Here is a 144,179-nt window from a genome sequence, read left to right on the forward strand (position 1 = left end):
AGTACTGAGAAGTAGGTACATGCATGATCTAGATCAAGTGCTACTTACTTAAGGCTTAGTTGTTCTATCTTTAAGGTGGGGTATATAACCCTAATGTCTGAATCTGCTACGCATTATCTAAATGTGATAATGGCTCTACTGTACATTATATGAATGTTATTCTAACTCTGTTGTGTATTATTTGAATGCAATATTGACTCTGTTGTAACTCATAAACTAGTTGAGGTAGTATGGTGCGGCTGAGGGGTTGCATCTCGGAGCTCACGCACCTCTCTATCCTACCAAATACTAATATATGATACACAACAACAAACAATAACCTTTGGAAAATATCATGGTGCGGCTGAGGGGTAGCATCTCGGAGCTCACGCACCCCTCTAGCATGTCGGTATACCCTCAAGTACACCAAGGTGAGATCCGAAATCTGTATCATAAACGTACACCCGCCAACTTACTCTGTCAAGTCTTGGGGTATCTGCGCCCAGCTGGCAAGAGAAGTGCCTTGGCACTGACTGATATATACCTGGACATACTGAGAACGAGACAAATGCCCTATTACTAAAGTAACACAGGTGTCCTAGTTGTTTCCCGAGTGTCACACAAAAGCTAGTTATGACATCCTAGTTATTATTGTTTCTAGTTTTTATTGTTACTATTTTTAGCTGTTATGAATTATTATTGATCTCGTTTACTATTTTTCCTTAGTTGTTATCTTAGTTGTTCTATTATTTAGAAAGTTATGTGGGGGTTAATTAATCTGTTACTTCTGATAGTTTGTACTGATTTGGTTGTTCGCTACTTAGGGGTATTTTAGTCATTCTCCGACTCTGGGGAAATCTCTACAATTTCTGATACTTCATGACAATTTATGTGGTAATTGTTTATTGGTTATATTTATGGTTGGCCTGATATCTAACTCGGGTTCTATTTTGGGTAGCGTGCTCTATTCACTAATCTTATGTTTCCCCATAATTCACCCTCAAATTAAAGGAATAACTATGTCGTTCAACACTCTCGGTCGTTATTGTGGTATATGACATTGTTGTCTCATAATATAGTTACTTGGTCGTACCTCTCGTCGGTACACCCTGCACACTGATCCTCCATCCAAATTTGTATATTACATGTTCACTGAAGATACTTGGATGTACTATGCCTACTATGGTTACACTGGTTGTAACCCACTCCTAAGAGTGTCTCTGGGCCCCTTTGGCCATTTACGTCCCTCAATGACTAAGCTTTATCCTTATAGACCATCCCAAGCTCTTACGGACTTTACTCGGGTCGAAACTAAACATAGAAAGAGAGTAGTATCGATACTCTAGTTATAGTATCGATACCCTAGGGTCAAGTATCGATATCTCTATGAGTATCGGTACCAAAAATGTATATTGTTGTGCAATTGGGGCCTCAGTATCGATACTACTACCCTGAGTATAGAAACTATAGGGATAATATCGATACTCCCTTTGACAGTATCGATACTCCCCTATGGAAACCTTAATTTTAGCCTCAATTTAAACAGTATCGATATTGTTTATCCCAATATCGATATTTAAACCCTAAAGTTGATATTTTTAGGCTCAAACCCCCCAAAATCATCTTAAATGACTTGTATTGGTTCCTAAACTGCTTTTCAAGTTCTAATAAGTTATTTAGGGTCTTTAAGTGTCATAAAAACACTTTTTTAACACCTAATACATGATTTAATCTTGAAATCAAGTTTAAACCCTAATATGCTCAACTATACAAATCTTAATAAATTCTTAATATTTATGGAAACTTAATACTCCAAAGGATTAGAAATACACTACATTGGTAATTGAATCCTGAAATGAGGCTCCTTGCTTAGCCACACTCTCTTTCTCTAAGACTTTGATGGTTTTCTACCTTTTTCTCTAGCCAAGCTTGGAAGCAAAGATTTCTTAACATAAAATGGAAATGAGGAAGCTCAAGAACATATTTTTTGAAACTTTGGGGAGGGTGGAAGAAATACAAACAATTTCCTTGAGCCATAATCTTTCCTCAAAGATATAATTACACTTTTAGTCCTTGGCATTTGTCTCATATTTAAAAATCCCCCTTTTTATGGCTAATTGGGTCCAAATCCAACCCAATTAAACCCAACGACTTATATTATAAATTCTGCAGGGTCCACTTACCTGTCGGGTAAACCCGAAGTTGCTAACTTGTAATTTGGGGTGTTACATGATAAGAAATGATAAAAAAATAGACACGATGATTTATAGTAGTTCAACTTCCTCAATGAAGTCTACATCCACTACCTTAACTCTACACTAAGTATTTTTAAACAAATTCACTAATTTGTTCTTTCTTTTTCTAGGCTCAAGAGTAACCTTTACAAATTCCATAGTTTTCAATGGTTAAACTAGAATCACTCACCTTTTACAAAAGGTTAAAGATGTGTAAACAACAAAATTGCTAAAGATAAATGTTTACAAAATTAAGCTCACCAAAACACTTATGCACAAGAGAAAAGGAAAAATACGATTGAAAGAGATTTTCTCTTGATGTAGATTGCTTGGATAGGTGTTATAACTTTCTTTAAGTGTCTTAGGCTTTTTTTATATGTTGGAATGAGTTTGTAGTCATTTCTAGTCGTTGGGATATTTTGGAGCCGTAGGAGATTTATTTTCTGCAAAATAAAACATCTTAGAACATGGAGTATTGGTACTCCTGTTTAGAGTATCAGTATCGCCCTTATAACTTTTAAATAAACTAGTTGTTAATGAATGCTGAGCTATCGGTACTATGGTTCATGGTATTAATACTATAGTGTAAAGTAGTATCGGTACCCCCACAATATTGATACTAATTTTGCTTATTTTAATTTGAACATCTTTGAAAACAATAGGTAGTATTGATACTACTATACGAGTATTGATACCTCACTTACATTTGGTATCGATATTACAAGAATAGTATCGATACTATTTATGCGATATCAATACTGTAAGAATAATATCGATATTGCTTACCTAAAAAACTATTTTATGTTCAAATTCTTGTTTAATGGACTTTGAATTATTTTTTTTAAAACTTTGAACAAATTCAATCAAGTCCAAAAATATTTTACCCTTAATTTATTAAATCAAAATAGGTTCAACAAATTTTTACATGTACTTTATTTTAATAATTAATTTTTTTTTATTTTTTCATTTTAATTCTTAAAGTTGTCATTTTTTTATTTAATCTAAAAGAAAGTTGTTATCCATAACTACCGATAACTTTATTAGAATATATTTAAGTTATCAATCATTTTAGATATTACATTTTAAATCATCATAGATCTTCAGTTTTTTATATTATATTTATTTATTATATTTTGTTTAATATGAAAAAATGTTTAAATTATACCTTTTTTGTTTAGGTGTTTAAATTTTTTTCGGTTAATTCAGGTATCTAATATTATAAATGTTATCATTTTAAGTGTCTCGACTATAACGACCATTAAAAAGTTTTGTTAAGTGACATGTGTCATATTTATATAATTTTAAAAATATTTAAAATTAAAAAATAAAATTATAAGTTAAACCTTATTTTCTAATATTTTGATATAATAAATAAAAAAATAAATATATTTTTAAATTTAATTGAATTTGTTTAAACATTTCAAGAATAATTCAAACTCCATAAAATAAGAGTTTGAACAAAAAATATTTTTATGGGTAAGTAGTGCTATTTTTTTTTTTTTTTGAAATATTGATACTGCATGAAATGTTGTTCTTTTGATGATATTACATATAAGAGAAGTACTGATACTCTCTAGTAGTACCGATATTACCATTTCAAATTTGTTCAAATTTTAAAATACCAAATCGGTAACGATACTCTAAGAAGTATCGATATTACTTATGACAGTAATATCAATAATATCCTTCATAGTATTGATATTGCCCCTATCTCAACGACTATACTTTTTTTTAATATAGGTAGCACCAATAATCCAAAAGGTAGTACTAATACTGCTATATTTGGGGAAGTTTCTTTTGTAGGAATTAAAGTTTCCAATGGCTATAATTCAACTTCAACAATTCCAGGGCGAGAAACTCTTTCCAGCATATAAAAACTATCCAACACTGAAGAAGTTAATGCACCTATCCAAACTTAAAGATTAAGAGAAAAAAGTTTTTATTCTTTACTTCTTCATTTTCACTTATACATAATAGTGTATTGAGCTTTATTGAATATTTTTAAATTTATTCGTTGTGAACTTAAATCTTTGTAAACATCTACCTAGAGGTCATCTTATTTACACTTAGGACCTGTTTGTTTCATTGAAAACATTTTTCGAAAAATGTTTTTGTAAAATGAATTATATTTTCTAAAAAAACGTTTTATGGTGTTTGGAATAGGTTATGTAAATTGTTTTCCACTAGTTGATGAAATTTTTAAAATTATTTATTATAAATATTAAATACAATAAATAATATTATTTATCATAAAGCTTAATATTATTATATTTAAAATCTTAGAATAATTTATTTTTTATTTTTTATTATAACATTATTTCTATAATTTTATTAATAAAAAATTAATATTAGTACATTTTATTGAAATAAAAATACTATAAATTATATTAATTATTTATTAAAGTAATAGTATTATATTATATTTTTAAAAATTATTAATTAATATATTTCAAATATCTTTATTAAAATATTATTAGAATATTATATTAATATTAAATACATAAATAATATTATTAATTATTAATAATTTAATAATAATATTTCTATGAAATTAATAAATAACATAAATTTTATTAATAAATTATTATAAATTATTAAAATAAAAATATAATATCTTATATTATTATAATATAATTGAGTTTTTTATTATAATATTAAAAATATTATATTATATTATTAGAAATATTAATAAATATATTTTTAATATTTTTAATAATTAATATTTTGATTAAAATAAAATATTTTTTAATAATATTAAATTTATAAATTAAAATTATTTTGAGTATTTATTCTTTCAAGTGAAAAGTTCGAAAAATGACTTAGGAAAAATCAGACTGTAAGTCATTTTCCAAACAACACAAAGGAAATTCTGTTGACCGGGAAAATATTTTATATTGGCCAACAAGTTATCCTCCAACCAAACACTGGAAAATGTTTTACGTGAAACAAACGGATCTGTCGCAACCGTCTTTCGGTTGGGCCCCAGAATTGGGCTTCGACTTAGGAAAATGGATTAGGAGTCGCCACCGATCATTTATTTTAAAGCAAATGGGTTGATCGGACACCCTATTTCTTACCTGATCTGCGTCTTACCAAAGATGTGCCAGAGTCGGGAGTCGGTTACAGTCAAGGAAGGGTTAGCACCCTTGAACTACCCTTTCGGTATTACGTAATTTCCAGTTGTCTTTGATTAAGAAAATTGTAAGTTAAATTAAAAGATAAAATGACGATCCAAATTACTCACCTCTAAGGTTTGGAAAACGAACCCTTAAATAATCAAGAAAAGTGTTAGAAAAACAAAAACGATGAAGATAAATTGAAAATAAAGAAAATGAAATAAAGAAGAGATAAACAAAAAAATACTAACAAATATGGACGAAAAGTAAACAACACAGTTGATATGGAGATTATGAAAATAAAAGGAATATATAAAAAAATAAAGACAATGGAATAAGATAAATAAATAAAATAGGAAAAATGAATCAATGAATAAAGAAAATAAAAATAAAATAAATAAACAAAACGAAGGGAAAATATAAAAAAGGAAATACATACATATTAGCTTGTAAACTAAAAAATATATAAAGAAAAATATTAAGAAATAACGTAATATATATATATATAATATTACATATAAATAAAATAAGTAAATAATAAAATAATAATGATACATGTATACATAACAACAAAAGGAAATAAATAATAATAATATACAGGAGTAATATCAAATATACTATAATGTAATATTAAATAAAATAAGAAGAAAATTGAAATTCAAATCTAGAAAACGGACTAGAATGTAAAAATAAAAAATTGAATGACAAATTTTGGAGCACTTTGAAGATGAATTGGGATTTCAGGGTGGAAATTAAATCCTTTATAAACGAGGGGACCAAGAGTGAGATTACCCCTTTTTCACACCCATTCCGAAAATCAAAGTATTTTCTCAAGAAAAGAAGCCTCGGGGGCTAGATCTATAAAAATAGATCCCGAAAAATGCCCCTGTTCATCAGCAAAAAATCGTTTTCTTTGGTGTTTTTCGAATACAAAATGTAATGAGACACAAGCATGCAAGCATAAACTCGAAAAAGGTACTATATTTTCCTTGTATTTCTCTTCGAAAACTTGCAGGAAAAAAACTTTGATTTCGCTCTAAGATTGCTCGTAATTTTTGCTTGTATTTTGTATCTCCATTCGTGTGTTACAAATGATATGGATTACATGTATTTATAATGGACAAAGCAGACTATTTTTAGAATCCTATACAAAATAGACTTTTAACACTCTTTGGTTGCTGTGAAAATTGGCTGCAGGAGGAGTCTTCGGGGAGGAGACATGTGGCGCTGGAAAATTAGTGTCTACAGCTGCCCCTCTTTGTCCTTTTTCGTGAAACGAAAAATAGGACAAAGATAAAAGACACAAATTTTCGTTCATATCGAATATCCTCTATCGCAGAGTTGAAATCCGATATTTGATTGGTTTGCCAAATTGAACTGAAATATAGAATGACTCCCTCGTCGTGAGGTCGAGTTGAACTGGAAGCTTCTGAGCACGATATCTTTCGTCGTGAAGTTGAAATCGAACTCAAAGCTTTTGGCGAGTGGCCTTTGAATCGTCTTCTGGATCAAGATACTTTGTTGTGAAGGTGAAACTTGTCCTGAAGACTTTGGTGTTGCTGCGTTACAGATGACTCCTTTGTCGTGAAGTTGGGTCAATCTGTTTATGAAGTTGGAATCAAATATGGCCCCTTCATCGTGAAGTTGAGCCTTGGATTTGGATATCATTCGTCGTGAAGCTGAAATCCAATATAAGTTGCATTGTTTCGAGGCCAATATCCTTCGCTGTGAAGTTGAAATTGACTCTGAAACTGAAAAGTGTGTTGACAGACGCTCCTTCTTTGAGTTGGATATCCTTCATCGTGAAGTTGAAATCCAATCTAGAGATGGATGTTGCTTGTGTGCACGATTCCCTTTGTTGTGAAGTTGAAACCGTTGGTGACCCATTCGTCGTAAAGTTGAGTCTGGAATTGGATACCCTTCGTCGTGAAGTTGAAATCCAAGTAGGTTGTATTGTTCCGAGTCCAATATCCTCCGCCGTGAAGTTGAAATTGGTTATGGAACTGGGAAATTATTTGTTGACAACCAGCCGTCCCTTCGTTGTGAAGTTGAACTTGTGTTGTCTCGAGTCCAATATCATTCGTTGTAAAGTTGAAATTGGTTCTGAAATTGGGAAATTGTTTGTTGACAACCAGTCATCCCTTCGTTGTGAAGTTGAACTTGTGTTGTCTTGAGTCCAATGCCCTTCGCTGTGAAGTTGAAATTGGCTCTGAAATTGGGAAATTGTTTGTTGACAACCAGCCATCCCTTCGTTGTGAAGTTGAACTTGTGTTGTCTTGATTCTAATATCCTTCGCTGTGAAGTTGAAATTGGCTCTGAAATTGGGAAGTTGTTTGTTGACAACCAGCCGTCCTTTCGTTGTGAAGTTGAACTTGTGTTGTCTCGGGTGGCGCGATATCCTCCGTTGTGGAGTTGAAATCGTGGATGTGTGGAAATGATATCCTCCGTCGTGGAGTTGAAATCATGGATGACGCCTTTGTCGTGAAGTTGAGCCTTGACTTGAATATCCTTCGTCGTGAAGTTGAAATCCAAGTATTGTGAAGTTTGGCTTCGAGCTAGATATCCTCCGTCGCGAAGTTGAAATCTACTCTAGAGTTGATTGTGTAGCTTTGAGCTCAATATCCTTCGCTGCGAAGTTGAAATTGACTCTAGCTAAAACCTGAAAAAGTTTATGCATATATGTGATGAGATGGATGCAATGCTCTTAGGTATGCCTAAAATGCATATACAACATATGTTATTTTTAGGCTCAGGAGAGAAATCTCGATCTCCGGTTGCTTTTCTGGAATCTTAGTTCTGGAATCTTCAAGTTCTAATCCCTGATCTCAAATTCTTAAAATGTTCAAATCTGATGTGCACATTCTATTTTTTTTTTATTTGAGAAATGCTTTCGACCATCCCAAGTATGTGCCTGAGCTGAGTGTAACAGTTTAGATGATGCTTTAAGAGAAATTGTCTCGAAAGAGACAGAATTCGTTTCAAGGGAAACGATCTCAAAGATATCTGTTGTTTCATGAGAAACGGTCTCAAGGGAGACAAAATTTTGTTTTAAGAAAAACTGTCTCAAGAGAGACAAAACTTAGTTCCAAAAGAAATTGTCTCATGGGGAGATGAAATTAATTCCAAGGAAAACATATTCAAAGATTTTGTTTCAAGGGAAACTGTCTCAAGAGAGACAAAATTCATTACAAGGGAAATATTTTCAATGTTTATGTTTTAAAGGTTTTTTTTGTTTAAAGAGAAATAATTTCAAAGGTTTTTTTTCCAAGGGAAACTGTCTCAAGAGAGACAAAGTATGTTTCAAGGGAAACTGTCTCAAGAGAGACAATGGTGAGCACGATTCCCTTCATTGTGAAGTTGAAACCGTGGGTGGCCCCTTCGCCGTGAAGTTGAGCCAGGAATTGGATATCCTTCGTCTTGAAGTTGAAATCCAACTTGAAAATATAAACTGGATCGGTTCTGAATTAGCTCTCAAACTCGTCTGAAGTTGATTCTAATATCTGTCGATCTTTCAATATATCAAATTAGTTGAGGTGTAGCTCCTTGTTACCGAGTTAAGCAACCACTATCGATTTTTACAAACTCTTTTGAATCAGGTATCTTTCGCATTGAAGTTGAAACTTGACTCTAAAGCTGCAAAAATTATGTATGCTAAAAATGATAAATGTGATGCTCTCAAGTATGTCTAAGATGCATGCAACATGAATTAATGTCATTTATCTCTTGGATAGAGCCTCATTTTTGCCTGCTTGTTCCTGCATGTGGATGAAATGCCTTCAGAAGGTCTGATAATTTGCATTAGGATGTTGAATCCCCAAAGATGCCCCAATATCCAAAAATGCCCCAATATTTGATGTTGAATCTTCAAAGATGCCCCAAATGTTCCTCATTTCTTGCTTCAGCATTGATTCTGAGCACGAGCTTTGTGTCTAAGAGTCACATGTCATTTACCAAGATCCATTCTAGAGAGACTATCTTGTTTGAAAAAAAATGTTTTTCTTTCTCTTTTATTTTCAAAGTTATGAAAATATCAATTAAAAGAGTTTCGAAAAATGTTTAACCAAAAGTTTTGAAAATATTGTCACTTTCACGGTTTTACAATTGAGACGAATCATAAAACTAGAGTTCATCGGATATCAAAGAATTAATTACAATGTTAATCCTTCAATAAATTATAGCTATTTGACAAGTTTCAAGATCAAAGCTATCTTTGGGAAATGGTTAAGTAAGGAACGGATAAAAAAGTCTCAGATTATCGTGTTTGGTCAAAGGTTTGGCATTTTATGCTCAAAGGATTGATGGGGTAGCTTGCATGTTTCTCTGTTGGAAGTGTTCTTTGACTCCCAACCTTCGTTGTCACACTCGGATTGTGCGATGCCTTATCAAGGAATTTACGTGATCACCTCAGTTGCACAATTTTATATTTGAGCCGCCTTTTCAGGTTTTCAACTCGAACCCTCCTTTGGTTTCAAGACGTTATTCAGGATTTACGTCTTGAACCCCCTTTGTCATTTTTCACTACCATGCATTAATTACATTGTTTTTTTACAAATTAATCCTGATGGGCGGGATGAAATCTGAAGATAGTCTCTTCTGTTTAGAAATCCATGTATGATTAGAAGGGACTTTTAAGGCACGTAATGTAGGCAAGGGCTCATGGTTATGAAAGAAAAGGATAAATAGACCCAAATAAGTGTTTCAGGGTATTGAACCAAAGATCAATTCATTCTGATGCCCTCGATCTTGTCTTGCTCAAAATGTCTCTTTCTCCTGATGCTCTATGATCTTCGAGTGAAGTGATTCAGTTATTCAAGAATGATTGTGCTTGATCAATCTCATAGTTTGAAGCTTGATGTGCCATTTATCTTTAGGGAATCTTTGCATGTGCTTTTTGTCCCTTTTCTTTTTGATTTTTGCTTATTTTCTTTTTTGTTCTTGTTTTTTCTTTTTTGTTTCTTTTCTTTTTTGTTCTTGATTGAATCTTCGCACTTGGTATTTGGCCTACCTTTTGGTATTTCCTTTGGATTGATGTCTTCACTCATGTGAGCAGATTTCTTCCACCTTGCCCCCCAGTGTGGAGGGTGATCCTTGGTTAGGGTTGAATCAGAAGAAAAATACTATAGGCTCAAAAGGGGACACAAGGGATATAGTTTTTCTCCTGTTGTGAAGGGATAAAGAAAGAAAGTCGTTCATCATTTCATACATGGAAGTCCTCACAGAAGAGGTATCCCCAGGGGGATAGATTTTCAGGATTAATTCTATTTACATGAAAACAGTGTAATTAATGCATGATAGAATTATTTCGGATGAATTCTTCTTCTTTTTTCCCCAGATGTCTTAATGTTCAACCTCCCTGTGAAATGCCCCAAGTTATGTCTTAGAAGAATGCTCATGTTCAAATGAACAACTCGATGTTGTGGGCTTTAATGGTGTAAAAATGTCAATTTTGAGTCTAAAAAGACAATGATGTGATCTTATTGACTCAAAGAAAGGTGTGGGTGTATCAAAAAGATAAAGGTAATGTTCAAGAATTTCAAAGGGATGTAATGTCAAAATTTGGTCTTTTTGGTAATGACCATGAGTTATTTTGGGTAAAGAATCAAGGTATTTTATTTTGGGGTTTGAGACAGGATAAGAAAGGTCTAACCTTGCCATATGTCAAAAATCTATAATTCTTGAAGAATTAAAAGAATCCTTAATTCATTTAATATTCGAAGAACTAAAGATTAGAATTTGTTCAATTGCTCCACCTTAGAAAGTAGCATAAATTCAATCCTTTAAAAGATTAAGCAAATGATGAAAGATTAGAGATGTGTTTAAAAAAAACAATCCTCTAAGTGCAAATGGTATATGCCATGCCCCCTTCTTCAGCCGTTTATGCCCCTGAATCCATCAAGTTTTGGATCTTGTGCTTCAACGCCTTATAGTTCTCAGAGGAATGTTTGGGGCTTCTTATGTGGTAACAGCTAACAGCTTCAATATCGTAGTCCTTAGGATATGGGGATTCTTTTCTTAGATCATCCTGGCCAGCTTTGTCCTACCATCAGTTGATCAGGCTCTTTAATGTTACAATCTTGCTTCCATGTGGTTAAATCCACTTCATCGAGTCCTTCATGACTTAATTTAATGTTTGTGAAAATGCTTAAAAATGTAGATGAAGATGCAAAAAGGCAAGAATGCATGAAATGTTCGAGGCATTGATCCAGAAAAGTGTCCATTATTATAAATAATATTTACTTAGACAAAAATGTTTTATCTTGTAAGAGACATAAAAACGATTAAAAGTACATTTGGACTAAATCCTCTAGACCCCGAACAGCTTCTAGTAGGTTGACAAGTCTTCTGTCTTCATCTGTCATTGGTTGTATGCCTTGTCAGACCATTCCAGCTTCCCTTGCCAGGCCGTGTAGAAGACGAGTTGCCTTCTGTACTTGATCCAGGAAGTCTCGGATGACTGCGTCTCTGGCCTTCACCCTTTGTTGTGCTTGCTCCCAACGGAAACGCCACTGTAAACCTCCGTCGAAGAGTACTATATGAAGCTCGCTAACTTTCTTCTTGAACCCATCTACAATAGCTTCTAACTCAGCTATTGTTTTGTCATCTCTCTCATGTTGTTTCTCCAGATCAGCCATCTGGATTCTCAAGCATTGGTTTTGATGCTGACTGTCTGCTAAGCGCCTCTGGGCAGTCTTCATCTGTTCCTTACAAGCTCTCTCATTAGGCCCTTCGAACTTTCTTTTCAGGCTATGAGCTTCGTATTTCCAGTATTCAGAAGCCACTTTCAACTTGGAGTTATCCTTGACTTTAACTTGATATCCATTTCTCAAGTCTTCGAGCTCAAAATAGACTTTTTTCTGTTCTTTTTCAAGTTTTTTCTGCTCGATCTTTCTGAGAGTCGACATCTAGCTTCCACTGATAGCGCTCAGCTTCAAGCTCCTTTATCATCTGCTTCAGCTCGTTATTCACAGCTTCAAACCCTGTCTTGGCTATCTCAAGTTCAGAAAAGACGGGCCTGAGATGTTCTTCCAGGGTTCGGGTGTCCTCACAGTCTGGCACCGGGATATTGTCATTTTTTCTCAATCTTCGCCACTCCACATAGTCCGGAGTAAGCATGTTTCTGGCAGCTACAACATCCATCCGGAATACTTTCTTCCATGAATCGACTGCTTCCTTGATCATCTTCTTATAGTTGTCACCGTGATACTCAAACTCTGATCTGGCTAGTCTGCATGTTGCTGGGACAAACTGATGTGCCCCATACTGTCTAAGTGCTAACAACGGAGCATACCCAACTGCACCCCAAAGTCCAAGTAAGGTCATAGTGTCAGAGTCCCCACATCGAAAAAGAACGTCACTGAGGAACAACCAGGGGGCTCTCCAGGTAATATCCTGATCTTGGATATGAGTGAAGACTTTCATCCATTTCTCTTTTGAAGTGCCTTCATGCCATTTCATGGTGATGAACTCTCTCAAAGGTGAATACGTAGTGCTAAATCGGCGGTAGGCAACCCCATTAGTCTTCCAGAAGTGGTTGTGAATCCAGACTTGAAGAAGCTGAACACACCCAATGAATCTACCTTCGCCAGCTCTTCGACAATGGTTGAGAGACCGAAAGGTCTCGGCTAAGATGGTCGGTGCTGGGTTGACTCGTTTCGAAAGTTGCTCAAACAATTCCACCACGGTTGCGTCAATGTACCCCAAAGTCTTCAGGAATATAATCAGGCCATACAGACCCAGTGCAAACAGTTCTATTGCCTTCCACTCATCGGGATGGTCCTTCATCAGTTGCTTGATATGAAGCCAGACAATTCCTTCCCCACTGCCTTTACATCGAGCTCGGTCTGTTACCCATCTTTCATCAACCCCAACAACCTTGGCTAGTGCACTCTTGAAAGGCTGACTTTTGATGTGTTTAATATAAGCTCGCTCCAGTCTGATATTTTCACAGTGCAACAGTGTAGTACTCTTCAATGGTGGGCACCATGTCCTCCTGATTAAAAGTGAAGCAACTGTATTCCGGGTTCCAGAACTGAACCAAGGCTCTGATCAATGGCTCATCAGTCTTGATTTGAAGCAACAATGCAATGTCACCGTACCGTTGGTTGAACTTTTATTTCTGATCATTCTTCCAACTACTCCAGATGTTCCGAAGCTCTTGCACGTCGTTCTGCTTTAGGCTGATAGAGGCGTAGCTAACCAGCTCTGACACATATCTTCCTTGAAGACTATCTCCATTTTCCTTCTGAGTCTTCTCGGACCATAGTCATACCTCGGGGTTTTTAATCTCTTGTATTACAACACATTTATCCATTAATTCAGATTATTTTGTGTAACAAACACCTTTTTAGGGATCAATGGCCTCTTGTTATGATGCAAATGCTTTAAAAACAAACACAAAGGAAAACAATTAGTAAAATAAAAATAAATAGAAATAAAATAAAATAAAATAAAATAAAATAAATGGCAAGAAAAAAACATAAGAGAAAAAAAAACATGGTTAGGAAAGAAATATCCTAGGTTTTGGAATATGGTTTTGGGGTATGCTCTATTTCTTCAAATCCTCTCGGTTTAGGTTCTAAAAAATGGTACCCGAGTTCTCCTTGCTGGTGCCTCCTTGGGCTTACCAGACCCTTAGTCCTAAACCCATCACATGCTCGTGTGGACTAAGTTAAACTCGAGAGGACACATTCCCTTATGTCTATGCGGAGAATAAATTCACACGAAGACATAAGGTATATGAATCCCGAAGGCTACTTGCTTAGCATATGCGGTGAATAAATTCACACGAATGCGTCGCTTTCACCCCCACTTAAAACGGGTTCGGAGCTCGGGTTTAGAGCCTTGAATGAAAAAGTTTGGAAAGCTGAAATCACTAGAAAACGGTCAGTTCAACTATTTATTCGAAAAAATATAATCAAAGGTAAGTAATAAGGATCGAAATGTTATCTTAAAATTTAAACTTACCCTTTTCGTTAAAAAGACAACTGGAAATTACCTTAGCCTGACTCACTTACCTGTGTCCCCAGCGGAGTCACCAAGCTGTCACAACCGTTTTTCGATTGCGCCCCGGAATTGGGCTTCGACTTAGGAAAATGGATTAGGAGTCGCCACCAATCATTTATTTTAAAGCAAATGGGTTGATCGGACATCCTATTTCTTACATGATCTGCGTCTTACCAAAGATGTATCGGATTCGGGAGTCGGTTACAGTCAAGGAAGGGTTAGCACCCTTGAACTGCCCTTTCGGTACTACGTAATTTCCAGTTGTCTTTGATTAAGAAAATTGTAAGTTAAATTAAAAGATAAAATGACGATCCAAATTACTCACCTCTAAGGTTTGGAAAACGAACCCTTAAATAATCAAGAAAAGTGTTAGAAAAACAAAAACGATGAAGATAAACTGAAAATAAAGAAAATGAAATAAAGAAGAGATAAACAAAAATAAATAAATACTAACAAATATGGACGAAAAGTAAACAACACAATTGATATGGAGATTATGAAAATAAAAGGAATATATAAAAAATAAAGACAATGGAATAAGATAAATAAATAAATAAAATATGAAAAATGAATCAATGAATAAAGTAAATAAAAATAAAATAAATAAACAAAACGAAGATAAAAAAGGTAAAAAAATGAAATACATACATATTAGCTTGTAAACTAAAAAATATATAAAGAAAAACATTAAGAAATAACGTAAAATATATATATATATATAATATAACATATAAATAAAATAAGTAAATAATAAAATAATAATGATACATGTATATACATAACAACAAAAAGTAATAAATAATAATAACATACAAGAGTAATATCAAATATATACTATAATGTAATATTAAATAAAATAAGAAGAAAATTGAAATTCAAATCTAGAAAACGGACTAGAATGTAAAAATAGAAAATCGAATGACAAATTTTGGAGTACTTTGAGGATGAATTGGGATTTCAGGGTGTAAATTAAATCCTTTATAAACGAGGGGACCAAGAGTGAGATTACCCCTTTTTCACACCCATTCCGAAAATCAAAGTATTTTCTCAAGAAAAGAAGCCTCGGGGGCTAGCTCTATAAAAATAAATCCCGAAAAATGCCCCTGTTCATCGGCAAAAAATCGTTTTCTTTGGTGTTTTTCGAATACAAAATGTAACGAGACACAAGCATGCAAGCGTAAACTCGAAAAGGTACTATATTTACCTTGTATTTCTCTTCGAAAACAGGCAGGAAAAAAAAACTCTGATTTCTCTCTAAGATTGCTTGTAATTTCTGCTTGTATTTCGTATCTCCATTTGTGTGTTCCAAATGATATGGATTACATGTATTTATAATGGAAAAAGCAGACTATTTTTAGAATCCTATACAAAATAGACTTCTAACGCTCTTTGGTTGCTGTGAAAATTGGCTGCAGGAGGAGTCTTCGGGGAGGAGGCATGTGGCGCTGGAATTCGGGGAGGAGGCATGTGGCGTTGGAAAATTAGTGTCTACAGGATCCTTAGTAAAACTTGAAAAAGGGGAAAAGGTTCTATCTTAGAGATAGTGTTATGAAGGTTACAAATTATCCTTGAAAAGTAAGAATAAATTAGTAAATTTGTTGGAACTCCTTGGTGTGGAAGCTAAGGTAGTGAATTTAAACTTGATTGAGAAGTCAAATCACTCTAAATTTTTATGCAAATTGTCTATCTTTCTATTGCTTCCACAATTTTTTAAAAGGTCAATCACCCCTTTTAGGTTAATTCAGTTGATCAATATAGCTAACATATATATATATATATATATATATATATTTTAAAAAACTAAAAGTTTCTTAAATATAAAAACCCAAAACTTTAAGAAAACCTAATTTCAATCCCTATACTCATGTTAACCATCATTGTTGTTGACCTTCATTGTCGATGATCGCACGTCTCCCTGACGACCAATTACCTGACGAACAACCACTAGAACAAGAGTCGACAAATGCTAAACCCAACGAATAACAAAGCTGCATATTACGACAGTCGATGACCACCTTGATGATAAGGGCGATGACGATTGACAATCGACAAAGTAGATGGTAAAGTTAGGGTTAGAGATTTTATGGTTGATTTTAGAGATTTTTAGGGATTTTAGTTTTTTTATAATTTTAGAGAAATTATGGTTTTTAAAAATATGATAATATTTTAAAGTTTTTTAAATAAAATATTAAAAATTACCTGAATGTTGCACGTATTACTTAACGAAATTTTTTAGCTTTTGTTACACCTGATATACTTAAAATGATAACGTTAGTTCCATTAAATACTTAGATTGAACGAAAAAAAATCAAACACTTAAATGAAAATGTAAGTATAATTTGAATAACTTTTTTTGTATTAAGCGTTTTTATTTTAACAATTTTCACAAATTTTACCTAATTGATTTTAGAAAATCTTTCATTTTCAATTTTAATCCCCACTATATTAAAGGAGTAAGTTAACATGTTCTCCCATGTCCCGATTTCCAACACTTTTAGCCTTAAGGGTCGTTATCCCTCATTTGGGCAGCCCCTGTCAGCCACCTCATCTTCACGCTCAAACTGCAAATGTTACTTTCACCGTAGTTATGTTCATATTAAATCACCTCCCTCTCCCCTATCTCTCTCTCTCTCTCTCGTAATTCATATATATATATATATATATAATATTTTTGTTCATTTCTATGATTATTAAAAGTTATACAATGATCATTCGATTATATTATGATGTTTTGTTAAGTCTTTTGATTATTAAAAGTTACAAAATGATTATCTGATTATTTATATATTCCAAACTCCTTTTTTTTGTTAAAAAATTGATGACCGTTTGAGCTGGATGTTAACATGTTGACTGAGATATGATAAAATATGATCCCAAAATCATTTGAGTTATATTTCGTTGATTGACTATTCGTTTGCATTACGTCGTCAAGTTGATGCTTAAAATATTATGGCGACGAGCCGATGCTTGAAAGCAACGACGGTGCAGTAAACTTCAGTAAGATATGTTTTTTTATCATATCTCAATTAACATGTTAACGTTCAACTTAGATGACTTTTAATATTTTAACGGAAAAAAATGAGTTCGGAACATATTAATAACCGAATGATCATTTTGTAACTTTTAATTGTAATACCCCAAACATCGGGTCAGTGACTGAAATGTAAGGATTTAAAATTTGGTTGTTTAATTAGAATAAATTGAAAAGTTCAATGACTGATTTTGAAATTTATGTCTATGACTTATTATCAAAGATGGAAGAATGAAAGGGCAAAGAGGTCATTTAGTATGAATGAATTTAAAATTCATTTTTAAAGGTTATTTAAAGCATATGGGAAATAAGGAAAGAAAGAAAAAAAAGTCTGGAAACTTTGACTTTCTCGTCTTCCTCTCCACCGTAAGCTTCTCATTTCTAAGGTAAGTAAATTGAAGTTGGTTAATTCTTTCATTTTTTATTTGGTTTTGGTTCTTTGGGTAATATAGAAGCTTAATAAAGCTTAAAGATGAATTGAAAATAAGATATGGATGAATTAATGGTGAATTAGTAAAATGGACTTTTAAGGAAATTGTTAGAAAATGATGAATATTTGGATTCTAAAGGAATATTTGACTTGTCAAGGGTTTTAATAAGATGTTAGAAGTGTTAGAAATGATTGAGAACATGTTTAAAGAATTGATATGATTTTTATTTTCAAGAATTTTATTGAAGATTTTACATGTTAAAGGGATTTTAATGGGTATAAGTTAGTGGTAATAAGTGTAAATGAGTTTAAAGTTATAAATAGAGTTTAAAGTAGGAGATTTAAATGAAGTTGGGTAAATTTTCGAAGTGAAATAGATGAATTCTTAGTAAGGGTATCAGTACTGGAAGAACAATACCAATAATATAAGGTTAAAATGTAAGGGAATGGTATGAATAAGATGAACACTATCGATACTGATTGAAGTAGTATCGATACTGATGTGGAGGTATCGATACCAAGAGTAAGGTATGTATACTGTAATTGAAACCTAATTTCCAGAATGTCAAAATGGTACCGGTACTGAAGTGGGTATCGGTACCATAAGAGAGAAGTATCTGTACTGTGGGTAGAGAGAGTACTGATACTATTTAGTCAAAAATATTAATTAGGTGTTCCATTTCGCTTAAGTAAAGGTTAATTGGTTAGATGTTAATTGAGCTCCGATATTTATATTGATCATGTTAATGTGTAGATTCGATCGAAAACAAGTGCTGAGAAAAATGACGTATAAAGTTGGGGAGTTAAAGTGAAAAAGAGTTGCTTAGGGCTTAAGTGAGATAAATGTGAGTGCTATTTACTTATTTTACTTATGATTGGAGGACGGATTACGTTGAGCCAACCTCAAATGTTTTTGAACAAATGAAATGCTATGAGTATATGTGAAATTTTTCTATGTGAATATGTTCTATATAAGTAAATGGATAAGTTGAATAATGATATGTAACATGAAATAATTATGTGAATCACTATGAATGCATGTTATATGTGATTAAATGAAAAAATATTAAATAATGCTATGTGAAATGAAATACTATAAGTAAGTGTTTGAATGTGAATAGATAATAAAATTTGATAATGCTATGTGACAATGTTCTTCGTGAAATGTTATGTAAATATGTGCTAAGTGAATATGTTCTATGAAACATAAATGATAAGTGAGAAATGTTAAAAGGAATGTTATGAGTAAATCCTTTATGTGAATAAAAGGCATTGGAATAAAGTATTGAAAATTAATTATAAAACTAAAGCCTAAATTATAGTTTATGAGAATTAAGGTATAGTTGGCATGCCAAGAGTCGAGAGTTCTATGTGGTCCTTCCGGAAAAATCTATGTGGTCATTCGAGACAATTCTACGTGGTCTTTTGGGAAAAATTCTATGCGATCCTTAGGGACAAATCTATGTGACACTTCGGTGCAAATTCTATGCGACACTTCGGTGCAAATTATATGAGCAGTGGTGACTGCATTAGTGCACAACCTCAATGTATTCACATACCTTGAGTTCTCAGCGATATACGTTGGGCTAATAAAACAAACTTGATACAATTTGAACAATGAGTAACAAAATTAAAATGTTAATGAAGTGTCTATTGGTTTTATACAAAATGTTTTAAAGGAATGTATAAGCAAATTTCAAATGCACGTAAATTAATCAATGAGTAATAGTATATGTTATAAGTTATAAAGGCTACGGTGTTATAATAGGTAATAATTCTTTTGGAAACTTTTACATAACGGTTTTATTATTTTACTATACTCAGTATTGCTTCACTAAGTCATAGACTTAGCGTGTGATTATTTTCACACGTAGGTTTGGAGACATCATCATAGTAAGCAAGGGCAGAACATTATAGCTATGAAGGATATCATATCAACGTAAACTAAATAGTATGTGATTTGATTGTTAGCATGTACTAAAATGTGTAAGTCATAGATGCTCTGATATGTTTGTAACTATTCTTTGTAAAGTCTTGTTTTCTTTGTAAAGTTTTTGTTGCATTTTAAATAAACAAAAGTGTTTTAAAAGTCAATGTTACACCTCAGAGTCGTATCTAGGTTGGGTACGGATCGGGGTGTTACATTAATAGTCGATAGACTCAATAAAACATCAGCCTATAATCGAGAGATCATTTTATAACTTTTAAAAATAGGAGGATTCAACAAAGCAGTCTACTATAGTCATAGATCATTTGTACACTTTACCCTAAGTAAATTACACTGGTCATCACTGTAATTTACTTTATTTCCTATTTCACTCACTGTACTTTAAAACTAGTCAATTTCCTCACTGAACTTTATATAATTGACAAATTTGGTCACTCAGCCGTTTCTCCCACAAATGGCGTTAAACAATATTATTTTATTAATTATTTTTTCTTCTTCACCCCTAACTCTCTCCCCTCTTTCATTTTCGATCCATCGTCTTCGGCCAACTGTTGCTTGCACTGTCGCAACCAACAGTTCCAATGTCACCTCCCGAGTAAACTCCATCCACCATCTACTCAGAATTGATCGTCAAAACGTCATAAATTGTGAGAAAGTCATTCGACGCCCTTCACCGTTGATCTCGATCATTGTTCGTTGGTAAGTGTCACCGCCTATGGCATCGAAAGCATCTTCTTGCTCCAGTAAAACCCCTACCGACCCCAATCTATAAAGTGTCATCGTTCGTAGTCGAGGATTGATCGAAGTTTCATCAAAAACTGATGACGACGCCACTGCTGATTTTTGTGATTTTCGGTCGATTCTGTCGTTGTTGCACCTCATCGCCTTCACTAATGAGTTCATTGTCCAATTCTGACCGAAACCTAGGTGGTAGTGTCTATTCGTTGTCGATCCATCATCGTGTGTCTTACCTTCGCCATTGGTAAGTTTTCCTGAAGCTATGGAGAAAGGAGGGATGATAGGGGAAGATGACGTCTGTTAGTCGAGGGTAACAACTTAGTGACCCAAAAACTAATTTTATTAAGTTTAGTGACAAAAAATGTTAAATTTATAAAGTTCAGTGAGAAAATTGACAAATTTTAAAGTAAAGTGTGTGAAATAAGAAATAAAGCAAAGCACACCGATGATATGTGTAATTTACCCTTAAAATTATCTCAAATATCATTACTTGATGGACAAAGGGTATGAGGCTATGGACAGATCAACTTTATAACTCTTTCTAAGAGTTCTCTCACACTCTCTCTCTGAACAGTAAGAGGCGGGAAACATATTCTCTCTCTAATAGTAAGAGGCGGGAAACATAAAGCAAGAATGAGTTGACGACAGAACTGCCTTGGATTTCGCCAGCATTTGTCGATGTTCCTTTATAATTTGTCGGCCGAGAAAGAAAAAGAAAGCTACTTTGGAAAGTTTGTAACACAATTACTTCAATCTTAAGATTTTGAGGTATTAGCCTCATGCTTTCTCACTTAGTGATACATTCTCTGGCTTCTTATTTATTATCATAATTAATTTATGAAATCTGATATTAAATATTTTAAGGGTAAATTATTGGTTTAGTATCTAAACTATTATTTTTATTTTATTTTAGTACCCAAATTTATTTTTTTTAAAGTATACCTCATGTTTAGTTTAGGTTTCAATTTGGTATTCTGCTGTTAAAAATTTAATGGTGATTTTATTTTTATAAATCTGGGGTGTATACAAGGTAGTGTTTGTTTAAAGACTCTTAACCATTTGACAAAACACTTATACTCCTTACATATGTGATGCTCGAACCTGAGACTTAAAGAGATAACAATAAGTCTCTCAATCACCAAGGTCAATTGGTTCGTGAATTTAACGGTGATGTTGACGTATCACCATAATATAATGTCACATCATCATTGAAAAAATTAAAAATACCACGTTAGCAATTCTGTTAATTTTTTAACAGCGGAGTACCAAATTAGAACTTAAACTAAAGATTAAGTATGATTTTGAGAAAAAATAAAGTTTAGGAACCAAAAGAGAATAAAAGTAATAATTTTTAACTTAAAAAATTGTTATTTTTAAAATCATACATAATGTTGTATTTTGATTACTCGTCGTTAAAAATAAATAAAACTACTGACATGATAATTTTTCTATTTTTTCAATAATAATATGATATTATCTTATAGATACGTTAATATTATAGTTATTTTTTAACAATGGGTAACTAAACCGAATATAAAGTGATAGTTGAGTGACTAAATATGTAGTTTACCCTAAAAAACACACACATTTAAATTTTTTGAATTAATCACTGGTATCCGATTTACTGACCAACTAATCCAGATCGAATTTTTTAGAGACCCACTATAGGGGTGACCCTCCCAACTTAATTTGCTTCATACACAAACGTCAAGATTTAAACACTTGATATTGCTTAAAGAGTCTATTATATCATTCCACTAGATCAACCGGTTGTATTTTATAATATAATTATAAGAAAAGGGAAAAGTGTGTGAATTGATTAGGGAAATTTCAAGTATCCCCTTTTTCTTTTTCCATCCATTTAAACTATGCCTTTTTAATCATTGCCTTTGACCAACATTTTCTTTTCCATCATCAACATCAAATAAAAAAATATCAAATGAGGATGAGTGAGAACAGGTCAGTTGAATTGTTCAATGATTCCAGTCACACCATTATAAACCATGTTGAAACATTCATTTGGCCTGCTGCTGCTGCTGGAATAAACCAAAAAAATGCAATCCCTTTGCCTAGAAGAAGCCTCACAAGCATGCCTCCATGGCTGCTGCCCGTCACCTTTCCTCACCTCACATTACCCTCAAACCAAAACTTCCAAGCCCACCAACTCTTCCGCGGCTTGCCGCCGTGACTTCGCCTCCAAAACCTCTTCCTCTATCTTCCCCAACACCCATTTCACCAGCCATGAATCCCTGCCATCCATGCATGACTCCTTTGTTGAATTCACCAAGGCTTATCCGCAGTATTCCGATACCTCCCGGGTTGACCAAATACGAGCTCAAGAGTATTACCATCTCTCCTTCTCCAACCATACATGCCTTGATTATCTAGGCACTGGCCTCTTCTCCTACTCTCAACTGCAAAAGCACGAGTCCCCGACGTATCGAATTGCCTCGTCTTCCTTTCCCACTCCACCACAATCGCCTCCTCCGGTTTTGGATATTCCCTTCTTTGGGGTGACTTACAAGACGGGGAATCTCAAGACACAGTTACTTCACGGTAGACCAACATCAGAGTTGGAATCTAGTATCAGGAAGAGGATCATGGCTTTTCTTAATGTTTCGGAAAGTGATTACTCCATGGTTTTCACAGCAAACAAGACATCGGCTTTCAAACTCGTGGCGGAATCTTATCCCTTCAGGTCCAATAGGAAGCTTTTATCGGTCTACGATTACGAGAGCGAGGCGATTGAATCCATGACCAAAAGCTCAGAGAAAAAAGGGGCTAGAGTTACGTATGCAGAATTCTCATGGCCCAAACTGAGGATTCAGTCATCAAAGCTGAGAAACATGTTGATGAGCAAGAAGAAGAAGAAGACGAGCAGAGGTCTTTTTGTGTTCCCACTTCATTCCAGGATGACTGGAACCAGATATCCTTATCTCTGGATGAGAATGGCAGAGGAAAATGGATGGCATGTGTTGATCGATGCGTGCGCATTGGGTTCGAAAGACATGGACAGCTTCGGCCTCTCACTTTTCCGTCCGGATTTCCTCATCTGCTCTTTCTATAAGGTTTTTGGAGAAAACCCTTCAGGGTTTGCTTGCCTCTTCGTCAAGAAATCAACCTTTTCAGTCTTGGAAACTTCGACAACTTCAGGTATTGTAGGTCTTACCCCTGCCGAGACGCTGTTCCAAGAACCGACTGTATCTCCCGAACTCGAAAGCTTAGCGTCACAATCTGGAAGGATTGAAAAAGGGAAGACAACGATCCGACATGCAGAAATTGCAGATAAACTAAAAGGGTTGGAGATGAGTGAAGTTTCAGAACCAGAGAAGGCTATTGAGATAATTCAACAGGACAATCTTAAACAGAAAGGGGAAATCGAGTGTAGGGGCTTGGATCAGGTGGACTCATTAGGACTGGTAACAATCAGCAACAGAGCAAGGTGCATCATCAACTGGCTTGTGACTGCTCTATTGAAACTCCAGCATCCCAACACCAAAGGGACTCCCCTGGTTCGAATATATGGCCCCAAGGTCAAATTTGATCGAGGACCTGCAATTTCATTAATGTGTTTGATTGGAAGGGAGAAAAATCGAACCGGTTCTCATACAAAAGCTAGCGGATCGGAGCAATATTTCCCTCAGCTATGGGTTCCTACACCACATATGGTTTGCAGACAAGTATCAAGAAAAGGAGAAAGTGATGGAGAGGAAAATAATGAAACCGACAGTGCAAACGGAAACAAGCAAAGACAAAAATGATATGGGAATAGCTGTGGTTACTGCTGCATTCGGGTTCTTAGCCAATTTTCAGGACATATACAAGCTCTGGGCATTCATTGCTCGGTTTCTTGATGCAGATTTCGTGGAGAAGGAACGGTGGAGGTACACTTGTTTAAATCAGAAAACTATTGAAGTCCTCTAATAATCTAAATTTCAATACTATCGGACAATCATTACTTGAAAGTCATAAGCTCAGAAACTATTACATGCATCCATTAATGAAGAATCGAATCCTATGAGGTTTCATCTGGTTGTAATTTGGGGCACTTGCCTAATACCAGACGTGTAGCACTCATGCCCAACAAATATTCAAGGAAATAAAATACATATCTTTAAGAAAAATATTCCAGTATGGAACATATGCAAATCTCGGTCACCACTAAGCCAAGTAACATAGCTTGGCACAAAGGTTATCTGCAAAGATAGTTGATAGCCTCATTCATTTAACTCACGTAATGATACCTCGTTCATCGGGCAGCAAATGTGCATGATTGGTAATCAAATATGTGACTAAATTTCCTTGATTATACAACATGTTTCTTCAAGTGATGGGGAAAGGGTACAAAAATGCTTTCCTGAGCAAGTGTAGCAAAAATGACCTCAACTCTCTACATCACTCCGATATGAAATTAAAACTAAGATACCTCAACTCTCTACTTCACTCCCATATGAAACTAAAACTAAGATCTGCAAACCGTGTTCGAGCTAGGCAGAAAAGTCTACAACCTGCAAAAGAAAAGGCAAAACTTAACAATATGGGGTCTCAAAATGCTACTTGTATCTGCAGATGCAACTCAATATTGTTGTACCTTCATGAGGAAGCATGCAACAAAAAGATCGCATAAAACTATCACCCAATGTGTCCCCTCGACCTTTACTCAGGACTTGAGGTCATCAGACATTGCAGAAGATATGCAATGTGTTGTTAAAATATCTAAAGTTGCCGCCTTTGCAGCCTTGGTCTGTAGCACTACAATCTGCATGGTACATTGGGATTCAGCCTAAACAAAATATTTGTATCTAGCACATGAGTGTGTAAGAGAGAAAGGGAGAACCTGCTGATATTCCAGGTCAAATCTCAAATATTTATCTTTGCAGCTATCAACCATCTTCGCTAAGTTCTTTAGATTCTTCACGGGTTTTCCATTGAAAGCAATAACCTAGATAAAAGGAGTTAAAAGAAAAATGTTAACATGTGTTCTTCAAACTTTTGACAAAATAATTACTGGCAATGTCATAAAACGTTCTTGACCTGGGTATTGACGATTTCCTCATATCCAATATTTATGTCAGCCACAAGCACCTTAGGATAAAGAATAAAGAATTGTTAGCAATTAGATCTAGAATGCATGAATAGAAACAAAACTAAAGGCTAAGATACTAACTGCCGTGAACTTTACTGCTTTATTTAAATAAGCCCCTCTACTTAAGTAAGCACTTATTCCAAGTAAAAGGTTGATTTATGTTAAGGCCGGGCAATAAGCTGAAGGCTAAAGGCTTATTATAGTACAAGTTAAAACCTAAAATACTAAAAAAGCCCCTGAACTTTACAAGTTAAAACTTAAGGGTTTAGTTAGGTATACAAAAGGTATAAGGCGCAAATCTAAATAAAGTAATAAAGTTTAGGAGCTTTTTTAAATATTATAGCAAAAATTAAATCATTGTGTTACACCAGACCATAAGCATATGATGTTAATATTCTTATATTCATAATTTTATCTTGGAAGGAAAAAACATGTGAAATGAAAGACCTGTGAAACGACAACAAGCTGTTCATCCGTAGACTGTGACATTGCATGCAAATGCTTATCCAATAATTTGACTGGTGCATCAAATTCATAATCCTTCCCATACTGTTGATGCAGAAACAGGGAAGTTAGAAAGCATACCATACCACTCAAACAGCAAGTCATAAAAACATAATCATACAGTGGAAGAGAATAATCAAGCAAGGTATGTATTAGAGCACAAAAATGGGTACCGACTTTAGGATAAAAAACAAAGTGTAAGAAGTGCTAAGATTCTTTCCAAATTCTGAGAAATGGTTAGGTCAACTCTACATCAAACAGCTCTTGCATGTTTCACAACGAATTGTGTATCACTCCACTAATGCAGACCTCAAACTTCACTAACAGGGCAGTTTTCCCAGAAATTTCCAAAAATGCAACAAAGACAAGAAACAAAAAACCTAATTAAAAAGGAGTTATAATGCATTTAAACAATTACCAAAGATTATTAAATGTTGCTAAAATACGTTGGACAGAGGAAACAAGCACAAATGTAGAGAGAGAGAAAGATAGAGCAGTATGCACCTCAGAACGCAAGTATGGAACAGTTACAGAAGTAAAAACAAATCCAGCAATTATGTAGTAAGAAGGCGGTTTCCCACTGGTGTGTGCAGGGATGAGCTTCTTGTGAGTTGCGAGTTTTATGTCATAGTAAAGTATCTTCGAATCACGGAGAACTTTAACTGATGCAGTGTCACCAGTATACTTCTGAGAAACAAGATAGCTGAAACCTATACGCTCCCCATGCCTGAATGGAACTGTTTTTCACCAAGTTAAATATTAAACAAGAGAAAGAATAAGGCGTGCATACATCATTCTTTGACGAATGTATGGCATCCTACTAAAAATAGGGGGAGGGGGAATAACTTACCTGTTCCATCATTAGCAACTTTTACCCCATCAAAACTAACTATAATATCAGATGGCTTCAGAAGATGAGATTCTGGAGCTGTGGGCTCAATTCTCCTAATAAGGACCCCCTTCTGATCCAGTTTCATCCCCATTGCCAAGCGCAAATCAGGATTTTCCATCTTTTGCCACTCAACACCCAGGACAGGGAAGCCTAAAATAGAAATGTAAAGGACAGGAGTTAGAACTGAAGCACAACATAAGATATCACTGAAGTCAAGCCACTTTCTAATTTCAATAACAAACAAGCAGAAAGAGAAGCAAAATGACTGATTTAAATAAAAGAGTATTTATTGGAATAATACCTGTATACGCTTCATTCTTTTCATAATCCTGAATGAAATGCATTATAACTGGTGTAGGTATGACATATCCAATATTTTCAGCATCTTCATGCTTCAAAGATTGGAAGGCAATACCAACACATTTTCTCTTATCATTGAAGGCAGGTCCCCCAGAATTTCCAGAGTTTATAGCGGCGTCTATCTACAGAATGATATAAACATCAATAGGTTTATAAACATGTCAAACAACAGTGTCAAAATGCTAGAAGCTGGAACTATTTCACAACCTGTAGTCCTAAAAGTTCAGTTGACCCATGAACATAAGAGAGTATTTCGATACGTGATACGACACCACTAGTAACAGAGATCGTGTCTCCTCCAATTGGATAGCCCACAACAGTCACAGCATCTTGGAGTGCAGGCAAATCTCCAAAATCCACAGGTGAAACACCTTCCCAGAACTCATCATCTTCAACTGTTAACATTGCTGCAGCATCCAAAAACAGGAGAATTTATAAGTCAGTAAACACAAGCATTTCCCTTCTCGATCAATAGCCATTTTCATACAATCATATTACATAAATCAAGTTTCCCATCAGAACACAAGCAGCTATCTTTTATAACAAATCAGTAGCATAAATGTCCACCTTTCCCATCTAAAGACTATTGCGATTTGCTCTAAACCGATACATACTTAGGCGTGGTCTAAAACAAGAAAATCAATAGTTTATCCTTAGCGTTTTCATACAAGAACATCACATAACTGGAACTGCAATAACTTCACTATTCCCAAAAGGAGCTGGAAAAGAAGTCCAAAAATGTAAAAGAAAGAAAATGAAAAATCTAAATCCCTTACAATGTCACTCGATACAAATACCATTTTCTACCCATTTCAATAGTCTTATAACCAAAAAAAATGACGAAACCCCCACATGACTACTTCAGAAAACATTTCAAAAAGAACCATAAAAAATGTTCAAATTTCCCTTACCAATCACATTCAGTCCCAATAGACAAAACAGTAGCCAGATACTTGGTATCAGACCCCCTTTTCTTCAACTTCACTTGAATATAATGTTCCACAGAATGAGCATTTGTTAACACTCTTTTCCCTCCAATTATAAACCCACTACTACTTGAAGAATACTGTCTTTTCCTCTGCCATGGCAGCGAATAATTTGGCTCAGTGTGAACGCAGAACACTTTCACTACCGCATCCATCGCGGGAACCACTCTCGCCGCCGCGCTCTCCCAATTCGCCACCGGATGCGGTGGTGGCTCCAACACCACTCCCCCATTTTGATAAGGTCTGCGTTCTGGGGAAGCCGCCACATAGGGCTCCGTATGCTCCGTGTGCCCCAACCCAGACTTCCTTTGTCGCCCTCGGCCCCGTCGCTTTGGTGGCTGGTTTTCGACTTCATTTTCGGCGGCGGCGGTCGATACCAAGTTGTTTACAGCGATAAAGCCATCATTTTGGGCGTTTTGGGCGGCGTTGGTGGTGTTTGCGTATTCTAAGTCCATCGCTTCGGAAGTTGAAGCCGGAGCTTTTGGCTTCCGGCCTCGCTTTCTAGTTTCCACCATGGAACTTGGTGTTTTAAAGGGTTTCAGGGTTTTATAGTAGGGTTTTTAATATGAATGTCGTCAGTTTATGGTTCGGGATTCTCTCTGCTTTCGGCTGCGTTTTGAAGCAGAGGCAGATATAAGTAGCGAAATGAAAGGAAGAGAGAAAAGAAACCACGAATTTGGGCTTTCAATGTTTGGAATACGGGCCTTTACTAACGCTTATGAATTGTTGCTCTCATGGATATTCGGGCTCCTTTAAGGAATTTACATTTTTATTTCTATGGATAAAGTACACAAATGGTGATTGCGTAAAAATATCCGATTCGAATAATCTGATATATTTATTTGATGATCTGATTTAAATTTTTTCCGGATAATTAAGGTAATTACATTAGTTATGGATAGGAAAAATCTCGATTTTGGATTATCTAAGCATTCGAAAAATAAATGGGCCTTTAACCCTAGGCCGATAGCCATATCTTTCATGGAATAATCAGAGGGCAAGGAGAACTAGTGTTGCCCAGGTAAACCCCAAAGTGATAAGGCCAGTAACCGACTTCTCCAAGATTTGATAACCTCAGAACGAAGAGGGTTAGTTTCTTGTCCACTCTCAAGGATACTTTGGGGGCAGAGATGAACGTAGGCGGGCGGATGGGCCGATTGTCCTCTAAAAATCTAAAATTACCATATATTTTAAATTTTTAATAATATATTTTTTTATTGAAAATATGTTTTCGCTTTCCTTAAAATTGTATTCGCCCCTTGAAATTTTATAATTTAAGTTCATCACCTCTAACATAAAATCATGTGTCGGGAGTTCAAAAATGATGTTTTAAGCACACGTCTCGTTAAATTTTCAAAGCTCATTAATCTACAAATGAACGTTTCTATCATCTATCAAAGAACTTCCACGGTCGAAGTAAAATGTTAACGGAATGGATTTAGAGACGATAGTGGTGTTTGTGATGATAGAAGCAAAGAGTGAATGACAAAAGAAGGGAAAGGATAATAACAAATTTATTAAAAAAGACTTGTGTTTTTGCTATTTAGTTGTTTCACAGAACTATATTTTTGTTTGAAAGTTTGAGCCTGAACTAGAAACCCTTTCCCGGCTTCTTTGAACATATTTGGTTCAAAGAGTTTTCTCTAAAATAGGATTAATTCTAGGTAAAACAAATAATATGTTCGGATCAGATATTCGGATACCCGATCCAAAAATTTGAAAACCAAATTTTTTCAGATTGGATTCATATAGTTATTTTTACTATTCGAAATTTATGATTGATGATCTGTTTGTTTGGTTGTAATTGGTTTTCTGGAAATTGAATTCTGGAAAATGAATGACTGAAAATTGAATTATGGAAAACGAATTACATTTATGGAAAACGTTTTCCGGAAAATGAATTACATTTTTCTGAAAAATATTTTCTGAAAACGTTTTACGGTGTTTGGAAGATGTTTTTATACATTTTTTTCCACTAGTTAATGAGTTTTTAAAAAATTATTTATTACAAATATTAAATACAATAAATAATATTATTTCTCATAAAATTTAATATTATTATTTTTAAAATATTAAAATAAAATTTTTTTTATTAAATTTTTTTTTATAATTTTATTAATAAAAATATTAATATTGGTATATTTTATTGAAATAAAATATTATAAATTATATTAATTATTTATTAAAGTAATAGTGTTATTATATTTTAAAAATATTAATTAGTATATTTTAAATATCTTTATTAAAATATTATTAGATTATTATATTAATATTAAATATAAAATAATATTATTCATTATTAATAATTTAATAATATTTCTATGAATTAATAATATATAAATTTTATTAATAATTTACTATATATTATTAAAATAAAAATATAATATCTTATATTATTATAATATAATTGATTATTTTATTATAATATTATATTATTAGAAATATTAAAAAAAATTAAATATTTTAATAATTAATATCTTGATTAAAATGATATTAAAATATTTTATTAATATTAAATTCATAAAATAAAATTATTTTGAGTATTTATTTTTTGGAGTGAAAAGTTCGAAAAATGACTTACGAAAAATCAGGTCGTAAGTCATTTTCCAGAAAACACAAGAAATTCAGTTGATCAGGAAAATGTTTTACGTTGACCAACCAGTTTTCCTCCAACCAAACTGTTGAAAACATTTTGATATTTCGATATAACAAATTAAGTTAAATGAATTTTAAGATTTTCCAAAATGATTTTCTAAGTATATTCGATATAATTATTCGAATATCAAAACATTACTCAAAATATTTCAAAAATCATTTTTAATCCTTACTTAAGTGTAAAATTAAGTTTTAATCTTAAAACAATTTCAAAATAATCTTTCAAAGTATTTCGAACCATTTCAAAGCCAAAAATTCCAGATTGCTCAGAGGGAACCGATTCCCCCCCAAGGGGGTACCGATTCCCCCCTGAATGGTTTGGCTCCGAGATTTCCAGAATGCTCGGAGGGAACCGATTCCCCCATAGGGGGTACCGATTCCCCCTGTTCAACGATCGAAAATATTTGAATTTTACACTTAGGGAACTGATTCCCCATAGGGAGTACCGATTCCCCCCACGCTCCAAACTGTTTTATTAATTATTTTCACACTAAAACGGCTATATGATCTTCACTAATCATCCCCAACGTTCAGAAGAGATTCAAGGTGTATTTAAACAAGTTCTGAAGCCCTTGATCAACAAGAAATCATAGAGAAACAAGAGAGAAAACATCAAACACCAAGTTTGTGCAAATCAGCCAATTTTCCTTCAATATTCATTTTGCTTTCAAGAACACCATTTGTGCTCATTTGTAATTATCTTTGAGTGTTCTTTTCTTGTTCTAGAATTGTGCAAACATCTTACCTTGTGAGGTTTTCTTGTAAGTTTGCAAATTTGTAATCTTCTCTTTGGGAAAAAGAGTGTTCTCAAGAGTTGGGGTATACTCTTGAGGGATTTTGTAAGGTTATCTCTTTGGCCTCAAAAGAAAGAACAAATTAGTGAATTTGTTGGAAAATCCTTAGTGTGGATAGCTAAGGTAGTGGACGTAGACTTTGTTTGAGAAAGTCGAACCACTGTAAATCGCTGTGCAATTACTTTCAATTTTTCTGCAAAAGCTTCCACGAAATTTTTAATTGCCAATTCACCCCCCTCTTGGCTGATTCCGTCGATCGATTAACTCAACAATTGGCATCAGAGCCTAACTCATTTGAAGGTTTAATCGCCTCTTGAGTCGATTCGAGAAGAGTTATATCGATTATTAAAGTCATCAATGGCCTCCGCTTCAAACTTCGATTCCGGTCTCGATTCGAAGCCCGTCAACAAGCCTCCTTTCTTCAATGGAGCTAACTATGCCTATTGGAAGAATAGAATGATGTACTTCATTCAAGCAAGTGACATGGGATCCTTGAATGCTGTAGAAGAAGAATACATCAAACCTCTCACTCATCCAAGGTTATGGAGTGAAGGAGAGACAAGAATGTTCCAGCTCAACTCCAAAGCCATCCATATTATTTTTTGTGCTCTTGGACTAGATGAATACAGAAGAGTTTCATCGTGTAAAACCGCCAAAGAAATATGGGACAAGCTTCAAGTCACACATGAAGGTACAGATGAGGTAAAGAAATCAAAAATTAGTATTCTAACGCATAGCTATGAAAATTTCAGGATGAAACCAAATGAAGACATCAAAGCTATGACGGATAGATTTTCAACGATTGTCAATGGTCTCAAATCATATGGAGAGATCATCTCAAATGAAAAGCTTGTGAGGAAGTTAGTCTACTCCATCCCAAAATCATGGCAATCAAAGAAGACGGCAATCATCGAGTCTAAGGACCTATCGTCCTTAACTCTTGAAGAACTTATCGGTTCACTCATGAGAGTGATTCTAATAATGATGATGATGACGAGGAAATGGCATTGTTTGCCAAACGGTTCAGAAAAATGATGAGACCTTACCAAGGAAGAAAATTCAAACGAAACGAAGGCCTCAAAAATGAACCAAAAGAGAAGGACCCAATCATTTGCTATGAATGCAAAAAGCCGAGGCATGTCAAATATGATTGCCCACAATTGAAGAAAAAAGGTCAATCAAAGAATAAGAACAAGGCTCATGTGGCTACATGGAGCGATGAAGAAAGTTCCGATGAAGAGGAACAAGAAGTAGCAAACTTGTGCTTGATGGCATTTGGGGAAGATTCTAAGGTAACCTCTAACTCATCCGATTTTGATGATTTATCTTATGATGAGTTATTTGAGGAGTACAATGGGTTGGCTTCGGATTATGAGAAATTGTTTTTAAAATATAAAAATGATGTTTCAAAATTGAAAAATGAAAACAAACTCATATCCAAAACCAACAACGATCTTGAAAGTAAAATCAAAGATTTGCAAATCAAACTAGAAGAGTTTGAAAAGAAAAATTTAGATTTGAAAAATTTACTTTCAAAGATCAATGATGATCATCAAAAGAAAATTGATGATCTTAAAACTTCTTTTGATAAAGTTGGAACAAAACATTTTGAAAAAGGTGGAAATTCAAAATCCAACTTTGTTAGAAAAAGTTTTAGAAACTACAATCATAGAGGTCCCCAAAGAACCTCTAATGGAAAAATCATTAGAAGTATGTGGGTTCCTAAAGAACTCATTACTACTAAAGATAAAAATATCCTACACAAATGGATACCTAAGGGGACTAGGTTTTTGGAAACTAATTAATATGGACCCAAAAGAATTTGGGTACCAAAAATCAAAAATTAATCTATGTTTGTAGGGAAAGGAGCATTGCTACAAGGCACGGGAAACAAATTCAAATTCATGGTACCTTGATAGTGGATGCTCAAGACATATGACCGGAGACAAAAGTCGGTTCATTGAGCTTAACGCCAAAAATGGAGGAGAAGTGACTTTTGGAGATAATTCAAAAGGTCACATTGAAGGTATTGGTACAATAGGTAATACCTCTTCCATAAAAATTAAGAATGTTTTATATGTGAATGGATTAAAGCATAATCTATTGAGTATTAGTCAATTATGCGATAAAGGATTCAATGTCTTATTTGAAATTAATGGTTGTAAAGTCATTGACATTGCATCTAATCGGATTATGCTTGTTGGTCATAGAATAGGAAACATTTACATGGTGCATTTAGATTCTATTGATATGACTAATTTATGCCTAGTTGCTAAGGATGAGCATGATAGTTGGTTATGGCATAGGAGACTAGGTCATGCTAGTATGAGTGTTTTGCAACGGTTAATTCAAGGAGACTTAGTAAGAGGGTTGCCTAAGCTTAAATTTGATAATGATAAAATCTGTGATGCATGTGCTAAAGGAAAACAAAAACGAGTTTCTTTTAAATCTATTAATGATGTATCAACTAGTAGAGTATTACAATTGATCCATTTAGATCTTTTTGGGCCAACTAGAACTACTAGCTTGGGAGGAAAACAATATGCATTTGTCTTGGTAGATGACTATTCTAGATACACTTGGGTTCTATTCTTAAGTACTAAAGATGAAGCATTAGAAAATTTCATCACATTTTCAAAAATAATCCAAAATGAAAAAGGTTACTCTATCACTAGTGTTAGAAGTGATCATGGAACTGAATTTGAAAATCTTGGATTTATTGAGTTTTGTAATTCTAATGGTATTAGCCATAATTTTTCAGCACCTAGAACCCCTCAACAAAATGGAGTTGTTGAGAGGAAAAATCGAACTTTAGAAGAAATGGCTAGAACCATGCTTTGTGAAAATAATTTGCCAAAATATTTTTGGGTGGAAGCCACAAATACCGCTTGTTATATTGTAAATCGAGTAATGATTAGGCCAATTTTAAAGAAAACACCATATGAAATTCTCAAAAATAAAAAGCCTAACATTAGCTATTTTCATCCTTTTGGATGTAAATGTTTTGTTTTAAACAACGGTAAAGAAAACCTTGGCAAATTTGATGCTAAAAGTGATGAAGGAATTTTTTTGGGTTATTCCTTAAATTCTAAAGCTTATCGTGTATTTAATAAAAGAACTTTAGTTGTAGAAGAGTCCATACATGTTGTTTTCGATGATAATCCCCTTCCGAGGAAGGATTCTTCTGTTAATGATGATATAGGTATTGTACAAGAAAATGACGTTAGACATGACGTTGGAGAATCATCATCAAAGGAAGAAACAAAAGATGAGGAAACTCATGATCCCCTCGAGAATCCAACCAGTGAAGAAAGGGAAGTATCTTTTCCAAGAGAGTACAACTATGTCAAGGATGGTGAAATTATAGGTGATCCATCAAAAGGGGTAACTACTCGATCTTCTCTTAGAAATATCTGTAATTATGTTGCATTTATTTCATGCATAGAGCCTAAGAACATCAAAGAAGCATTAAAAGATGAACATTGGATTATGGCCATGCAAGAAGAATTAAATCAATTTGAGAGAAGTAAAGTATGGACATTAGTTGAAAGGCCTAGTAATAAATCTACTGTAGGTACTAGATGGGTTTTTAGAAATAAACTTGATGAAAGTGGTAATATAGTGAGGAACAAGGCTAGACTTGTTGCTCAAGGCTATACTCAAGAAGAGGGCATAGACTATGATGAAACATACGCTTCCGTAGCTAGGATGGAAGCAATTAGAATGTTATTAGCATTTGCATGTTTCAATGAATTTCCAGATCATGTTCTTAAATTGACAAAAGCTCTTTATGGTTTAAAACAAGCTCCTAGAGCTTGGTATGAAAGATTGTCAAATTTTTTAATTGAAAAAGGTTTTTCAAAAGGAAATGTTGACACTACATTGTTTTTAAAGCATAAAGGTAAAGATTTATTAGTAGTTCAAATTTATGTTGATGATATAATATTTGGTTCTACTAATGATGTTCTTTGCCAAGAATTTTCTAAGCTAATGCAAAGTGAGTTTGAGATGAGCATGATGGGGGAGCTCTCATTTTTCTTGGGACTCCAAATCAAGCAAAGAAAAGATGGCATCTTCATTAATCAAGCTAAGTACGTCAAAGATATGCTCAAGAAGTTTGGACTGGAAAATGGGAAACCTCATAACACTCCAATGAGCTCTTCAACAAAGCTTGACTTAGATGAATGAGGTAAATGTGTGGATGTTAAATTATATAGATCCATGATTGGCTCATTGCTTTATCTAACCGCAAGTAGATCGGATATTATGTTTAGTGTTTGCTTGTGTGCTAGGTTTCAATCATGTCCTAAGGAATCACATTTACTAGCTGTTAAGAGAATCTTTAGATACCTTAAGGACACTCCTAGTTTAGGACTTTGGTATCCTAGAGACTCTAGCTTTAGCTTGCATGCCTTTTTTGATGCGGATTATGGAGGATGCAAATTAGATAGGAAAAGCACATCCGGTACTTGCCAATTCCTTGGAAATATGCTGATTTCTTGGTTTTCAAAGAAACAAAATTGTGTTGCATTATCTACCACTGAAGCGGAATACATTTCAGCTGGTAGTTGTTGTGCACAAGTTTTATGGATGAAACAACAACTTTTGATTATGGAATTGAAGTAGGTACCATTCCTATCAAGTGTGACAATACTAGTGCTATTTGTCTCACTAAAAATCCCATCCAACACTCTAGAACTAAGCACATTGAAATAAGACATCACTTAATTAGAGACCATGTCACTAAGGAAGATGTAGTTCTAGAATATTTTGATACTTTGCATCAATTAGCGGATATCTTTACAAAACCCTTAGACAAGGAAAGATTTTGGACACTTAGGAGAGAATTAGGTTTACTGACCTATCTTCACTTAGTGTTTAAAATAATTTTAGCACTTTTAAGAATAAATGAAAAATGCTTATAAATAATAATTTTGATTGCATTCTTGCTATTAGTTAGGGGAGTTGTGATTCTAGTGAAAATTAATTTTATTCAATAATGTTTAAAGATTAATTTAATTGTTTGAACATAATTATTTTTCAACATATGAGTTGCCTATACCACTAGAGAAAATTAATTTAGCATTTTGTGTGCTTAAAAATCAGATTTTAGCATTTTGGTGCAGAGGGAATCGATCCCCCCATGAGGGAACCGATTCCCCCTTTAAAGGGGAATCGATTCCCCCCATAGGGGAATCGATACCCCCCTGGGGTTCTGCTAAAATCGGGCAGAACCCTTCAAAACACGCAAAAACCCTCCTTTTCTTCTTCTTCCGCCATTCTTCATCTCTAAATCTCTCAAATCTCCATTCTTGCCTCAAATCATTGATTTTAATCGGAAATCACTTCAAATATCATCTCCTAAACTTACAATCATCATTAAAATCGTGCAAACAACATCTAAATCCCCTCAATCTTCATCTTTCAAGGTAAATTTTTCTAAACTCTCTATTTCATTGATTTTGAACATAGGATTAGTTTTAATTAGTTCTAGGTTGAAATAGTGATCGGGCATTGATTGTTTAGTGATTAGAAACTAGATGTTACAACTAATTTCATCAAAAACACAAAAATTTTCCAAAAATTTTAAATTTTCGAAATTAAAAAAAAAATATTGTTGTTTTTCAAATCATTGTGTTTTGATTAAATTATGTTATTGTTATGAAAACTATACATATATTGTTTCTCAAAACCATATTTTTTATAAAAAAAAATTCAAAAACTTTGCCCATTAGGATTGATTTAGAGAACCTTGAAATATTGAGGACTCAATTGAGTTTTGGGATTAATTGAATTGCATACATTTGTTTTTAAAATTGCAGGTTATCCAATCTATTCCGATTTCCTTCACCATGTCTAATCCTAAACGTGCTAGGTCTTCATCTAGTCGTTCACACCGACAACCAAATCCCCTCCAAATCCTCCACCTATTCCAATTTCTAATCCTAATCCTATTGATCCTAATTTGACTATCCAAAATTCGTGTTTCAATCATCCTGGTCCTAGAAATCATCGTTTTTGGTATTATCAATATTTCGACTCTTACAAAATCCGGGAAGAATGTATTCCTTCTCGTCAAGCTATTTTAGCTATCAATTTTAAATATCTTCCTCTTTTACAAGAGTGGAAATTTGATAAACTCTTTGACCTTGAACCCATCGTTTACCATCAACTTGTTCGTATTTTCTATTCTAATGCCGTTTGTGTTAAAGACCAAACTGAAACCGAAACCATAGGAATTCGTTCCTACCTTCTAGGACAATTCTTATATATTGACTCGGCTTACATAGCCATACATTCGGATTAGATAATGAAGGATTTCAAATGAAAAACAGGTTTTAGGATCTCGTTATAAAAGAAGGGATAGTGCAAGTGTCCTAGACCTTCATGAACGTTTTCTTCATCTAATGATTTCTTGGTGGTTTCGACCATCTGGAGGTCGTTATTCTACTCTTAGAGCCTTAGATCTTTGGTGGTTACATTGTTTCGAAAACAATATTAAAATCAACCTACCTCAGATTATTTTTGCTGAAATTGTTGAAACCGTAAATCTTGTTCCTAATAAAAACTTTGTTCATCTCTTGTTTACGGTTGTATTTTGAGTAATCTGTTTTCCAAAGCTGGGCTTAGAGTCGGTCTAGATGCCGTTTTTCCTCTTAAGAAACAAATTAACCTTCTTTCCTTAACGAGAGCGAGATGGATTAAGGATAAGGAAACCAGGAAATGGGTTCGATCTTCTGCAACTACTCCGGGAGCTTGTTCTTCACAAGCTCCACCCGAAGCTGACGAAGATCTCGAGCTTGAGCAACTAATGCGAGACATCGATGAAGCTGAAGCTGAACCTGAGCAGGCCGAGGAGCAGCCCGAAGAGCAAGCACAACAATCGACTCAAATGCCTCCATATTTTCAATCTTTTATGGAGACATTTGATTACATATATGCGACCATGGATTCACGCTTTATTTCTATAGAGTCCCATTTATCCACAATGGGAGCTCAACAATTAGAAATTCTTCGGGAAATGCGTGCAAATAATGAAGCAACCAACGCACGTATTAATGACCTCACTAACGAAATGGTCGCTATGCGAGCTCGTTTTCCTCCTCCTAATCCGGATATATGATTAAATGTTTTACTTTGTTTTCCAAACTTATTGTTTTAACATTTTGAATATTTTGGGATGTTTGAATTTGAGGATTGTGAATTTGTTTGGATTTATGGATGGTTTGAACTTATATGTTTGGTGTGATTTATTTATTATTGCATCATTTACATCATTATTAGAAAATATGACCAATTTTACCATATCACATTATTTATGAATATTGATTATGGAACTAATGGCTAACGGTTCTCTTGATTGTGATCTTAGCAGCTTATACCTAATCAATTGGCTTAATATTTTTTCACGTTTATTTGAATCTTTTTGATTTAACAAAAAGGGGGAGAAGTGTGTTTTAAGTGTGTTTTTAAAATGATAAATGGGAGAAGTGTTAAAGTAAGGGGGAGTAATTTCAAAACTTGATTTCAAAATCTTAAAATTACTAAAATGTTTTGTTATATCAAAAAGGGGGAGATTGTTGAAAACATTTTGATATTTCGATATAACAAATTAAGTTAAATGAATTTTAAGATTTTCCAAAATGATTTTCTAAGTATATTCGATATAATTATTCGAATATCAAAACATTACTCAAAATATTTCAAAAATCATTTTTAATCCTTACTTAAGTGTAAAATTAAGTTTTAATCTTAAAACAATTTCAAAATAATCTTTCAAAGTATTTCGAACCATTTCAAAGCCAAAATTCCAGATTGCTCAGAGGGACCGATTCCCCCCCAAGGGGTACCGATTCCCCCCTGAATGGTTTGGCTCCGAGATTTCCAGAATGCTCGGAGGGAACCGATTCCCCATAGGGGGTACCGATTCCCCCCTGTTCAACGGTCGAAAATATTTGAATTTTACACTTAGGGAACCGATTCCCCATAGGGGGTACGATTCCCCCCACGCTCCAAACTGTTTTATTAATTGTTTTCACACTAAAACGGCTATATGATCTTCACTAATCATCCCCAACGTTCAGAAGAGATTCAAGGTGTATTTAAACAGTTCTGAAGCCCTGATCAACAAGAAATCATAGAGAACAAAGAGAAAGCATCAAACACCAAGTTTGTGCAAATCAAGCCAATTTTCCTTTCAATATTCATTTTGCTTTCAAGAACACCATTTGTGCTCATTTGTAATTATCTTTGAGTGTTCTTTTCTTGTTCTAGAATGTGCAAACATCTTACCTGTGAGGTTTCTTGTAAGTTTGCAAATTTGTAATCTTCTCTTTGGGAAAAAGAGTGTTCTCAAGAGTTGGGGTATACTCTTGAGGGATTTTGTAAGGTTATCTCTTTGGCCTCAAAAGAAAGAACAAATTAGTGAATTTGTTAGAAAATCCTTAGTGTGGATAGCTAAGGTAGTGGACGTAGACTTTGTTTGAGAAAGTCGAACCACTGTAAATCGATGTGCAATTACTTTCAATTTTTCTGCAAAAGCTTCCACGAAATTTTTAATTGCCAATTCACCCCCCTCTTGGTCGATTCCGTCGATCGATTAACTCAACACAAACATTGAAAAACATTTTCCGAAAAACGAATTACGTGAAACAAACACAGGAAAACATTTTCGGGAAAACGAATTACGTGAAACAAACACGAAATTTCGGAGAAAACCAATTCTGTAATTGGTTTTCCCCCAACCCTGAATCAGATCCGATATCCAAATTTACACACCCCTACTAATAATAGGGTGTTGATTTGTTAACTCCTCCAACTATTAAAATTACAAAACGGACTCTCGATTATAAGATGCTGCTTTGTGAGTCCCATGACTATTAAAAGTTATAAAATGGTCATCCGACTATTCATATGTTCCAAACTCATCCTTTTCTTATTAAAAAATTAGCGACTATCTAAGTTGCATGTTAACTTGATGATTGTAATATGATAAAATCTTATCACATAACCTTTTGAGTAGTATTTTTAGATCAACTCTCCATTTATATTATGTCATAGAGCCTATGCTTGAAACATTATGACAACAAGCCAATGCTAGAAAGCAACGACAATGTCAATATATATTATTAAAATATGATTTTATCATATCTCAGTCAACATTAACGTTCAAACTTAGATGCACCAATTTTTTTAATGAAAGAAAGACCAGTCTGGGATATATGAATAGTCGTGTGACTATTTTATACCTTTTAATAGTTGAGAGACTCAACAAAGCATTACTTTGTTGGAGGATCATTTTATAACTTTTAGGGTTAGCTACATTTTGACACTTATGTTTGTGTTTTCTCCACTTTTCCTCACCGATTTCAAAAAAACATAATATATGATCTCTTTTGTTTTATTTAATTAAGATATGATCATTTTTGTTTTATTAATTATGATACGGTCACCATGAGTTACTGTCGTTAACAGATTAGGTGACATGGTATTTTGGTAAAATCATACGTTTGTCTCTGCTATTTACATATTCTCTCAATTTAGTCATACTTTTAATAAATTAAAATAAATTTAATCCTCCAATCGAATGATATCATGTGTCCTTTATAAATATATTTTATTCTTATCTTAACTTCAAAATTATTTTATCATAAAATATATATTTTAAATAAAAATAAAATATTTTTAAATTAAATTAATAAAAAATATATTTAATAAGTTAATATAAAAAATTTTTTAAAGTAATATATATAAAATATTATGAAATGTCACATGGTATCTTCGATTGGAGGATTAAATTTATTTTAATTTTTTAAAAGTTTGACTAAATTGAGAGAATATAATATAATGGACCAAATGTGTGATTATATTAAAATATTTAACGACAGTTAACTCGTGGACTATATCTTAATTAAATAAAATAAAAATGATCATATTATATTTTTTAAATCAGTGAGAAAAGTGTACAAAACACAAACATATGTGGTCAATAATATAATTAATCATAATTTTTAATAGTTAGATGACTCAATAAAATAATATCATATAATCGAGAACCATTTATATACTTTACTCTTTTTTATATATAAATTTTTTATTCTTTAAAGTTTTATAAAATCATGTTGTCAGTTTTATAAAATCATCTACAACAGAAATCCGAACTTGGGTATTGGAAATCTCCAGTTTTCTACCGTATTTAACCGTATAAACCTATATAATAATAGAAATCTCAACTCGACTGAGTTAATAGTATTTATCGATAGAAGAACAATCTGCTTTGGGTGGTTTCTGGACATATTTAACTATTAGTCCAGATCTGTGACTGGTTTGAGGGTCTGAAGTATAAACCTATATAAATTATGTAGGTGAAAATAAAGGATTGTACCCTAACATTTCTACCTATTTTCTTAATTTTTCTACTTATATAAATTATGTAGGTGAAAATGCTGTAATTCTACTGCTATTCTACTGAAATGCTGAGATTTTTTTGAAAATGCTCCCAACACCTGTTTTGCAGAATTATTTGCAGTTTATTTATATTGCTTTCCTTTCAACCAGTGTCATTTGTGTTAGGTGATAATGTAAAATGGTGGTGAATATCCATGTTGATTAGTTGCACTATGTAGTGTTGCAACTAAAATTAAAATATGAAATTCTTTCATCATGGACTCATCTTAATTTTCTCAATTATTTGCTGTTCCTTTTTGCTTTTCCTTTCAAGCATTAGTTGGATCGTTAATTTTCAGAAATTAGTTTTTTTCTTAAGTTATCCTCTAACAGTTAGGCCGTATACAGCATTCACGTCTTGATTTTGCTTTTAATGGCATTGGTAATTTTATGTTTTCTTGATCGGCACTGCCCTTAATATTATTGTATATGTTTAATGGCACTGCTTATTTCAGTGCAAATTTTAGTGCAAACCTGTTTAATCGGCATGAATAAGGTTGCCAAAGATGTGGGATATATTAGGACACGATCCCCATGCCAATTGGATATATAATGCACCAATGGAACATGTCAATGATTGGCAAAGTGAGAATATATAATTTTGGAATTTAAATGAAATTGTATTACATATATGTATTTGATGTGAAGTCAATAACCGAATTCATAAGTAATTTCACAAGCTTTTAGTTTCAATAAAGTACACACTTTTCCACATGCAATCAATGTTTAAGCTTCAAGATGGTGGGACATCACATGATGATCATTTTTTAGTCAATCTCAAGTTCTAATAGTCAAGCGAGTCAAATTTGAAGACAGACTTTAAGCGGCTAGTGATTTAACTGAGTTTTCTTTTGGGTAAAATATACATTTTGGTATCTAAACTTGGTTTCAAAGTTCAATTTGGTACCTTTAATTTTTGTGTGTAATTAGGTACTTTGAACTTGATTTTTTAGTTTAACTTGGCAATTAAACTTGACTTTTGTGAAATTCTCTTTACTGAGTAGAATCATTACTTGGCATATTGAGTCTTTCTTTGACAGTCATTCCTTTACCTTATGTAATTTGGTGTGTGGCCTTTTGCAATGCAGACTCCATAGAACGTGCTTGGCGAATTCTTGATCAAATTCCTGGAAGGGCAACTGGTGCCTATAGTCATAGCCAGGTTGTTATCATTGCTCATATCTTGGAAATTTGACCATTCTTTACAAAGCTTCTCAACTTGTTTTTAACTTTTTTCGTTGATGTTGCAAAAGATATCTCTCCTTCATGCATGCATTGGTTTAAAGCTTGAGTTGTTGTTGGTTATATTAAATAAAGCTTTTATTTATCCTCTTTTCTTCTGATTTGGGTTTTATTGTTTGTGTTGAATACTTTTGGATATCTACTATGATCACTAATTTCATTATTGTGTCTCAGGTACAAACCTGGTTCGAATCTAGGCAACAGGAAAGAACATGGTGGACAATCTTATTCACAGTTGGCATGAAGAACTTGCATTTCAGTGCATGTGGAGTTGTCATTTTGTTGTTTCTAGGAAGCATCTTAAGTGATTACTTAGGTACATACTTGTTTATCTACTGAATAATGTGAACTATGTTACATTTCATTGAATTTGTAACTTTGATTTATTCATATTTTACGTATTTCTACTTCATTTGAATCTTAATTACAATTTTAAGGTTGTTATTGAATATGTTACAGTTAAATTTGGATGCTACAAAGTAAAAAAACATTTTGAAAATCAGTTGGATTAGCAGCATTTTAGGATGAAAAACATCACTAATGGAATACATAATTAGCGGTGTTTGCAAGGAAGCAATTATATACATTATTATTAGCGACGTTTTTGAGGAAAATGCCACTATACATAATTATTAGTGCGTTTTTATCAAAACAACGCTAAAGAACTTGACTTTTTGTGACGTTTGTAACAAAAATGCCGCTAAACAACCTAACCTTTTGCAGTGTTTGTTAACGTAAAACGCCACTAACTGTTGTGGCGTTTGTCTAGCCATAGTTTCTTGTGGCTTTTTTATGCTAGGAGTATTTTTAGCGGCGTGTTAAAATGTCACTATAGGAAAAAAAAGCGAAGCTATAGACCTAATCTGCTGTAGTGATATGATATGCATTGTCTTGTTCATCTAATATGATGATATATTTTTTATAAATTTCAATTTAATTCTAATTCTATCTAGATGGGAGGAAAAAATATAGTTTTATGAGAAGCAGAGTAGTGTTCTTAGGGATCAAGAATTCATTACCTAAAAAAATATAGGGAACAAAATTAACGATTTAACCAACCGATCAAATATGCATACTCTAATATGATACTATATTAAGTACTCGTACAAGTATTACGAATCATTAATGTTCCTTTAATAATAACATAACACATACATCATGATTCACTCTTCTAATAATTTGGACATGCGTTTCACTTACTTACCATCAACATTGCACTTAAAAGCATTATACTTATCATAGATATGCACTTTAGCAAACTCACACACCTCCATGTAATTTGGTAACAAATCAAGAGATTCCTCTATCGGCCTCTCTCCACACACACCTTAATATGCTAAAAGCATTCACCTTATGTACTTAACAAAAATTAACTATCAACGGTCCAGTGGGATAAAGATATTAAATGACTTAATAAAGTTCAATATTTGAATCTTGACAAATTATACTTAAAAAATAACATATTTAAATATTTTTATAATTAAAGTGGAAGCAAGATTCAAACCCTAAAAATACAAGTGACCATACCACTTAACCACTAAACAATAAAATTATTAACAATATATTTAAACAACTCATAATTTTATTAAACAGATTGATTCTAGGAAAAAAATTTATCAACAATTATCTTAAAAAGAAAATAAATTATATTATTACTATTTACATAATGTCAAATTCACTTTTTAATATTTTTCTCAAAAGTCACTTTAGTCCTATTTAATTTTAAAGAATTTTATAATTCATGTTTCAATTTTAATTAAAATGGTCACTTTTTAGATGAAAATAGTTAATATGGTATATGTCACGTTGATACCTAAGTATATATGTCATGTCAATAATAAAGTATGTTGGGATTTAAGAACTCTATGAACAACCAAAAAGTTGTCAAAAAGGATAAATTGGCTTTTTGAAAATTTAGGAAATGAGGAAAAAAGATAGGAAAAATATAACACAATAATTTATAGTGGTTCGACTTCTAAACAAAGTATACATCAATTATCTTAGCTCCACACTAATGATTTATAGTGGTTCGACTTCTAAACCAAGTCTATATCAATATCTTAGCTCCACACTAAAGATTTTCCAACAAATTCATTAATTTTTTCTTTAATTTTTCGCAAAACAAACCGCCTAGAACAGGAGTACAATACTTAGCCTAGAATAATCGATATTTCCCTTGTAAATTTAAATAAACTAGCCGTTAAATATCGTTGGCTTTACCAGTATTAATACTAGAGTTTCATGGTATCAATACTATTGTATAAAGTAGTAGGGGTGTTCACTTTTTGGTTTTAACTGAATTAATCGACCGAACGCATTAATTCGATTAATTTGGTCTGCCACATGATTAGTTTGATTGGAAAACGGTTAATATTTTTTTCCAATATTCGGTTAATGATTAATTTGGTTCGAAATCGGTTAATTAACCGAGTTAACCAAATATTAAATATTATATATTAAATACTAATTTTAAGCTCAAACCTATTAAGAATTAAGACTCAATATTTTTTAACCACAATATACTCATTAAATTATCAATACTAATTGAATTTTAACCAAAATAAAAAATTATCTATATTATATTCAAATTAATCTAATTAAAAAATTATATAAAAATTTCAGTTAATTCGGTTCACCGACCGAAATAACCAAACTTTGTTCGGTTCAGTTAATATTTAAAACAAATCGGTTCGATTAATGATTAAATAAAAAGTTCTATTAATCCGATTAATGGAAATTCGTTTCAATCGGTGATCGAATTAACCGTTTGAACGCCCGTGTAAAGTATATTGGTATCCTTGAGTATCGGTACCAATTTTGCTTGCTGGAATTTGAACACTTTGGAAAACAACATGTAGTATCGATACTACCATGGGAGTATCGATACTTCTCTTATCTTTGGCATCGGTACTGCTAGAACAATATCGGAACTGTTCATGCAGTATTGATACTGTAAGAACAATATCAGTATTTGTTACACAGAAAACAATTTTGTGCTCAAATTCAAGTTTTATGGACTTTGAATTTTTTTTAAACTTTAAACAAATTTAATGAAGTCCAAAAACATTTTGCCCTTAAAGTGTTATATCAAAATTTGTTCAACAATCTCCCCTTTTTGATATAAAAAACATTTGAAAAATGATTTTTCACAAAACTCCCCCTTAATAAAACATTTCATGAAAAATATAAATATTTATTTTAGAAAATATTTAACCTCTCCCTTTTTCATTTTTGAAATTGATTTTTTCAAACCTATACTCCCCTTTTTGTTATATAAAAAATAATTCAAACTTTTATGTTCAAAATAACAATGAAGAGTAAGTAAAAAATTTTAACATAAAATTATTTAAAAAATCAAAGCTCACCCTCAATAAAATCATTCTAAAAAAATTTTGACACAAAAACTTTAACACATAAAGAATTTTGAATTTCAACAAAGATTAACAAACATTTAGTAATCACATGAGATTCAATAAATCCAAGTATATCATACTTTATGCATTTATTAGAAATAAGTCATTAAAATTAAATTGCATAAAGCACTACAAAATGTTATACATTTAAAATTGATATCAATTGTTAGAGATATATCATTCAAGTGAAAACACATGCATAAACATTCAAATTAAGGCCGAGGTTAAAAAATTATTTAAAAATATAAAAATATAACTTGACCAAAAAATCATTATGATGAACTAAACAAAATAAATAAATTTCAAAAACATATTCATGCTAACATATTTTTTTAACATACATGAGATAGCAAATAGCATGAAAACAATCATGTTCAACACTCATGCACAACACTCAATAGGCAACCAATTTATAAAATCAAAATGCTTTAAAGTTAGAGGTTACCCATCTTTTTTCTTGTGTGACTAGAGCATTTGAAATTTTTTACCTTTATCACCATTGCTCCAACACACCTACAAGACACATTCATTTGGATTTTAGTACTCAAATTGATTTGGGTTTTAAAGAGTTTACCAATGTCTCTAGTTCCTTTTGGGACCCATATTTGTCTAATTTTAAATATTTTGTTTCTTTATAACCATGAAAATAAAAATATGAACATTTACCATTTTTAAAATAGATGAGTTATTTTTAACAATTATTTCTTTTCTTTTGTTAAGCATTCAAGTTTAACTTTCAAATCATGATTTTCTTTTTCTAAACTTTTAATTTTGATTTTTGAAAACTCAAAATAATTTTTGAAAATTCCATTTTATTTTTTAAAATCTAATTTTTCTTTCAAAAGAAAATCATTTTATATTTTTGAATTTAGAAATCAATTTATTATATTTGGAATTCATGGTCTCAAATTCTAAATACAATTCATCATAGGCTTCTTGTAACTCTTTAAATGAATAAGAATTTAAACCCAAGAGTTAAAATTGCCCTTGAATCTTTTTTTATGGCCATGAGACATAGGTTGGTTACTTCATCTTGATCATTAGAGTTGTTTTCATCACTCCAATCAACCATATATGCCTTCTTTTTTACTTGATCCATTGTTCTTTAGGAGGGCATAATCATACTTGACATGTCCCATTTTTTGGCATTCAAAGCACACCAGGGGACCCTTCTTCTTTCTTGATTTATGCTTAACTTCTTTTCCTTTGGAAGACATGAATTTTTTGAATCTTTTGATTGCTTGGCAATCTCTTCATCTTCATCCACCTCTTTACTTGAGTGTTTACTGCTCTCATTGGTGGACTTGAATGTGACTGCTACCTCATTCTTCTTCTGTTTTCTTTTCTTCTTCTTCTTCTTCCCTTTTCCTTTGGAGTCTCATTTCATGGGTGAGTAGAGAACTGATATGTTTATCAAGAGTAAACCCTATAAATCCTTGACTTCTTCGATAACGGTAGCCTTTCCTTCCCAAGACTGGCAAGGAAAAACACATCTCTCACTACTTCTTCATTGTGATAAATCTTCCCAAAACATTTAAGCTCGTTGATTATTGACGCAAACCAATCGGCATTGTCTTTATGTTTTCGTTGAGATTTAGCTTGAAGTAATCTTAGTGGAGAGTGAAAATTGCAATCTTTTACTTCGTCACTTGCCTTATTTTGTCATGAGTCACCTCCAATTTATCCCAAATCTTCTTAACATTAGAGCATGAAGATACTCTACTATATTTATTTGGGTCAAGAGCATAAAAGAGGATGTGCATGGCTTTGGCGTTGAGTTGGGTAAGTTTCCTATCTTCATTTGTCCACTTTGATCGATTCCTTGGAGAGGTGCGAGAACCGTCGATAATAGCATCCCAAACTGCAAGGTTAGTGGCTTGGATAAAAACATCATCTTATTCTTCCAATAGGAATAATTTTCTCCATTGTAGTAAGATGCCCTAGTGATGGAGTGCTAATCCTCTAGATAGTACGATCTAGATGTGTAAGTCATCTTCTCGATTAAAAAATGAATTGCACTTCTAAGATCTTCACAAGGCTATTAAACCTTCGATTTTGATAATTCTAATACCAATTGTTAGGGGTTTTGAGCTCAATGAACTACTGAAAAAATTGTCAAGAGGGGGTGAATTAGTTTTTTAAAAATTTAGGAATTGAAGAGAAATGATAGGAAAAATATGAAACAATGATTTATAGAGGTTCGATTCTAAACCAAGTCTACATCCACTAGCGTAGCTCCACACTAAGGATTTCCAACAAATTCACTAATTTGTTCTTTCTTTTTCTAGGCTCAAGAGTAGTCTTTTACAAATTTCTTGGGTTTTCAAAGGCTAAACTAAAGCCACTCCCCTTTTACAAAAAGATAAAAAAAAGTAAACAATAATACCTCACAAAGGTAGGTGTTTACACAATTAAGCTCACAAAAAAACTTATGTACAAGAGAAAAGAAAGAATAAAGAATGAAAAGTTTTTCTCTTGATCTTGATTGCTTGGATATGTGTTGTAACCGTCTTCAAGCGTCCTAAACTTGTTTTTATAAGTTGGAATGAGTTTGTAGCCTCTTCTAGCCGTTGGAGATGTTTTAGAGGTGTTGGTATTAATTTTATACAAAACAAATAGCCCAGAGTATGGAGTATTTGCACTAGGGCTAGGAGTATCGATACTTTCTTTGTAATATTTAAATAAACTATCGATACTAGGGTTTCATGGTTCCAATACTACTATATAAAGTAGTATCGACACTTCTTGAGTATTGGTACCAATTTTATTTGTTGGAATTTGAACATTTTGGAAAGCAACATGTAGTATCGATACTACCATAGGTGTATCGATATTTCACTTACCTTTTGTAACATCTTATCCGATTCAACCGAATTCTAGTGGATTAGAATGTCACACAGAACCACCTAAGTGTCGAACCATTTTTTAAAACATTTTTATCAATTGAGCAATAATAATATCCAAATACCATACACTTACAAATATAGGGAGCTCCCGATCCAAAATACATAAATAAACAAAATACAGAGTTTATAACTCAAATACAAATAAGGGTCTATGACAATACATGCCCACTAAATACTCGAGACGTACTCTAATAGCAATCAAGTCTGAAAATCTCCGATCTTTAAAGGAAATGTCAATTGCCAATCCAAGTTTATATAAAATTGAGAATATAACCTGAAGGCATTAGGTATTTTTCAATTCTCACAATTGGAATTGAGTCATCACTTTAGCCTTTGGCTTTTGAGAAAATTAGTTAAGTATGATAGAAATCATACTTAGCATTTCTAAAGAAAATAAAGTAAAAACTTAAAAGTAAAAAGCGAAAAAGAAAAGAAGAAAACTTTTATAAAACTAGAAAGCAAAAATGAGGTATTTATACTCTCCTAAAACCACAAAAATGACATAGAAATGATAAAGATAATTCTTGAAAATTATTTAAATTAAATCCTAAAAACAAAAGGTAATTCCAAATTTAAATTTGAGATGTAGCTGATCCGCCTGTCCTTCAAGAAATGATGATTGGACCGCCTTCTAGAAGTTGCTAATTGAACCTTCTAGAAACTACCACATCAGCCGCTTCATGCCCAGAGTCATGCCCACTGATGCATCCTTAATTCTGAAAAATAAAAACTGCAGAACTTTACCTTTTACTGCAATTTACACAATTTGAAGTCATGCATATAAAATGAACAAAAATGCCTAAATCAACAGATTAAACCAATCAACAAGGAGTATTTAAAGATAAAATAATAACTAATTAAACTACTCATCAAGTATTGTTCATCTAGTACCGATAAATAAGCCAAAAAATACTTTATTTTGAGTATGAAAATGACACCCAACCCTACCCATCTTCCCTTTAAGGCCTTTAAACATTATTTAAGTTTCATGCACAATTAAAGGGGTCACAAAAGGTCAATTTTCATGTTGAATAACATCATAACTGAAATCTACCATGAATTAGCTCATATGCTTCATGAACTCGTGCGAGCTAACTAAGAACATCTAATGACTCACATGTGGTATAAAGAAGTTAGAAACGTGTTACCTTGAATCCTAAGATGCTGGAATAACTCAAGTCTCAACCAAGAACTAGTTTCTCTTTGCCTTTGGTCTTAGAGCTTTCTCCAACCACTTTCACTAATCAAAGACAAGGAAAATGAGTCAATAACTCATTTAAGAACTTAGGATGAAGTTAAGAACACTTCTTAAAGCTTGAATCTACCAAAAACAAGCTCGAACATATAGGTTTTCTAAACCCTCACTTATGGTTGTCATGACCAAAACTTGATATTAAGGGCTTGAATGATATATATGGTAATGGAGTTTTTGATTCTTAACTTCCTTAATTCGTTCAAGGCTTACAACACTACAAAACTTGTACCTTTAATGCTTCTAGTTCGAGAGAAAAATGATAGAGACGAAGAGAGAAGAATGAGATAAAAAAGTGAAAAAAATGATGATGCCAGTCGTGACCTCATCAACAATTAAGGGGAATAATCCTTTCAAATCCTTAAAGGTAAAATTACCTCCTTGGTCCTCCCTCCTTTACTACTAAATCAAAAACATAATTTTTATCATTATTTAGGCTCAATCCAAGCTCAAACCTACACAACTTTGGGTCAAGTCTTCTTACAAGCTTAATGGGTCATCCTAAACTCCCTCTCAGGTTACCCTGAAACTACTAACCTGAGATTCAAAGTGTTACATTTCTCATTTGGACGTGGGACTATCATAGAGACATAGACATTTGGAGGGTCCATTATTTCCTTTTTTTAATTAATCATTAGTATCCGATCCATTGACCAATTAATCCAGATTGAGTTTTGTAGAGGCCCACTATGGGGACCCTCCCAACCCAATTTGCTCCATTCGTAAATGTCAGGATTTGAATCCCTGACCTTGCTTAAGGAATCTAATGCCTTATCCCACTAGATCAACTACCTGACTAATCCAAATCTGGCTTTGTGAAGGCCCATTATGGGCAACGCTCCTAACCCGGTTTACTTCATTCGCAAACACTAGGGTTTGAACCTCTGACCTTGCTTAAGGAATTTAGTGTCTCATCTCACTAGACCAACTAGTTATTGGTATTACATTGATAGTCTTTGCTCTTTGTTGATGTAAATTTTATAATTAGTACATGTGTATAAATAATTTGAATGATGGAAATTGTAGAATCCCATTATAGTAAATGAGCTTTTAGTTGCTATTGTTGCATCTGATGTCTTGTATGCTTTTCTTAGTTCTAACATTGATGAGGATATGTTCTAGCATGACATGAATGAGCAGAGAAATATTGGACGAGGAGAAAATATATTTGGTTCGAATATTTTATCAACCTGCTGTCTTGGTTTGCATGTTTGAGAACATGTTATTGGCGTTTACATACATGCATGCATACATACATATATACATGTACATTGATATCGTCGTATTGGATTGAGGCTCTCAATGTCTCAAAAAAAGTACTAGACTTCACACATTCTTTACCCTGCAGGGATTCTTAGTAAGATATCTAGACGGAGTAATGATAATTTCTGTTAACAAAATCTTCTCTCTTTTTTCCCAGAATCTTGATGATCAACACTTTATGTTCCTTGATAACATGAGTTAATAATGGAATTACATCCCATCATAATTTAAACTTTAAGCTGTTAAACCAGTTTTAAATTCCAATCCATTTTCTTTAGTAGTAGTGTTTAGGCCTTTTGGACAAGATCCACTATAATGGGTTTGCTTCTGTTTGAGAATCATGTATATAGCTCTACTAGACACTAGGCATCAATTGGTTCAACACTCATTGCTTGCATGTTAATAATTACGTAAAAAAAAAATGACTATAAACAAACGATGATACAATAAAAATAAGATATACAAAATTTCGTGAAAAATCTTTAAAAGAAAAAAATCACAACGGTGACAATCAATTTAGTACTGATTATTATCGTTGGCATTTTTTTTTATATTACATCTTTGATTTTCTTTGGTTTTTTTTAGTATTTAATAACTATATCTTTATGACATATTTTCTTCTGCCTTTATGATATGTTTTCTTCTGTCTTTATGACACGTTTTTCTTTATCTTTATGACACGTTTTTCTTTATCTTTATGACATGTTTTCCTCTGTCTTTTGATGATTTCAGTCATTTGGTCGTTGTTTTCGTGTATTCTCTTTCTCAGAGTTAGGTTTGACATTGCTACGACTGATCAAAATGACACTTATTTATTATTATGTTGATCTTCCCTGTTTTGGACCATCGAGTTGGATTGGATATGTAATTTGTGTTTGTGGATAGTTTTCTCACGTCGCTCGAGTATGATTTGTGATTTGTCGATGATTTTTCAAATTTATTTAATTATAGAAAAATATTATTATTATGTGTTTAGTTTATTATAGAAGTTATAAACCTTAAAATATTTTCTATTTTTAATAAAAGTAAGACTTCTATAAAGATAATCACAAATAAATGAGAAAATTGATTGGAATGTCAAAATTACAAAAGATTTTAAGCAAGAAATAAAATAAACAAGAGCGGGGGCACATGTACATGCAACATATTACTTATTTATATTACCACCGGTTACTAGTGACTATTTAAGTCAAAAGTCAAAGGGAAGATGAACAATTAAGGGAGTGAAATTGATGAAAATATGGCCAGGTTTCTGCAATTTGAAGAGGCCATTTTTGAACCACATTTTTCGAGTAATGCAGGCAAGCCATTGTTTCAATCATGACAATCCATTTGCATCCAAATCTTGCAATCCAAAGAAATGGGACATCTTACCAAACAGGCTAGAATCTCGACAAAAGCCATAGGCGGTCTCGCATTGTGTTCTTATCTTAATACCATCCCCTTCCCTCCCATTCCTCTATCATCCAACTGCTACCTTTCTTTCTGCACCTGTTGACCCATCTGTCTTCTACTGATCTTCTTTTGTTAGGGTAAACTACACGGTTAGTACCTAAACTATTATTTTTGTTTCATTTAAGTACCTAAGCTTTCATTTCTTTTAAATCATACCTAACGTTTCATTTTACTATCCACGGTTAAAAACTTGACTGATATTTTTATGGGTAAATTCTATTATGTGTCACCCAACTATTTTCTCACTCCTATTTTGGTCACTAAAGTTTAAGAATTTTTAATTTAACTACTCAACTTTCAGATAACTCTTATTTTAATTATTCTAATTTATTTTATTAATATTCTATGACATTTCTTTTTTATTATTTTATTAATATATAATTAAAATAAAAAATAAATTTAAAATTATACCCAATCCCAAAAATTATACAGTAAACCCTAGATCACAAACCGCTCACCCCACCCTCATAGCCTCACTCTTATCGACATCTCCAACTCGTCCCTTCCTTTCTTTTATTTAAATCATATAGTAATAAAATAATAATAAAATATGTGACATCATAGAAAATATTAATAAAATAATTAGAGTGATTAAAATATGAGTAATTTGAAAGTTAAGTGATTAAATTTTTAAAAAATAAACTTCAATGACCAAAATTTCAAAAGTATAAAGAGTCATCATCAGGCTGAACTTATTGTTATGAATTGAACAAGAAAGTAGACTTTTCATGTATAGATACATAAAGGAAGGGGTTGTATTTTGGTAAGGACACAGAGATATAAATGGTGGGGTTTGTTTACATCCATAATTCATCTCAGTGATAGACAATCAGCAAATGTTGTTTGTCGGCAGCTGGTAATGCACAGCACACAGCTCCCTTGTTCTTGTGGGTCTTTGTTAATTACTGTTTGCCATTGCATGTTTTGGTCCACCGTTCTTTTTCCCAACTCAGAATAGATACTGTTAGAGGGTATCTATCTTTTAGCATTATCTTAAGCTTCTGTGATTTTGATTACTGTTAGAGAGTGTTTATCTTTTTTGTATTCACCTAACGGACTTAATTTTTGGTTTAAGGTTGGTTCAATCATACCTATTAATTCTTTATGATTATTTTCATCAAATGATTGTAACCCTTCAATTCATTTCTTTTCCACTATACAGATTAGTTGTCACATAATTTAGAAATGTGAAAAATTTAGGACATGTTCTTTGTAGTGATAGTGAAAAGGCAAGATTATGTTACCGATTTATTGTTGTAATCATTTGTTGTTGTATCTTGGGTGACAGACGTTAAACTTCACTCAAAGCATCCAAAAAACAATTCATATAGATCTCAACAAAAAATTTCTTTTATTTATCCGACTCTATTCATCCAATTTCATGTCTACATATTAAATAAATAATCATGTTCCTCTATTTGAATCTATTTGATTTATGCTGACACTCAAGTTTCGAATAAATTAATTAACCACTTGGTTTGTTTTATTATGTAAAGACACCAGATCTTAAGAAACTGATCTTACTAGAAAGGAATGATAGAACATTTATTTCGTGAGATACATTGTAACAATATTTTACTATAATTGCAGGGTACACCAATGGACAGGGTACCTAATAGCCGATGAGTCACATGGGAGGGCAGCCATTCTCACATGTGAGACCATCCCAATTGCCAAATAGCTATCCAAAGTGCAATCAAATTTGGAAATATTCTAGATGGATATTAAAAAAAAAGAATGAAGTGTTTGAAAATTATTTTGGGATTTAAATCATTTGTTACGCTATACTAAAACTCGTAACGAGGAGGGTATGAGAGATTCAACAAAATATATTATAAAAATAATACTTGTCATATGAATTGAAAAAAATGTATGGAATTTATTATATCCTCATGACGAGTTCAATTATTTATTATATTTTATAAAACTCGTCATTTCCTTGTGATAAATTTCACGTACGTACACAATAAGAAATGACCTAAATCTCAAATTAATTTTCAATTTATCAAGCATATGTATTTTATTACACCCCAATTTAGGGGCTAAATTTTAGAAATTATAAAATATTGAATTTAAGTGGAATTTTAAAAGAAAATGAGGATTAAAGTGTAAAATCGCAAAGTTGACAAACCATTTTAAGGAAGTGTAGGAAATTCACGGTTCCAGTCCAAATTTTACCTATTTTTCTTATGTGTCAAATTCCCTCCCTCGTCAACCCCTTTTGTAACTCCGATTTCTCCATCGTCCGAAAACCGTTCGTCGATTCGAAACCACCAATAGACTCAACAATGAACGATAAACAAAATTCGACCTCTATTCTATTGTGAATCGACGTCGTTCGACGTAAAAATCAACCAGAAGTTTCGTCGGTTTTAACTCGATCGTCATTGGTTTTTCATCGATTCAGGTCGACCCGACCACCCGTTTTCGACACCTTCCGCACCATCATGTTCCTTGCATCGTTCCGTGTCCACCGGTGTCCTTCTTGTCTCCGTCGACGACGACGCGTGAGGGGGCGAGGAAGTTAAAGTTTCCGACATTTTAAAATCGAGATCTCCGCCGTTTAAAATTGTGAACCGAGCTTGGTAAGTGTCTCAAAATCCCTTAAAATAATTTTATAAATTTTTGTGGAATTTTCCGGACACCGTCTGGGCACCGCACGCGCCCCCACGTGCGGCCCATAAGAGTGGGCCTCGTCTGGCAGCTTGGAGAGTGGATTGACCAGTTGGACCGATCTGAACCGGCTAGATTGGTCTGGACCCCACCGAGCCAAGCCGTTGACCTCCATTGACCGTTGACCACCGTTGACAGTTGACTTTGACCTAAAATTCAAAATTTTTGAAAAGTCATATTTTATGTTTTTCGACGTCCTGAGTCCGATTCTGAAGTTTGTTTCGCCAAATTTGAACCCGGTAATCTGTTTTTCACTGATTAATCACCCGATTCGATCTATTTTTCATAATTAAGCTCTATTTTTGATGAAATTTATGTTGTTATGTATTTGAGGAATTATCGGAAGTTGAATTAAAGATCGAGGGCGTTCAAATGAAATTTAAATGGTCGATCAGTATGACACGGAAATCAAGGTAATACATTACTACCATTTCATGCTTTATGGAACATATTGGTATTGGTAAATGCATTAATAAGAAAATATTTGATCTCATCTGTATAGTTAGGTAATTCCTACACTCGATATGAATGCGGTTAAAAGTCGGTAACTGAATAAAATTCTGATGGCTTGTACAAGATACTAGAAGTTCGATAAGGAATAATTCCAAGTTCAGAGATTATTTGGGAAAGTAATTAACCATAGGATCTCCAAATTCTATTATTCTTGTTAAGATTTTTAATACCGAAATTATCTGGTTTCAAAATTTTGAAAATGCCCTTGAGAGGTATAAATAGTCCGAGCTGACTCTGAGTGAGTAAATACCTGAAGAATAATTTATCGAGTGTGCTCTTTTGTCAGAATTGTTCGAAAGGACTATAATAGATGATAAGTTTGAATTAAATAATAAGATCGGACGGAATAAAGAATTAAAATACCTTGGATCTGTAAAATGACCAAAATACCTCTGGAATTGAGATGAATCAAGAATATCACCAAGACCAAGAATGAGTGGATAGCATCAAGCTCTGAAAGGACTAAATTAACATTAAGCACCAAAATGACCAAAATACCCTTATGGCCTAGAATAAGTAAATGTCTTGGATTAATTAAGAATTCAAATAAGCATGGATGTTGTACTGTTCTTAAAAGTTATGGAACACATATTAAGCCGGTTAACCAATGCTAGTACTATATCAGTACCTGAATGGCATAGATACCACTTGAATCCTTGTTCATCTCCTCAAGTTTGGATCGATGATAATTCTGGAAGTACTCAGCTCAGCTCAACTCTAGAGCGCATTCGGTACTAAGAAATGGATATTCGTTAGACAAATCAGCCATGAATACCAAATTGAACTGAGCTGAAGTACAATATGTATCCGAAATTTAGAAACGTACTAATTACTCTGGAAAATTGTGGAGTAATCGGGATAGACTTGACTACTGAATTAACTAAGTAACCTCAATGACTGAGTATTAACTAAGTGATTGGGATAAGTCTGGAAACTCGGATGAACTTACATGATGTATTATCCCTATGGGTTATGAACCATAAATCAAGTATGTCAGCATTTCTTGATATAGTTGAAACATGGAAATGAAATAAAGACCATTAGAATATATGTTCGTCTCCTTAAGATCCATTCAACGATAACTCAGAATATGATTTATGGACAAGAAATTTTGGTATTAAAGAGTGAATACCTGGAAGGGCAACGAATGGACCGGTCAACATGCATTAGTTATGGGAGTTGTTCAGCTTGAGTTATTTCGATAATCCGATATATTGAAACATACTATAAATGTCCTGAACCTTCATTTCTTCCTTATCACCTCAAATCACATTCTGAATAACTGATGATTCTGCCATTCAATGAACTCTTCCAATAGTGATTCTAACTTCCAGCATTCTATCGATATACTGAAGATCCGTGTTTCTCTGCCTAACAATATGATCCAGTACCTCTGAATAATATCTGTAAACACTAGTGTGTTCCCTAATCACATGAATATTTTATCTGATTTCTGATTTGAATTATGTTATGATACCTGACCTGGATTCTGTTCTGATTTCTGATCTGAATTCTGTTATGATATTTGATCTGAATTCTAGTTTGATTTCTAATATATCCATTTACTGATGGAAAAATGTTTTATTTGTGGGGGTTATTGTTGGAGGAAGTATATCTGCAGGCTCCTCGGCTTTGTGCTCAGAGCCTTACTTGTTGTGTGAGTTGGGTGTATGGTTCTGGTGAACCTATATAAACAGATTGTGAAAGGATGGGGGTAGTGTTCATGTTTTTTTAAATATGTTTTAAAACAAATATGTATCTTTTCAGTGGTTTTACGGGAACATACTAGATAACCTATTCTAATATCCTAAACCTAGTCATCCGAAATATTTCCCTCTGAACTGAAAGCTTACTGTCTGTTACTACCTGAGATATCAGTGGGACCTCAGCTTATCCTAAAAATCTGTAGATGTTTGAACCAATAAGGAAATATATGTCTATCTATATCTACACGTTATTCAGCATCATTTGGTAGTATTGTATTACTGAGCTTTCCAAAGCTCACTCAGTTACTCACCTTTTCAGGTTACAAGAATCGTATCAGTGCATCTATCGATATTAGTAAGGGAATTCTTTCAGCTTTGTTTGCAGAGTATGGTACATGTGATCAGGGGGCATATAGATTATATTTTGTTTATATACGAGTCTTAAAACCTGTTATATTTATGAGTACTGATAAACCATTTTATGAGTTTACATATTTTAATAAAAGTTTTAAATTTTCTGAGATTTTTACAGTGGGTCTCTCTGGTGGCCCTAATGTGACACCCCAGATCGGATTAGGTTTCCCACATTGGTATGAGGGGGTTACATTTAGTGGTATCAACGCTTAATTTGAGTTAAAATTTATAAGATAGACCGGTCGATCGAATTTCAAAAGAGGTCTGATCAGTACATGCCCCTAGACTACACTCGTACCTCTCTGAGCTGGAACTCCAAGGTTGAGTCCCTTTATATAACGAGCAAATCTAAGTTTTCTATCTTTTAAGGCTCTACCTTTGCATAAAATAATATTAGTAACGTCTATCTAAATTCTGTAAAGTATCTCACGAGCCATGTGAGAGTTACTCATCTAGGAAATTCTGACACAACTCCAGAAATGAAATTGGGATATGTCATCACTTTTATGAATCTATTCTCGTAACCAAGGCTGAATTGATTCCACAAGGATAATTTGTTTTGATTATTTTATTGCAATGAGAGAGAGTTATGATGAGAATGTGTACTCAGCTGGTTAAGGATTAGTATATGATACATACTTCAGTAAAACCTGCTTTAAGATATGAAAGAACTGATGAAAGCTTTATTTATGTATTTATGTGATTTGAATGAATTTCAAGGACAATTGTTTTAAGGATGGGAGAATTGTCACACCCCAATTTAGGGGCTAAATTTTAAAAATTATAAAGTATATTGAATTTAAGTAGCATTTTGGAAGAAATTGAGGATTAAAGAGTAAAATCGTAAAGGTAAACCATTTTAAGGAAGTGCAGGAAATTCAGGGATCCAGTCCTGAATTTACGCATTTTTCTTATGTGTTGAAAAATAAATTCCTCCCCGTGCAATCAGTTTTCCCATATTTCTTTTCCCCAAATTCTCTCCCTCATCAACCCCTTTTGTAACTCCAATTTCTACACTGTCTAGCAACCGTTCGTCGATTCGAAACCACCAATAGACTCACTATGATCGCTTGAGAGAGGCATTTGATAGGCAGAAATCATACGCATATCAGCGATAGAAGGATATCGAGTTTGAGGTTGGGGATTAAGTTTTTCTCAAGGTATATCCATGGAAGAAAGTGTTGAGATTTGAACGTAAGGGTAAATTGAGCCCAAGATTTATTGGGTTGTATCGTATTTTGAAGAAAGTCGAACATGTTACTTATCAGCTTAAGTTCTCTCCCCAGCTCAGTCGCATTCATGATGTTTTTCATGTATCTATGTTGAGGTGATACCGTCCAGATCCATGTCACATCATTCATGTTGAGGAGGTAGAGTTGAGACCTGATTTGTCCTATGAGGAGAAGCCCGTTCAGATTTTAGATCAGGATGAGAGAGTTCTTCGGAATAGGAATACCTCCGATGGTCAAAGTTCAATGGAGTAACTGTGGCCCCTCAAAAGCTACTTGCGAGTCATTGGAGTTGATGGAGGCTCAATTTCCGCATCTGTTTACATCAGGTTAATTTTGAGGATGAAATTTCTTTTAAGGGGGGGGAGTTGTCACACCCCAAAATAGGGCCTAAAATTTTGGTTAAATTGAATTTTAATTGAATTCGGGGAGTGAAGTGAAATTTTGATTATATTTGGATTCAAATTCAGAAAGTAAATAAAGATGGAGGACCTATAGCATGATTTTACCATTTTTCCTTTTTAAAGGTTATATACCCCTAAATCAGCAGAATTATTTTATTAAAATTTCTCTCTCTAGAATGTTTTCCTTTTAAAGAAATAAATCTTTGATTGTCGATTCATCGTCGACCATTGCTCTGTTTTCGACACCTCTCGCACCATCGTGTTCATTGCGTCATCTCGAGTACACCAATAACCTTATTATCTTTGTTGTCGTCGACGTGTGGGTGGTGAGGTATATCAATTTTCCAACGTTTTAGAATCGAGCTCTCCCCCGTTCACCGTTGTGAACCGAGTTTGATAAGTGTATCAAAACTCCTTAAAATAGCTATATGATTTTTTTTTAGGAATTTTCTGATCCTCTATGGCCTTGTACGCGCCCCCATGCGCCACCTTTGAGAGTGGGGAAAGTCCACCGCCTGGTGGACTGTTTGGTATGGGCTGACCCGACCCGACACGTATCTGACTCGGCCCACTGACCTAATCCGCTAATCTGACCTGCCTTCTCGACCATATCTGACACGGTCCAACGTTGATTGTTGACCGTTGACTTTGATCAAAAAGTCAAACTTTTGAAAAGTCATATTTTATGTTTTTCGACGTCCTGAGTCTGATTCTAAAGTCTGATTTGCCAACTTTTGATCCGAAAGCCCGACGTTAACCCAAAAATGCTTAGTAGTTTTAGTATTTTTGCTTATTTATTTGAGATTTGGTTATAGAATTGATTAAATAAGACATTTTTATGAAGGTACTCGTGTTTCACCTGACCGAGGGTCAGTTAGGTCCGGTGTTTCCCGTCCATCAGATCCGTTCAATCCGAGTTCTAAGAGAGTTACCCGTAAGTTTTCATAAATTATTTAAATAAAGGTTAATATTATTCATATTAGGATTCCGATATGCATTTTCTGATTCATAGGATCTATCACTATCGTTGATTGTGATCGACAAACTCAGTAGTAGGCATCTCTATCAAACTACTCAGATTGATACAGGTGTGTTTCCTGATGGTGTTAAATTACTGTTTTAAACTACCCATTTGAACTATTTCAGATTTGTGGTAGTTCTGAATATTTTTACGACATGATACCTAATTTCTGAATATTATTTGTTCGACATATGATTTACCGTATATTACTGATTTGAATTCTGGTTACTATATTTCTGTATATGATTTCCAAGCATGAAATATTTTCATGTTTTAATGGATTAATTATCATTTTTAGTCGAATACATACATGTTTATTGCTATCATTGGGGGTATTTTTGGAGGAAGTTTCTGAAGGCTCATTTGCTATCTGCAAGGGTAAGACTTTACCATTTCTGAAGGCTCCTCTGCTATGTGTCAAGGTAAGACCTTACCGTTTTCTATAGACTCCTCGGATTTTTGCTCAGCGTAAGTCCTTACTGAAGGTTCCTCTGCTTTGAACACAGGGTAAGTCCTTACTAGGTGTACAGGTGGGTGTATGGTTCTAGGGATCCTACACATTCTGGTGATCGGATAGGGGTAGTGCTCATGTTTTTAAAACCTGCTTGATAAACTGATTTTTCTGAAATATATTATCTGTATGTTTTTATACACCGTAGGAGCACACTGAGCTTTTTAGCTCATTCCGTAAATTTTAACCTTTTCAGAGAATATCATACTAGACTAGCAGACTTGGCATCAGGAGGATCGACTACTCCTACTTTTGTACTACTGTATATCTCTATATGCCTTTCAGTTATATTTTGGTGACATGTGTTTTGCTACCATCTTGATATATATGTATTATCGATATTTTATTCTGTAAATGTTTTATACGGTTTTCTAAGGTATTTTGATATATATATGTTTTATATAGTTTGTATACATATATGTTTAAATATGTAAAGAACATTTGAATGTGATATGTGATCGCCTAGATTTGGGTTTAACGTCCAAGTTGGGTCTAGGGGTTACAAAATTACTTACCTTTAATCGAAAAAATTCCCCTAAAAAGTAAAAAATATTAGATAAGAAATAATAAATTAATATTAAATAAATCATAGGGGGAAAATAAAATAAAATGAATAAAATAAAAAAATTTAAAATTTTTAAAGTAATAAAATAAACGAAATAAAAGAAGAAGAAACCTTCGAAAAGATAAAAAATGTTAGAGAAATTAGAATAATAATTAAATAAAAATATTAAATCAAATCATAAATGAAAATAAAATAGGGGTTAGATTTACAATAATAATAGTTAAACATCAAAATTAAATTACAAAGAAATGGACTATGTTACATGGTGCATCAAAGATAGGGGACCAGAAGAAAAATTTAACCATAATATTTGAAGGGCTATGGAGGAGTTTACTCATAATAGTTGAAGAACTATAGCGAGAATTTACCCAAAGTCCTTGGTCACGTGGGGTTTTGTTTAATTTCACGCGTACAGGAGCCTTTTTTAATGCATTTGTAATTCCATTTAAAACAAACTTCCCCCGTAAACAAGGCGTTGTTGGAGAAGGCGAAGAAATTGGTGCTTTGGAAGAGAACAAATTGTGGAACAGATTTCCCCTTGTAAGGGTAAAACATAGAATAATAGTCGGTGAAAGAAAATAATATGATGAACGAAACCGATAGGTAGTCGAAGGCGATGGAGGGATACTTGCGTAGAACTGAATCTTTATCAGGAATCCGGGTTCCGATAGCAGGCTTCTTGTTCTCCGTAATGACTCCGAAGATGAAAGATAAGACACTGAGGCCGGCGACGATGAGGGTCGCTCGCTTCATAGTCACACCCATGGTGGATTTTGAGTATACGATGATCTGATGAAACCCAAGGGTGGTTCTTTGCAGGAACTAGGAACGAGGACTAGCAATGGAAACATCTATTTGGTATTATAATATGGAAGCTTTGGAAGAATCGGAACGAGTTTGTGTTCCAGCGGAAGTTTCGGGCAGCAATGAACATAATTCAACGGAAGCTTTGAAATTATCGTGCAAAGGGCTTACTGCCGAAGTCAATCTGCGGATGTCTTCGAAACCATCATCCCCGAACTTCTTCAAGCTAAATACAGATGGCGCAGTCAACCCGTTATCGATGCAAGCTTCATGCATAAGTGTCATTCAGAACGACAATGGTGCGTGGGTCAAAGGCTTTTCCAAGAAGATCGGCTGCTCCAAAATCCCATAATTGGAGCTTTTAGCTATCCTTACGGGGCTCCAAACTGCCTGGGAGCATGGCTACCCTGGTGACCTCCCAGACGCGATGGTGGAGCTATGGCTGAGCGACCACAATCTCCCCATATCTTCATTTCTCCCCCCGCCCCCCGTTTTCCCCCTCCCTGGAACCAGAACTCTTCCCCTTTTTATGGTGAGATGATGATGATGGGTTAGGTAATTAGGTGGGTAGTGGTGGATTAGGTGGTTAGTGGGTGTAGTGGATTAGGTGGTTAGTGGGTAGGTAATAATTAATAAATAATAATAATAATAATTATTATTATTATATTTTTTTGACTCGGACAAAAAGGGGTGTCTACAGCTGTCCCACTTTATATATTCTTATGTTAACAAGAATAGGGCAGAAAAAAAAAAAATTTGTCCAATTTTTCTATTTTGGTTTTGGAAACTTGATATGTTTGTGTTGGGAGTAACTGTAATTGGGCTTCAGGTTGAGCCTGGAATTGGGCCTTGGTCTTCTTCCCATTTTAAAGACTTCGGATAGAAAATTCTTTCGGAAAGTAGTTCATCGATGCTACTATGTGTTTGATATGTTCTCGAGCTCAATGGAATCGAACTCGAAAATTTTCGTTGACATATAGCCCTTCTCGCCTTGAGATATGCTATAAATTTGAATGTGATATAGTTCATTGTTGCTAAATCACAGCTAACCCAGATCTCATTCTTGACTTAAAGACCTCGGTTTGAACTTTGACCGGAAAGTAGTCCTCCGTTGCTACAATGCAGTTGATATGCCCTTGAGCTGAATGGAATCGAACTCGAAAGTCTTCATTGACAGATAACCCTTCTTGCCTTGAGTTATGTTGTAAACTTGTTATGTCTTTGAGCTGAATGGAATCGAACTCAAAGGTTTCTGTTGACAGATAACCCTCATCGTCTTGAGTTATGCTATACTAAGCTGAGAGATTGCCCAAATCTTCCTCTTGACTTAAAGACCTTGGTTTAAACTTCAACCGGAAAGTAGTTCCTCGATGCTACCATGCAGTTGATATATCATCGAGATGAATGGAATCGAACTCGACAGTTTTTGTTAACAGATAGCCCTTCTCGCCTTGAACTATGCTGTAAATTTGATATGCCCTTGAGCTTAATGTAATCGAACTTGAAGGTTTTTATTGACAGATAACCCTTATCGCCTTGAGTTATGCTGTAAATTTGATATGTCCTTGAGCTGAATGTAATCGAACTCGAAGTTTTTGTTGACAGATATCCCTTCTCGCCTTGAGCTATACTATAATAGGCTGGGAGATAACCCCCTATTGATACAGATGACTAATTTTCCGTGAAACTAAGTCAATCCACTTGGGCACGATATCCTCAGTCGTGAAGTTGAAATCGTGGATGGCTCATTCACTGTGAAGTTGAGGTTTGAATTGGATGTCCTTTGTTTTGAAGTTGAAATCCAACATTGTATTTTTTCGAGTTCAATATCCTTCGCTGTGAAGTTGAAATTGACTCTGAATAAAACTTAAAAGTTGTTTGTCGACAGACAGCTTTTCTCGTCTTAAGTTGTGCTTTCAATTTCTTATAAATGAATGATGGCCCCATTCGCTGGTATAAGTCGATCATAGTTCTTCAGATGACTCCCCGTCACGGGAAAGCCAAGTGGTAAATTCTGTCAGCCGGATATCATCTATCGTGGAGTTGAAGTCTGGCTTGAAGACGTTAACTGAAAGCTAACCACTCCTCATTGAGTTAAGCTGAGTTGGATCTGTTCTGAATTGGTTCTCTAACTCGTCTGAATTTGAATGCAAGATCTGTCGATCTTTCAATATGTCAAATTGGTTGAGGTGTAGCTCCTCGCTAATGAGCTAAGCAACCATCATTAATTTCTGAAGGTGCTTTTGAATCGAGTATCTTTCGTCTTGAAGTTGAAACTTGACTCTAAAGCTGCAAAAATTATGTATGCGAAAAAAATGATCAATGTGATGCTCTTAAGTATGTCTAAAATTTATGCACAATGAATTAGTTCTTGTTTTATCTTTTAGATGGAGCCTCATTCTTTGTCTGCTTGTTCCTGTATATGGAGGAAAGGCCTTCAGAAGATCTGATAATTCGCATCAGGATGGAGAATCCCTAAAGATGCCCCAATATTCGATGTTGAATCTCTAAAACTGCCCCAATATTTAATGTTGAATCTTCAAAGATGCCCTCATTGTTCCTCATTTCTTGCTTCAGTATTGATTTTAAGCATGAGCTTTGTGTATGGGAGCCACATGTCATTGACCAAGATCCACTCTAAAGAGATTATCTTGTTTGAAAAATGTTTTTCTTTCTCTTTTATTTTCAAAATTCTGAAAATATCAATAAAAAGAGTTTCGAAAAAATGTTTAATCAAAAGTTTTGAAAAATATTGCCCCTTTTTCGGTTTTACAATTGAGATGAATCATAAAACTAGAGTTCATTGGATATCAAATAGTTAATTACATTGTTAATCCTTCAATAAATTATGGCTATTTGACAAGTGTCAAGATCAAAGCTATCTTTGGTAAATGGTTAAGTAAGGAAAGGATAAAAAAGTCTCAGGTCATTATGTTTAGTCAAAGGTTTGACATTTTTGTTTATTTGATGCTCAATGGTTTGATGGGGTAGCTTGTATTCTCATCTACTGGAAGTGTTCTCTGACTCCCATCTTTTATGGTCACACTCGGATTGTATGATGCCTTATAAAGGAATTTATACGATCGCCTCAGCTGCACAATTTTATATTCAACCTACCTTTTTAGGTTTTCAACTCGAATCCTCCTTTGGTTTCAAGACGTCATTCAGAATTTACGTCTTGAACCCCCTTTGTTATTTTTATCTATCATGCATTAAAGATTTTAGAAAACCTTTTTCAAATAAAGATTAATCCTGATGATTGTGATGAAATCTGAATATAGTATCTTCTGTTCAGAAATCCATCTATGATTAGAAGAGACTTTTAAGGCACATAATGTAGGCCATGGTTCATGGTTATGAAAGAAATGGATAAAAGGCCCAAACAAGTGTTTAAGGGTGATTGAATCAATGATCAATTCATTATGATGTCTTCAATCCTGTCTTGCTCAATTTTATCTTTGCACTTGACATTTGGTTCACCTTTCGGTATCTCCTCTGATTTGATGTCTTCACTCACGCGAGCAGATTTCCTCCACCTTGCCCCCAGTGTAGAGGGTGATCCTTGGTTAATGTTGAATTAGAAGAAAAAATACTATAGGCTCAAAAGAGGACAACAAGATATATATATATATATATATACATATATGGATAAATAAAACAAAGTTTTTCATCATCTCATAGAAGAGGTATCCCTAGGGGGTAGATTTTCAGGAATAATTTTTATTCACATGAAAACAATGTAATTAATGCATGATAGAATTATTTCGAATTAATTCTACTTTATGCTTCTTGCTCCCAGCATGTCTCAATGTTCAGGCTTCCTGCGAGATGCCCCAAGTTATATCTTAGAAGACGACTCGTGTTCAAATGAACAACTCAATGCCTAAGGTTTTATTGGTATAAAAATGTCAATTTTGCGTCTAAAAAGACAATGGTGTGACTTTGTTGACCCAAAGAAAGGTATGGGTATGACTCTTTGTGTATCGAATTTTTTTTCAAATGGAGGTAATGTCAAAATCTGGTCTTTTGGTAATGACCATGAGTTATTTTGGGTAAAGAATCAAGGTATTTTATTTTGGGGTTTTAGACAAGATAAGAGAGGTCTAATCTTGCCATATGTCAAAAATCTATAATTCTTGAAGAATTAAAAGAATCCTTAATTCATTTAATATTCAAAGAACTAAAGATTAAAACTCGTTCAATTATTCCACCTTAAGAGGTAGCATAAATTCAGTCATTTAAAAGATTAAGCAAACATGAAAGATCAAAAACGTGTTCAAACAAAACAATAATCTCAATGCAAATGGTAGATACAATGCCTCTTTCTTCGATTGTCCATGCCCATGAATCCATCAGGTTTTGGATCTTGCGCTTCAGTGCCTTACAGTTCTCAGAGGAATTTCTGGAGCTTCTTATGTGGTAACTGCACACAGCTTCAACATAGTAGCCCTTAGGATATGGGGACTATTTTCTCAGATCATACTGGCAGGCTTAGTCCTACAACCAGCTGATCAGGCTCCCACTGTACTGATTTCAGTTTTTCCTTTAATTGTTAAAATCTTGCTTCTATGTAGTGTCATGTGGTTAAGATCACTTCATCGAATCCTCCATGAAGAAATTTCATGTTTATGAAAATGCTTAAAAATGAAATGTAGATGCAAAATGCAAAAATGCATGAAATGTTTGAGGCATTGATCCGAAAATATGTATGTTATTATAAATAATCTTTATTGGGATAAAAGTGTTATTTCTTAGGAGAAAAAAACATCCTAAATGTACATTCTGACCAAGTCTTCTAGACCCGAAATAGGTAGACTAGTCTTCTGCCTTCGTCTGTCGCCGGTCGAATACCCTGTCGAACCACTTCGGCTTCTCTGGTTAAACCGTGCAAGTGACGAGCTACTTTTTGTACTTGTTCCCAGAAGTATCGAATGACTATATCTCTGGATTTCATCCTTTGCTAAACCTGTTCTCTAACAAAAATGCCATTAAAATCCTCCATCAAAGGGATTATTTGAAGTTCATTTGATTGTTTCTTGAATTTGTCAACAATGGCTTCCAATTCAGCTATCGTTTTGCCCTCTTGTTCTTGTTGTCTTTGAAGGGACTCTCGAGGTCAGTAATATTTTTCACGTCTTTCTCCTGCAACCTTTGCCAATCAATTTTTGAAAAGTTGACTTTTGATGTACTTGATTGTGGGCACCACGTCTTCTTGATTGAATGTGACACTTAGTTGCCTTGCAGATTGTCCTTATTTTCCTTCTTTTCGGACCATAGTCGGACCTTTGTGTTTTTCATATCTTGTATTACAACCCCTTGATCCCTTAATGCAAACTATTTATATTTAACGAACACGTTTTTGTGGATCAACACCTCTTTTGAATGATGTAAATGATAAAAAATAAAATGAAAGAAAAAAATGAAAGGAAAAAGTTAGTGAAGTCAGGATAATAATCAAACCAATAATGAAAATAAAAGTTATACCCCACATGATATCTACCCCACATACTTTAATTCTTATCCATACATGCTTTCTACCCCACATGCTACAAATCCTAACCGCATATTTGTCTAGTTTGTATGCTTTGAACAAAAGTAAAGTAGAAAATAATCTCATAACAACCTAGGGTTTGAAACGAGGTTTTGGGGTGGGCTCTAATTCACTGTAGTCTCCCGGTTTAGGTTCTAAAGAAGGTACTCGAGTTCTCCTTGTTGGTGCCCCCTTGGGCTTGCCAGACCCTTAGCCCTAAGCCCATTACAAGCTCATGTGGACTAAGTTAAACTCGAGAGGATACATTCCCTTATTCCTGCACGGTGAATAAATTCACGCGAAGACATCAGGTATATGAATCCCAAAGGTTATTTGCTAGGCCTATGCGGAGAATAAATTCTCTCGAAGGCGTCGCTTTCACCCCCACTTAAAAGGGTTCGGAGTTTGGGTATAGAGCCTTAAATGGAAAAAGTTAAAGATCTGAAATCATTGAAAAAACGCCAGTACAACTATTTATTTGAAAAATAATCAAAGATAAATAATTGGAATCAAATAAATAAATTAAAATTTAAACTTTCAATTTTCGCTCAAAAAGAAAACCAGAAATTAATTTCGGCCTGATTCACTTACTTGTCCCCAGCGGAGTCGCCAAGCTGTCGCGGCCGTCTTTTGGGTAGGCCCAGAATTGGGCTTCGACTTGAATAAAATGATTTAGAGTCGCTACCGATCATTTTAAAAAAAATATATTTAGGTTGATCGGACACCATCTTACATGATCTGCGTTTTACTAGAAACATGTCGGATTCAGGAGTCGGTTACAGTCAATGAAGGATTAGCACCCTTTAATTGCCCTTTCGATACCATTTAATTTGTCGGTTGTCTTAATTGCGAAAATTAAAATTTAAAAACTCGATTCAAATTACTTACCTTTGATCAAAAAATTCCCCTAAAAAGTAAAAAATATTAGATAAGAAATAATAAATAAATATTAAATAAATCAAGGGGGAAAATAAAATAAAATAATTTTTTTAAAAATTTTAAAAGTAATAAAAAAAAAGAAGAAACCTCCGAAAAGACAAAAATGTTAGTGAAAATATAATAATAATTAAATAAAAATATTAAATCAAATCATAAATGAAAATAAAATAGGGGTTAGATTGACAATAATCAAAGTTAAACATCAAAATTAAATTACAAAGAAATAGACTATGTTACATGGTGCATCAAAGATAGGGGGCCAGAAGAAGAATTTAACCATAATATTTGAAGGGCTATGGAGGAGTTTACCCATAATAGTTGAAGGACCATAAGGAGAATTTACCCAAAGTCCTTGGTCACGTGGGGTTTTGTTTAATTTCATGCGTACAGGAGCCTTTTTTTTAATGCATTTGCAATTCCATTTAAAACAAACTTCCCCTGTAAACAAGGAGATGTTGGAGAAGACGAAGAAACCGGTGCTTTGGAAGAGAACAAACTGTGGAACGGATTTCCCCTTGTAAGGGTAAAACAGAGACCAATAGCCAGCCAAAGAAAATAATATGATGAACGAAACCGATAGGTAGCCGAGGGCGACGGAGGGATCCGATGGATACTTGCATAGAACCGAATCTTTACCGGGAATTGGGGTTCCGGCGGCAGACTTCTTGTTCTCCGCAATGACTCCGAAGATGAAAGACAAGACGCCGAGGCCGGCGAAGATGAGGGCCGCTCGCTTCATAGTCACACCCATGGTGGATTTTGATTACACGATGATCCGATGAAACCCAAGGGCGGTTCTTTGCAGGAACTAGGAACGAGGACTAGCAATGGAAGCATCTATTTGGTATTATAATATGGAATCTTTAGAAGAATCGGAATGAGTTTGTGTTCCCACGTTAGGTTCGGGCAGCAATGGACATAATTCAACGGAAGCTTTGGAATTATCGTGCAGTCGAACCAGTGCAAAGGGCTTACTGCCGAAGTCAATCTGCGGATGTCTTGGAAACCATCATCCCCGGACTTCTTCAAGCTAAATACAGATGGCGCAGTCAACCCCTTGTCGATGCAAGCTTCATGCTGAGGTGTCATTCGGAACGGCAATGGTGCGTGGTTCAAAGGCTTTGCCAGGAAGATCGACTGCTCCAACATCCCGCAATCGGAGCTTTTAGCCATCCTTACGGGGCTCCAAACAGCGTGGGAGCATGGCTACCGTGGTGAACTCCCGGGCGCGATGGTGGATTAGGAGGTTAGTGGGTAGGTAATAATTATTATTATTATTAATTATTATTATTATTAATTATTATTATTATTATATTTTTTCGACTCATATAAAAACGGGTATCTATATAATAAATATCTTATTTTAAAAAAAATTCCCATGCACCCTAATGCGTACGGTAGTAAATATTCTATTTGAGAAAAATAATTTCTTATACGCCCTAATAAGAACAGTGGTGAACATTCTATTTGAGAAAATAATATTTCATACACTTGTATGTCCAATAACTTTTTCCAACATATTGTTCAAAATTATTTTTCGTAGATATCCATTATTTAAATACGGAGGTTTAAATTCAGATTACAGAATATATAATATGTCTTCTTCTAATTATTCATCTAGAATTTTAGTAAATTCAATTTTTTTAATTCAAATATTTGTCATATAATAAAATTTTAAATTCAAATTTTTATAATTCAGATATCCAACATATAATAATATTTAATTTAAATTTATAATAATAGTCAAATAGTTTAAAATAAAAAATATATTTAATTTAAATTTATACATAATTATTCCACCTAAACAATAAAATTTTCAAATGAATACTAATAAATAGCGATCAAGGTAAATACCTTTCCTGTTATTTAACCAATGAATTAAGATAATATTGTTGACATATTTAATCGAAGTTTAAGGCAAAATCATTGAGATCTACGTTCGAACTTTTATAATTCAAATCCAACCGTACCTTTGCTCACTTTTAAAGTTTCTATTTCAAATTTAACAATTTGAACCCAAACTTTCTTCCCCGATATTATGATCTGATTTGTTCGTTATTTTTTATAATCAATTATATTTGATTTATTAGTTAGTTAAATCAGATTAAATATTACATACGCATATTACGAGAATAATCTTTTTAATTTTATTTATTTATTTATTTATAATATTGATGTGTGAATACTTAACTTTATTTTTTTAAAATGAATGTCTTATTCTATTATAGCAATCAAGGATAGATCATGAGTATTTGGCAAACAACCAATAACTGGTAGTTGATTCCGGTAGTTAGTTTGACCAACTGATTTGATTAATTGATTTGAAACTGATTTGATTAACTGTTTATATAGAAGTGTTTAGTAAAATTTAGTTGATAGTTGATAGACGGTATGGATAAAATGACAAATAAGTGTATGATATATTTAGTTGTTAAGTACATAAATGTTTTATAATGCTTTAGTCTTTATTGAGGTGAAATTATTCGAATAAAATGGTTTTGACAAGGAATTAAAAATTCCTTAAGAAAATTTGTAAATATTTTTAAAAAATTGAATATAAGATTTATAAATATTAATCTTGTTAGATTGATACATACTATCAACTTTGTATAAATTATCAACAATACATTTTTTTTACTTTTATGTTTTGCTATATTTTCTTAACTAAAATATATTTGAGAATCTACAACTAAAAAATAGAATAATAAAATAAAATTTTACTAAAATATATTAGGATGGAGGCTATTTCATTAGATTAGGCTTTATGACAAGGATGTAATTATAGAAATAATAAGGTCAAATATATCATTTAACATCTTATTTTGCAATTAGCTATCGCAAACCGTTGAATTTTCTAACGTTTTCATTTTCAGTTTATTTTGCACAATAAGTTCTTTCAAAAATGTATTTACCAAATACTAAAAATGGAGACTTTAACCAATAATCAACTAATTATACTCCAATAAACTAACATTTCTTTAAAACGTTGTTTATCAAACACCTCCTATATTATTTCTATTTTAATTGTTTTTTTATAAATCACTAAAATAATCTTAAATTGAACATGTAACTTGACCCTAAGATGGGTAAATAGCCCAACATTAGATCTGTATTTATAACTTAATTGGATACAGTAACCAATTAAGGTAAATCTGGAAAATCCCAAAACAGTACAGCAAGGTGATCTGCACTTTGGCTGTACCTAGTTGTCATGGATTCACAGGTTTGGTTTTTTTTGTTGGCTTTTCACTTGGTCATTTCATGACATTGAGGGTGTGTTTGGTTCACGGAATGTAAGATTATCAGGGAATAAGATTACTGGGAATGTTGTATTTTGTGTTTGGTTGGTTTAGCAAGAATGTAAGATTACTGTGTTTGGTTAAAGAAATAAAAGATTATTGGAAAGTATATTTGACTAAATTGTCCTTATTATATATTTGTATAATATTACAAATTGTAAAATATTTATATATTTTCTTTAAAAAATTAAATTCATAATATTTATATAATTTTTTTTATAAAATTAAAAATATAAAAAAGGTTTAATGAAAGGGTAAAAAAAATTTAACCTGAACTTCATATAAAATTTTAATTATAGACTTTTTTTTGTAAATCTAAAATAATTTAAGGATAAATTTATAATTTAATCTTCGTAGAATTTTTATTATTCAATGACAAAATAAGGATATTTTTGAAAAAAATAAAAATTTAAGGGCATTTTAGTCCAAAACACCGGTAATGTTAATACCTAAGGGAAGGGAAGTAATGACATTCCCGGTAATATACCCCAAAAAATCTACTATTGATAATAAAACATTACCGGGAATGAGATTCTCGACCAACCAAACATGGGAATATGAGATTCTTATCCCATGAGAATCCCACAATCCTTAAACCAAACACTCCTGAGGTCATGACCGGATTCCTTTGAACACTGGTCACATGTCAAAGCTGGACTCCAATAAATCTTTTTCAAACAAGTTCCCATTAAGGGTAAATTACATGTTTAGTATTTAAACTATTACTTTTATTCTATTTTGATACTTAAACTTTATTATTTTTAAAAATCATACTTAATGTTTAGTTTAAGTTTCGTTTAATGCCTATCGTTACAAACTTAACAATGATAATGACATATCATCATAAGATAATACCATATCATCATTTAAAAATTAAAAAAATACCATGTTAGTAGTTCTTTGAATTTTTTAATGATGGGTGCCAAAATAAAAATAAAACTAAATATTATGTATGATTTTGAAAGAAAATAAAGTTTAGATATCAAAACGGAATGAAATAATAGTTTAGATACTAAAGATATAGTTTATACTATATTTAATTTTGGGTTGTCTTTCTAGATCTTCAAATTCTAGCCACAGATGCAAGTAAACAGAAGCTTTCCTGTTTTCCTTTATTAGTACTTCACTGAAAACTGTTATCAGTGTTCAAACTTCCCCTTTCTCTCTATCTAACTCTAATCCCCTCTCTTCCATCATGCTTTGACTTCAAAGATATAACCTTTTCAGTTTTTCATCAATGGTGAACATAGGACTGTAAATGAGACGAGACAGATCGCGAGCTATTCGAGATCGACTCGATCAAGGCTCGATAAATACTCGGATCAAATGGACTCGACTCGAGCTCAACTCGATTTCTTAACGAACTGAAACGAGCTACTCGATATTCGACTCAAAAAGCTCGTGAGCAGCTCGAAAAAATAACAATGTTATATTATAATTTTAGATTTTTTAAAATTACATTATTAAAAATACATTATTGATAATTATAAAATTTTAAAAATATATTAAAAATTCTATAATACAACTAAGACATCTCATCCCTTATAATTATGTCATAGGGTTTATGGTTTAGGTTTTAAGGTTTATGATTTATGATTTATGATTTATGATTTAGGGTTTATGATTTAGGATTCATGGTTTATAATTTAGGGTTTAGGGTTTATGGTTTAGGATTCATGATTTAGGGTTTATGGTTTAGAGTTTATAATTTAGGGTTTATGGTTTAATTTATACACAACTACTTAAAGAAGACAATCCTAAACAGGGACTAAATTATTACCTAAACTAAAGTGTGCTTACACGATACATGCATGCATACGAATGAAATGCAAATGCATATACATTAAGATGAAACAATATAAAATTAAACCTACTATTAATAACTTAAACTCATATTTTAAAAATGCCATGAAGGACCAAAACAATATAAAATTGAAAATTGGCATACAAAGTAGAAATTACTCATTAAATTAAACAAGCCAACTAAGGGATTACAATGTCAAATAATTAAAATTACAAGACACAATTAAAAACAAGCACAAATTGAAGGAACACTAAAACAAGATATCTAGGGTAAAAACTCCTACCCTAATTCATTTCCCCCTCAAAACATTCCCTGGCTAAAACTTCCCCCTTGCCGTTCTCCTCTCAAACCTCGTCCACTCGCACAGCCCTAGCAGAAACCCACAGCCACCGTGGCCTAAACGCTCCCCCAAGACTCCGGGCGACAAAGGATAGCTCCTATCGACGAGAAGGTAAGGTTTTACTTACTGTTCTCTGGCCACTGCTAGTTTTTCTTTCTTTTTCTCGCAACCAGTGAATACTTATAAAGAGCATAGCAGTACCGCTGAATGGCGAGGCTCATCCCAAGTTCTATCAATGTTGTATCTCTCTCCTTTGTGGTCCATTTTGAAGCATAACCGTTCATAGTTTCAATCCCTCCAATAATGTATGCTTGTCTAAGTCATAAAACAATGATTACCAATAAAAAAAACATTATTTGATCCTTTGTCTATATTATGATTGGTTTTTATTTTTTCTTTTCTTTTTGCAGCTAATGCAATATTCTACAAGGTACTATTGTGTTTTCTTGATCTTCTACATTTCAACCAAAAAGCAGTGGTTGCTTACCCCTTATGAAAAAGAATTGATTTGCTACTGGAAGTCATCTCCTGTAGCCATGTGTGAATATAATGTATAATAACCTATTTCAGTAGTTCAATTAGGTGTATAAAGTGTTCTGACCATTTACTTGTATTAGTAATAGTAAGCACGTGGATGGAGAAATAAAGGGGTATGGATTAAACAGTGTTAAATATAATATCATTCTCGGTTGGTGATTTATGGTTCAGAGAGAACATCGATGGTCTCATAGTTAGTCTTCATAGGCCAAGGTTTATCCTTGGATAAAAATCTGACATAGTTTCTAGTTTTAACTGGTTTATTTGTGCACCTTCCAGGCTTCCACCCTATGAAGGTGCCTTTTGAAGAAGTTCCAGAACTTATAGCTAGTCGCCGGGTGTTTATACATAAAGGGCATGCCTATGTTGCAATGAATCAGGTAAAAACTTTCTATTAATCGTTTAATCTTATCTAAAAAATTGAATATTATGAACACAAATCGGTATTCATACTTGCTATCCCCTTTTTCATCTGATTTTTTCAGGTGGTTTCTTTTGTTGTCATACAATTTTGAAGTTATCTATCAAAGCACTCGTTTTAACAAACAGGTTTCTTATTTGTCCATTCAGGTCTCATGAAAGTTGCCTTATATTCATTGTTCTTCTCAAGCATTGAATACGTCTGCTATAATTTAGAACTTGTGTGTCAACTTGATTTGCATAACCTCTTGCACATATCCCAGATTTTTCTGGCTGAATTGCATATCACGGCACATGTAGTTTGGACAACAAGCTTTTACTGCAATGTCAACGAGTTGCACGAACAAATATCATTGCACATGTTCTTATTTTTCGGTAATATGTTTTCATGAGTATGACTAGAAACATGTTTATTAAAATTTCTTGGAACATAATCTATGCTCTGCTATCATGATCTCCATATTCACGAGAAGAATAGTTAGTATTCTAGCCATTGTCGTCATTCTGATAGGCAACTGTGATTTTCTGATATTATAGTTTCAAGCATAATTACAGAGACAAAGAAAGTATATCAGCTATTATTTATTTTTAATACGACGATGACAATTACATCTCAATTCGACCGCTCTGTTGCCTTCTCTTTCTAACATATTGTACAATGAACATAACCCATATGTTTCATTCCAAAGTAAAATAAAACAATCAGGATGTTTGACTATAATTTTTTTTGCTACGATTTGAATTTGTGGAGTTGCGGTTGTTTTGAATCACCAATTCTTCATCAATTTTTTTTTTGTTGTTTTAATGTTACCCGATTTCTATGGTAGTTTGAAGATAAGGCCAGAGCTGATATGTTCAATTTAAACTTGTAAGTATGTTTTCTGCTCGACGACTCTGTTTGCCTTTGTATTTTGAGTTTTGAAACACTACTTTTATGGCAAGAGTTGTTGTTTTGCTTTGGGGAGGATTGTAAATGGTTGCATGCTGTGGGCGCATGTTTGATCTTATGTGTTTAGAACCTATTCTACAACTATAACTACTCTTGTATGCATCCTATAATGTTTTTGAAATGAGTTCATATTATCATAAAATAATGTATTGGTGATTGTTGATTAAAGGGAAAATTATTTATATATTTTAAATGTAATATAAGATTTTTGTAGTTTCAAATTCGAGTTTGAGTTTGAATCGATCTCGAGCTTGAATCGATCTCGAGCTTGAACCGAGCTCAAATTCGAGTTTGAATTCGAACTTGAATCGAGTTCAAGGTTGACTTGAGCTTGAATCGAACTCAAAATCGAGCTTCAATCGAGCTCGAGTCTCGAGTTTCAATCGAGCTTTTGATTTTTTTTATTTCGAGTCTTTTTGAGTTCGAGTCGAGTTTCAATATTTTCTTTCGAGTTCGAGTCGAGTTTCAATATTTTCTTTCGAGTTCGAGTCAACTTGAAAATTTTAAGCTCACAAGTTTTCGAGCCGAGTCGAGCTTATATTTAAAGTTTTCGAATTCGAGTCAAGCTCGGCAATACTCGAGCTCGACTCGGCTCGTTTACACCTCTAGGTGAACATATAAAAGTTGGCATCTTTTTGTGTTCTTTGTCTTTCCCAAATCTCAGAATTGAAAACCCAGTATTTGTTTTTGATTCTTTTGTTGAATTTTGATCTGGATTTTGTTGAATCCAGTGATTCTCTCGTCTGCTTTAAAATGGCTCCGAGTTCAGTTGTGGTCACCATTGAGAAGCCAAACAAGTTCTCCTTACTAGAAATCAACGGCTCAGACTCAACTCTACTTCTCGAGAAACAAAAGGCAGTGAGTCCAAAGCAGTTCACCTGGTTCCTTTTCCTCAAAGCTCACAGAGTCTTCGCCTGTCTTTCATGCTTCCAATGGCTTTCAAAACCACGGCTTCATCGGTCACGAAACGCATCGCTTTATCCGATGTGAGCGAAGAAGAGACCAAGAACAGAAGATTGTATAGACTCATCAAAGTATTCCTTTTGATCTCGATATTGGCTTTGGTTTTGGAAATCGTCGCCCATTTGAAGAAATGGAATTTGAGCATCATTCAGCCGTGGGAGGTTCAAGGTCTCCTTCAATGGTGTTATATGACATGGCTGTCATTTAGAGTCGATTATATTGCTCCATTGGTGCTGACCATGTCCAAATTCTGCATCGTTCTCTTCTTGATTCAGTCTCTCGATCGGCTCATTCTTTGTCTGGGTTGTTTCTGGATTAAATATAACAACTTGAAACCCAGAATCAATGGAGATGCTTATGACATTGAAGATGCCTCCACTTTCCCTATGGTTCTAGTGCAGATTCCAATGTGCAATGAAAGAGAGGTGAGGATTTTAATCTTTCAAATCCATTCATTTTCATTGTTTCTCGATCTGTTTTTGAAGTAATTCTTGGTGTTTCTTCCCCAGGTATTTGCGCAATCAATTGCAGCTGTTTGTCAACTTGATTGGCCTAAAGACCGGATTCTAGTGCTAGATGATTCAGATGATGGCAATTTACAGCTTTTGATCAAGGATGAAGTTTCGTTATGGCGTGAGAAAGGGGTAAACATAATCTACCGACATCGGCTAATCCGAACCGGATACAAAGCCGGCAACCTTAAATCGGCAATGGCCTGTGACTATGTCAAGGATTACGAGTTTGTCGCAATATTCGATGCAGATTTCCAGCCTAACTCCGATTTCCTGAAGTAAACTGTGCCTCACTTCAAGGTATTCGACGAAAGTCGGATTGAAAGATTCGGATTTTGGGTTCATTTTACTTTCTGTAATGATTTTGAAAATATGTTGATCTGCATTGCAGGGTGATCCTGAGCTTGGTTTAGTTCAGGCGCGTTGGACATTTGTGAATAAGGATGAGAATTTGCTCACAAGGCTTCAAAGCATCAATCTTTGTTTCCATTTCGAAGTCGAGCAGCAAGTGAACGGTGCTTTCCTTAACTTCTTCGGATTCAACGGGACCGCAGGCGTGTGGAGGATCAAGGCCTTGGAGGAGTCCGGTGGCTGGCTTGAGAGAACAACTGTCGAGGACATGGATATCGCGGTTCGAGCGCACTTGAACAGATGGAAGTTCATCTTCCTCAATGATGTTAAAGTGCTTTGTGAATTGCCCGAGTCTTATGAGGCCTACAAGAAACAGCAGCACCGTTGGCATTCGGGTCCGATGCAGTTGTTTCGATTATGTCTTCCTGCCATTGTGAGATCCAAGGTTCGACCACTTCCCTTTTTCTAGCATCATATATCGATCTGAAACCAGTAGACAAACATAACAATTGGCGTTCATCGATGCAGATTCCGATATCGAAGAAGGCCAACTTGATTTTCCTGTTTTTCCTACTGAGGAAACTTGTACTTCCATTCTACTCCTTCACATTGTTCTGCATCATACTCCCATTGACAATGTTCATTCCTGAAGCCGAACTCCCCCTGTGGGTTATCTGCTATGTCCCCATTTTCATGTCTCTCCTAAACATCCTCCCATCCCCGAAATCATTCCCATTCTTGGTTCCTTATCTTCTCTTAGAGAACACGATGTCGGTCACGAAATTCAACGCCATGATCTCGGGATTGTTTCAGTTCGGAAGCGCCTACGAATGGGTAGTAACAAAGAAACAGGCTGATCATCGGAGTCCAACTTGGTGGCCTTAGCCGAGAGGGAATCGAAATCTTGGAACGAAGAGAAGATCACTCGGAGACACTCGGAGTCCGGGTTGGAGACGTTGAACAAACTCAAACAACAAGAGGAAATCAGCCTTTTGAAGAGGAGAAACAAGCTGTACAGGAAAGAGCTAGCGTTGGCTCTTCTCTTACTCACTGCTGCAACAAGAAGCTTGTTGTCTGCGCATGGAGTTCACTTCTATTTCTTGCTGTTTCAAGGCTTGACTTTCCTAGTTGTTGGCTTGGATTTGATTGGTGAACAAATAAGTTAAAAACACAACCTAGTTTATTTCTTTCTTTTTTTTCAACTTATAATGTTTTTTTAGTGCATATACAGAGTTTGGATTGATTTCCATGGACATCAAACAGCTAGATAAACACTGCCGTCTGAATCATTAGAGATTAAAATGTTGAGTTTATTGTATACTTCTCCAAGTGAACTGTGTATGAATAATTATTATCATTAGTATTCAGTATACAGTTTAGTTTTCCATGGATTTGTAGTTCCCGATGTCCATCTTTCGTCGGGATGGACGAAAACGATGATAGTGAGAGGAATTATTTTTCTTTAAGGCTTGAATGCTCAATTCCCCTTTTAAGTATACCATTTGTATTGGGTTTAAATTGTTACGGCGTTTGTTTTAAATCATTAACTTCGTTAAAAAATATATAGAAAAATTAGATATTTAGTCATTCAACTATTCATGTGGTTTCGTTTTGTTCACCAACTATTTTCTTTTTTCAAATCGTACGTAAGCTTAAGATTTTGTTTCTTTTTTGTCATCCAATTTGATTAGATTTATTTTTTAAATTTGTAATGTATAAGAATTCATTTATATCACATATTTTTTACTCGACATATAAATTTAATTTATGATAATAAATAATATTATAACATAAATAATAAAATATATATTATATTGTTCGTATCTAAAATTTTAATAAAATAAATATAAACTGTTAAATTAAAATATAATAAATATTATTTTAAAAATAAAAAAATATGAATGAGACCATTTATAAAATATACGTGGTTTGTAAAATTTAAATATCAGTAATTTTAACTTTTCGATAGATTTTTATTTTTTGTTTTTGTATATTTAAAATGTTAATATACTCAAATTTCAGCTTTCAAAATAGTTTATGTTTAATGAAACAGTGGCGTGGCTAGTATATACTGATCCAAGCAAGCTCACCAGTGTCGAACGAGTTTCGCTTCTGGAGTATCAAGCCATGCCAGATTACAAACCCAAGGGACTTTGAAAACCCGATCACCATATGAGCGCTAACGGCGCTGGGAGTTTGATCTGATGGTTACCTACGTCGGCGACGATTTCATGCTACATACTGGGGTTGGTCCATCCAGAGTGGCCGAAGCGATTTTTGACTCACCCCCGTCGTCATTTTCACCGTCTTCAGTCCCAAATATTATAGGTCAAAATCGAAGCTCTGCAACTCCACAATCAGCACTGAATCGAGCAAGAAAATGACGTAGATGAGGACCAAACCGATGAAGACAATTCAGTGATGATTTCGAGAGAGAAAAACACTTAAGTTTAGTGATAATTTTAAAAAAAGAAATAGTTGGGTAACCAAAACGAACATGTATGTATAGTCGATTGACTAAATATGCAATTTATTGTGTGTGTTTTAACGGAAATAATAATTTAGAACAAATGAGGTAATGATTTAAACTTTAGGGGGCATAACATCGCGAAAAATACTTTAGGGGGCAATAGTGCATTTAAGCCTTTTTTATAAAATTTATTAAGACTGATTGGTTTAGTGGGATAAGAGACTAGATCATTTATGCAAAACGAGAGGTTCAAATTTTAGTGTTTGTGAATAGAGCAAACTGGGTTGGAAGGTTCGTCATTCCTTTTGCAATACCTGAAATAGATTAGTCGATTAATAAATCAGAAACCAGTAGATATACTAAAAAGATGGTTAAGATACAATTAGAGAAAAAAAACTTGGGGTGATCAAAGATAGGATTGAAAAGATCATTTTGGAGTCAAAATCATGGGAATGTTTAAAGGACGACAACCTAATTTAAGGCTAAGAAACAACATTGTGTGGACACAATCGAAAATGTTATAAAAATATAACATTTTCAGTTGGACGCAACTTAAACTGTTAATTTTTTCTTAAAATTTTTCGGTTGCACACCTTCATTATATTTTCGGTTGAAAACCAAAAATATTACGTTCTTCATAACACGAAATGTTAAAAACTTAACATTTTCAATTGGGCTCTACAAAAAATGTTTTACTTTTTATAAAATTTTCGGCTGCGTCTATTCCTTGTCGTTCCTTAATCTTAAATTAGGTCGTTGTATAGTAAAATTCCTCAAAATCATGCTCGATTGTTGAAGTATTAAATAAAAGGATAAAGTATACAAATGATCCCCTGACTATAGTGTAATATTTTATTTAGTCATTCGATTATTAAAAGTTACAAAATAGTCTCCACGTTATAGGGCATTGCTTTGTTGAGTCTTTCAACTATTAAAAGTTATAAAATAATCATCTAATTATTCATATGTTTCGAACTCATCATTTTCCGTTGGAAAATTGATTGCAGTTTGCGTTAGATGTTAACTTGTAAATTGGATATAATAAAATCTAATCACAGAAACTCGAAAGGCTATCATATCTCAATCAACATGTTAACGTCTAGCTCAGAAGGTCATCAATATTTAACAGAAAATTATGAGTTTGGAACATATGAATAGTCAGGTGTCCATTTTGAAACTTTTAATAGTCTAAGAAGTCAACAAAGTAATATTCTATAGTCGGGGGACCGTTTTGTAACTTTTAATAATTGGGGAACTTAACATAAAAATACCTTATAGTTAGAGGACCATTTTTATACTTTAGATAAAATTTAGAGTCTAAACAGGAAAAATAGTATCCATCATTCATGGCTATATTTAGGACCAATGTGCTCAATTTGACAATTTGTTGGATGAATGTTGAATGGTTTTCTATAGGCCCAATAAAGCGAGTTTCTGAGAATCACTGGTTATAACAATATCAAACTGAATTGCATGTATGAGAATGAAGTATATTTCATAACCAGTCGTTTATCATTTAGTAAATTAATCATTATTACTAACAACAGACAGTTTAATTAAAAAAAGAGAGAAAATTAAACAACAATATAAAAACATGCAAATATCTTATATAATTCATATTAATCTAAAAATATAATAACAATTATATATATAATTATATATGGATTAAATATAGAAAAATTAAATTAAATGGATCAACATAATTTTTTTTAACATAATTCATACATATTTTTATACAGAGTAAACTACTTATTTGGTCACCCCTCTATTACTTAATTTATGTTTTGTTCAATCAATTATTACTTTTTTCAAAATCATACATAATGTTACGTTTTAGTTTGTTTTAGTCACATGTTGTTAAAAAAATTAACATTGGTGCTAACATAACATTTTTTTTAAATTATTTTTGAATCATAACATGACATTATCTTATAACGGCACGTCAATATCACCATTAATTTTTTAAGACTAGTGACTAAACCAAAACGTAACATTAAGTATGATTGAAATTAAATAGAAACTAAATAATAGCTTTAAAATTTGTCTATGTAACAAGTACACAAAATTTAAAATTTGATCAATATATTCAGTATACTTCGCTTTAAATCTAAGTTGACATTTAATACGTAAGTGTAGAGAAAAAAATAAAACGTAGTTTGAAAATCAATTTAAAATCTAAATCATAATTTTAAATTAGTCCAATGAAGTTAACTCTAAAATGTATACAAACTAGTAGTTTCTTTTGCCACGTGTATGTGTATTTACGTATTTGAATATTTTTGATTAATTATATATGTTTATTTCATGTAATAAAAAATTAATATATTTTTGATTAATTATATATGTTTCCAGGCCACTTGGAAGGATTGTTAACGTAATCATAGGTTCCAAGCTACAACATCATCTAGTATAAGGCTGCACCCCATAAGCGTAATGTCAATGGGAACTGTTGCTAAAAGGCTTAGACCTAAAGAAGATTCGAAGATTAATTTTGGGGATATGGGTTCTTCCCAAGTCCTTGACGAGATCATCGATGATAAACTAACTGTATTAACTCGAATCAATGACTTTGTTGTTAGAAGAATCTTAATGGACAATAAAAATTTATTGGAGGTACTACAATGAGAGTCCTTCAAGAAGATGAAAGGGTCGCAAAAGAAATTTAAGCCTTGTGGACCTATTTGTTGTTTCTCTAACCATCAGATGGAAGTAAATGAATCCATTGTGTTACATGTTACCTTGGGGACGATAAACACGCCGTTACAGTTGACCCCGAGTTTTTCGTAGTTGATTAACCCTTTACGTATAATTCTAACTTTCGAAGGCTTTTTACAAGGAAAGACAAAATGATATTAGTTACTTTCAGTTTCATAGTAAACATTCCTGCCCCCATTGGTGAAGTATACGTGAAGTATACATGAGGATGAACCAACAGACATTCAGAGAGTGCCATCTGCGTTCCATGCAGATCGTCTAATATGCCTCCACTGAATTGCTACCCCAGACTTTTACGCCGATGCAAATTGAAAAAGGTATTAATTTCTTAGATTGACAACAATTTGAGTTAAAAAGTCCAGATATCTTTTAGAGACAAGGAATCATAAATGGTTGAGTTGGCCAAGAAGGCAGAGGTTATTCCCCATTTTAAGGTAGATAAGTAAAAAGCTACGTAAGGTTTCTCTATGCCCATTTCGATGTTTATGCATGGTCTATTGTAGATTTACTAGGGATTATTTTCTTACTCATTATGCATGTAACACCCCAATTTAGGGGCTAAAATTAAGAAATTATAAAGTGGTGGATTTAATTTGGTATGTTGAAAGAAACAATGGTTTAAATTGAAAAATTTTAAAGTTGATAGACCGTTTTATGAAGTGCAGGAAGTTCAGTGGCTAAACTCTTGGTTTAACCATTTTAAATTAAGAGATGATATAAACCCCAATTTCTCGTATATTTCTAGAAATTTTTTCATTTTTCCCTCTCCAACAACCCTTCTTTCAACTCCGATCTACTCGTCGTCCGACCTCCGATCGACGAGCCGAAACCACCATTGTGTTCTTTGTCGAGTGAGAAACAAAACCCCTCGAACCTTTCGTCGTGAATCATCGCCGTTCGTCGTTAATTTCAGTCGGAAGTATCGTCGGTAATAACTCAATTTCAATTGGTTTTTCATCGATTCACGACGATCTGATGATCCGTTTACGACACCTCCCGCACCATCGTGTTCCTTGCATTGTTCCGAGTCCGCCGGTATCATCCTTGGTCTTCGTCGACGGCGGCGCATGAGGAGGTGAAGCGGTCAAAGTTTCCGATTCGTTGAAATCGAGCTCTCCGCCGTTCAAAATTGTGAACCGAGCTTTGTAAGTATCTCGAAATCATTCAAAATAATTTTTAGGAATTTTTTTGAGAATTTATCACTGTTCACGCCCCCCACGCGCATTAACCGACCCGACCCGTTGACCGTTGACCGGCGTTGACCATTGTTGACCAAAACTTTGATAGGCTTTGCCGGGCATTAAACAACCTTTGACTTTGACCGAGTATACCTATCCTGACATTTTTCGACGTTCCAAATCCGATTCAACAATCCGTTTTTCAAAATTCGGACCCAAAGGCCTCGATATTGGCAGTCAAACCCGTTGACTTTGATTTTGACTGAAAATTCCAAATTTCTGAAAAGTCATATTTTATGCTTTCGATGTCCTGAATCCGAATCCGAAGTCCGTTTCGCCAAATTCAAAACCGGTAAGCTATTTTTCACTGATTTATCACCCGATTCTATCTGTTTATTGTAATTAAGCTCTGTTTTTGATATAATTTATGTTGATATGTATCTGAAGGATTATTGGAAGTTGAATTCAAGATCGAGGGGGTTCACATGGAATTTAATGGTCGATCAATATTGTACGGAAATCGAGATAATACTTTACTACCTCTTTATGCTTTATGGAACATGTTGATATTGGTAAATGCATGAATAATATAATGTTGATCACTTTTGTGGAGTTGATTAATTTATACACTCGATAAGAATGTGGTAGAAATTCGATAACTGAATTCGGATCGAATGATTAATATAAGATATTGAGGGAATGTTAGAATTAAATTACAAGTCAAGTTGTGTGACTTGTGATAAAGAAATCAGCCATGGATTTGTAACTTATATTTTAAAGGTTAAATGTTAAAGATACTTGGATGGGAAATTATGAGAATACTCCGATAGGGTAAAATTATGAAAATACCCTTATATTGTAAGATGACAAGAATTGTCCCTGGAAGTTGGTTAATAACTCTGAAAAGACATATTGATCCGATATAATTACAGATGTGCATAAGAAATGCTAGTTTTACTTAGAAAATTTGGATAATTGGTTTTTAACCCTAAAAGGGTTGTATAAGATACTATAAGTCTGTTAAGGAATCATTTCGAGATCAAAGAATGTTCGGGAAAGCAATTAACCATTGGATCTCTAAAGTATAATTATTTTCGTTAAGAGTTAATACCGAAATTATCTGATTAAGAAATTACGAAAATGCCCTTGAGAGGCAAAAATAATCCAAGTTGACTCTGAATGAGGAAGTAACATAGGAATCTGTTTTTAAACCGATAAATTACTGATTTGATTGTTGAGACCCTATTTTTGTATGGAAAATTCTGATTATCCGTTAGTAACATCTGAGAAGGCATTTAACTTGGAAATCTCCGACTTGAGTAAGTATGTGAAGAATAATAATTTATCGATGGTGATATTTTGTCAGAATAGTTCAAAGGGACTGGCATAAATGATAAGTTTGAATTAAATAATAAGACCGAACGGAAGGAAATGATTGAAATATTCTAGATTTGTAAAATGACCAAAATACCCCTGGAATGGAAATGACTCAAGAGTGTCACCAAGCTCAGGAATGAATGGATATACTCAAGCTTTGAAATGAATAGAAAAACGTTGAGCACCAAAATGACCAAAATACCCTATTGGCCTAGAATAAGTAAATGTCTTGGATTAATTAAGGAATCCAAATAAACATGGATGTTGTACTGCTCTTAAAAGTTATGGAACGCAGCTTAAGTGATCAACCAACGTTAGTGCTATATCATTACCTGAATGATATAAGTACTACTTGAATGTTTGTTCATCTTCTCAAATTTGGATCGATGATAATTCTGGAAGTACTTGGCTCAGCTCAACTCTAGAGCGCATACAGTACTAATAAGTGGGTATTCGTGAGTCAAATCAACCACGAATACCAGAATGACTTTATTATATGAATAAATTGAACTGAAATGAAGTACAACGTGTATTTGAAATTCAGAAACGTCTGAATTATTCTGGAAAACTTTAAAGTAATCGGGATAAACTTGCTTACTAAACAAACTAAGTAACATCAATGACTGAGGATTAAATAGGTGATTGGATTAGTTTGGAAACACTGTTGAACTTACATGATGAATTGTCCTTATGGGTTATGAGCCATGGATCAAGTACGTCCGTATTTCCTGATATTGTTGAAACGTGGAAATGAAATAAAGACCGTTGGAAGATTTATTCAGTGATGATTATGAGGATGATCTATGGATCTGCATTATGGTATTAAAGAGTGAATACACTGGAAGGATAATGAATTGACTTGTTGACATACATCAGTTTGGGAGTTGTGTAACTCGAGTTGTTTGATAATATGATCCATAGTCATAGATTGTAAATGACTTGAATCTTTGATTCTATATTTTCATCTAAAATCACTTCGGTCATGTTGGAAAACGCAAGTAACGCAGAAGAAAAAGATTCTGAATACCTCATTTGGTTCAATTAGACTGAAATCCTATGAATTCAAAGTATATTCCTGAATACCCCTGATTGTTTGGGTAATAGAATCACTCGCAGTAAATTTGAATTTAGAATTATTATGTATAAAGGTTCCTGAACGTTTTCCTGATGCATATAGAAACTTAGTGGAATTCTAAAAGTATCAATCTGAAATGTCTGATTAGATCGATTAGAAATCGATTCTCTTCAATAAGATCTTATTATTGGAATCCGATCAAATTGCACAAGTTCATGTTATCCATATTGATAACTACAAAATGCATCTGAAAAATAATTGGATTCTCTAGTGTGTTCTTTATATTTTGAAAAATTGTTTATTGTTTTAATATGTGGTACACTGAAATCTATGGTTATTGTTTTATGGATGCACCGACTTAACGGTGATGGCTTATGGATTTGTATAATTGTATAAATTGTATCTTGGAGATACAGATTTGTAAAGTACAGCTCTGATCAAGCTGGAAAATTTTTATGGACCTAATGTGACTCTTAGGTAGGCTCTGCGGCCCTGAGATCATTCTCGGGTAGGCCCTACGACCCTAAGATGTGTTCTTAGGTCGGCCTCATGGTCCCGAAATCTATCTTGGGTAGGCTCTCAGGCCCTAAGATGTTCCCTTAGGTTAACTCTTTGTAAGATGGTTTTAAAATACTAGTTTAAAAAGCTCCACTACAGTATGGTTTATGGGATTTTACTGAACTATCATTTGATTAGTGTACCTATTATGGTTTTATCATACTGATGTAACACACTAGGCATCCTATTCGATCTCATGAAAACGTGATAGTATGAAAGGTTTCTTATGAACTGAGATTTATGGCTTCTACTCGATGAACTTCTAAGGGAACCCCAGATTATTCCGCCCACTCATGTCATATAGCATCATCTGGTAGTTATGTATTACTGAGCTTTCCGAAGCTCACTCTATTACTCAACATTGCATGTTAAAAGAATTGTACCAGTGCAGCTATCAACATCAGTAAGGGAGTTCTTCCGGCGTTGTTTTCAGAGTATGATACATGTGATTAGGGGGCATGTAATTGTATTTTGTTTTATATACGAGTCTGAAAATCTGTTTTATTTCTGAATACTAATAAATGATTTTATATGTTACATGTTTTAAGAATAGTTTTAAATTTTCCGCTATTTTTACAGTGGGTCGCTTCGGTGGCCCTAATGTGACACTCCATATCGGATCGAGTTATTCGCATCGGTTTAAGGGGGTTACATTTAGTGGTATCAGAGCTATGGTTTGAGTCAAAAATTTTCAAGATGGACCGGCCGGTCGAATTTCAAACCGATGTCTGATCAGTACATGCCCCTAGACTACAATTGTACCTCTATGAGCCGGAACTCCAGGGCTGAGTCCCTATCTGTAACGAGTAAACAGAAGTTTCTATCCTTAAAGTCTATACTTGTACAAAATGGAATATCAGTAGCATCTGTCTAAACACTGTGAAGTACCTTACGAGCCATGTGAGAGTTATTTATCTGAAAAATTCTTACTTGACTTCGGAAATGAAATTTGGCTATGCTACTGCTCTATGATCCTATTCTCATGACAAAGACTGAATTGATTACTCAAGGAAATTTTCGTTCGGATTCTTTTATTGAAATGAGAAAAAGTTATGATAAGAATGTATGCTCGGTTGGTTAAGGATTAGTGGAGGATCCGTACTTTTGTAAAAGCTACTTAAAGATATGAGAAAACTAATGAAAGTTTTATTTCTGCAATTATGTGACATGAATGAATTTTGATGACGAAATTCTTTTTAAGGAGGGGAGAATTGTAACACCCCAATTTATGGGCTAAAATTAAGAAATTATAAAGTGGTGGATTTAATTTGGTATTTTAAAAGAAATAGTGGTTTAAATTGCAAAATTTTAAAGTTGGCATACCGTTTTATGAAGTGCAGGAAGTTCAGTGGCTAAACTCTTGGTTTAACCATTTTTAATTATGAGATGATATAAACCCCCAATTTCCCGTATGTTTCTGGAAATTTTTCCGGTTTTCCCTCTCCAATAATCCTTCTTTCAACTCCGATCTACTCGCCGTCCGACCTCCGATCGACGAGCCGAAACCACCATCGTGTTCGTTGTCGAGCGAGGAACAAAACCCCTCAAACCTTTCGTAATGAATCATCGCCGTTCGTCGTTAATTTCAGTCGGAAGTATCGTCGGTAATAACTCGATTTCAATTGGTTTTTCATCGGTTCACGATGATCTGATGATCCGTTTACGACACCTCCCGCACCATCGTGTTCCTTGCATCGTTCCGAGTCCGCCGGTGTCATCATTGGTCTCAATCGACGGCGGCGCGTGAGGAAGTGAAGTGGTCAAAGTTTCCGATTCGTTGAAATCGAGCTCTCCGCCGTTCAAAATTATTAACCGAGCTTTGTAAGTATCTCGAAATCACTCAAAATAATTTTTAGGAATTTTTCCGGGAATTTAACACTGTTCACGCGCCGCCACTGCGCGTGGGGAAGGAAAAAGTGACTGGTTTGACCAGTTTTGGAACTGTTTTGACCGGTTTGACCGGTCACAACCCGACCTGACCCGTTGACCCGAGCCGTTGACCGTTGACCGGCGTTGACCACTGTTGACCAAAACTTTGATAGGCTTTGACCGAGCATTAAACGACCTTTGACTTTGACCGAGTATACCTATTCTGACATTTTTCGACGTTCCAAATCCGATTTCGCAATCCGTTTTTCAAAATTCGGAGTCGAAGGCTTCGATATTGGCAGTCAAACCCGTTGACTTTGGTTTTAACCGAAAATTCCAAATTTACGAAAAGTTAAATTTTATGCTTTCGACGTCCTGAATCCGAAGTCCGTTTCGCCAAATTCGAAACCGGTAAGCTATTTTTCACTGATTTATCACCTAATTCGATCCGTTTATCGTAATTAAGCTCCGTTTTTTATATAATTTATGTTGATATGTATCTGAGGAATTATTGGAAGTTGAATTCAAGATCAAGGGGTTCAAATGGAATTTATTGGTCGATCCGAATTGCATAGAAATCGATGTAATACTTTACTACCTCTTTATATTTTATGGAACATGTTGATATTGGTAAATGCATGAATAATATAATGTTGATCACTTTTGTGGAGTTGATTAATTTATACACTCGATATGAATGTGGTAGAAATTTGATAACTGAATTCGGATCGAATGATTAATATAAGAGATTGAGGGAATGTTAGAATTAAATTACAAGTTGTGTGATTTGTGATAAAGAAATCAGCCATGGATTTGTAACTTATATTTTAAAGGTTAAATGTTAAAGGTACTTGGATGAGAAATTATGAGAATACTCTGGTAGGGTAAAATTACGAAAATACCCTTATATTGTAAGATGACAAGAATTATCCCTGGAAGTTTGTTAATAACTCTGAAAAGGTATATTGATCCGATATAATTACAGATGTGCATAAGAAATGCTAGTTTTACTTAGAAAATTTGGATAATTGGTTTTTAACCCTAAAAGGGTTTGTATAAGATACTATAAGTCTGTTAAGGAATCATTTCGAGATCAAAGAATGTTCGGGAAAGCAATTAACCATTGGATCTCTAAAGTATAATTATTTTCGTTAAGAGTTAATACCGAAATTATCTGATTAAGAAATTACGAAAATGCCCTTGAGAGGCAAAAATAATCCAAGTTGACTCTGAATGAGGAAGTAACATAGGAATCTGTTTTTAAACCGATAAATTACTGATTTGATTGTTGAGATCCTATTTTTGTATGGAAAATTCTGATAATCCGTTAGTAACATCTGAGAAGGCATTTAACTTGGAAATCTCCGACTTGAGTAAGTATGTGAAGAATAATAATTTATCGATGGTGATATTTTGTCAGAATAGTTCAAAGGGACTGACATAAATGATAAGTTTGAATTAAATAATAAGACCGAACGAAAGGAAATGATTGAAATATTCTAGATTTGTAAAATGACCAAAATACCCCTGGAATGGAAATGACTCAAGAATGTCACCAAGCTCAAGAATGAATGGATATACTCAAGCTTTGAAATGAATAGAAAAACGTTGAGCACCAAAATGACCAAAATACCCTATTGGCCTAGAATAAGTAAATGTCTTGGATTAATTAAGCAAATAAACATGGATGTTGTATTGCTCTTAAAAGTTATGGAACGCAGCTTAAGTGATCAACCAACGTTAATGCTATATCATTACCTGAATGATATAAGTACTACTTGAATGTTTGTTCATCTTCTCAAATTTGGATCGATGATAATTCTGGAAGTACTTGGCTCAGCTCAACTCTAGAGCACATACAGTACTAATAAGTGGGTATTCGTGAGTCAAATCAACTACGAATACCAGAATGACTTTATTATATGAATAAATTGAACTGAATTGAAGTACAACGTGTATTTGAAATTCAAAAACGTCTGAATTATTCTGGAAAACTTTAAAGTAATCGGGATAAACTTGCTTACTAAACAAACTTAGTAACATCAATGACTGAGGATTAAATAGGTGATTGGATGAGTTTGGAAACACTGTTGAACTTACATGATGAATTGTCCTTATAGGTTATGAGCCATGGATCAAGTACGTCCGTATTTTCTGATATTGTTGAAACGTGGAAATGAAATAAAGACCGTTGGAAGATTTATTCAGTGATGATTATGAGGATGATCTATGGATCTGCATTATGGTATTAAAGAGTGAATACACTGGAAGGATAATGAATTGACTTGTTGACATGCATCAGTTTGGGAGTTGTGTAACTCGAGTTATTTGATAATATGATCGATAGTCATAGATTGAAAATGACTTGAATCTTCGATTCTATATTTTCATCTAAAATCACTTCAGTCATGTTGGAAAACACAAGTAACGCAGAGGGAAAAGTTCAATTGGGCTAAAATCCTATGAATTCAAAGTATATTCCTGAATATCCCTGATTGTTTGGGTTATGGACTCACTCGTAGTAAATCTGAATTTATAATTATTATTATGTATAAAGGTTCCTGAACGTTTTCTTGATGCATATAGAAACTTAGTGGAATTCTAAAAGTATCAATCTGAAATGTCTGATTAGATCGGTTAGAAATCGATTCTCTTCAATAAGAACTTATTATTGGAATCTGATCAAATTGCACAAGTTCATGTTATCCATATTGATAACTACAAAATGCATCTGAAAAATAATTGGATTCTCTAGTGTGTACCTTTTATTTTGAAAAATTGTTTATTGTTTTAACATGTGGTACACTGAAATCTATGGTTACTGTTTTATGGATGCATCGACTTAACGATAATGGCTTATGGGTTTGTATAATTGTATAAACTATATCTTGGAGATACAGATTTGTAAAGTACAGCTCTGATCAAGCTAGAAAATTTTTATGGACCTAATGTGACTCTTAGGTAGGCTCTGCGGCCTTGAGATCATTCTCGGGTAGGCCCTGTGACCCTAAGATGTGTTCTTAGGTAGGCCCCACGACCCCAAAATCTATCTTGGGTAGGCTCTCAGGCCCTAAGATGTTCCCTTAGGTTAACTCTTTGTAAGATGGTTTTAAAATACGAATTTAAAAAGCTCCACTACAGTATAGTTTATGGGATTTTACTGAAATATCATTTGATTAGTGTACCTATTATGGTTTTATCGTACTGATGGAACACACTAGGCATCCTATTCGATCTCATGAAAACGTGATAGTATGAAAGGTTTCTCATGAATTGAGATTCATGGCTTCTACTCGATGAACTTCTAAGGGAACCCCAGATTATTCCGCCCACTGGTATACTTATGATTCAATAAGGAAATTATGGCTTCCCATTTATCTGCATGTCATATAGCATCATCTGGCAGTTCTGTATTACTGAGCTTTCCGAAGCTCACTCTATTACTCAACATTGCAGGTTAAAAGAATTGTACCAGTGCAGCTATCGACATCAGTAAGGGAGTTCTTTCGAACATTGTTTTCAGAGTATGATACATGTGATTAGGGGGCATGTAATTGTATTTTGTTTTATATACGAGTCTGAAAATCTGTTTTATTTCTGAATACTAATAAATGATTTTATACGTTACATGTTTTATGAAAAGTTTTTAAATTTTCTGCTATTTTTACAGTGGGTCGCTCCGGTGGCCCTAATGTGACACTCCAGATCGGATCGGGTTACCCGCATCGGTCTGAGGGGGTTACAATGCATTCGTTCAATGTCAAACCTTCAGTAAAGCAAGTCAAATAGAAAAAGAGAAGGTTGACTATTGACAAAATTCAGGGAGAAAATAAGAAACGAGTAAATTTTTGGCAGAATGTTTCGTCAAAGAAGTGACATATCCATAGTGGATCTCTAATGCTGTTATGCTCAAGAAGGAAAATGGAAGTTGGAAGATGTGCATCAATTTTACAAATTTAACGTAGTGTGTCCCAATGATGGTTTCCCATCTGTCTCAAGTGACAGATTGGTAGACTTTATAGCGGGGAACTCATGTATGAGCTTCATACATGCATTTTCAGGTTACAGTTAGATCCATATGGATCCTTGGGATCTAGAGAAGCCAACATTGATCATAGAAGATGACCTTTTCTGTTACAGAGTTATGCTCTTTGGGTTGAAGAATGCTGAAGCCACTTTCTAACGCCTCGTCAAAAAAATCTTCAAAGATCAGATTGGGAAAAACAAGGAAGACGATATGGATGAATGATTGAGAAAAGTTCATCCATGGAAAAACATGTGAAAAACCTAAAAGATGTCTTCTAGGTCCTCAAATTGTATGACATGCACCTAAACTTCTCTAAGTGTACATTGGTGTAGACACAATCGAGTTTTGAGTTTTCTAATCTCAGATAGAGGGATTGAGGCTAACTTGAAGAAAATCTCATCCACTACCGACATGAAGCCTTTAAAGAAAGTTAGAGAGGTATAGAGATTTATTGGATGGATCATAGCCCTAAATAGGTTCATCTTGAAGATGACATACAAGTATATATTGTTCTTCAAAACCCTTGGCTCTAAGCCTTTCCAGTGGAATCTTTAGTTGTATTTGATCAAAAATGGTAAAGATACTCGCAAAGAGACAGAATAGGGTTAACTTCCCGTGTATTATGTCAACAAAGTCTTGCAAAATAATGAATTGAATTACTTAAGGAGAGAAAAGATCATTTTTTGCAATAGTGGTGGTTGTGAAAAAACTCCAACAATATTTCAAGGTTTTCCCCATCTAAGTCCAACCTTTAAAGGAGGTATTCCAACAATCGACTCCACTGAGAGAATGGTAAAATGGAGCATTGAGCTAAGTCAATTTGGCATCAAGTTTGTGCCAAGGTGGGCCATTACGGCCCAAGTTCTAGTAGAGTTTGTGACAAAATGCTCATTCACTACCTCTACTGACAGTGTGTTTCCTCGAACTATTGAAATTGCCTTTACTTTGAAGCACCATAGCCCTTTATGAAAAGAAAAGAGGATTCATCAGAAGTTAGTGCCCTGATCTTCGAAGGTAAAAGGTTGGTTCGTTCCTTGCATGCATGTGTTTGCTTAGTTTTGCTTTTCTTATTTTGTTTTAGTTTCTGTTTGCTTTTGGGTTTTTCACTTGTCTTTATTTGGGGACAGCTGGTTGTCACTTGTGGTTTGGACATGTCTTGGTTCTTCGTTTTGTTTATTTAATTCAATAATGATTCAAAAAGAATATTACATTATTTTATTTTGTTATGATTTGGAATTAGATTTACCAAATGTAAGATTACGAAATAGGGTTATGAAAATTATTACATTATATCAAAATGTAATGTTATGATGTTTGAGTGAGAAAATATAAGTTTATTTTAAGTCATATTTTATTAAATTGTTCTAATTACAATATTTATTTCTTAGAATAAAATTAACTCTCTAATAGTTTAACATACTTAAATTATGACAAAAGTAAAATATTTTTTCAAAAAAATTATGAAAGAAAAATAAACAAAACATTCCTTCCATCTCCATTCCTTCCATCTCCATTCCTTCCTTCACCCAAAAATTAAAATGATAATTTTTCAAAAATGTTAAAAATTATAAACAGGGACTTCCTTTTTTTTAATAAGAAACACTGGTTTTATTAAAAATAAAAAAATATTTTAAGTTACAATTAATATTTATAATTATAATAGTAAATTAAACACATAATTAGGACAATTTCCTATAATTATTGAAACAAGAACTAGCAACTTAAGATCACATAAGAATTATACAAGAAAAGATTAAAAATCTAACCAAAAACTTGAACAAAGATAGATACGAACAAATTTGATCGCATCGACAAACGAATTACAAAAGATGATCAAATTACTGAAAGATCACCGACAAAGTGCAAATCAGACTCGAGCGACATGAAAAGTTATCCACAAATGCAAATTGGGTATCCAAATCTAATAGAAGAGACCAAAGCAAGGAAGATCAACAAGATAACATATAAGTGTCATCATAATTAGTTGTGATGGTGTCAAATTAACCTTAAAAAAAGATAAATAAAAAACCACGAATTGTATTCATAAGAAGGATAATTGAATTTTAAATTAAATAACAGAGTATATTGTTATGAGTTTATAACAAAATTATAAACATAATGTATATTTAAATAAATAAATGATAAAATATGTATAATAATAGATATTAGAATTTATAGTTGGACTTAAATTAAAATGGGAAAAATTAATTAAAATAATAAAAATAAAAGGTCAGTCTATAATCTAAGATTACCTCCATAATCTTAAAGTAGGATGGAATAAGGTAAAATTAGGGGTGTAAATGAATTGAGTTTCGATGAATAATGTTGTATTATTTTTTTTGTTTATTTTTAAATGTGTTTATGTTCAATTCGTTTAAATTTTTAATATCGAGTTCGTGTTTATTTCTTTTTTTAAAAAAAAGTGTTTGTATCCCTTTGTTTAGCGTTTGCGACCATATTCGTTTATATATTCAGAAATTCAAAAAAACAACTGGTGCTAAAGAAAACTGGTAAAATTACACTACTAATGCTTAAACTCCTTAAGCTTCAAAGTTTAAACTTCAAATTTCACCATGTGATCAATTTAGACCCTACATCACCAATAATTAAAATATGAAAAAAATTTAAGAGTAAAAGAGTCATTAAACAAACTTGTTCATTAATATAAATATATGGGTCGATAAACGAGTTTAATCATAAACATAAACAAACGAGTAGATAAACGAGCTTGTTCATGAACATATTAACGAATCAAACACACCTCTATTCATGTTAATTCTTTTATTAAATGAACATAAAAAATTTATTCATACCCATTTATTTAGCTTACCAAACGAACATTATATGAACAATTCACGAACAGTTCATCGAACGTTTTGTTCATTTACACCCCTAGGTGCAATAATATTGCAACCAAAGATAAACCGAAGAAAAATCTCGTCTGTTTTAAATCTCATTTTGTTATTTCTATTAATAATCTATTTCACCTCCTACTATTTTATAAATTCATACTCCCTAAATTTTATAAATTCACTTCTAACACAAAACCTTACTTTTGTCCCTGATTATACCCTATTACATGTACAGTAATGCCTGTAATATTTGTAAACCAAACATAATTATCCCATACCGAAGTCTAAATTACACCCTTATATTATACCCTGTCCGGTTGCAATTGCAAAAACTAATGCTGCAATTGCAAAACTAATGCTGCAATTGCAACCTATTAAGTAGAAGCAAATCAGAGCAAGGCAGCATCTGAAGCACAGTAAAAACACAGATACAAACTACAGCAATTTCAGATCACATGGGAGGTAAAACAAAAATAACTCTATTGATAATACAGATAAAATAACAAGTTATGATTTAGAAAAGTGAAACTCAGAATGTCAAGAGCTACATGTTTGCCGTTGTTTCCTTGATTTCTTCCATTGTGATAGACTGCACACCAAGTATACATTTAGTCAGACTCACCACAAACTGCATGAAAATATCTGGATACTTACGAATTGATGCTAGTAAATACCAAATACGAACAAACTATGTTACCCAAACTCCGGCAAGATAAACTACGTTGCAAGTCCCTGTAGTATCGGCTCAAGTACAAATTAGTCACATAAAAGTGATCAATTTAGTCCCTTTTGTGACTTTAAGACACTATTCCAAAGCATTGAGTCATTGGAATCAGCTATATCACCACACCAATCTATTAACGAGTAAAAAAATTTCAAGTTATTCGAGTTGCCGAATCCTATTTGTAACTTAAAACTTTATTTAAAATTTTTTCAAGTTGAGTTTACAAATTTCAATTTGTTCAAGTTTCTATTTAAATTTAATTGTAAATATCTATAATGTTTTGGTGCTATTTTATTCCAATTTAAACGATTTTCTATAATCATATACAATATACACATATATTTCTTCATATTTTTCATATGTAATATATATCATGCAGAGTTGAGGGACTCAACTCAAACTTGAAAGTCAATCCACTAATTACTAAAAATTTCGAGTTATTGCATTTAAAAAAAATTCGGTTCGAGTCAAAAAATTATGTTTTTTGAATCGAGACAAGTTTTGCTCACCCCTAATATGCAGGTCCATGAAGACTCAGATGATGTTAGTCAGAGGGGACCAGTTCTCTCTTACCCCGCTCCATCATATGTAACACAATACAAAGAGTATAAATAACCCTCCCTCTCTCTCTCTCTCTGAGAGCAGGGGCCTAGAGCTTTCTCTTTATTCACAAGGGGAAGACCTCTAGACCCAAGAGCATCAGCTGGTGGCTCTTCGTCCAATCTAGAAGGGGTGAACCACAAGCCGTTGGCCACCTCCTTTCCGTAACCTATTGAACCACCGTAAACCACCATCCCATATGTTGGACCTCAACACATTTACATTTAATTTTGAAGCAAAGAAATAACTTCGAACGTTAACAATGCTGATTTATCGTGTTTTAACCTGACGTGGATAAAAATGGCACATTTTAATAGTATAATGATTAGTTTACTCCTAAGGTTATAATAGTACAAGGACCCACCAAGTAGTTTAATCACTCGTGTATAAGTTTCAGATACGAGTATATATCCGAAAGGGTATGCTTAATTTCTTTTCAAGATTTCCATGTAATTGGAGGATTATATCTCCATTCCCATCTCCGAACACACAATGGCTACAAGTACTTCGAGAAAAACGAAGAACCTAAGCAACATGACCAAGGAGAAAAATCTAGGAAAATACCTGATCTTGGCCAGCAAAATCATTATCTGCAGTGAGAAATAGCATGCAGTGACATTCTTTCCTGCAAAATAGTTGTATACATTCAGTAAAAGAACTTAGATTAAACTAATGAATTGGCATAGTAACCGTAAACTAATGAGAAAGAGCATTTAGTGTCAGACATCCTCATATCCATGTCTAAAAATATATCAGACAGGAGTATTTCAAGAAAACTGAAGAGTCAGAAAAACATAGCTTGGGCAACAGCCTCCAACAAAGACATGCTTTAACTGTTATAATTGATAATACAACTGCAAACTTTCAAATCATACAATAACTTGCCTTGCTATCAGAAAGAATAAAATGCATGAATCAGAACTCAAATCCCAAGAAAATACCTAGCACCTTTTGCCACGTTAAACCAAAACTCATGCTCCAAAGATAATATCAACCTTTGACATAACATTTAAAAAAAAAATAAAAACCTTTGACATAAATCCTCTTTCCTTAGCACCAGATTTCTTTTTCAAGTTGTTATTAGAATTATTTTGAATCGTTAAAGTATCACAGAAATCTTTCCCCACGTAATACCTTCATTGCTACAACTACTTGCCGAAAGTTCTTTGAAATCAATCTCGATCATGATTGATGACATTAAAGTTCCTTTCTTAATTTCACAAAATGACTAACTGGTTCATCAGGACAGTGCGCTCCAGTTCAGGAGCTTCCACTAAAGTCAGTGATCAGAAAAGTGACAAGCAAACATTGTTAAATGGGGGATCTCAAAAGGTTCTATACGAATAACAGTAGTACTGGTCACCTTGTTAGGAAGGTCGTTATCGACTACATATTTCTAGGATGAAACTAAAGATATATCTACTTCTGGACTTCCCATACAACTCAAGCAGTGAGACCAATTTACATAAGGAATATACATTAAAAGATATCATGACAATGTATTCACCTTTCTCTCATAGGAACACATGGGCAGTTCCAAAACCCCTGCCCTGCCTCAGCAGCTTTGTCGTCATAATGCCTGAAATAATTTGGATTTACATTTAAAATGTTATTGAATCTTATATAGCTATATATATCAAGATACTCGAGTGTAATGGGATTTAATAGTCTGGAACAAGACACAGATCATGGAGGAAATATTTACCTACAAGGGCAGAGAGGAGCACCCAACGTATCTTTATGCTCAGCCAATCCCTGTCCACGTATCCGAAAATAAGTTTTTGTTTATCATGAAATGAAAAGATGAGCGGACTTGATGGATTTAATAAAGAGTCGGAGCAAGAACAAGGTTTATGCTATGTTCAAGTAGTTTCATAAAAAAAATCCAGCATTCAGGAAAGTACATCACATTCAAGAAGATCCAAACGAAGGCACAGATTAGTTGGAATAGTAAAGTACAGCATTTAATCATTCTTCAATTTGTCTTGTTGTTTTTGAATGGACAGGATGCAGTCCTTTCGTCCATCATTTGAAGACAAAGCATTAAAAATTCTTGAATTCAACTTCTCTGATAGGTAAACCTGAACAGAGGCGGAGTTCTATATTATCCAATAGAACTCGATCAGACTTGATAAAGTACAGAATTTCTGCACTCAATTTCTTCCGGTTACAAACAAATGTTCACCAAGAATATCTAATTTTTCTGCGAGAGGTCTAGAATAAAACACTAAATGATAGGATTGTTCCGGATTCCCTTCAAATGACCTAGCTTATTGATTCCATAACTAGGTACTTAGCCCTTGAGTTTGGTGAAATGCATATTAGATACAGACTAAACAATAGCTCTAACAAAATTTATTAGCTAAAAGTAAGATCTTGCAACTGAAAAATATCATATAGCTTCCATTGTCAACCATATAACAATGCTTCACATCCAACTCTTAAGACTAATATGTGAAGCTTTTTGAGCTGCCTCTGCAATTCAGGCCTTTGAATGTTTCACTTAAGGTAGGGTTGAAATCAGGTAATGACTCATTTGTGAAGATTTTTCGAAACTGAGATGCAAAATAAAGAGATTCAGCTCAATCATTGAAGAGCTGAGTCTAAAGAATACCTTGATAACAACAGAAGTCACTCCCTTATCCATACAGAAATACGTGCCTGATCGACGAGCATATTGTTCCGAGAATTTCCTCATTATTTCTACAGATTTCTCTGATGGTTCCACTGAAATACAAAAGAAAAGAACCCCGAACAATGTGAACAAAAAAGAGACATTTGACTCACATAATCACATGATATTGAAACCCCAGGAATTTTATCAAACAGATAGCCAACAGTGTAGCGCCAATTCATCAAATTCAAGCCAAAAACAAAAAGGTAAGAAACTTAAACTCATATACTCACATAAGACTGAAACCCCAAGGCAAAAAACCAAAAATGCAGCCCAAACAGATCAAATTATAGCTAAAATGATTATACAAAACTTGGGAATTCACTAAAACAAGCGAAGTTATTACCTTGAGCTCTGGTTACAAATCGACGAAGGGAAGTTTTTGGAGGGCAGGGAAGAGGAGAAATGCCTCCAATGTTAAAGGAACTTGCTTGTAGAGTCATGGCTTTAACTGCAAAGGAAGCTAAAGTTTAATCAACTTCTTCTTGGAATGTGCTTTTTTATAGTTTCTGATATTTGATAGAGTCCTGAGATCATCATTTGATTTTGGGTTTTCCAAGTTTTTACGAAAAATTCGAAAGGCTCTCCCTTTACCACTTGTTTTTGAGAATATCAACCAACAAATTACATAAACCACTCATCGGTTTGTCTTTCAGCCACTAGCCACTCATCGGCATCCATTAGAATAGTTTTCCTTTTGGTAAACTATATACGTGGTCTCACTATTATTATCGTCTTTATTTTAATCATGAAATTATTTTTTTAACATTTACATCACTAATGATAGATTTTTATTCTGTTTTCGTCATTAACAGTTTAAATTACGTTAAACTTTTAATTTAATGTGATGAGGATATAAATCTAGTAGGCTTAATACAAAAATAAGTGACTAAACTATGTCTTGAAAAATATTTTAGTGTCTAAAGAATTTTTCATTAAAAATAGATGCCTAAAATTTTCTCTGTTATACTTTTAGGTGGCTAAAGTTTTATTCGTTTCAATTTTAGGTGTCTACCGTTAAAAAAAACCGTTAAGTGACATGTGTCACGTTCATATTTTTTAAAAATATTTTTAAATAATATTTTACTTTTAAAAAAAATTGATGTGACACGTGTCACTTAACGGTTTTTTTTAACGGTAAGCACCTAAAAGTGAAACGAATAAAACTTTACGCACATATGTTAGCGAAAAATTCTTTAGGCACTAAAAACTAATTTTGAGTATAGTTTAGACACTTATTTTTATATTAAGCTACTCTAGTATAAAAACAAGGATAAATTACGTGTTTAGTGCATAAACTATCAATTTTAATTCAATTTAATATCTATTTTTTTCAAAAACTATGCCTAACGTTTAGTTTATGTTTCATTTTAATACTTTGTCATTAAAAATTTAACGAACGGGTTGACGTGGCATAGTTCCGGTGGACGGATGACCAATCTGAATGGTGGACCGTGAGAGAATTACAAAGTCAACCAACATACTCCAGTTTTAGGCCCATCATACAGTGGACCATGGAGATCGAAGGATGAAGAAATCGAATAGTCCATTGTTGATTTGGGAAATTTGAGGCAATTCCCAATGGAACGAAGGCCGAAATCATGTTCAGGTAAAAGGTGCAGGTTGGAAAGTTTGAGCTTCATCGATGATAGATGTGACAATTGACAAATGTAGATGTGGCTGCCTGTGAGCCTGTTCGTTAAGTTTTTAACGACGGAATACTAAAATGAACAAAAACTAAACATTAGGTATGATTTTAAAAAATATAAAAATTTAAGTACTAAAAAGGACCAAAATTGATAGTACTAACGCGTAGTTTACCCTAATAATAATTTTAGTCTTTAAAATTTATATTGTTAGGATTTTCGGAAGCTCGAAACGACAACCGGAACGATTTGCAAAGAGGGGTCGGAACGGTTTTGTGTTTAGGGAGTAAGGAGATTGAAAGATAGAGAATTGGACAGCGATTTATAGTGGTTCGACTTTCTCAATCAAAGTCTACATCCACTACCTTAGCTCCTCACCAAGGATTTTCCAACAAATTCACTAATTTGTTCTTTCTTTTGAGGATAAAGAGTAACCTTACAAACTCCCTAGTTTTTCCGGGCTAAACTAGAACATTTTCTTAGCTTTTACACGGGCTAAGCTAGAACCTTTCTCCTTTACAAAAGGATAAAAGATGTAAACAATAAAACCTCTCTAAGGTAGGTGTTTACAAGAATTAAGCTCACAAGAACAAAATATTTACAAGAGAAAGATGAAATAAGAATGAAAAACTCTTCTCTTGTGTTTGATTACTTGGATAGTTGTTCTCTTTCTTCTTCAAGTGTCCTTAGCTTGTATTTATAGCTTGGAATGTGTTTGAAGTCATATCTAGCCGTTGGGGATGTTTTGGAGCCGTTTGGGAATGATTTTTCTGCAAAACTAAGCTGCCCAGAATGGGGGGAATCGGTACCCCTTCATAGGGAATCGATACCCCTTCATAATATTCAAATATTATGACCGTTGGGCTGATGAACAGTGAGGGAATCAGTACCCCCTTGGGGGGAATCGGTTCCCCTTTTACATACTGGAATTTTTGGGCCTCGGGGTTACTGTTCAAACAGTGATTCATTTTTCAATAGTAATTTACTGTTCAAATAGTAAATTACTATTCATAAAAATATTTTTGTGGTCAATTTTAAATTAAAAGAACTTTGAATTATTTTTGTAAATTTTGAATAAATTCAATTAAGTCCAAATACATTTTGTAAATTCAATTCAAGTCCAAAAACCATTTTTGCCTTAAATTGTTATATCGAAACATAGTTCAACAATCTCCCCCTTTTTGATATAACAAAACATTTGAAAAATTGTTTTTGGCAAAAACTCCCCCTTAATAAAATGTTTAATAAAAAAGATACTAGTTGTTGGAAAACATATGAAAATGTTAAGCTCCCCCTTTTTTCATTAAGAAATTGAATTTTTCAAACTAAACTTCTCCCCCTTTTTGTTATATCAAAAATAATTCGATCTTTGAAGTTTAAAATAACTTTGGAGAGTAAGTAGTAAATTTTACATTTAAAAATAATTTGAAAAATCAAAGCTCCCCCTCAATAAATGTATTCCAAACAAAATTAAGCTTTTAAGATCTTGACACTTAAACAAAATATTGAATTTCTAAAAAGAATAACAAACATGTTTGTAGCACATGAAATTCAATATATCCAAGTCTAAAATACTTTATGCAATACCAATTGTTGAAATTTGATATTAATACCAATTGCTAAAATTAAGTGCATTTGCATAAAGTTTTCCAAAAATATTATGCAATTTTAAAAATTTGATATCAATTGCTAGAGAGATATCATTTTCATTTAGACCACATGCATAAACATTAAAATTTAGGCTAAAAATTAAAATTTATAAAATCAAAGTATTTGAAAAATTGATATCAATTGTTAGAGAGATATCAATTGCATTAAAACCAATTTTGACCAAAATTTTATTATGATGAACTAAAAATTCTTAAAAATTAATATACCTTTAAAATGTTCATCATAATCATCTTTTCAACATACATGAGATTAAAACAATGATGCATAATCATTTAAAAACAAAACTCATGCATGCTTAAAATCAAATGAGCAACCAAATAACCAAAATTAAAAGCATTAAGCTTAGAGGTTACCCATTCCTTTTTCATGTGTGGCTAGAGCATCTTGAATATCATCACTCTCATCACCATTGATCCCACACATCTACAAGAGACATTTAAGTAGATTTTGGTATCCAAATTGCTTTGGATCCTTGGACGTTAGTTTCAATGCCCCTTGTTCCTTTCGGAACTCATACTTGCCTAATTTTAAAACGTTTTCCTTTCTTCAAAGGACAAGTATGTTCCAAATGACCATGATAATGACAATGTGAGCATATTGTCATTATTGAACTAAATAAATTATTTAAAATGATTTCTTTCTCTTTTGTTAAGCATTCAAGCTTAACTTTTAAATCAAAATTTTGTTTTTCAAAACTATCAATTTTTATTTTTGAAAGCTCTAAATCCTTTTTCAAAATTTCATTTTGGCTTTCAAAATCTATTTTTGTTTTCAAAAGAAAATCGTTTTCAAATTTAAATTTTGAAATCATTTTCTTATATTTGGAGTTCATGGTCTCAAACTCCGAATATAACCTATTAAAAGCATCTTGTAACTCATCAAACGTATATGAATTAAATTCATTTGAGTTAGAAGATACCTCGGCCTCTTCATAAGCCATTAGAGACACCACCTTTGTTGGTTCTTCTTTCTTGTTTCCATGGATTTCCTCGAGCTTATTCCAAAGCTCCTTGGCACTTGAACATGAAGAAACCCCTTCATAGATTTCATGACCAAATGCACAAAACAACATGTGCATGGCCTTGGCATTAAGTTGAGCTTTCTTCCGTTCTTTGTCACTCCGCTTCTTCTCCTTCTTCTTTGGAGAAGAGTAGCCATTCTCGATTATCTCCCATACATCAAGATCATTGGATTGGATGAATACCTTCATTAATTTCTTCCAATGATGATAGTTGACTCCATTGAAGTATGGAGGTTTTTCGGTTGGTAGGGAGTCTTCCATGTGGAACGAGCTGGAGGTGGAAGCCATCTTCTCGGTTGTGTAGGGAATTGGTAGAGCTTCTTCTAGGATCATCTCAAGGTGGTTAAACCTTCTTAACGAGTTAGGCTCTGATCCCAATTGTTAGGATTTTCGGAAGCTCGAAACGATAACCGGAACGATTTACAAAGAGGGGTCGGAACGGTTTTGTGTTTAGGGAGTAAGGAGATTGAAAGATAGAGAATTGGACAGCGATTTATAGTGGTTCGACTTTCTCAATCAAAGTCTACATCCACTACCTTAGCTCCTCACCAAGGATTTTCCAACAAATTCACTAATTTGTTCTTTCTTTTGAGGATAAAGAGTAACCTTACAAACTCCCTAGTTTTTCCGGGCTAAACTAGAACATTTCCCTAGCTTTTACACGGGCTAAGCTAGAACCTTTCCCCTTTACAAAAGGATAAAAGATGTAAACAATAAAACCTCTCTAAGGTAGGCGTTTACAAGAATTAAGCTCACAAGAACAAAATATTTACAAGAGAAAGATGAAATAAGAATGAAAAACTCTTCTCTTGTGTTTGATTACTTGGATAGTTGTTCTCTTTCTTCTTCAAGTGTCCTTAGCTTGTATTTATAGCTTGTAATGTGTTTGAAGTCATATCTAGCCGTTGGGGATGTTTTGGAGCCGTTTGGGAATGATTTTTCTGCAAAACTAGGCTGCCCAGAATGGGGGGAATCGGTACCCCTTCATAGGGAATCGATACCCCTTCATAATATTCAAATATTATGACCGTTGGGCTGATGAACAGTGAGGGAATCGGTACCACCTTGGAGGGAATCGGTTCCCCTTTTACATACTGGAATTTTTGAGCCTCGGGTTACTGTTCAAACAGTGATTCATTTTTCAATAGTAATTTACTGTTCAAATAGTAAAGTACTATTCATAAAAATATTTTTGTGCTCAATTTTAAATTAAAAGAACTTTGAATTATTTTTGTAAATTTTGAATAAATTCAATTAAGTCCAAATACATTTTGTAAATTCAATTCAAGTCCAAAAACCATTTTGCCTTAAATTGTTATATCGAAACATAGTTCAACATATACACTTTAATATCTTATGGGAGCGAACTTGAACTTATAAAATTTCAAGAGGACGAACCTAACTTATAAAATTTTAGGAGACGAAAAAAGATTTTCAATGGAAAATATACAGAAAAAATCTAAAATATATGTTAATTTTAGATTTTGGGGGCAATCGCCCCACCCCACCCCTAGGTTCATCCCTACATATATCCCTTTCTGTGTTCACCCTAGGAAGCACGGGGACGGCAAAGGAGCCCGTTTCAAGTACCCCATACGTTTCTGGAACGGGGACGGTTGGGGTACGTATCGAGACGTGCCACAGTGATAGGTTACGGCTGATTGAATTTGGGGACGGTCAAAGCTTATCTTGGGACGTTTCGGGGACGTCCCTAGGGGTAATTTTGGTGGAGAAAATTGTTGTGAAAGGCTGACCAAAGCTTGTAGCGACGAAAGGAAAGAAAAAGATTTCTTGACGTATTTCAGTTCTCTTCCCGTGGCTTCGTTGCTTCTCGTCTCCATCGTAATACTACCAGTCTCTTCGGTTTCCTCTTTCAGTTCTCTTTTCTGGGTTTCATTTGAGCTTTTTTCATGAAGAAAATAAATAAAAGGAAGAAGAAGAGGTTGCGGGGGAAGAAAGAAGGGTTAGAATAGGATTTAAATTTTTTTGGGTATAATTACCAGTTGATCCCTGATCTTTCTAGGGCTTTTGAATCTGGTAACAAGTTTTGGAGTATTTTCAAATTGGACACTAACATTAATTTAGGGATTTGGAAAAAATCCTCAAATGTTAGGGTTTTAATTAAGGTTAAATTAGGGTGTTACACAACTTTTGTATGAAGTATTGACTTTATTTATGATTTTTTACATCTATTTATAATTTTAATTTTTTTAATGTCGTACTATTGTCATCTTCGTAACCTGTAGAAATTTCTGTTTTCTGTCCCCATATCCGTATCAGTGCAACATAGGTTATCGTGATAAAAATATGATTCATAGGTGGAGAAAACCAAGATGTGTGATGTTGGTGGAGATGCTTTTAATTCATTGGGAGATGTTGGATATTTAGAGTTTGTCGAACTCTCGCTTGATGAGCTGGAGTTAGAGAGTCATTTAATCTCGGAAGATGTTAACAATGTTTGATTTGGGTTTAATATCTTAATATTATGGTTTGAGTCTTAAGATTTCACACTTTAGTATTATGGTTGATTATGGATTTTATTATTCTATAGTTAATATTGTGGTTTGAATCTTGAAATTTGACTTTATTTATGATTTTTATATATATTTATAATTTTAAAATTATTTTTATGACGTACCATTTCCGTCTCCATATTCTGTAATTTTAAAAATTGTCGTTTTCGATCCCCGTATCCGTATCAGTGCAACATAGTGTTCACCTTCTGCGTAATTTTTGTACTCTCGTCCTCCACATGAATTACATGCTTTCTCCGCTCTTCTATTGCATAAGAAACGGCAAAAGAAACATTTAAAATTTAATGCAAAATGTAACTAACAAACCCCCAAAACCTCATGAGTCCTCTTCATATTCATTTTACAAATATCCTCGCAAACCTCCTAGACAAATATTTGAGAGACAGTTCTATCACTATACTATCGGTGTTTACATTTTGGTCACCAAACTTTTGAAATTTGGAATATAATTATTAAACTCTTAATTAGTTGAACTCATCAAGGGATCTCAGTGGTTAAGGTGAATGTTGTTCTCCCTACAAGTCTAAACCAAAGAAAAGAAAGAGAAAAAAAAAATAGTCCAATGATTTATTTTATCAGAAAAACCATTAAACAACGACAAAAATAAGGAACGACGATCACAAATTTAAAAATCTAAGAAACTTGTGATTTTTCATAATAGAAAATGATTTTAACATATCATATCAATATTTTTTTTAACAAAGTTTGTTAACAAATTGACAACAATTATTATAATGAAAATGGGTTAAAAATTAAATTATTATATTGTAAGTTTTAAAAGTTTGATAATTAAAATACAAACACCCTAAAATAAATTCATGAACGGTTTATATAGTTTACCTTAAATATAGTAACAAATTTAGTCCCTAAAATTATTTTCCCTCTTTTAGAATCATTTCGACCCCCCATCTTTAAATTTTATTCAATTAATTATTATTATTATTAAAAATGCTTATATCATAAATAAATAAAGACTTAAAATATATCATATTTTATATTTAAATACTTAAAATATCTTTTATTAAAAATAAAAAAATTATTTTTTATCCATACATCTAAAGTATTCTTTGATCAAAATAGGTATTTAAAATATATCAATTTTTCAAGTTGACACGTGATATTGATAAAAAAAATGCTTTAAATACTTGGATGAAAAAATTGTATATATTAAGTACTTGTTTTAATTAAAAAATAATTTAGAATTTGAATTAAAATGTAATATACTTTAAATATTTATTTTGACCAAAATATATTTTAGATACTTAGATGAAAAAGATTACATACTTTAGATATTATTTATGGCGCAAGATTAAACAAAAACTTAACTGGACTATTATATTTTAATAGTATTAATTAATATAATATTCAACAATTTCTAGAGCACGTGATTAAAAAATTTTAATTGATAATTTCCCTCTTCTTTATATTGTGGGTTTAATAATTAGGAACAAAATTCTTCTTCTTTCATTAAGTAAAAATAATTCAATAAAAAATATTTTATATGTATTTACTTTTTTAAGAAATACATAAAGAATTCATAAAATTTCATAATTTTTTTTAAAGAAATATACAACTCATTAATAAAAGAGTACGTAGATTATCAGGCAAGCTACCACGTTAATATTATTAAAATTTTAACAGTGTAATCAATCTTTCATATTCAAAAGTCTTAATACTAAAATAAGTGACCAACTATATTATTTTTCTCAAATATGTGTCAAAAGTAATTTTCGTTTCATCTAGGTGTCTAACATTACAAATGTTATCCATTTAGGTACCTGGGCCGATAACGGTGTTAATTTTTCCGTTAAGTGACACATGTCAGAACTTGATAATTTTAAAAATTTTATTTAAAATTTAAAAATTAAAATTATATATATTTTAAAAAATGGAAGACACAAATTTTGAAATAAACCAAAAACTTTAAAAACCTTCATTTCAACCCCTAAACCTATGCAGACCGCCGCCTTTTACCATTGACGAAGCTCCCCCGACCTCCCCTCCCCCGATGACCAAAACCCCTACGAAGTCGTGATTGATCGACTACCTATCGACGACGAATCAACGTTTTAAACCGCTCTGACCCTAGGATTAAAATCGTAATTCCGAAGGCTAATCAACGGAAAATACAATGGTGTATGAGTAGGAGGATGGCAGGGACTATGTCAGTGGTGATGGTTGTGGCCAGAAAGGGCGACGACAGTGGATTAAGGTTAGGATTTGGGATTTTGGGGTTGTTTTATAATATAATAAAAGTTAGTGTTTTTTTATAAATATCATAATATTTTTAATATTTTATTTAAAAAATAAATTTTAAAATCACTAGATTGTGACACGTGTCACTTAACGGTGAAAATTAACATCGTTGACGGTTAAGACACCTAAATGAATAATGTTTGTAACGTTAGGTATATAGATGAGATAAAAATTAGTTTACGCACCTATTTGGAAAAAACAGTATAGTTTTAGCAATTGGTATTAAGCCTATTAAAAAAATATCAGGCTCTTACTTAAACATATTTGAGAATATTGTGCCCTTTTATTTGACAGAGTAAAAAATAGACCAGTAATTAAACATATTACGCTGCTGTCGAATAGACCAGTAATTAAACATGTTATCTCACTATTGCACAAACAAAAATCATCATAGTAAAATGAAAGAGTGATGGCTTCATTTTTTTATTATATATACGAGGCAACAAAACCTACACAAATTGCCATGAAACATTTACATCTAACACGCGTTAATGCAAGAAAGAAACCAATGAAAATGGGAAATTTCATAGCTTATTTACAATAGCATTTTCGAGTTCAATCCGACTTGTATAGCATTTGCAAAAGATTGCATAAAACAGTAAGCTCAATGCACTGGCGATGGCTAGAAGCCAGTAAAGTTTGTCCAGTCCATCTTCCCTCATGTCATCCGAGAACCAGCTTTGTCTTCCGTCCGAACCTGTAATCGCTTCGATGACCGAGATCATCAATGCGCTAAGGAAACTCCCGACGCCGAATACGCTGGTGTATAGAGCGAATCCCATCGTCCGCATCCGGACCGGGACTTCATTGTAGAAGAACTCTTGCATCCCGACAACGGTGAAAATGTCGGAAATGCCTAAGAGAACATACTGCGGAAGCAACCAGAAGATGCTTAATGGTACTGATTCCTGGTTGCCTATTTTCCTGCTGGTCTCGAGCCTCGTCCTTTCGACGACGGCAGCGATGATCATAGCGATGACCGAAAGAAACATCCCCACTCCCATTCTTTGCATCACCGTAATCCCTTTCTCATTACGAGTGACCATCTTCGTGATCGGGATCAAAACTTTGTCATATAGAGGCATTAAGAGGATTATAGACAATGTAATTGAACTTTGTAGCGTTGCCGGCGGGATCTTGAAGTTCTTGCCGACGTTACGTCTCATCGTCATCCCTTGCTTCGTAAAAAAAGTTGCAGGCTGTTGGAAAATCACCGCGAATATCAAAAGCATCGTCCATATAGGCAATAACCTGAGTACTATTTTCGCATTTTCAATCAGGTAAGTATTGGGTTCGAGATTCGAATCCGAGCCCTCGTTGCCGTGATGCTTTTGATCACAGAGGGGTCTCTGTTGAAGCCTATAAACAAGTTAGAAACCTAGAGTTAACATCAGAACTCATGCACCTCACTCAAGCATCCTCGAAATCGAATAAGAAATTACTCACTCTAGCTCGACTATATCGGACTTTTCGTCCTGCAAGGTGATGCCTCCATTGATTAATCTTGATGCCGTCTCTTTCTTGGCTCGAAACATTTTCATAAAGGGCTTGTCGTACAAGGTTCGATCCTGTTTATGAGCATAAATCCGTCTACCGCATACGAAGAACGTGACAGATATAATCATGGCGAACATGGGGATTGCGAATCCGAGTACCCAACCGAATGTATCTTGGATGTAGGACATTAGGATTACACCTAAGAGGCTGCCAGTGCAAACACCGAAGTACCACCATTGGAAGAATAGACCCTTCTTTTTGGAACTGTTTTGGTCATCAATGGTGCATGGGAATTCATCGTCACGATCCAGTTGGTCGGCTCCAAAGGCTTGCAAAGACGGGTTATATGCACCTTGCCCTAATGAAACCAAACAAAGGGAACCAAAGAGGAAGGCAAATGAGCTTGCGGTGCTTGGAGGTGTATATGTCCATGCCAAAGCTGTTGATGCCACTGCTCCAAGGCCCTTAAATTGTAAAAAAAAAATGTTATTAAAATTTTTAAATATAAAATTATTTTAATAAAAATAATATATATAAACTAAATTTTAGGGTAAACTACATGTTTAGTACTCCATGTATCATTTTTGTTCCATTTTGGTCACTCAACTATTATTTCTTCAAAATCATTCACAGCGTTACGATTTAAATTCATTTTGGTCACCGGTCATTAAAAAATAACTAAACTGCTGGCATGATATTTTTTTGAAATTTTTCAATGAAGACATGACAATATATGTCACCATCAATGTTATTTTTTTAATGGTGGGTGACCAAAATAAAACAAAACATAATTTTGAATATTATTTTGAAAAAAAAATAATTGAGTGACCAAAACATAATAAAAGTGATAGTTGGAATGTTAGACGTGTAATTTTAACATTTTAGAATAATAAAGAAACTTTGAGATATTTAAATCAAATAGAATCAGATAAAAAGTGGTGATGAATCAGAGTCCAACATTTTTATTGCCTATAGGTGTAATCCATTTACCTTTCATGATTGTAAACAAACATAATTTGAGAAAATTTTTATAAAAAAAAGTAAAATATGCAAATGGTATCTAGACTATAAATATTTTTTTTGTAAAATCATTTGATTATTTAAAATTATAAATGGTCCCTTAATTTTAAGGCATTATTTTGTTGAGTCTCCGACTATTAAAAGTTACAAAATAGTCACATGACTATTCATATGTTCTAAACTCATCATTTTCTGGTAAAAATTTGACGACAGTCGGAGTTGGACTTTAACTTTCTGATTGTGATATGATAAAATATAATCCCAAAATTTCAAACGACTATTATACCTTAATCAACATATTAACGTCCAATTCAAAGTGTCATCAATCTTTTAACAATAAAATAATCACAAAAAAGAACACGAATGAAGTGCAATTTCCATGAATGAAGCAAAGAAATGAGCAAAATCTGAAAATGAATAGATTCGAGTTGACTCACCAAAACATAGAGGAAAGATGAAGTCAAAATGGTTGAGTACCTATCCCAGAAGGAGTCAGCCAAAGGTGCCACCAACAATGGCAACATGGAAGTGAGCCCACACCAGCTGTTCACAGTTTTTGCAGCTTCAGAATTCCTCATCTTCATCACATCCGTCAGGTACGTCACCAGATTTGATGCCACTCCTTTGAATGCAAACCTCTCCATTCCAGCAAGCACTGCAAAAGAAAATACACTTTGGTCGCTTTCGGCTGATATTTGGGTTATTGGGGAGTAAAGAGGGTGAGAGAATGGTTTACCTATAAGAAGAATGCATGATTTGCTAAGCCTTCCAGCTCTTCCTTCTTCAGCCATGTTTAAAGCAAAACTCAACAGCAAAGCTTGTGTTGTGTTAGCGTAAGCAAACAAGGGAGAAAGCCACTTTGGCTTTGGATTACATAGAAAAATGCAGAAAACACTGTTTTTTAACAGATTACTTCAGTGAGGCAGATACGTCTGCTTCGTTGACACTTGGTGATCAGTGGCAAAGCCAGGTATATTCCCAGCATATGAAGTTCACGATGACAGAAAATAGAGCTGATGATTTATCATGGCCGGAGGAGTGCCATTTCACATGAATATTTATGAGTTTTTTTCTTCATTAGATTTCTTGATTTCTATTCATGGTTTTTAAAGACAATCATAAGAAAGGGTGGATTCCAGAAATATTCTTTTAAGATACACAAATATATTAGTAATAGAAAATTTTCTATACAAGGTGGACACAAATAAAATTTTAAAATGGATATCACTACTAAAATAAATAATTAATACAAAGAAATTCAAATTTCAAGACAAACACATCTATTATAAAAAAAATACATACATCCACCACTAATCATAAACTCGAATTTGTAAATATATCCAAATTTTATTTTATAATTTTTAAAAATAAATTAAAATATTTATCAAATACAAATGTTTTGTAAAATATTCCAATACCTTTTGCTTTATTAACTATTAAAAGTTAGGATAAACTATATCTTTAATACCTAAACCATCAGTTTTGGTCCGTTTTAGCATATAATCTTTCAATTTTTCAAAATCATACCTAAAGTTTAGTTTTTGTTTCATTTTAGTACTCGCCGTTAAAAAACTTTTCTTTTTGTTACATTTTAGTACCCTTTCAAAATTTAAAGTTAAGTTTCGAAAAATTACTAAAATGAAATGTAAACTAAAGGTTAGGTATGTTTTAAAAAATTTGAAAGTTTAGGTACTAAAACAGATCAAAACTGATAGTTTAGGTACTAAATGCGTAGTTTACCCTAAAAGTTATAAAATGATATCCGATTATAGGGTGTTGATTTGTTGAGTCACTCGACTATTCATACGTTCTAAATTCATCATTTTTCTTACAAAAATTGATGGTTGTATGAGTTAGACTTTAACTTATGGAATGAGATATGATAAATTTGATCCCAAAAAACTATTTGAGCAGTATAGTTACTTGAGATTCTGTGACCATATTTTATCATATCTCAGTCAATAAGTTAACATCCAGCTCAGATGGCCTGTTAATTTTTAATGGAAAAGGATGAGTTTGAAACATATGAATAGTCGGGGTGATCATTTTATAACTTTTAATAGTTATAGGACTCAACAAAGTAGTGCCATATAATTTGAGGATCATTTTGTAATTTTTAATAGTAAGGGGACTTGACAAAGTACTACCCTATAATTGGGGGATAATTTACCCCTTTAATTAATACATTATATTATTTTGGTCCATTTGACCAAATATAAAAAATATTTAAAAATCAATATTTGTATGCAAACAAACCACAAAAGGGAATCAAACTATTGAAATACTATCGACAAACCACAAATTAGACTTGAGTGACGAAAAAAAGCTGGCAACGAACACAAATCAAGTATCCAAATCTAATCCGAGGGTCCAAAGTAGGGAAGATCAATAAAATATCAGATAAGTGTCATCTTGATCAATCTCGATGATGTCAAATCAATCCTTGAAAAAGATAAATGAAAAATGACTAAACAACCGAAAAATATGTCAAAATGCATAAGAAAACGTATCATAAAGACAAATGAAAACATGATATACAAGCAGACTTATTGAAAATCAAAAATACAAAAGTAAATAGAATTGTGATATAAGTAAATAAGATGACAATATAGAATATCGACGGTCGGCAACCAACATTAAAGCTAATGTCGCCACCGATCAACGAAAACAAAAAAGAAAAAAGATGAGCGGCACATTAATAAGAGAAAATCAGATTTTTCCCTACAAAATCTCTTGAAGTATTAAATAAGTAAAAATAAATAAAAAGTTCATATACCAGTTAAAGGTCTATTTTTAAAGATACATGATATTCATCGATTCACTAGACGTTATATATGAACAAAAATCATAATGATTCAATTAATTTGTATACTGTATAAGTTAACTTTTTTTTAATGAAAAAGGCTTTTCTTATTATGTTTTGAAAAATTTTAATAGGATTGATCTTTCATATTTAATCGATTAAATTAAAAAAAATCAATATAATCCAATTGTATCAAGAACTAAAGATTCAATTGATTTTGATAGAATAAAAATTTTAAAAATCAAATTAATTCAACCGTTTATTCAACTCTTTCAACCATGTTTATTAATAAAGTGAATGTTTTGTTTGTTTTAAAATTTAGTTTTGATTTGAATTAAGAGTCCAAGATTCACTTAAAACTGAAAATCAGAAACCGTATGGAATCGAATAAACCTACGATTCAATTATTACTGAATGCTTTGTTTTGAGAATCGGTTGGTTATGGCCTCATTGGGTGTGTCTCTCTTGTTATAATCACTAAGAAAGCTTATTGTAGGCTTGTTGATTGTTGGTTACCTTTACAAGACATCAACTTTGTCCTAAAAAAACATGTTTGCGTCTCTAAGTTTCTAATCTATGCGTTACGTTGAGAATACTACAACATACATCAAAAGTTTTGCACTCACAACTATCTAATCTTTTGAAAGTGAGAGGAGTAATAATTTGCTCGCCTCCATAGTCCATCCTTATTTATTTTTGGGTAAAGTACATAAGCGGCCCCCCAATTGTAAGACGTAATTTTGTTGAGTCCTATAACTACTAAAAGTTACAAAATAGCCATTCGATAATAGGGTGTGCTTTGTTGAGTCCCTCGACTATCAAAAGTTATAAAATGATCACTTGACTATTCATATGTCTAAAACTCATCCTTTTTTGTTAAAAATTTACAGTCGTATGAGTTGGGCGTTAACATGCTGACTAAGATATAATAATCATTTGAGATTATAAGATCAAATTTTATCATATCTAATCAACATGTTAATGTCTAACTCAGATCGTCGTTAATTTTTAATAGAAAATGATGGGTTTGGAACATATGAATAGTCATATGACCATTTTGTAACTTTTAATAGTTGATGGACTCAACAAAGCAACACCATATTATCATAGGACTACTTTGCAACTATTAATAATCGAAGGATTGAACAAAGCAACATCCTATAATCAGGAGACCATTTGTGTACTTTACAATTTAATTTTTATGCTTTGTTATTTAATAATATATTACGTTTATTCATTAGTTTAATAAAATGAGATGTCAAAAATTTTTGTATCATTTTAAATTTGAGTACCATGGATTGAATAAATTTAATTGAAATAGTCGTCTTCTTAATAAGTTTTTAAAATATTTTATTTAAATTATTCAATTAATAGATTGAATATTATTGATTATACAAAAGACATTCGCTTGGTTCTGTAAGAGTTTGAGAGAACTATGCCCCAATAGTCTCCTTGAAGCAGCCCCACTTCACTCTCACATAGGTGACTTATGTTGCTCGGCTTACCGTAGCACTCAATGGTCATTAAAAGCCTAGCTTAACATATACCACTTTGATCACTGTTTACATCATAGGAACAAACTTGGGATAAGAAACCCCCACAGTGACCGTACACGGGTTATGCAATTAGGTTTCCCCTTTGAACCTAGATATTGGGATCTCCAGTCAACAAGGTAGGGTATTCATTCATATAACGCCTTTAAATTTCATGGGCTTTAGTCCCATTCCTTTAGACGTCTTTTCAACTTGGTCTCGATTTAACCCTTTGGTTAGCGGATTCGTAATGTTATCCTTTGATTTTACAAAATCAATAGAGATAACTCCATTTGAGATCAGTTGTCTAATGGTATTGTGTCTACGACGCATATGTCTCGATTTACCATTATACATGAAATTTTGTACTCTAGCAATTGTAGCTTGGTTGTCACAGTATATACATATTGTGGGCATAAGTTTCGGCCATTCTGGAATATCCTCAAGAAATATTCGAAGCCATTCTTCTTCTTCTCTAGATTTGTTTAGAGTTACAAACTCAGATTCCATTGTGGATCTAGTTATTATCGTTTGTCTTGAGGATTTCCAGTTGGCATCAGAGTGTCGTTCTAAGACAATAAAATCTGGAATAATGCAAACCGTAATCATGAGTATATCTAAGGTATCCCAATATCCTTGTTATCTCTTTCTAGTGATTTTCACTTGGATTGCTCATGAATCTACTTAAATTGCTCACAGTAAAAGCGATGTATAGTCTCGTACAACTCATGAGATACATTAGGCCACTTATGACCCTTACATATTCTACCTGGTGAACACTTTCACCTAGGTTTTTAGACAAATATGAACAAGAGTCTAGTGGAGTTATGGTTATGGCTATACCATTATCACCCTTGTTAAATTTTTCAAGGATCTTGTCCATTTAGTGTGATTGTGTTAATATAAGGCCTTTGGATGACCTTTTAATTTGGATACCAAGAATCGTATCTGTCAATCCCATATATTTCATGTAAAATCTTGAATTTAACATGTCTTTGGTATGCTTTACCATCTCATTGTTACTTCCAACAATGAGTATGTCATCAACATATAATCATAAAATAACATATCTTATGCTTGTTGTTTTGACATATACACACTTGTCACACTCATTTATCTTGAAGCCATTTGTCATCATGACACTATCGAACTTCTCATGCCATTATTTTAGTGTTTTTTTAAGTTCATACAAAGATTTCACCAACCTATATACTTTCTTTTCTTGACCTAGAACTACATGACCTTCAAGTTGTTCCATGTAAATTTCTTCATCAAGATCCCCATTCAAGAAAGTTGTTTTAACATCCATTTGATGTACTTCTAGATTTCGCAAAACGACAATCACTAGTATCATTCTTATAGATGTTATTCTTGATACATGAGAGAGTTTGTATCAAAATAGCTAGGCCCTCCTTTTTTCGATATCTTTTTATTACCAATCTGGCTTTTTATTTATCGATTATTCCATTTGCTTTCATTTTTTGCTTGAAAATCCATTTAGAACTTAGTGGTTTAATCCCAGGAGGAAGATCCACTAATTCCCATATATGGTTCTGCATGGTGGAATCTATTTCACTCTTAACGGCTTCCTTCCATAAGGTACCTTCAGAGGATCATATAACTTCAATATACCTTTGAGGTTCAGCCTACAACATAAAGGTTAAGAAGTTTGGCCCAAAGGATTTTTCAACCCTTACTCTTTTACTCCTTCTTGACTCTATCTCAATTTCAGCCTCTTGTTGATCATCTGGACTATCCTCATTATTATTCTTTAAGGTTCGTTTCATTAAACTTCGATCAACCTCCTTAGATTTATAAGGGAAAATATTTTCAAAGAATGATGCATTCTTTAATTACTTTACATATTGTTGTGAATCTCAAGATTCTTAGATTCATACACAAGAAATCGATACGCATTGCTATGTTCTGCATAGCCAATGAAAATACAATCCACAATTTTAGGATTTATTTTCGTTTGCTTTGGTAATAGGGCCATTACCTTGTCAAGACACCTCCACATTTTCAAATATTTGTAAGAAGGTTTTCAACCTTTTTATAATTCATACGGTGTCTTGTCTTTTTCTTTTCGGGGTACTTTATTTAAAAGGTAATTAGCTGAAAGGACAGCTTCCCCCCCACATGTTTTGTGATAACCCAGAACTGCCTAACAAGGCATTCATCATTTGTTTTAGAGTCTGATTTTTTGGCTCGACAACTCCATTTGATTGAGGAGAATAAGGTGGTATTACTTCGTGAATAATACCATGTTGTGAACAAAATTTACCGAGTGGTTCAACATGTTCACCACTACTATCACTTCTTACCATCTTAATCTTTTTATTAAGTTGGTTTTCGACTTCCTGCTTATAGAGTTTAAATTTCTCTATAGCTTCATCTTTGCTCTTAAGCAAATACATATAGAAATATTTTTTCTATCATCACTAGAGGTAATAAAACATTTATTTTTCCTCATATGTGTCATTATTACGAATTTTAAGAAATTGACCACTAAAATTTTCTTAGTGTCAACTTCTTCCATTTCGTAGTTACAGTTCAATATCATACATAATTCTTTAGCCATTTTAAACACTATATACTTCATAATGTGCATCAGATAAGGCTTTGAGAATGTGATTACATCTTAGAAAACCATGCTTTCCAAGCTTTGATTTGAGACGTTCAAGAAATAAAGTCAACAATTTTTTTACAAGATAGATTCGTACTTGATTTTCAAGAAATAAATCCAACGATTTAATTCCTTTTAAAAAATAGAATCATACAAAATTCTATAAAAATAAATTTAACAATTTATTTTCTTCTACAATATGAAATCAATCTAGATTTTCAAGAAAATAAATTTGACGTTTTATTTCCTTTTATCAAACAGAATCATATAAGATTATAGGAAAATAAATTCAACAATTTATTTCGTTTTCAAAGTTAGAATCAACGCAAGATTCTAAGATGAAATAAATTCAACAATTTATTTCTCTTTTTCCAGTGTTATATCTTCCGAAATAGATATATCAAGGCAATCACATTCTGATTAACAACCAGAGATAAAAGGAACTAAATTTTAATTTTGACAACCCAATATTCAAGAGCCTTTAATTAAACTCTGAATATGTTTGTATCTATATCCAAACACTAGCCATAATTATTATAATAACTTATAATAATTATAAATATCAAACAATATTCTTTATTCATGTCATAATTAATATTCTATATTAAAAGGCCATGATTAATGCTTATGCATTTTAATATGGTAACAATATTTACCTCATCCTCTTTAATAATAGAAGGATCATCTCACATTTGATAAAATTCACCATGACCAAATAAAATTCACATTTGGTCAAATTTTATCTTTAGAATTGTACAAGCTTCTTGTTGACTTACAACCATCAACACCGTTGAATTTAAATTCAAAGTTTTAGTTAAAATCAACGTTCCAAATCATGAATTTGGTGAATCACTGAGATTACCTATTATTCAGTTTAACACGAAATAATTCCAACAATAAACCAAAATTAATTTTTGATTTATTCAATCAACAAAATTTAGTCATTAACTAAAATTCTGAAACAAACCAGTAACAAAGAAGTTACTTCCCACAATTTATATTAATGGAAATCTTAGAATTCTGTTACATGACAGAATTAAAATCTCAATTGATTTCAAATACGAAATCAAATATTCCAATAAAATCAATAATCGCAGTTACTTTTATGACAATTTATGTTATACAGATTTGTCCACTTGAGATTCTAGTAAACCCGTTAAGACGACAGAATAAATCCTAAAACAAATTTTTTTATTATCTTGTGTTTTGTTTTCCCCACAATTTCGGATTACCTCGGATCAAGAAAGATAGAAGAAGAGAAATTTGTCTTAAGATTGTTATCCGAGAGTAAAATTCCGAGAGTAAAAATCCGAGACTAAATTGGAATCTGAGAAAAGTAAAAGAAAGAATCAAATTCTTTTAAAAAATAAAAGAGAATTACAGGAAATGAAATACTCTGTATTTTGATTCTGAGATCGGAATCAGTTGAGGCCTATTGTTACACAGTTTCCTTAAGACATATTTTCGACCACTCCTTGGTGCTCGAGATTCTTCGGTCGTCTGTCTTCCAAGATACAACAACTAGATGAGTAGCTACAGTAGCACAACAGTAGAGATCACGAACTTTCCTTGCCTTCGACTATCACCGGATAACTAAGGGAAAAGGGATATTTTCTGAGAGGGAGAGAAAATATTTTCAAGAGAAGAAAGCTTCTTGAATTCTGAGTTGTGAAAAAAAAACAGAGAGATTTGCTCAATAATTATAGGGGAATTTCGAGAGAGTTTTCCTCCAACTAAATCTCTTCTAATATCTAAATTTAAACAGATAATAATATCTTTTAAATTGAAAATATTAAACCTGAGAGATTTATTCTAACCATATATCTTTTATTATATAAATTTAAATAAATAATAATATTTTTTTAAATTTAAAATATTAAAAAGGTATACACTCCTTTTATTGTTCAAATTAAACAAATATTATTTTAATTTGAAATACAAAAAACTATATAATTATCTTTTAATATTCAAAGTTAAAAAGGTAACACATACAATTTTAAATTGACATATTAAAAGAGTAATTATCCTAGTTACATTCAAATTAAACCATATCTTTTAATTTGCAATATCTAAAAGGATTCTTAATTTAGCATAACTATAAAATCCATCAACGTAATTCACCCTTCTTTCCAACATACTCTTGTATGTCCAATAAAATCAGTGATGAGTTATAATCCATGTCAGAGTTTGACTCAAATTCAATGTAATACAAATTAATTAAAAAATAATGAAAGAAATCGAGAAACCTAGTTTGATTAAAATGTGGAACTTTTATTTCTTTTATATAGAAAACCTACTTTGAGTATAATTCTACTTTATAAGTTTTCATTGTAATCAAAGTATATATCCCTATAAATAGATATTACGGATTACGGTTAAATGTTAGGTTATCTTCTAAGTATCCCAAAACTTCCGCGTCTATTATAAATTCTTTTCCCCCCTTCTTTCAATTAAACAAGTTTTACCATTTTAGATGAAACTATAATAAAATAATAAATTACAAACTTTAACAAATATGAACTGACCCATGCTATCTCTACTCAATATGACAACTTGAGGTTTATGTAGGAATATCTTTCGAAGCACCCAACGTAAACAGAGATAGACACTCCTAAAAGAAAACATAAACATTGGGTGGTAGCTGACGAGATTCTCCACTAGAAATAGAAGCAAATCCACCATTAAAAAAGATCATGCAGATATCTCTTAAAAAAGATGAACCATCGTACCTTTTTTATTGCGTTTTCTAGGAAAGTTCCTTTGGAAATTGATAACCCAAAATAAATGAAATTGGAAATTATTAAGTGGTTTCATGAGAGGGATATCACTATGCTTTTAAGGCTATACCACCAAAAGATAAAGCAAATGAAAGATAAATGGCTCAAACACCCCACTTTCTGCTTCATTTCGTATAGCCCTCTCATTCTTTCCTGACGTTGTTGTTCTTATTTTTTTTTAGAGTTTAAGATTTAAATTTTATTGTACAAACCAAGTAAACGCGGTAGTAAAAGAATTGTTGTTATTCCTTGAAGTCTCGGATTCATACACCAGGAATGCCAAGGGTTTGAGTGTTCAATGTCAAAGGTTGAAAGTTATTTTTAAATATATATTATATTGTACTTACCCTAGATTAAAAAAAATTGTCGTACTCTTAAATTATATCTTGTGATTTGATGTACTCATCCGTCGATAATTTTTTTTCTTTTAAAATTTTATCACGTAAATATATATGTTTTTGTATTTTTTTTCTTATTGTTTTAACATCATTTACTCACTATAATTCTAATAATTGTGTTGTTGATATTTATGATTAAACGTTTGACACGTCTTTCATTATTAAATTGCTTAAAATCGTGTTTGGTTTGATATTAAGAGTTTATTTTTTCTTTGGTGTACGCAAAGTTATTGTTATATTTTAATTTTTAATCGTATAATTATTAAAAGCCAATAATAATAAATAGAAAATAAAAAATTAAATGGTCCTTAAATTGTCTTTTTAAATTTTTTACATTCTAAATATAATACCTTTTATTTAAAGTGTTTTTATTTTTATCTGATTTTGGCTATAATACTTTATATGATTTTTTTTAAAAATATTGTATAAAGATTGGAAAACTAATAATGAAAATTTTAAAAAAATATATAATGATAGTGATTTTTTTATAATTTTTTATATAATCACTGATATTCAATTTATTAATCAACTAATCTAGATCGGTATATGATTTTTAGGATTTTTATATTTAATTTTTAAATAGTTTATATTTTATATTTTAAATTACTTTTTTATTTTTTAAAAATAATATAATAAGTCCATGTTCTTTAAAAAAATATCAATTTGACCTTTGAAATAGACCAAAAAATTAATTTAGCCCATTTGCATGTCATATGCCATGTCATTTGCATGTCATCTGCCATGTCATTAGCTACTGTGGATTGCCTCTGCATGTCATCTGCCATGTCATCAACCACCATAGACTGTCATGTCAGAATCTTGAACTACCACATTAGCACCGTATGATCAACGATAGAAAACATTCATCTAGGGCCACATTAGGTTTATTTTATGAGTTGGAGAGCCACATTGGGTACACAGGTATTTTGAGGGCTAAGCCCCTGAACTTTAAAAAAATAATTCGACACTCAAACAAGACCAAAAAAATCAATTTAGCTCATATAATATGTCATCTGCCACATCATCAGCCATCGTGGATCATCATATCAGCATTGTGAATTATCAGGTCTGCATCATAACAGTTAACGACGAAAAATGTTGGTTAAAGAGTTACACTTGGTTTGTTTTCTAAGTTGAAGGGTCACATTAAGTGCAAAAATAATTTGAGGACCATATTATTTTTTAAATAAATACAAGAACCTCAAATTTTTCTCTTTTTTTTCATTTCATTTATAAAAAAATTAGATATATGCTCAGACTAGTCAATTAATAAATCAAATATTGGTGATTAAACCATAAAAATAAAAAATACTATCATTATATTTATTTTTATTCTTTTAATTATTTTTAATTTGATTTTTTAATTTTATTATTAATTTTGCAATCTTTATACAATTAATTTTTTTTAAAATCAAATAAAGTATTATAGCTATCATCAAATAAAAATAAAATTACTCTAAATAAGTGGTATTATATAATTTATATTTAAAATATAAAAAATTAAAATTAAAAAATGTAAGGATCACTTAATTTGTTTTTTGTTTTTATTTATTATTATTAACTTTTAATCGTTATACTATTAAAAATTAAAATAAATTCTCTTAAACATTAATAATTAACCTTGTCCAAAAAAAACTCAATATTAAACAGTGTTTTGAAAACCGGACCGGACCGACCGGTTCAACCAGAAATCAGTACCTAGTCCGGTTCAATCCACACCGATTGAACCGCTACTAGTGAATCGGCCAGAACCGCTGAACCGTTCAACCGGACCGGTTGAAAACTGGAAAAAAAGGGGAAAACCCGCCAATTTTGTTTTTTTTTTTAAAAAAAATTAAACCAAACGACGTCGTTTGTTAAACGAGCCAAGTTGAACTCGAGTATTGCTGAGCTCGACTCGAACTTGAAAACTTTAAAAGTAAGCTCAACTCGACTCAAACTCACGAGCTAAAAATTATCAAGTTCAACTCATACTCGAAATATAATATTGAAACTTGAACTCAAAAAAAATTTAGAAGCTCGATTGAAGGCTAAAATTCGAGCTTGATTGAAGTGAAAGAATAGTTCACTCAATGCTCGCCAAAAGGCTCCATGATTTTGAATGCCAAATTACCTCTATTATTTATAGAAGTTAGTTGTGATGATATTATATGTTTCTTAGTCATGTGGGATTATTTTGTTCTCATATTTTTACTCTTTAGACTTTTGGGATGCTCTTCTATGTTTCTTAGCCATGTGAGATTGTTTTTAAAAAAAAAATAAACCAAACAAATATCATTTTGTTATGATTTTTTAGCCCCAAATTTATTTTTTTAATTATAGTTATATAATTATATTTATTATTTAATATGTTTTACCTTAAATATTATGTTGTAGTTAATTTGAATCATTTTGTTTCACTTGATTTTATGGTTTTTAACTTATATATGTTATGACTTGCTTTAAATATGACTTGTGATATAAAAAAATATTTTTTATTAAATATTTTTGGTATTTTTATTTAATTTTTTTAAATAATTATGACGTCGCTCGGTTCTTTCGACCAGTCGAACCGGTTCGACCGGTTGAACCAGTGAACCGATAACATGGCCGGTTCGCTAACCGGTTCGATTCTGAAAACCATGATATTAAACCAGACAACTTAACAAATAAAACACGTGACAAACATTTAGTATAAGAGGCACGGTCGCACGGACAGGGACAGGGAGAAGGGGCAGGGGATTTCCGTTCACGATTGATATCCATTGAGTTATTTCTACTGATTGTAAAATCAAAAGATAACATTATAAATCCGCTAACCAAAGGGTTGATGTAACGCTCCGAATTCCAGTTTAGTAGTTCAAGTCAACCCGAGACTCATTTTCGAGCCCAAAAGACCTTTTAAAAATGTTTGGACCTAGTTAAGTTCAAATTGGACTTGAGTTGGGCCCAAGAGTTAGAGTATGGGGATGATTTTAATATGAGTTAAAAGAAGAGGGACCAAGAGTGTAATTTGACCATTGCTCAATTCAAAAGAAAACCCCTTTGAATTACGTGAACCACTCCCCCCATTAATACTCACCAAACAATTTTCCTATTCCCTTCATCTTTTTCCCTTCTTCTCCCTTCCTAAAGCGAAGACTCTAAGAACTTCAAGTCTAGTTTAGTTAAACCAAGGTAAGAATATTAATCCTCATCTATCTAGCTTCAATTTAAGCTTCATATCTCAAGTTTTAGCTTTGAAAACCAAAAATGGGTTTTAGGGAGGTTTAAGGGAATCAAGGGGTTCAAGCTTTTTTGTTGTTGTTATATTTAAGTTATTTAGAGTGTTCTTAACTCTAATCCAAGCCTATAGATAAGATAATGATTTATTTCTTGCATTGTTAGTGAAAGAAGTGGGAGAAAGTTTCAAAGTAAGGGGAAATAAAAGGTGACCCTTGGTTGATTTGGGAGAGATTCTAGCAGCTAAGGAGCTAAGGTAACACATTACAACTTCTTCAAACAAATTGTGGGTCACTAGAAATGCATTCTAGCTTGAAAGTTGAGTTTTGAGGTATGTTGAGTATTTTTTTATGGCATATTATATGTTTTAGTGTCATAACATGTTTCAAAGCCTTATTTATGACCCCATATTGTTACATAAAACACTAATTATGATTGGGAACCTCAATAGAACAATTTGGGTGAGTTTAAGTGTGTATTTCGAGCCCAAGTAGGGCATTTTCGAGCAGGGTATTAGTACTATAAAAGCAATATTGATATTGTTCTTCAATCAGAGTAAAATTATCTAAAGTTTAAAAAGGAAGTAAAGATACTTATGAATGGAGTATCGATACTACATGGTTGGTATCGATACCTACGAGGTGGTATCGATACCGGGATTTGCAAACCAAATTCCAAAATGCAAATTTGGTATCGATACCCTGGTCGGCTTGGGAGTATCGATACTTGGGTGAAAGATGTAACACCCAAATTTTGAGCTAGTCATTTCGAGTTTACCAGAGAGGTAAGTGGACCCCATAGATTTCATGATTTAAGTCGTTGGATCTAATTTGGTTGGATTTAGGTCCAATTTGTCACAAAAATGGGATTTTTTAATATGAGACAAAATGAAATGGACTAAAAGTGTAATTACACCATTAAAAAGACTTTGAAGCTAAAATTGGGGTTTCATATCAAGCTTTCAAGTGGGTTCCCATTTTCCTCTCCATCTTCATCATTTTCTCTGTTTTCTCTATTTTCTCTCCAAGTTCCATACGAAGGTAATATCTTGAACTCTTTTATACTTCATTTTCATCCTATTAAACCCCTAGCAACCTTATTTTTTGAAGATTCAAGCTTAGGTTTATTTTGCATGAAAAAGTGGAGTTTTCATCATCCAAGCCTTGAGGAGAGTGATTGCTAGCTAAATGAGGCTCTTTTCGGGTTTCTAAAATTAAGGTAGTGTATTTTTAATCATTTGGAGTATTAAGATTTCATAAATCATAAGAAATTGCTAAGATTTGTGTAGTTGAGCATTTAGGGTTTCATTTTTGATTCTGCCATAAATCACGAATTTGAAGTCTACTATGTGTTTTATAACACCTTAAGATCCTTGATAACTTCTCATACATTGGTGCATGATTTAGAACCAAAATATGGCATTTAGGATGATTTTAAGTGTTTCCCAAGCCTAAAATAATGAGCTTTTGAAACAAAAAGTGCATTCGACTCTGAAAATAAAAGGAATAAAGCATATTTCCGGGGGAGTGAGGCATGGGAATACGCTCTTGAATGTCCCATCAAGAAACAAAAAAATGAATCAACTATGAGAATAACTAGCTATCTTCTCCCTTTACCGTTTACTTGAAGGATAGGTTTCATCTTACTCTTTTCTCATGCGAGGTAACAAAATTACAACTGATTAAATTGGGGCAAAATTTAGGGATTTTAGGCTGAAGTATCGATACTGCCAAGGGGAGTATCGATACTGTCCCTACAGAATCAATACTCAAGGTTACAATATCGATACTAAGGGCCCAATTTCATGACAGAATGCATTTTTGGTATCGATACTCATAAGAGTATTGATAATTGACCCTAAGGTATCGATACTAGTCACTTAGGATGGTCAGATTTGATCTGTGTAAGGTCCATAAGAGCTAAATATGATCCGTAATAATAAGATATAGCCCGTGAGGGATATAAATAACTAAACATACCTAGAAACACTTGAAAGAGTAGGTTACACTAGGTGTGACCATATTAAGCATAATACATCGAAGTATCTTCAATCGAGGATATATAAGAATAGTCAAGACAGGGGATCGTTACATGAGATATTCGATAAAAGATACGATGATTATTTCAGATTTAGTGGTCGAAAAAAGTATGAGCTTCGAGAATATCAATGAACCCAATAAAAGTAAGTCATTATTTTTGGTTCAAGAAGTTTTGAAATGAAGTACAATAAGATTGATTAAAGTGTCACTACTCAGAAATGAAATGAACCCGAGCAAAATATCATCTAGTCAGTTCCTCAGTTATTAAGTAAGCCTTCGCATAACGTTCTATGGGAGAGAATGAGTGAGATAGTAGCTAGTATGACGTTGACTTCACCTTAGTGAGTCTAGTTATAGTAAGGTATACCCTGTTTACCTTAGTTACCCTAGTGGGGTATTGTCAGTGCGTGAGGAATATTAGGGGCTAACTAAGGTGTGAGGCTCAAACGCTCGTGAGTAGTGAGTTAGTGATGTCAATTTTTTGTGGCATGTGGGCCTTAGATATGCATGGTTAGTTATGTTAGTTCGGTACAGTCGGTAAACTTCTGATGCACGTAAATTAAAATTCTTACTTCAAGGATTTTTCATATTCAATGAAGGCTAAGGTGCTGCTCCGAGATGCACAAAAATTTCTCTGACCACACTATCAGACCTATCACATGTCTATTTGTGTTAGTCATGCATATACGGTCCCATCAGTTAAGTATGCCAGATATGTTAAAGCTTGGCTTGAACCCTATGTGAGACCAAGCCAATGCTTCAGTTAGTGCCAGAATTGTACCGATACTATGTGACATCGGGTTCCCCTTTGTTATCTACTTGATGGTTATATAAGGACAAGAGATCATTCAGTATGTTTTGTGCAAATTACATCGATGTTATGTGACACCGGGGTTCACTTAGTAACTAGTGTCTGATGGCTATGTGAGACTAGATGCTAATAAGGTATTCATTTAGATAATGCATAGTATGTCAGGTTCGTATTCAAATAATTTGTAGAATGTTCAGTCATTAGGGTTAGAGACCCTTTAAAGGTGTACTCATGCTGAGGCTCTTAGTAGAGGACTAATGGAAACGTGAGACTCTTATGTCTGAGGTAGAATAGTAAAGCCTAAGTACATAACACTTAACCTAGATCATGTACGTACCTACTGCATAGTTCCATATCTACTACAACATGCTTATATTTATAAAATTCTTATGGTGCTCTAGATTAGCGATTATACTGTTGGGCTTTGTAAGCTTAGCCTTCAGATATTTTCGTTGGTAGGTTAGTAGCTTGGGCAGTTTGTGGAGCACCGTCGTAGCAGAATTTTCAGCATCTCCGATAGAGTATTGTACTATAGCTTTAGTAGGCATGTGTATTCATAGAACCTTACTTATGTATAATTTGTAAACTTTAAGATGTATTATTTCTTTTAAATTATATGTCATGGAGCTCCAGTTTTGTAAAATATTTTATATCAGTTATTTATGTTTTATTATGATATCATTCAGTATGTTTGAAAAGAAAATGAACATGTTTTGAAAATGAAGGGTTGCCTCAAAAGCCTAGTGTGACACTTTAGGCCCAATATGATTTATGGTGTTATATTTAGTGGTATCACAGTGTCTGGTTGAGTTGGTCCTAGGACCCAGTGGTCATTTTTAGTAAGGTGTCAATAAATATTTTTCCTTAGGTACTTAAAGTACTTGTGTACGTCTAGAATCTTGATGGATCATCCTTTCTTAAACTGTGTTGTAGAGCTTTACGACAGCCAATAGTTTTGAGCATGGTCTTGAGGATAGGATGAAGAGTTGATCCTCTCATGCATTTAGTGTCAATGAGGAGTTCCTGCCTAGGGCAAAGGATCAGGGGATTCCGTTAGGCGCATGAGTCACTAGGGTAACCTTCTTCAGAGGTTTGATAGTGGACACCATTAATAAAGTGCAAAATGTTCAACCGACCACCCAGAGTACATTAGTATCGTTATAGAACCCAGTAGAGAGACTGAGGAGGTATAAGATAATCAACTTTTATGTTTCAGGCGATAGTGATCATATTTTGGTGGATCAGTAGTTGAGGGAAACCATGAAAACCTTGAGGCAGTTTCATCTTACCCCAGAGGGTAAGTTAGAATGCATCACCGCTTTGCTCAAGGGTGACGCTATCGATTGGTGGGAGATTGTAGAGATGGATCTACAACCAGGTGTGCATACATGGGATCAGTTATTAGATGAGTTCAAAGGCAAGTATATCGATGAGATGCACATAGATGATTTGAGGACGTAGTTCTCTCAGCTATTCCAGGGAGACCACTCAGTGTTTAACTACGATAAAGATTTCCTTTGGTTGAGCCGTTACGCTTTAGAATTAGTGGGATTGAGTCTTTGAGGTGCAAGAGGTTCCTTGAGGGACTTTACGTCTATATCCATGAGCAGTTGGCGACAGCTCACCTAGGGTGTTTTTTCAATTGACACGGTAGGCTAAGGTCATGGATAGGGTGAAACCTATGAGGAAGAGCTTGTTGGACGAGTCGGGTAGCCCAAAAATGAGGACTTGTGAGCTGGTGAATCCATCTCGGTTAGTTGTAGGAAGGACTAGAGGTCCAGGAAAGCAGAGGAAATTGACTTTATCTTTTTCACTCCAGCGGAGTCAAAGGTAAAACGTAGGGTTCCGTAGGAGACCACTAGCTTCTCCGTCTGTGGTAAGATCTGGCGGCCCTGATAGATTTCTTAGGTATCCAGAGTACAAGCATTATGGAAAAAATCATCGAGGGGGTGGTTCATGCTTTCTAAAAAGTGTTATGGATGCATATCCTTGGCACATATGGTGATGGATTGTCCTAGAACACTGATTCTATGCTCAGATAGAAGAGTAAATGTGTAGTTCAACCAGTTTCTGGTTCGACGATGTTTGATCTTGTTTGTCAGATGGTAGGGGAGTAGGGTCGGGATATCGATAACAGAGATGAGATGTCATATATGTTTTCAGACGTCTTAACTTTTCATGTTGCTTTAGAAGGCATGAGTACACCATTCTTTTGTAGTATTAAGTGAACTATATAAAGAGAACCTTCATGTGAAGATTTAAGTGTTGGGTTGGTAGACCCTAGCATAATAAGTAAAGTTATTTTATATTTTCTTCAAGAGTTCGTATGATCGACCCCGTAAAAAAAATTGAAATCCCAAGTTTAGCGTTGGAGATAAATATCTCCACGAGAGTTAGAAATACCCAAGTTGCTTTAACCAATATGTCGATCACTTTGTCTTTCAGAAACTTCAAGATGTACCTCAGTTAATGCCATGTCACTTCAGTTGCTAACTGGGTGTAGGTGCCCCAAGAACTTTTGAGGAGTAAGTTAGCCAAGTGTATGTTCCGATATAGCAGTTCCGAAATTCCTCCCTCATTACACTAGAATTATAGGCCAGGTATTGAGTTTTGAGTCTCGAGGCATAGATAACCCTATAATTTCATCAGTATGCCTTTGTGCATACTCAGTAAATGAGCCAACTAAGTGAACCAAGCCTCGTTAGTTATATCTTTGTGTTGGTATATGAGTATAAGCTATATACAACACATAGCAATATGCAGCGTTATATATTATCGCAAAATTTGGGGTTCTTCAAATTAATGAAAATCAAGTTCGTTAAGCGTAATATGACTAGTGTTAGCTATCGTCGACTAACTCAATGATGGTAAGTGTTAGTGAGTGCAATATGTAGAGTCTCAAAACCCCTAAGTCAGAGTTCATTCATATAGGATCTAGGCCTTGTGTTGTGTACTCTCCTGGATAGTCAATGTTGTAAGTTTCGTTAGATGAATGGTTGATTTTCAGTTATGAATACCCTAGATGCTCAATTAGGTGAGAAAAGCTTATGAAGGCCGCAAGATGTATGGGAATCAGTCAGGATTTGTGGATGAGTATTGAATCAGAGTTCCACAACAGAAGCATAGAGATCGATAATGGTCGAGAATCATCGTTACCTCCTTAGTAGTCGGTATCGAGACAGTGTTGGCAAGTTTTATAAGATTTTAGGGTGTGGTATGATGAGTTGTTTTATATTCTTTAAGAAACAGAGGTTATCGAGTTAATCAATGAGTTAACTCAATTAAGTAAGGTTATCCAGAAAAGGGTTTTTGCGATAACAGTAAATCTTAGAGCAATATCATCTTTGTGGAACATTCCAAGTGTATTGTGCTAGATAGCAAGAATGTGATTTCTTTAGCTTCATGCTTCTCGAAGGTTTTCACTTGAAGCCCACATTAGTAGCGCCCTAACAAAAATATATATCGATTATGCAAATTCCAAGCCGCATGTCAGTTGTAAGGACCTCTTCCTTCGAAATTTGTTTTGATATAAGTTTAAGCACTTCAAGGTTTCTAAGTGTTTAACTTAAGGATAAATCATTGTTTGGACCGAGTAAATTTCGAGGATGAAATTTATTTTGAGGGGAGAGTTGTAACACCCCAAATTATGCGCTAGTACTTTCATGTTTACCCGAAAGGTAGGTGGCTCCCACAGATTCCATAATTTAAGTTGTTGGATCTAATTAGGTTGGATTTTACCCTAATTAGTCACAAAAAGAGTATTTTTGAATATGAGACAAAATAAAAATGACTAAAAGTGTAATTATACCATTAAAGGAATTTGAAGCTAATATTGGAATTTTATATCAAGCTTTCACATGGTTTCCCATTTTCCTCTCCATCTTTTTTATTTTCTCTTATTCCTCTCTTTTCTCTCCAAGTTCAATGCAAGGTAAGATCTTGAACTCTTTTATATTTCATTTTTGTCCTATTAAACCCTCTAGCAACCTCATTTTTGGAGATTCAAGCTTAGGTTTATTTTGCATGAAAAAATGGAGTTTTCATCATCTAAGCCTTGAGGAGAGTGATTGCTATCTAAATGAGACTCTTTTCAGGTTCTAAAATAAAGGTAGTGTATTTCTAGTCCTTTGGAGTATTAAGATTTCATAAATCACAAGAAATGACTAAGATTTGTGTAGTTCAGTATTTAGGGTTTAACTTTTAATTCATCCCTTAAATCATAAATTTGATGTTTAGTATGTGCTTTGTGAAACCTTAAAACCCTATATAACTTCCCATAACATTGGCGCACGATTGAGAATCAAACTATGGCCTTTTAGGATGGTTTTTAAGTGTTTTTTTCGAGCCTAAAATAACCATTTATGGGTTTAAATTTCAATACTGGTATGAACAGTATCGATACTGGTTAAATTGGGGGGAAATTAGGGATTTTGGGTTGGAGTATCAATACTGAGGGCCCAATTTCATAGCAAAATACATTTTTGATACTGATACTCATAGGAGTATCGATACTTGACCTTAAGGTATCAATACACAAGTAGAGTATATATACTACTCACTTAGGATGGTCAAATTTAACTTGGGTAAGGTCCATAAGAGCTAAAGACGATACATAATAGTAAGGCATAGCCTGTGAGGGACATAAATGACTAAGCATACATAGAAATACTCGAAAGAGTAGGTTACACTAGGTCTGACCATATTAAGCATAATACACCGAAGTATCTTCAATCGAGGATATATACAAATAGTTAGGATAGAGGATCACTACAAGATACATTTGATAAGTGGTATGATTATATCAGATTCAGGTCGTAAAAAGTATGAGCTTCAAGAATGTCAGTGAACCTAGTAAAAGTGACTAATCCATTTCGGTTTAAGAAGTTTGAAAGGAAGTACGATAAGATGAATTAAAGTACCATTACTCAAAAATAAACACATGCTAGATATCAACAAGCTAGTTTCTCAGTTATTAAGTAAGTCTTCGTATAATGTTCTATGGTAGAGAACGAGCGAGATAGGAGCTAGTATGACATTGACTTCACCTTAGTGAGTGTAGTTATGTTAAGGTATACTATGATTACCTTAGTTTCCCTAGTGGGGCATTATCAGTGTGCGAGGAACTTCAGGGGCTAACTATGGTGTGAAACTCGAACACTCGAGAGGAGTGGGTTAGCGATGTCACTGTTATGTGACCTGTGGGCATTAGATATGCATGGTTAGTTATGTCTATTTCGTACCATAAGGTAAGCTTCCAATGCACGTAAAATTTTGTTTTTACATCTAGGCTTTTTCATATTCAAAGTAGGTTGGGGTATTGCTCCGAGATGCACATAAATTCCTTCGACCACACCACCAAACCTATCCCATGTCTGTTTGTATCAGTCATGCATGTACGATCCCATCAGTTCAATATATTAAAGCTTGGTTTGAAGGCTATGTGAGACTGAGCCAATGCTTCATCTAGTGCAGGAATTGTACCGTTGCTATGTGACATTGGGTTCCCCTTAGTGATCTACCTGATGTTTATGTGAGGACCAGGAGATCATTTAGTATTGTAAGAAAATACATTGATGCTATGTGACACCAGGTTCCCTCAGTAACTAGTGTTTGATGGCTATGTGAGACCAGATGCTAGTCAGGTATACTTTTAGATAATGCACAATATATCAGGTTCGCATTTAGATAATGTTTAGCATGTTCAATCATTAAGGTTAGAGACCGTTTAGAGGTGTACTAATGGCGATACCCTTAATAGAGGACTAAAAGAAGTGTGAGACTCCTACGTATGAGGTAGAATAGTAAAGCCTAAGTAGGTAGCACTTGACCTAGATCATGCATGTACCTACTGCTTAGTGCCATGTTTACAACATGCTTATGTTTATGAAATTCTTATGTTGCTCTAGATTAACGATTATATTGCTAGGCTTTGTAAGCTCAACCTTCAGATGTTTCCTTTGGTAGGTTAGTAGCTTGGACAGTTCGTGGAGCACCGTCACAGCAGGTCTTCCAGCATCTCCGACAGAGTATTGTACTTTAGCTTTAGTGGGCATGTGTATTCATAGAACCTTACTTATGTATATGAGTTATAAACTTCAATAAGTATTATTTGTTTTAAATTATGTGTCACAGAGCTCTGATTTTGTAAAATGTTTTATATCAGTTATTTATGTTTTATTATTATACTATTTAGTATGTTTGGAAAGAAAATGAACACTTTTTGAAAATCAGAGGTTGTCTCGATAGCCTAATGTGGCCTTTTGGGCCCAATGGGGTTTAGGGTGGTATACCCCCTTATTTCTTAGTAAAATCAACTTATGAGTATCGATACCCTAGGTAGAGTATCGATACTCTAGGGCCAATATCGATACTGAGATGCTTAGTATTGATACTAGCATATTTTTAGGGCCTTTAAATCCATGGAATTTTAATATATGATGAGGTTTCCTAATAACTCCCTAATTACTTTCTATAAGATTCAAGTGAGAACAAATAAATAATCAAATACATTTAGAAACAAAATCGATTAGGGCAACATAAAACTAGCCTTGATTGAATACTTGGGAAACGAGCAGGACACCCAAATTACTTTAGTAAATGATACTAGTATAGAGAATTATAATCAGTCTAGATATCCTTAGGTAGCGCGCGAGGCCTGTTAAACTAACTAACTATGGTCGAGGCCCGACACTCGTGAGGGATGGGTTAGTCAAGGGTGTTGTACTCGATGTAGATATTTCAGGCCTCATCCTCGATCAACTAGAGGGGTGTGTGAGCTCTGAAATGTAGAACCCTTAGCGGCACCATGGTGTCTACTATAGAGTAGAGAGTGCAGTATACGAGTATACTCACTATTTCATTAGCTTGATAGCTTGAGCATCGTTTGGAATTAGTTTCTTTACGCATGTTGGTAGAAGAAGCATTCGAGGAGTTTTTGTGTAGTTGAGATCCAGACCGAGAGTAGCAGAGTACGTCTCGAGTTAATTCTCTAGAGGGAATGTATAATTTGTAGACCCTTTTTGTATATTCGAGTAGTAACTTATTTAAAACATTGGTATGTATATTCTGATGTATTATTTTGGGAGCTCCCCGATGTCAGATTTTTTTATTTTATGGATATATTTCTTATTTCAAAATGATTTTTAAATGGGTGTTTTAATTAACAAAATAAGTAAATTTTTGGGTTAAACACTCTAGTGATTCCGTGTGGCATTCTAATCAGTCAACTATGTGTCGTCTTGGTTTAGGGTGTTACAGTTGAATCTAGATTAAGTTGATAAAACATCAAGAGGAATGAGAGTGGAGCCTATGAATTGTTAAGACGCTATGTCAAGAAAAACCCAACCTAATTGACAAGAGATCCCAAAATCTAGGTTTAATATGACAACCTACTTGCATAGACCTTCTAAGGTCACAATGAGGATTCTTATCCCAAATCCATTCTTATGATGAAAAACAATGATTAAATGTGAAAAAAGTTAGACAATGTTTTTTATGACCACTATGTGTTTTAGTGAGTCGAACAACATAAGTTACCTATATGAAAGTAAAGTGGAGTCGCTTCAAGGAAACTATTAAGGCATACTTCTCTATTCTCTTTCAAAACCAAGAGATGTCCATGATTACATTAACATAATCAATGTCCATGATTACATGAACATAATCATGAGAACCAAATTCTTGTCGGGGAGATATTTGTGTGAGGTACGTTATCGTTTACAAAAAAGTGATGACATTTTAAGGACATCAAGTCTACTAGATAACTAGTAATGTAAATATATTTTCACAAGGGAATGTTCAAGGGGATTGTTGAACCATCAATTTCATTCATGCAAGGGTTATTAAAAAAATAATTGTTTATTGAATGATATTGGTACTAGTAATAAGTTATATCACTTGGTGAATATACATACTAACAATAAGTCATGTCACTTGATGAACAAACATGCTAATAATAAATCATTTCACTTGGTGAATACACTTATTAATTTCTGGTTTAAAATTGCATTCATTTAATCATATCTACTAGCTAGTTGTGACACAATTTAAACACAACTTTGAAAAGAAAAAGACTTAGAAAAGTCTATTCCAATTTCGTTCTTTCTTGTGATAGAGAAATATAATATTGTATTTAACTGTTCATTATTGTTGTACAACTTATTGTGATCATTTGTTGTTATATTTTAGAAGACCAACATCTAATATTACTCAAAGTACCGAATAAATGACAAATATATTTTAAGTAAATTATTCAAAAAAAAAACTTCTTTTATTTACGTAACTCTATCTGATACAAGTCTTTTTTTCTAATTTGTTACCTTTCTAATTTTATTGTACAGCTACTTTTAGATTATTTTTACTACAACGACATATTTTAAGTATAAAAAATAAAATTAAATCATTTGAACATATGATAAATACAAACAAACATCTTTGTTGGCAATGAAGGATAAACTCTCTTTTCCTCGTCAAAATTGACTGAAAATTACGTATATGAAAATTGTGTTGCTTTATATTTTTCTTGAATTTTTAAGGATATTTTAAAATAATATTTAAGATTTTGAATTTTAAAAGATAATGTAAATATAATAATTATTTATAGAGTTAATGCACTACATATCCTCAAACTGTGATTTTATTTTAAATTGGTCACTAAACTTTTAAATATTTTAATTTGATCCCTAAATTGTGACTCTCATTCTAAATTGGCCCTAAACTTTTGGAAATTCAAAATTCATCCCCAAACTATAACCCTCATTTTATATTAGTCACCCAAACTTTTGAATCTTTCAATTTCATCCCTAAACTTTTGAATGATTTTTAGGGATGTTATCGAAGTGCTCGAAAGTTTGTGGACTATAGAATGAGTATCATAGTTTGAGTATGAATTTGGAATGTCTAAAAGTTTGGAGATAAATTTAGAATGAGAGCCATAACTTGGGGATGAAAGAAAAATGTTTAAAAGTTTAGGATCAATATAAAATGAGAGCCACAATTTGAGGAGGTGTGGTGCAGTTAACTCTTATTTATAGGATAAATTAAAAGAATAAATGACCAAATTATATCTATTGTTAACTTTAGGGGAAAAATTGTGTTCAAGATAAATGTCTAACGTTTCCTCCATTATTATTTTAAGTGTCTAGCTTGTTAAGAATTCGTCAACCACTCAAAACATAACATGTGTTGCGTTTAAAAATATTAAAAGATTTTATTTAAAAAAAATCAAATTTCTTTAAAATACCAAAAAAATTGTCTTAAAGTCTTAATCTTCCATGTAGTCGGCCGTCACCAACGCCACAAGTGGCTAAAAAACACCATTTAGCGGCCAAAATCTCTCATTTGCCCAACAAATGACTTTGAAGCTCCAAACGCCTTATTGGTGATTGATCTGGCAGCACCACTCTCAAAAAAGGAAATGCAAAAACAATTTCAATAGCACCACCCTATAATTAGGAAATTAGAACTCTAGAGATTTGAGAATTATAATTTTATGAATTTTGGGGATTTTGTATAAAATAAGATATTATAAGGTTTTAAAAATTATGAATTTTACTTTTAAAAATATTAAAAGAAATTAAAAATTAGAATACATGTCAAACAATGATTGGTTAACGGTTGTTAACAGTCAGACACTTAAAATAACAATGAAGGAAATGTTAAGTACTTACCTTGAGCAGGAAAAAAAACTTCAGACACCGAAAGTTAATTAACAAGAGATAGAGAAAACCATTTATCATTTTCAACCAATCATCGCTTGTAAACCTATCGCGCGTGGCACTCTACCCAAATCAAAAGAGGTAAACTGTCAAAGACTGATACAATCCATTTGTTCCCATCAACAATTTGTGTGATAAGTGTGGAACACCTCTCGGGAAAAAAACACTAAGATGAAATCTTTCAATTTATTCCAATATCTCTTGTAAATCAATGACCTATCAACCTGTCAAAAATTTGCACCAAAAAAAAAAGGATTAGGAAAAATTATACGAAAATAAATAATAAATAAACAAATTAGAATTAGGACAAATCTAAAAAAAAGTGGCATGGACAAACAGCAATAAAAAGTTAGTGCATAATATAAACAAAGGGTTAAATTGAATTAAAACTAAATTTAAAAAGCATGAAAAATAAATACAAAGAAAATAAGTGCATAATGTAAATAATCAAAACTCAAATAAGCACAAAAGGACTAAATCGCAACCAAATAAACATATGGAGCTAAACATGAAATAAATAAAAAATGAGAAATAAACTGAAATAAGGATTAGGGAAAATTGCACAAAAAATGAAATAATAAATAAAAATGGAATTAGGACTAATATGAAAAAAAAGTGATATTGGACAAATTAACAGAATAAAAAAAAAGCTAATGCGTAATATAAACAAAAGTTAAAATGAATTGATAGTGAATTTAAAAGGCATGAAAAATAAAATAGAAAGAAAATAAAGGACATAAATATAAATAATCAAAACTCAAATAAGCACAAGAAAGGATTAAATCGAAACAATTGAACATATGGATCTATGAGGTGGTCATCTTTTGCTACGTAATAGGATGTGCCAGCAGTCCCAACATGGAAGACCTTAACAAAGGACTACTTGACCCTGGCATAAGACATTGACAGGGAATCGCCTTACGGATGATCTCGATACAAGATATTGACAAACGACACTATCAAAGGATTTCATGTAGGATAACATGATAAAGAATCAAGTTTATTGCTCAATGATTGTTGTCGTATTGACTTTGTTTAATATTTGATCATGTGCGATGTAAATAATTAAGTGGGTATTCGTGAATTGTGCTATTCAATGTTGTATGATCCAAGTCAGCATTATATAAGGACCGTGGAGGTTGTTTAATGTTGTGTAGTCTGGACTAAGGTTGTAAAATCATGTAATCGGACAGGTTTCAGTCGGATCTTGGCAAGTCGGGTAAAATCGGGTACAAGTCAACTCAGGTTGATTTGACACCAAATCCAGATCGGTTCAGGTCAGGTCATTTTCAGTTCGGATCGATGTCAGTTCATGTCAAAACAGTTCAGGTCCGAAGCAGATAAAGAACAGGTTAATTCGAGTACGGGTGGACTTCAGTTGGATCTCGTTCAGATCGGGTCACATCATTGACAGATAAAATTCAGGTCGGATGTTTACCATATATGGATTAAGTTCAAGTGGGGTCTTTTTCTATTTTTGGATTAATTATTTTATCATCTTTCGTGATTGTTGAATTGCAAGTTGTAATTGTATATGATTTCGAGTATATTAAGACAAAAATAAATATTCATGGATCAATTTTGTAAAAAATATTAATTTAAGGACAAAATTGAAGAAATGTAAAATTACAAATAAAATTTTAAAATATAAATTAAACAACACACATAGGTAAGGGACTAAATCGAAATAAATTTAAAATGTGAGGTGTAAATTAATATAAAAATGACTAAATTAAACACATTTAAAAAGTTATGGGCTAGTTACAAAAATATAAATAACAACTAACAATGGGGCAAATGAAGATGCAAATATAAATTTAAGGACTAAATTGAATACATATAAAAGTGAAAGACTTAAAATTGAAATAAATTAAAAAAACACAAAAGGATTAATTGAAATAAATGTAAAATGTTAATAAATAATGAAAAATAGTAAATTGCATTTATTTAAAAAATTGAAAAAATATATAATATATATATATATAAGTTTATATATAAATTATATATATAACTATATTTATATTATAAACTATATAATTATTATAAGCTATATATATATATTATGTTTATATGAACTATATATATAATAAACTATATATGTATAAACTATAAAAAGTATATAGTTTATAAACTATAATATATTAATATATATATATATATATATATTATTCAAAAGAGTGGTGAGAGAAAAATTTTTAAAAGAAAGATTTTTTTTTGTGAAAATTTTTTATTTTATTTGAGAATTTAGAGGGAAATTGGGAAATTTAGAGGTAATTGAAAATTTTGGGAGATTGGAGCCAATGATAGTGTCCAACAAGATATTTTGGGTTAATTAGGCTCATGCTCATCCAACAATAATCATTTTTTCACTTGTTTTTTATTTTTTATTTCTTTCATTTAGTCATGGTTTAATTGTAAATATCTTCTTGAATTTTCAATTCGATGCAATTTAATCATGTATACATTCTAATTACTTTTAATTTTCTATAAATATATATAAATGTATGTATGTATATAAACTATATATGTATAAACTATATAAAATATATAGTTTATAAATTATAATTTATATTAATATAGTATATATATGTATGTATAACTAATATAAGTAATCTATAGATTATATATATATATATTATAGAAACACTATGCATAAACTATATAAGTATATAGTTTATTTTTAAAAAAAAAAACTAAACCCTAAACTTTAAACCATACACACTAAACACTAAACCCTAAACCTAAACCCTAATATAAATGGACTAGCACTAATGCATATATATTTGTAATAAAAGAGTGGGCTTATGTATTGAGCCTATGTAAACTAATGTAAATAGACAAGCACTAATGCAAATGGACTTATTTTTGGTATTATTATTACTTATTCATAACAACAAAATAAATGAGTTATTAATGTAAATTAACCTAACATGCAACTAAAATACTAATTATGCAAATGAAATTAATTTATGAACCATATAATATGCAATGTGACATACTAATTATTTAACACCTAATTAATCATGTTTTATATAATTTACATTTAAATAATTTTATTAAATAATTTTATATAATATGTATGTATAAACCATGTGTATATATATATATATAAACCAGCTAGATCAAAATGATGATGTTTTGATGAGTTGTCTATGTCAACAACAGTTAGCCATGTCGGTAGCTATTAGCCATGTTATTGTGTCGTTAATGATTCAGTGATATAATTGAAACAAAAATCAAAGTTCAGTATTATAATTGGTAAAATTAAAAGTTCAGTAGTATAAATGATATAACGTTTAAAGTTTGGTGTCATATAATGTAGTTTACCCAAAAATGAGAAAAAAATAAAATGTGGACCCCATGCAACGACAGCAACTCAAGCATGAAAAATGCACTTAAGTGGGAAAAAAGCAAAATTAATTGGGGAAAAAGTAAAACCATTCAAAACGCTCCAATTCTTGTTCATTTCGTTACGGAAATTTCAAATTTCCCAAACCAAATTCGAATCACGAGGGAAACCCGATCAAAAAACAAATACAAACTCGTAAATTTAAATCCACTTGTAGTAATAAAGTAATAAATGATTAGGTTTAAATCATAAACCCTAAAACCGATAAAAAAACTAATTATTTAACACTTAATTAATCATATTTTATATAATTTACATTTAAATAATTTTATTAATTTTATTAAATAATTTTATATAATATGTATGTATAAACCATGTATAAAATATATATATATATATATATATATATAACCTATATATATAAAAACTATATAAAATAAATTATTTATATAGTTTATAGAAACACTATGCATAAACTATATAAAGTAATAAAGTATATAAATTATAGAAACCTTAAATCATAAACCCTAATCATAAACTCTAATCATAAACTCTAAACCATAAACACTAAACCATAAACACTAAACCCTAAACCTTAATATAAATGGACTAGCACTAATGCATATATATTTGTAATAAAAGAGTGGGCTTATGTATTGGGCCTATGTAAACTAATGTATTGTCAAAATTATTTATATTAATAATGTAAAACGTTAATATATATTACATAATGAATACTTTTATTATTAATATTATTTTTTCTTTATATAAATTAAACTATATAATTTATATAAATTAAACTATATTAATTTTCCTTTGCATTATTAATCATGTTTTATCTATTATACATTTAAATAATTTTATTAAATAATTTTATATAATAGGTCCATTTATTAATTTAATTATCATAATAAATATTTTATTATAACATTTAAAAAGTAATTATATTAATTTTTTAATTACATCATAAACTAAAAAACTCATAATTTTATTAAAATCTTATAATTTCGTCCATGGTAATATATGAGTCAGGTAAATATCAGATCAGGTTAAAAACATGTCAGGTTAAAAACAGGTCAGGTTGAAAACATGTCAGTTTGAAAACAGGTCAGGTTGAAAATAAGTCGGGTAATACCAGTTATTTACCAGGTCAATCTCGGTTTAGGGTTTATATAAGTCGGGTTCGGATCCACAATTTCCAGGTCCAACTCGGATTCAGGTAAAAACCCGTTCGGACTCGAGTCGGTTTCGGATCGCTACAACGCAGGTTAAAAATAATTTTGACTCGAGTCGATTTCAATCAGTTTTATAGGTTGGGTCAGTTTTTTACACCCCTAGTCTGGACACAACATTACACCGTTATCTGATGTTGTGTGATTCATACACTATATGATCTCATGTTTGATTTTTTTGTCCATACATTAGATTTAATCATTGATATGATGTTATGTGGTCTGAATTAGCAGCATATAAGGGATTTCGTGAGATTGTTTCATGTCGTGTAGTCTAGACACCGCACCGTTCTTTTGCCTGATGATGTGTGGTCAAGACACCATATGCTCTAATACCTGATTTTATGTGATCTAATCATTGGATTGGATCATTAGTATGATGTGTGGTCCAAACCCTATGATTCATCTACTTCTTTGTTGAGTTGTGTGATAATCATAGTAGTAATGATGCATGATATTGTTATTATGTGGTTTATGCTTTGATAATTTATACCTCTTGTTACACATATATCCATGCCTTTATTCATCGCATGCTTATATTATGAATTACATGAATTATTGTTGCGTATGTGTACCACTGATTTTGTCAAACTCAATATTCAGATATTTCTGTTTGTAGGGGACTAGTTTAGATAGCATCCGAGGAGCTTCATTGGAGATGAATTTCAGCACCGATATGCTTTAAGAGTACAATACCTTAGTTCTTGTATGCTC

At 33.0% G+C, this 144,179-nt stretch overlaps 6 protein-coding genes and 1 pseudogene across 7 annotated transcripts; 2 read left to right on the top strand and 5 right to left on the bottom strand.

Annotated features, from left to right (window-relative positions):
• The first annotated feature begins 22,525 nt into the window (after positions 1–22,525).
• On the top strand, positions 22,526–24,434 carry LOC120214410 (molybdenum cofactor sulfurase-like). Its single transcript, XM_039212311.1, is given in 3 exon segments — positions 22,526–24,040; positions 24,043–24,069; positions 24,072–24,434. Coding segments are annotated over 3 exon segments (1,866 nt in total). The 5' UTR covers positions 22,526–22,533; the 3' UTR covers positions 24,404–24,434.
• A 465-nt stretch (positions 24,435–24,899) lies between these two features.
• LOC120214411 (protease Do-like 9) lies at positions 24,900–28,900 on the bottom strand. Its single transcript, XM_039212312.1, has 10 exons — positions 28,236–28,900; positions 27,529–27,733; positions 27,263–27,443; positions 26,920–27,111; positions 26,574–26,806; positions 26,013–26,114; positions 25,514–25,564; positions 25,317–25,421; positions 25,071–25,238; positions 24,900–24,987 (listed from the first exon to the last, which is right to left on the bottom strand). Exons 1-9 carry the CDS (start codon positions 28,820–28,822, stop codon positions 25,140–25,142), a joined length of 1,755 nt encoding a protein of 584 aa, XP_039068243.1. The 5' UTR covers positions 28,823–28,900; the 3' UTR covers positions 24,900–24,987; positions 25,071–25,139.
• A 34,250-nt stretch (positions 28,901–63,150) lies between these two features.
• Positions 63,151–63,534, bottom strand: LOC120214371. Its single transcript, XM_039212282.1, has one exon. It carries the CDS (start codon positions 63,532–63,534, stop codon positions 63,151–63,153), a length of 384 nt encoding a protein of 127 aa, XP_039068213.1.
• A 410-nt stretch (positions 63,535–63,944) lies between these two features.
• On the bottom strand, positions 63,945–70,808 carry LOC120214372. The gene is made up of 2 exons (XM_039212284.1): positions 70,476–70,808; positions 63,945–64,076 (listed from the first exon to the last, which is right to left on the bottom strand). The coding sequence occupies exons 1-2, from the start codon at positions 70,791–70,793 to the stop codon at positions 63,945–63,947; spliced, it is 450 nt and encodes a 149-aa protein (XP_039068215.1). The 5' UTR covers positions 70,794–70,808.
• Positions 70,809–74,550: 3,742 nt separating this feature from the next.
• On the top strand, positions 74,551–80,392 carry LOC120214413 (annotated as a pseudogene).
• On the bottom strand, positions 76,246–101,971 carry LOC120214412 (ferredoxin-thioredoxin reductase catalytic chain, chloroplastic-like). Of its 2 annotated transcripts, XM_039212313.1 has the most exons (8): positions 101,683–101,969; positions 101,277–101,389; positions 100,368–100,417; positions 100,170–100,241; positions 99,227–99,287; positions 97,876–97,927; positions 80,493–80,498; positions 76,246–76,267 (listed from the first exon to the last, which is right to left on the bottom strand). In XM_039212313.1, exons 1-6 carry the CDS (start codon positions 101,777–101,779, stop codon positions 97,883–97,885), a joined length of 438 nt encoding a protein of 145 aa, XP_039068244.1. In that variant the 5' UTR covers positions 101,780–101,969; the 3' UTR covers positions 76,246–76,267; positions 80,493–80,498; positions 97,876–97,882. The 2 variants fall into 2 exon arrangements, with proteins under 2 accessions (XP_039068244.1, XP_039068245.1); XM_039212314.1 differs by lacking the exons at positions 76,246–76,267; positions 80,493–80,498 and having other exon boundaries at positions 97,775–97,927; positions 101,683–101,971.
• A 9,002-nt stretch (positions 101,972–110,973) lies between these two features.
• On the bottom strand, positions 110,974–114,049 carry LOC120214414 (protein NRT1/ PTR FAMILY 5.9-like). The gene is made up of 4 exons (XM_039212315.1): positions 113,718–114,049; positions 113,419–113,636; positions 111,911–112,425; positions 110,974–111,823 (listed from the first exon to the last, which is right to left on the bottom strand). The coding sequence occupies exons 1-4, from the start codon at positions 113,770–113,772 to the stop codon at positions 110,989–110,991; spliced, it is 1,623 nt and encodes a 540-aa protein (XP_039068246.1). The 5' UTR covers positions 113,773–114,049; the 3' UTR covers positions 110,974–110,988.
• Positions 114,050–144,179: the final 30,130 nt, after the last annotated feature.

This window comes from Hibiscus syriacus, unplaced genomic scaffold (assembly GCF_006381635.1).
Source record: "Hibiscus syriacus cultivar Baekdansim isolate YM2019G1 unplaced genomic scaffold, ASM638163v2 tig00110059_pilon, whole genome shotgun sequence".
NCBI classification, from domain to species: domain Eukaryota; kingdom Viridiplantae; phylum Streptophyta; class Magnoliopsida; order Malvales; family Malvaceae; genus Hibiscus; species Hibiscus syriacus.

Coding starts and splice junctions, on each gene's coding strand:
- LOC120214411 (XM_039212312.1), bottom strand. CDS start 28,822: ATGGTGGAAACTAGAAAGCGAGGCCGGAAGCCAAAAGCTCCGGCTTCA. Junction 27,734..28,235: donor TCTATTGGGACTGAATGTGA/TTGGTAAGGGAA, acceptor GTTTTTGGATGC/TGCAGCAATGTTAACAGTTG. Junction 26,115..26,573: donor TTCCATACTTGCGTTCTGAG/GTGCATACTGCT, acceptor CTGCATCAACAG/TATGGGAAGGATTATGAATT.
- LOC120214371 (XM_039212282.1), bottom strand. CDS start 63,534: ATGGGTGTGACTATGAAGCGAGCGACCCTCATCGTCGCCGGCCTCAGT.
- LOC120214372 (XM_039212284.1), bottom strand. CDS start 70,793: ATGGGTGTGACTATGAAGCGAGCGGCCCTCATCTTCGCCGGCCTCGGC. Junction 64,077..70,475: donor TCTCCTTGTTTACAGGGGAA/GTTTGTTTTAAA, acceptor TTCTGGTTCCAG/GGAGGGGGAAAACGGGGGGC.
- LOC120214412 (XM_039212313.1), bottom strand. CDS start 101,779: ATGACTCTACAAGCAAGTTCCTTTAACATTGGAGGCATTTCTCCTCTT. Junction 101,390..101,682: donor ATTTGTAACCAGAGCTCAAG/GTAATAACTTCG, acceptor TTTGTATTTCAG/TGGAACCATCAGAGAAATCT. Junction 97,928..99,226: donor ATTTTGCTGGCCAAGATCAG/GTATTTTCCTAG, acceptor CTTGGTGTGCAG/TCTATCACAATGGAAGAAAT.
- LOC120214414 (XM_039212315.1), bottom strand. CDS start 113,772: ATGGCTGAAGAAGGAAGAGCTGGAAGGCTTAGCAAATCATGCATTCTT. Junction 112,426..113,418: donor CATCTTTCCTCTATGTTTTG/GTGAGTCAACTC, acceptor TTACAATTTAAG/GGCCTTGGAGCAGTGGCATC. Junction 111,824..111,910: donor TCCGATATAGTCGAGCTAGA/GTGAGTAATTTC, acceptor ACTTGTTTATAG/GCTTCAACAGAGACCCCTCT.